Source organism: Microcaecilia unicolor, chromosome 1 (genome assembly GCF_901765095.1).
Source record: "Microcaecilia unicolor chromosome 1, aMicUni1.1, whole genome shotgun sequence".
In the NCBI taxonomy this organism is placed as follows: domain Eukaryota; kingdom Metazoa; phylum Chordata; class Amphibia; order Gymnophiona; family Siphonopidae; genus Microcaecilia; species Microcaecilia unicolor.
Genome location: NC_044031.1, coordinates 30,231,875 through 30,354,172, shown reverse-complemented (window position 1 = coordinate 30,354,172; position 122,298 = coordinate 30,231,875). Strand labels below are relative to the sequence as shown.

Genomic DNA, 122,298 nt, shown 5'->3' with positions numbered 1-122,298 from the left:
TTGAATTTAAGAGGTAGAATTATGCACGAAGAAACAATCATTTCCTGAGGAAAACTTAGCACCTTTCCCCCAACTTTGCCATCTAAATCTTCATATGTGCCCAATTTGGATGTCTCTGAATTTATTAGAATCATCGGACTCTAAGACCACCACTGCAGCTAGTTGGCTACAGTGGCATTAATGCCAGATAAAGATTGATTGTTGAAACTCTTTTTTAAGAATAGGGAAAAACCTTTTTTTTTGGGGGGGGGGGGGGCTTTAAGATAGGACTGTTACCAGATGTCTCAAGGGAAACTCAACGTCGTCGCAAACCATAATGAAACCAGATGACCTTCAGATTGGGGCTGCTTTCTTTCTAAGATTTCCATGTAAATGTGTTATCAGATACCAATCAGTTAAATATGTTTTTTAATCCATTACATCTAACATTTTTGGCCACTAAACATATATCTGGGGAACAGATATAGGACTGGCTTATCCCATACATACTGTGGTGTATGTGAACTTTGCATCAAGTAGTAATCAAGAAACTCTTCTTGCAGCTGAACTGAGAGACTGAACATATCCTGATATTGGGTTAGAAATTGCTCAACCTGACCAAAAGTGAAATAGACCCTACTGATAAAATTGAAGGTAGCTTCTCACAAGCACACTTGGCTACACTAGTCTAAAATGCACTGACTGCACCAAAATACTTCTGTTTATTATGAGGGCCGATATGCACTTTCTCTTCTGCACAAGCATTTTGTGAACACCTCACAAAGAGGGATGTGTCTGGAAACCGATTCTCTAGATTATCAAAGTCTGCACTGTTAAGTGAGCTAACTTCTAATCACTTGCAGTCAAAAAACCTTTCCAACAGTTTCTCATTACACTAAAAATCATAAGTTCTAACATGGATCTTCTTTCTGTAGGAACTTGTTAGCGGTGCTAATTCTGGGAGGCCAGCCTGGTGGAACAGTAGGTTTACCTCTCTCACAGAACCCTGCAAACAGGACGGAATGTTTTGAACCTTGCTCAGCTTTCATCAATAGACAGAAATAGCTTCTCAGACATGCAAAATGCAGCAATAATCTGCAAGTTTTTGAACCTGTCTCTTAACTACATTGTCTACAGAAAACCCAGCTCAGTTTACCCTTAGTATCTCATTCTCATCAATTCTGGAAAATATTTCCTTTTCAGTGCCCACATGAATGCCTGTAGTAACACATATTTCAGCTACCCAGGTGGTTTTTTTTAACTAATGTGCATTAATTAGTTAGTGAGAATCAGGGCAAGTTAATCACTACTGCAGGACCTACCACAGTGGCATAACAGATTAGGTGGGCTAATTTGCTTATTAACTGAGTGAGACAGAGAGATACATTGTTGTACATAGTGGAACCCTACAGGGACATTGTAGAGAAGTCCTACTTCTAGTCTAGATGTTCCTGTGCTGCCTTGGATGGAGGTCTCCTAAAAGAAGAGCCAATAGTGTGCCAAGGGTTGGATGTTGGGGTGGTCCGCCCCAGATGCAGGCAGCAAGGAGGTGCACGAAGCAGTCACGCAGCAATCAGCTCTGCCGGTTCCCTGCCCTCTCTAATGATACTTCCAGATCTGGGACAGGGGACCGAAGGAGCCAACAGCAGAGCGTACTGCTCCGTGCACCCCCAGTTGGTGAGAATGATGTGCTTCGGGAAGCAGTGTGGTGATGTGCAGTTGGGACGAGGAGGGGTGATGCGTTGGGAGGGGGTGTAGCTGTGATCCACCCTGGGTGGCAGCCAACCTAGGTATGCTATTGAAGGAGAGCATCATCCTTGTGAAGTAGGAAGGATCCTGTAGTCAGGACCTGCCCACCAGGGGATGCAATATCCTCTTGCACTGAGGATGTATCTTCAAGAGCTTTGTCCAGGAGGGGAAGGGGGTTAGGACAGCTGTTGTAGCTGGTGATTCGATCATAGCATGAAGTATAACGGAAGTGGCTGGTGGACATGAGGATCGCATGGTCACTTGCCGGCTTGGTGCGAACTTGGCGTATCTCATGCTCACCTAGATAGGATTTTAGATATGTGCTGGGGAGGAGCCGCTGTCTTGGTACATATGGGTACCAATGGACATACGAAAAGTGTGGGAGAGAGGTCCTGGAAGACAAATTTAGGTTCTTAGGCAGAAAGCTGAAATCCAGATCCTCTGAAACGCTCCCCGTTCCATGCGCAGAATCCAAGAGACAGGCAAAGCTTGAGGGATTTGGATTGTCAGGCAATGGGCAGTGGAGCCTGATCTGAAAGGATGGACTCCAGGCTGCTGATGCTAACAACTGAAAAGAAGATAGAGCACTTTATACAAACGACTAGTAAAAAAGGCCCGTGTCTGATACAAATGAACGGTTCTAGCAAGGTTTTCCTCGGAATGTGTATGTTGAGAGAGTGTGTGTGAGAGTGACTGTGTGAAGAGAGAGGGGTGAATGTGCGAGTGTGTGTGTGTGATAGAGAGAGAGTGAGACTGGGTGCGAGTGTGTCTCTGAGAGAGACAGTGTGTGTGTGAGAATGAGAGTGTGTGCCATGGGCCCCCCTCCCTCCCTCCCTTCCTCCCAGTTCCAGGGTCGTCCCCCCCCGCCCTCTGTCCCTCCATCCGAATTCCAGGGTTGTTCCCTCCCTCTGAGTTCCAGGGTCGTCTGTCCCCTCCCTCCCTCCGAGTTCCAGGGTCGTCCCCTACATCCCTCCCTCCATCCCTCCGAGTTCCAGGGTTGCGCCCCTTCGTCCCTCCGAGTTCCAGGGTCTTCCCCCTCCCTCCGAGTTCCAGGGTTGTCCCCTTCCTCTCTTCCTCCGAGTTCCAGGGTCATTCCCTCCCTCCGAGTTTCAGGTTCCCCCCTCCCTCCCTCCCTCCCTCCAAGTTTCAGGGTTCCCTCCCTTCGAGTTTCAGGGTTCCCCCTCCCTCCCTCTGTCCAAGTTTCAGGGTCCCCCTCCCTCTGTCCGAGTTTGAGGATCCCCCCTTGGAACGTGACGTTGCACGTATGAGGGTGTCGTCATCCCTCCCTTCCTCCCTCCCTCCCTTCCAGTTCCAGGCCCCCTACCTCCAAATTTTAAAAGTCATCTTCACTTAACGAAGTCAGGTGTATGGCGGCCGGCAGCAGCGGTAACAGGCGTGCAGGCTCGGCCCTTCTCTCTCTCTCAGCTCTGATCACGCCCTCAAGGGCGGGACCAGAGCTGAGAGAGAGAGAGAAGGGTGGAGCCTGCATGCCTGTTACCGCTGCTGCTGTCGGCCACCGTAAACCCGACTTCGTAAGTGAAGTTGACTTTTCAAATTTGGAGGTTGGGGCCTTGAACTGGAAGGGAGGGAGGGAGGAAAGGAGGGACTATGGCACCCTCATGTGTGTGACGTCGCGTTCCGTTGTGTGGCAACTGTGCAGCGTTCCCTTCCAGTGACTGGTGTGTACGAACACGGAAGTGCGTGACGTCATTTCAGGAGATGGATACAGCTGGACACGAATGCTTCAAGGCTTCACTTTCTCGAAGTCAGCTTCAGAACGTTGGAGGTGCTTTTTATTATATAGGATGGGGGGGGGGGGGCAGAGATGACAGTTACCCAGGAGCTCATGGTTCGGTGTAGAGTATCCTTGAAGGAAATTAATGAAACAGGATCTTTAGGGAATCCCAATAGAGAGGTTTCAATAATAGTGAAAGAAAGCCAGGAGTGTTTAATAGGAGTACAGAGTACAAGATGCAAATTATCCCCTTCAGCTTCTAAGCAGCTTGTAGATGCAAGGAAAAAAAACACAGTTTGAAGTGTCTATATAATGCTAGAACCCTAAAAAATAAGATGGGACAGTTGGAGTATAGCACTAACATCACAGAGACCTGGTGCAAGGAGGAAAGTCAATGGGACTCTGTTATGAGGGTGTAAATTATTTTACAATGATAGAGTAGATCAAATTGGCACTACACATTAAAGAGGGAACTGAGTCAAACAAAATAAAACATTCTACGTGGAATTGATAGCAGTAGGAAATCCTTCTGGATAGAAATTCCATGTGGGAAGGGAAGGAGTATACTGTTAGAGCTTTAGTACTGTCCACCAAGACAGAACAGACAGATGAAGAAATGTTTACAGAAATTAGGAAAGGTGGCAAATTGGGCAACCATATAATAATGGGTGATTTCAATGTTCCATCAGGGAGTGATAGGGAGATAACATTTTTAGATGTAACAAATGACTGTTTCTTGGGGGGGGGGGAGTTATTTTAGATCTAGTCCTTAGTGGATTGCAGGGGATGGTACGAGAGGTAAGGGTGTTGGATCCGCTGGGAAACAGCGATCATAACTATGACATAATGAGGAAAATGGTTAAAAAGAAGCAAAAAGTATCATCTGCATAGTTTAGGACTTTAAATTAGGCATGCAGGTTGTTTAAAAATACCATCGTGGACGCCTGGACCAGATGCATTCCATGTATTAACAAAGGTGGAAAGAAGAGCAAACGACAGGCAGCAAGTAAAGGAGGCTATTAGAGCCAAAAGAACATCCTTCAAAGAGTGAAAAAAGGATCCGAATGAAGAAAATAAGAAGCAACATAAGCACTGTCAAGCTAGATCCAAAGCATTGATAAAGAAGGCTAAAAGAGAATATGACACAGAGACAAAAACTAATAGTAACATCCTTTCCAGGTATATCAGAAGCAGAAAGCCTGCAAGGGAATCTGTGGGACCATTAGATCATAAAAAAGCAAAAGGGGTGCTCAGGGAGGACAAGGCCAGAATTGAATGAATTCTTTGCTTCGGTCTTTATGGAAGAAGAGCTAAGAGATCTACCACCGGGGTGGAGGAACACAGATGACCCCATGCAATGCAAAAAAGACCAAGACAAGTGCACTTATATAGTTGATGTTTCGCTGAGTAGATAAAATAATGAGAAGGTCTCTGAGATAGCTTCCCTGGAAAGCGCTAAAATCTACTAGCGAAACAGTTCCATACCCTTTACACTTCCGAAACAGACTCCTGAGGCAGGTTTTCCAGCCAAAACACGATGCCGTGTCTGGATTTAAAAAATGTTTGGACAAGTTTCTGGAGGAAAAGTCCATAGTCTGCTATTCAGATAGACATGGGGAAGTAACTGCTTGACCAGTAATTGGTAGCATGGAATGTTACCAAGATTTGGATTGCTGCCAGGTACTTGTGACCTGGCTTGGCCACTGTTGGAAACAGGATACTGGGCTAGATGGGGTATTGGTCTGACCCAGTGGTGCTAATCTTATGTTCTGTCCAGTGTGCGGCGGCAGTCAAAAAAGCAAACAGGGTGCTAGGAATTATTAGAGGAGTGTGGTAGCCGTGTTAGTCCACTCTTAAGGTTATCAATAGAAATCAAACAAAATAAAACATGGAAAAGAAAATAAGATGATACCTTTTTATTGGACATAACTTAATACATTTCTTGATTAGCTTTCGAAGGTTGCCCTTCTTCGTCAGATCGGAAATAAGCAAATGTGCTAGCTGACAGTGTATATAAGTGAAAACATTCAAGCATTGTTATGACAGTCTGACAGGGTGGGAGGATGGGGGTGGGTAGGAAGTATGCATGGGGACATCAAAGCATATCATTGGTATTCTAACAGGGTGGGTGTGGATAGGTGAGGGGAGGGTGATCAACAGAGACATACAGCTTTATGGTTTATAATGGGCTAGGAACCCCAGATCCTTGTTAAGTCCTTTCTGTTGGGTGTTAAAATATTCAATCATTCTGACTTCAAAGGTCTTACGTTCTTGTATGGTTTTAAAGTTACCTTTGAGGATTCTCACTGTGAAGTCACTGGTGCAGTGTCCTGGTCCTGTAAAATGTTGCCCAACAGGCGTGGGAACCCTACTGGCACCAGTATTGTTCATGTGATGTCTATGTAAATTGAATCTTGTCTTTTTTTTATTTTATTTTTTTTTTATTTTTTTTTTATTTATTGGTATAAATCATTATTTCACAACAAAATCATGAATATGCAATAGGCATTTAACAACAAAGAAAAATAAAACAAGAAATTACATTTAAAGCCTTTCGTCCACAAATAAAGAAACATTTGGTTCCAAGAATCAAGAAATATAAAAGAAATAAGTAAAGAAAATCCCTACCAGTTGCTACCCCGGGACTACTGATCCCAGCCTGCATTTTATGGAGGGCACACCACATTTATATCTACTCTAGCATCTAGAAATTCTTTTAACTGTTTAGGATCAGCAAATTGAAACTGTTTACCCTCAAGCATAAAGTTACATATACAAGGAAATCGTAATACAAAGTTTATTCCCAAGGCCAACGCTCTAGGACGCTGTTCCAAAAAGGCCTTGCGCCTAGCTTGAGTGGGCCTTGAGAGGTCAGGAAAAACACGAACCTTTGAACCCATAAACAAGTTATCTAAGTGTCTTAGGGAAAGTCTTAATATTGCATTGCGATCAGGTTCCAAGACAAAAGTAACAAGCATAGTAGTCCTCTGAGTAATAATCTCTAGTGAACTCTCGAGGAATGAAGTTAAATTCATTCCATCCCCCACCATTGGGAGATTTCCATCTCCCCCCTGTGGGTTCCAGATGTAATAGGCCCGTGTTATGGGAGGCAATGAATCTTTATCCATTCCAAGTATGTCCACCATATATTTCTTAATCATTTCAACAGGTGAAATCAGAGGAGACCTAGGAAAATTTAGAAACCTAAGATTAAGTCTCCGAATCTGATTCTCCAAGTATTCTGTTCGTTTATGAAGAAAAACATTGTCCTTAACCAAAGCAGTCTCTAAAGTTTCCATTTCTTGTAATTTAATATTCAAATTTTCCACTTTCAGGGCCTGCTGCGCTGATACCTGTGCTTGGAGTAACGCAGCTTCAGAAATAATTTTTATATTGTCAGTATTTGCTTTCAATGTAGGTTGCATGGAGATTTGAATGTTATGTACCATATCCCATAGTGACTCTAATGTCACAATTGCTGGTCTAGTCACGCCAGAAATTCCAGGAGGGGATTGAATTTGAGCACCAACTTCAGATAATTGAATCTTGTCTTAAGCATCTGGCCTGTTTCTCCAATATAGCATCCTTCATTACATTTTTTACACTGAATGATATATACCACATTGGAAGATGAGCAAGTGAAAGATCCCTTTATGTTGAATATCTTTCCTTTGTGGATGACTTTGGGGTCCTGTGAAATATTTTGGCATAGTTTGCAACTGGATAAATTACAGGGAAGTGTGCCCTTCTGTTCCTTTTCAGTCTGTGAAGGAAGTTTACTTCTGATTAGCTTGTGTTTTAAATTGGGTGGCTGTCGGAAGGCCAGTACTGGTGGGGATGGGAATATCTCTTTCAGTAATTCATCCTCCTGGAGTATAGGCTGTAGATCTCTTATGATTTTCCTCAGTTTTTCCAGCTCTGGATTGTATGTCACTACAAGCGGGATTCTGTCTGTGGATTTTTTCTTTTTGTACTGTAGCAGATTCTCCCTGGGTGTTTTGAGGGAGGAGGCAATATTCTTGGAGATTATTTTGGGGTTGTAGCCCTTCTGTTTGAAGGATTCAGTCAGGGTTTTAAGGTGTCTGTCTCTGTCCCCTGGGTCAGAGCAGATACGGTGGTATCTTGTGGCTTGGCTGTAAATGATGGATCTTTTTGTATGTGAAGGATGGAAGCTGGAGTTGTGGAGATAGCTACATCTGTCTGTGGGTTTCTTGTATACAGATGTTTGTATACAGCCATCACTGATTGAGACCGTGGTGTCCAAAAATTGATACACTTATATACACTGTCAGCTAGCACATTTGCTTATTTCCAATCTGACGAAGAAGGGCAACCTTCGAAAGCTAATCAAGAAATGTATTAAGTTATGTCCAATAAAAAAGGTATCATCTTATTTTCTTTTCCAGGAATTATTAGGAAAGTGATGGTGAATAAGACCAAGAATACCATAATGCCTCTGTATCACTCCATGGTGCGATGTCACCTTAAGTATTGTATTCAGTTCTGGTCACCGTATCTCAGAAATGATGTAGCAGAATTAGCAAAGGTTCAAAGAAGAGCGACTAAAATGATAAAGGGGATGGAACTCCTCCCATTTGAGCAAAGGCTAAAGAAGTAGGGCTCTTCAGCTTAGAAAAGAGATGGCAGCAAGGGGACATTATTGAGGTCTACAAAATCCTGAGTGGTATAGAATGGGTAAAAGTAAATCAATTTTCACTCTTTCAAAAAGTTCAAAAACTAGAGGGCACTCAATGAAATTATATGGAAATACTTTTATAACAAATAGGAGGAAATATTTTTTCACTCAAAGAATTGTTAAGCTCTGGAACTCGCTTCTGGAGGATGTGGTAACAGCAGTTAACGTATCTGGGTTTAAAAAGCGTCTGCACAAGTTCCTGGAGGAAAATTCCATAGTCTGTTATTGAGATGAACATGGGGGAAACCACTGCTTGCCCCAGGATTGGTAGCGTGCAATGGTTCTACTATTTGGGTTTCCTCTAGGTACTAGTGACCTGGATTGGCCACTGTTGGAAGCAGGATAAGATGGACCATTGGTCTGATCCAGTATGACTATTCTTATGTTCTCCATGTTGTGCTGGGGTGGGGGTCTGGAACTAGGCGGGCATGGGTGGAGAATGGGTTCTAATTCCCTAATGCTGGGCCTCCCCCAACAACTGGCATGCAACCTTTACACTAAAGATGTGCTGATTCCCCGAGGACAAGCAGGCTTCTATCTATTCACAAGTGGGTGACGCCGATCCGCATCGCCTGGGCCGGCATTTTCTCAAAACTAAAAACAGAGCTTTGTCGCATGCACAAGTGCGGTCTCCTCATTTCTCTTTTTACAGTGTGAGAAGAAGCTGCTGTTTGTTGCCCTCTCCTCACTCGTTCGTTTTTATTTTTTAGAGCTATTTTGTGCCTTCCAGCTGTTCTTCTATGTCTTCTTTTTGGCTCCTTGGATTGGAACCCCATTTTACCCATCCTTCAATTTCTTTTATAATTGTTTTGCCCGTTTTTAAGTTTTATTATTTTTTTCTGTCGTCATTGGGCCGATTTTAGGCCCAGACCGGTTGGGTCTCTCCCTTTGCTTTTCTCCGTGCCTTGCCCCTTTTTCAGGCACCATCCAGTCGTTTAATTTAGCGGACTAAGTTTTTCTGTCCATGTTTATGAAGATTCCCAGTGGCTTCAAGCGCTGTACCTGGTGCAATCGAACTGTCTCAAGAAAAGACACCCATTCTTGTGTCTGCAGTGTCTTGGGCCCGACCATAGCTCTACTAACTGTGTTCTCTGTCTTCACATGAAAAAGAAGACCCAGGTTTTCCGGGAGGCTCAATGACAGAGGATGTTTAGAGCCAAGTCCGGTTCCTCGACGTCTGCATCGGCATCAAGGTCAGAGACGCCTTTCATTTCTATCTTTTGTAAAGGAAATGGCTGATGCCATTCTGTTTCCTTTAGAAGTGGAGGATGAGCCTAGGGCCAAGATGCTTGAGGTCCTGGACTACACATCTCCTAAGGAGGCTGTGATTGCACCTCTCCAAGACGTACTCAAGGAAGTCCTCATCAGGAACTGGGAGTCCTCTCTGTCGGTCCCTGTCATGCCCAAGAACATTGACACCCTGTATCTAATCCACAGTGTGCCTGGTTTTGATATGCCTCAGTTGCCTCACAGTTCCTCTATGGTGGTGGAGTCTGCTCTCAAAAGAGCCAGGAGTACTAGGGACTACGCTTCAGCACCCCCAGGCAGAGAAGCTAGAACCCTGGATCCTTTTGGGAGGATGATGTACCAGGCTTCATTGCTCATCTCCCATATACAATCCTACAAGCTCCTCATGAGCGTCTACTTGCGAAACTCTGTGCGACAGCTGTCAGACTTGGTGGACACGCTTCATCCGGAGCATGCCGAGGCTTTCTACCAGTTGGTCAAGCAGCAGAAGGCATGTCGAAAGTTCTTGACAGGGCACTTATGACACTTTTGATGTGGCATCTGGGATCTCTGCTCAAAGTAAAGCAATGGGTAGAATCTCATGGCTGCATGTTTTTGACTTGGAACACTCTGTTCTGCAGTGGTTGGCGGATGCACCCTTGCCAGGGGGATAACCTTTTTAGAAAGAAGGTTGAGGAGGTCACTGACCTAATCAACATACTGATACAATCTCTTCTCTCTCCCACCGGGCGCCTTCTACATCCACTTCCTCAGCTAGGAGTATTTTTGGCAAGCCCAGAAGTGGTTCCTACTACTATCCTTTTGCTTACCTAAGGCCCCTGCTGCTCCCCATGCAAAGCAAGGGATGAGCTTTTGACTGGCTCCAGCAGAGCATAGCCACAGAAAGACGACATGCCAGTCGGAGGAGACATTTTTTCACCAAAGGTGGCCTCTTATAACCTCCAACCGGTGGATTCTTCAAATAGTCCATTTAGGTTATACTAGTATTATGCACTACAGGGGCGTAACCAGCAGCTCATTTTGCGGAGGTCCAGGGGTGGACTGAGGGACCATGAATGTTCTCTCCAATCTTCCCCACCCCCCACCCCATTAAAAATCTTGCCTCAAGGAGTCACGTGACGCGATGCACGAGAGCGGACGCTAAACACTTCGCTCCATGCCTACTCCCGCATTCATCCGGGCTAAAACCCTTAAAAACAAGAAAAAACCATTCCATTTTTATACACAACGCCTTATCGCACTGCTGGGAAAAGGCGATTGACGGTTAGAGTTGACAATGGTGGCGAAAACTTTGAGAAAAGACAGAGGCAGAATCGGGGAAGACAAAATGGCGGCCCCCGCGAGTCCCCCGGGTTCGTCAGTTAGCTCCGCATGGACAGCTGAAATAGTCGGAGAGGTAACAGCAGCTCTGGAAGGAATATTGGACAGGAAACTATAGGGGCTGGAACACAAACTGGAGGGGATAAAAGACAACATGTCCCAACTCACCCAAGACATGGCAGGATTCCAACAGAGAACAGGAGCATTGGAAGACCAGGTATCAGCTATTGAACAAAATTATGCCAAGCTATTAAAGCTGGTCGAGACACAGGCCGAAAAACTGGAAGACTTAGAGAACCGGTCACGTCACAATAACTTGCGTTTTGTGGGGATATCAGAAGAATTGAGTGACAGAGATCTACGTTCCTTTTTGGAGGACTGGCTTGTGAAAGAACTGAAATTGCCCGCCGCCATGGGGCCACTGACAATAGAGTGAGCGCACCGGGTGGGGCCCAAGCGCCAGAACGAAAGCAGACCCCGAGTTGTAATATGCCGTGTGCTCAATTTTGGCCAGAAAGCGGCAGTTCGGAGTGGAGATGGACTGCACTATAAAAATCAAAAGATCCTTTGCTTCCAACATTACTCGGTTGCGGTGGCGGCGCAATGAAAAGCCTTCTCGCCGATATGTTCAACACTGGTAAATCACAAAGTTAAATTTGCGCTGATGTATCCAGCCAAATTGAAAATATTTCACCAGACAGGCACAAAGATTTATGAAACGATACCAGAGGCTCAGCAGTATGTTCGCCAAATATTAAATACAGGTGATGAATGACTCCAGTAAGAGAGCGGACCGGAATGGTTATGTTCTGCAAATAAGGAAACGGATTTTACTATAAACTCTAAGGTCAAATGAGCTGGTCTAGTGGGGGAAGGCTGTGGAACACGGCTAAGGACTATATATAACTATCACTAATACACAAGCTGAACTGCTGATTTACCCCCCTAAAAAGTTTAAATGAGCCATGATCAGCCGTGGAATTTGCCAGCATAGATCGCTGCTGAGAAAGGCAGGACGGGACGAAAGGAGCAGGCCAAGACACATCCTTCACTGACGTGACTGACCGCAGTGGTTGAACTTGAGCAAAAAATGTAAGTTGGTGTTATGTGCCATAGCTACATGATGGTGAGAGAAGGACTTGGCCAACTACAGATTTAGGATGCTGATATGCGACTGAGCTTCGCTAAGTTGGAAAGGTTTATAATTCTTTCAGTATGACTCTAAAATAAGGAAAATGCAGGCATAAAATGTGAAGAGTAGACTGTTAAATACTGTATGTTAAAGTTAAAGTACGTTAAATAGTATACAGTTATGTTGATGGTTTAATGTAAGGAACAACGTAAGTAATATAAAGGGTTAATGTCAGGGGTGGGGAGGGCATATTTGATATAGGAACCTGGAGGAGGGAGGAACACAGTTTGAATTGGAATCTTCGAGGGGGGGAAAAAAATCCCTTGTCACCCACGCTTATAGCGGAATGCTGGGAGGGGCGTAGATGTGGCTAGTTCCCTAAGAATAGGGACGAAGAGAAAGGGGGAGGGCAGGGGTTTTGGGGGGAGGGCTGAGGGAATGGGGAAGGGAAGACTATATGGGCATCTTAGGAGATTTTTGGGAGGGGAGGGTTTCACTCAGGCCGTAACCAAGGTCATTGCTCAGCACCACAAAGTGGTGAGCTGGGGTGGCCCCCCCATGGAGATAAAGAACTACAACAGTGTAATAAGGACCACAGACGCACAGGTGATGACTGAAATTATAACATGGAATGTGGGTGGAATAGGTTCACCAGTGAACAGATCCAAGATACTGCGTTATTTACAGAGGATAGGCGCGGATGTAGCTCTCCTACAGGAGACACATTTGTCGGACATCGAACACATGAAATTGCAGAAATGGTGGGTGGGGGATTGCATTAGTTCGCCAGCAAAAGGGAGGAAAGGGGGAGTAGCCATATTGATTAGGAAAGGAGTAGCCGGACAAATAAGTAACATTACCAAAGACCCTGAGGGCAGACACATCTTCTGTAAAGTATCCTTGGGTAGGAGACAAATTTTAATGGGCAGCATTTATGCGCCTAATCAACTAGACAATAGATTTTACAAGAACATTATTGATCTGTTGTCAAAAGAAGATGATATCCCAATGATCCTGGGAGGTGATTTTAATATGGTGTGGGACCCGCAAATGGATAAATCACTTGCTACCCCCACGCCTCCTTGGTGGAAGTCGAGGGGACTCCCGAACTTAGGTTCGTTGCTAGATCTTTTGGACATATGGAGGGTTTTTCACCCACAAGAGAGGGACTATACACATTTGTCTAGGGCCCACAACACGCAATCACGGATTGACTATCTCTTGGTGTCTTGATCCCTGATAACAGATATACAAGACACACAGATTGGCCCATATGCGATATCAGACCATGCAGAGGTATGGGTAACTCTGAACTTTGGGGGACATGGTACGAAAAATAGACAATGGGTATTTCCTAGCTACTTAGCTCAGAACGCACAGTTTTGTGAGCATTTACTGAAGACTTGGAGAGACTATAAAAGCCATAATGAACATTCTGTATCAGACATAGGGACGTACTGGGAGGCGGCGAAGGCCGTGATAAGGGGAGAGATTATCAGTTTTGTAAGCCAGTTTAAAAAGACGAGGGACAGAGAAATATTGAGTTTAGAAAAACAAATTCTGACATTGAGGAAGAAACTTGGGGAATTGCCCTCCCCACAATTGAAAACGGACCTCATAGCGGCCCAGGTGAGTTTGAACTCCCTTATACACGAGAGGGAGAAGAAGTCACAGGACTACTATCGGTTTCAATTATACAAATATGGCAGCAAGGGAGGGCGAATGTTAGCTAGATTGATAGCCCGGAAACAAGCCTCAAGAACAGTTACAGCGCTAAAAGATAAGGCTGGAAAGCTGTGTCACACAGATAAGGAGATTAGAGAGATTTTCCATGAATTCTATCAGAAGTTATATAAGGCAGAAGAAGACTCGGGCCTTGCAACCAAGGCCTACCTAGAAGGAGTGGATCACCCAGTACTTAGAGACAAAGATCAGAAAGATTTGAACGCCCCCATTACAGTAGATGAAGTACATTGGGCAATTATCAGCAGTCAAATGGGGAAAGCTCCGGGACCAGATGGTATGAGAGCGGAATGTTATAAACTGCTGGGTGAAGAGATAGAACCAACAATAGCGGAAGTTTTTAACAGCTGGGTCGACAAAAGCTCGCTACCTAAGCAGCTAAATATAGCTCAAATTATTTTAATACCAAAGCCTAAAAGGGATGTGGTTTTGGCAGAATCTTATCGACCAATCTCCCTGTTGAATTGTGAATTGAAATTGTTTGCAAAAATTCTGGCCAACCGCCTGGGTAGAGTGCTACCAAAGATTTCCATGAGGGACAGGTGGGATTTGTAAAGGGGCGATCAATCTCCAAGAACTTAAGGAAGATACTAGCAGCATTGGAATTTACGGGCACGAGAGCAGAACCCACATTAATGATAAGTTTTGACGCAGAGAAAGCTTTTGATCGCGTAAAATGGGAATATTTGTTTGAAACCATTAGAGCATATGGGATCACAGGGTGGTTTGAAAGAGCGATCAAAACATTATACCTAGACCCCACGGCACGAATTATGGTAAATGAGGGTATTTCTGCAGAGTTTGCGATAGGGAGAGGCACCCGGCAGGGGTGTCCACTATCGCCACTATTGTTTGCTATATACTTGGACCCTCTGATCAGAGACATATACTCCATGCCGACAGTGAGAGGAGTAAAGATCAATAAACAGGAGTTTAAATTGGGCGCGTTTGCAGATGACCTGCTGGTAATACTTACAAGCCCAGCGGAGTCACTGAATGCACTATTGGAAATATTTCAGGAGTTTGGTGATTACGCTGGGTTCAAGTTAAATCTAGAGAAATCAGAGGCACTGGGCAGGAACATCAACAAAAATGAGCTAGGGCAGGGACACTTTCCCCTCAGGTGGGCGGAGGGTAAATTCAGATATCTAGGAATTATGTTGACACCCAAAACTGAGGACCTTTATGGAACTAATGTTCAAATCTTACTGAACACAACTAAACAACAGTTAGAGAGTTGGAAATTATTACAACTGCCTTTAATAGGGAGAATATGCTTAATTTGAATGATTATTCTCCCCAGGTGGCTTTATGTCTTGCAAACAATTCCCATTTGCTTATTACGTAAAGACCTTCGTGTGTTTAATAGAATGGTAGTGAAATTTTGTTGGGCAAACAAGAAAGCAAAGATGAAGTCCCAATGGATGGTGGGGGGTTGGCAACAAGGGGGGCTGGGACTGCCAGATCTAGAGCAATACAATATGGCGTGCCTGTTAAGATATGTCAAAGACTGGATTTTTGATACCACCTATTATACACCTCTCGAATTGGAAGAAGCCCTGTTCGCCCCAATGCGTCCACAAGCTTTGGTACAAATAGAGAGAATGCAAGTACCCATAGGATACCGACACAGCCTGCTGCTGGGTCCTCTGAGGAAAGCATGGAAATTTATGGGTAAAAGATTAGGTATAGGGGATGGAGGAACAGAATTACTACCGATAAGGGGGAATCCACTATTTGAGGCAGGCAGGGATAATGCAGTTTTTCTCCGCTGGGAAGAGAGGGGACTGATAACTTTAGAGGACATTATTGGGGAAACAGGGGGGATTCGGACGTTAGAACAGCTGGTGAGGGCAGACGAACTGCAATGGGGAGACACATACGCCTATTGTCAATTAAAACAGTTTGTTAAATCTATGAACAAAGAAAGACTTTCACAGAAATTAGGAGCTAAGATCAAACAGTTTTTTGAAAAAATCTCAGAAACAAATCCCTCCATTTCAGGAATTTATAGGGCCCTGTGGGAAGGAAGGCCACCAAAAGATCTGACCCATCTAAAAGAACGCTGGGAAAAGGATCTTGGAGTCAACCTAGTAACATGGGACATTACTAAGGAAGTGCAGAGGATTCCCAGATTGTTAAATGGAGCACAATATAGGGAATGCACATTCCGATTCATTCATAGAGCTTACATGACTCAAGCACAGCTGGCGAGGCTCGGGGGGACCCAATCGGCGCTTTGTAGGAGGTGTGGGGGAGCAGAAAATACCTTTTATCATGGATTTTGGAGTTGTAGGAAACTTAAAGCATTCTGGGGGAAAATTGCCCAGTATTTGACTACAATTATGGGACAACGGGTAGCATGCACACCAGAGCAGTTGCTGTTGAACCTCCCAGGATCAGGTAGAGGAATGATATCAAGGGGCAATATACTATTTGGTAAACTGACACTGCTGGCGAAGAAATGCATTCTGCTATACTGGACTACAGAAACAGGACCTGAATTTTGGCACTGGCGGAATCTGATCCACCAACTGGTGATGTGGGAGGCAAAAGAAGCCAGAAGTGGCCCCAAAAAACGTATTAAATTTCTGAAGATCTGTGGCGGATACTTGGATTCTTTGACACCTAGGAGTAGGAACTTAATACTTAAGGTGCTGTAGCTAAGGTAAAGGTCTGGAGGGTACTGGCAAGAGTGAGACTGGGGGAGGGAGGAGGGGAGGCGGGGGGGGGGGGGGGGGGAAAGATGATTCACTGAAGAAATGTAAATTCTTTGTTGATAAGAGGTAGCCACACGGTAAAACATAGTATGTTATAAATCATAAACTCAATCTACTTAATGCTAAGGGAGAATGATAGGGACGGTTGGGGGAAAGTATACAACCAGGAATCCCTCATTAAGGTACTCAATATCTGGACCTGAAGTGAAAATTGTCAAGGCATGTTTTTGGCTATGTAGATTGGATACTGATTTTGTAAAAGAGGGCTGGGGGGGGGGGTGGGTACTAGGGGAGGGGGGAATAAAAGAAAACGTACAAAAGCTATAAAATCTGTTTGTAATATTTTATTATTGTTCAATAAAAATGTTTAAAACTAAAAATCTTGCCTCTGCTAGCAGGGATACCCCAGCCCTTCACATTTGATACCTGAACCTTCTCTCTCTTTGGTGAAGTTGCCTCCAGTTCTGGAGGGGGACTGAGCCCAAAGTGGGGACCAAGGCTCCCCATAGCCACGCCATACCTATTGACCTGGTGGGTTATTGCAGCATCAGTGAGAGACCGCCGAGATGGAGGAACACTGAGATCCCATGAGGAAACAGTAGCAAAAACAAAGGAGTGGGAAATAGACCAAGCTAATCAGAGACAAATCAGCAGATTTCAGTCAACTGTAGACAATTTATTGCAGCACACATTGCATGTAACTGGCACCTTGCCCGTGTCTATCTTTTTATTTCAACAAGCATTTTATGGGTTTTTAATTTAATCTTTGCACTTCTACACGACCTTATAGAATCGCAATAACAAGTCTTATGCACGGAAGTTGCAGTTTTTCCAGCAATTACACACATAGGGCATTTGTGACCGTTGAGGCCTAATTACAGTATTATTCTGTGCTAGTAAATCTCACTGTTTGGGATGGGCCACTCTTGGCATCTCTGCTGCTAATCTTGGATCAACCATGGAGAATTTCTAGTTCTGCTCATCTATCTCATGTATACCTCAGGGCAAATGGACGATGTGACTTACATACATATCCTTCCTTCACTTAATCGCAAACAAGCATCACTGTGTCCTTTTCTCAAAGAAAGGCATAATCAGGGGCAGGATACCGGAATCTGCACAAGGTTTGTTACCTGGACAGTTCCCAAGATCTCATAGATGAGAGTACAAGGTGAGCTGTCAGCTGAAATCCTGGCCAGAGAGGGAGGGATACTCACACTATGTATGTGACTGTAAGAGTCTGTACTCTGTACTCAGAGTTCTCTACCTATACTCCTTTGCGCATTGTAGCCATGAAGGTCGCAGTTGCCTTCCTGGTGGTGGCTCTGAGCTGCTGCTATCATGGTAAGTAACCTTTAAATGATTACAGAAAGCTCCATATTTACTAAACTCTGAAGATTCACAGCTCCTTCACTCCTCTGAAGATCAAGTCTGAACCTTCTCAGCTTCACATTTTATTCCGTGTATTAAAGTCAGCACAGAGATAGATAACCTTTCCAAATCTAAATTACATCCGCAATTTACCACAACACGTGTAAAAGTGTGTTACACATTATCAAAGCTGATTCTGGAAGCCTATTATATAAATGGAGGTCTCTATCCAGCTTATTTTCGAAAGTGATCGCCGGCCATCTTCCGAAACAAATCGGGAGATGGCCGGCGATCTCCTGAACCCGGCCAAATCGATATAATCGAAAGCCGATTTTGGCCAGCACCAAATGCTTTCCGTCACGGAGCCTGCGAAACATCAAGGGCACGTGTCGGTAGGGTAGTGAAGGCAGGAAGGGGGCGGGACGGGGGCCTGCTCACGAGATGGCTGGCTTCGCCCGATAATGAAAAAAAAAAGCCAGGCTTGACGAGCATTTCATAGGCTTTACTTGGTCCCTTTTTTTCACAACCAAGCATCAAAAAGGAGCCCCAACTGACCAGATGACCACCGGAAGGAATCGGGGACCACCTCCCCTTACTCCCCCAGTGGTCACCAACCCCCTCCCACCCAAAACAAAAATTAAAACACATTTTTTTCTGGCCTCTATACCAGCCTCAAATGTCATACCCAGCTCCCTGATAGCAGTATGCAAGTCCCTGGAGCAGTTTTTAGTGGGTGCAGTGCACTTCAGACAGGTGGACCCAGGTCCATCCCCCCCTACCTGTTAGACTTGTGGTGATAAATGGGAGCCCTCCAAAACCCACTGTACCCACATGTAAGTGCCCCCCTTCACCCCTAGGGCTATGGTAATGGTGTATAGTTGTGGGGAGTGGGTTTTGGGGGGGGGGGATTTGAGGGGCTAAACAATGAAGGGAAGGGACCTATGCACCTGGGAGCTATTTTTATTTTTAAATTTTTAGAAGTGCCCTCCAGGGTGCCCGGTTGGTGTCCTGGCATGTGAGGAGCGCCAGTGCACTACAAATGCTGGCTCCTCCCACGACCAAATGCCTTGGATTTGGCTGGGTTGAGATCGCCGGCATTATTTTCCATTATGGCCGAAAACTGATGCCGGCCATCTCAAACCCGGCGATCTCTGACATTTGGTCGGTCCCAACCGTATTAGTGAAAAAAAAGATGGCCGGCCATCTTTTTCGAAAATATGGTTGGCTCCGCACACTTACAGTGGGGGAAATAAGTATTTGATCCCTTGCTGATTTTGTAAGTTTGCCCACTGACAAAGACATGAGCAGCCCATAATTGAAGGGTAGGTTATTGGTAACAGTGAGAGATAGCACATCACAAATTAAATCCGGAAAATCACATTGTGGAAAGTATATGAATTTATTTGCATTCTGCAGAGGGAAATAAGTATTTGATCCCCCACCAACCAGTAAGAGATCTGGCCCCTACAGACCAGGTAGATGCTCCAAATCAACTCGTTACCTGCATGACAGACAGCTGTCGGCAATGGTCACCTGTATGAAAGACACCTGTCCACAGACTCAGTGAATCAGTCAGACTCTAACCTCTACAAAATGGCCAAGAGCAAGGAGCTGTCTAAGGATGTCAGGGACAAGATCATACACCTGCACAAGGCTGGAATGGGCTACAAAACCATCAGTAAGACGCTGGGCGAGAAGGAGACAACTGTTGGTGCCATAGTAAGAAAATGGAAGAAGTACAAAATGACTGTCAATCGACAAAGATCTGGGGCTCCACGCAAAATCTCACCTCGTGGGGTATCCTTGATCATGAGGAAGGTTAGAAATCAGCCTACAACTACAAGGGGGGAACTTGTCAATGATCTCAAGGCAGCTGGGACCACTGTCACCACGAAAACCATTGGTAACACATTACGACATAACGGATTGCAATCCTGCAGTGCCCGCAAGGTCCCCCTGCTCCGGAAGGCACATGTGACGGCCCGTCTTAAGTTTGCCAGTGAACACCTGGATGATGCCGAGAGTGATTGGGAGAAGGTGCTGTGGTCAGATGAGACAAAAATTGAGCTCTTTGGCATGAACTCAACTCGCCGTGTTTGGAGGAAGAGAAATGCTGCCTATGACCCAAAGAACACCGTCCCCACTGTCAAGCATGGAGGTGGAAATGTTATGTTTTGGGGGTGTTTCTCTGTTAAGGGCACAGGACTACTTCACCGCATCAATGGGAGAATGGAGGGGGCCATGTACCGTACAATTCTGAGTGACAACCTCCTTCCCTCCGCCAGGGCCTTAAAAATGGGTCGTGGCTGGGTCTTCCAGCACGACAATGACCCAAAACATACAGCCAAGGCAACAAAGGAGTGGCTCAGGAAGAAGCACATTAGGGTCATGGAGTGGCCTAGCCAGTCACCAGACCTTAATCCCATTGAAAACTTATGGAGGGAGCTGAAGCTGCGAGTTGCCAAGCGACAGCCCAGAACTCTTAATGATTTAGAGATGATCTGCAAAGAGGAGTGGACCAAAATTCCTCCTGACATGTGTGCAAACCTCATCATCAACTACAGAAGACGTCTGACCGCTGTGCTTGCCAACAAGGGTTTTGCCACCAAGTATTAGGTCTTGTTTGCCAGAGGGATTAAATACTTATTTCCCTCTGCAGAATGCAAATAAATTCATATACTTTCCACAATGTGATTTTCCGGATTTAATTTGTGATGTGCTATCTCTCACTGTTACCAATAACCTACCCTTCAATTATGGGCTGCTCATGTCTTTGTCAGTGGGCAAACTTACAAAATCAGCAAGGGATCAAATACTTATTTCCCCCACTGTACGGCGCCGGCCCCGGAGATGGCCAGCGCTGTTCGCTTATGCCCCTCCACGTTACCTTTACAAAATAGGCTTAAAATATGCACCTTTTGGGCTTTTTCCATAGATCCCTGTTACAAGATCAGACCCCAAGAGGGTAACAGTATAACAGGGCACTGGGTGCATCTTTTATATCTGTCTTATAAAGATAACATATATAGCTACATGCATACAAAAAATTACCCTAAAAGAAAGGAGAGACACATTTATACCTGCTCCAAAGGACATGCAACTGGGTGCAGGTATTTGCAAGTTAGAAAATGTACATTTTATCAAACGTAGTGTAAAAAACAACTAGTGACCATCTAAACACAGAGGTGATCCAAAAACCACTTAAACCCCTTATAATTAAACACAATATCAACTTTCATCTGCAAACAAAAAATGTTATCATAAACTTTAAAGCAAATACACAGAATTTTAAAGGGGTCTTATTTCAGAACTAGAGGCCAAATGAAACCTGAATTCTCATTTTTGACCAAATCCAAACCAGCAGCCAAATTTTCCTGATTGGTTTCGGCCGAAAATGAAAACGGCACCTCCACCGCCTGCAGAGACTTGTCCGAACAGGCCAGGCCGGCCACCCGCCCCTCTTAGCCCTCCCCTGCTGGAAGAAAGCGAGTGCTGCTGAGCCACACCCTCCCCCACCACTTGAAGGCCCTGCCCTGATGGTCTAGTGGTCTCTTTGGGGCAAGAACTATAACAGTCACTGCTGCCCATGCTGGTTCCTCCATAAAAATGGCTGCCCAGAGTTCCTGCCTGAGACTGTCACCAGGACAGTTAAAGGTAGGCCTGCGGTGGGCCTTTCAGTAGTTGTGGTGGGGTGGGGCTGGATCAATGGGTCCCGCTCGTCTGTGGGAGGACAGGGTGTTGGGACCTGGTCTCTGCAGGGTGGAGTAGGTAGTGGCGGAGGCAACCCACTTGCATTTTCGACCTAAACTCCAGCTTGGATTTCAGGCCGGTTTCGGTGCCAAAAGCAAAACTGAAATTCAGTCAACCTCTATTCAAGACGCTTTTGATAACAAAAGTGTCAAAAGCGTTGTTTCATATTTTACCCCCTTAAATCAGTTATTCTTGAAAAAAAAATCAACAAAAAGAAAATATAATACAAATAAAGTCTTTCCAATGTAAATCGTGCACTTATCTGAGCTCAGTCAGCTGATCCCGATTCTAGCATTTCAGTATAAAAATGCTTTTGTCAAGGGACAAGCCCAGCTTCCTGCAGAATTATTCATTCAACAGCACTGAATATCAGCGCTCCTCAAATAACTCCCGGCTCCGTCTCTAACCAGACAGTGCCACGTAGTCTCTGGTGATATTCCAGCAACACTCTCCAGTTCAGTGCCTCCGAATATCAGCGCTGGACCCAGTCTGTGTGATTTTACAGGGTCGGAGCCCTCCTCATGCTGAATATCGACCCCTATGTCTTTTGAACTGGCTTTCAGTATATGTTCTGAATATGTTTGGTTTGTGTGTCTAAATCATTTATTTCTTTTCTGTAAGCCACTTGGAAGGTAGACAGGCGGCATATAAATGTTTTTTTTAAGTATTTAAATATTAATCCATTAATTGACGGTTTATTTTACCTCTTTATCATCTAGTTACCAATGCACAACCTGTCCGTGGAGAGGATAGAGCTGGAGCTACTCAAGATTCTCCTTCATTGGTTGTAGATGTAAGTGAATAGGGGAGCAGAGGAGGAGTTTAATGGTTGGAGCAGTGGTCTGGGAACCAGAAAGTCCAGGTTCAAATCCCATGGCAGCTCCTAATCCAGACACCTGGGATGTACCCAAGTGGTTTGTAAAAAAAATGTTTTGCTAACATAGGGTTAATCATTCTTACTATTTCTAAATTAAATGTAGATTCTTAGGCCTCTCTGAACTGTAGATTCTGTGACCTTGTGTACATGAGTTATAGAATGGGATGTGCCTAGATAACTTGTTTTAGAACCAGACAAGCTGACTCCCAGTAGTCTGGAAATGTAAACATGTTAGAAAATATGAAAGTGTTGATAGACACACAGGCAACAAGCTTTCATTGTATTCCTGCACATAGAAAATGTATAAGAGACACAGGGAGGGTTTTTAGAGTCAGACAATCTTTGAACTATGGTTGGATATTGTCTCTTGCTTGCTTGCAAGCAATCAATAAACCTGTTTGTGATTATACCTGCTTGATCCTTTGGGTATTCGTGAATATAATTGGTTAAATTCTTTTAACAGTTTGGGGGCTCTGGCCGGGAACCAATATCTCTTTCCTTGTGTCAGGTTCGGAGCTGTGTGCACTTGGATTTTGAATAAATCCTTTTAAATCAAAGTCCCCCGGGCTAAAGATTGCCTGTCAATAGGGGCTAGATCTTCTGACACTTCGAAGAGTGATGGTTTTTTGTGCTTATCACGAATCTCATGGGACCAACTTAGGTACTGTGATGTCTTGTTTGTCTTTTGAATTAGTGTGTCTTTTAAATTGGTAACTGAAATTTGGAGCGAGGACTCCTGTCCTATAGTTTAAGGGAAGTCCACGGTCTGGGACCCGCTCGCTGAGGAGCGCGGACTCCCTTTGTCTGAGACTGCTAGAGAAGTCCACGGTCTGGGACCCACTCGATGAGGAGTGCGGGCTCTTGTTATTGCTATCTCAGACTGCTATAGAGTGAAAAAGAAGTCCGTGGTCTGGGACCCGCTCAAAGGCCTTAGTGTGCACAATAAAAGAGTGACATAACCATGGGAAATTTGTGTTGTAAGATAGGGTGTTGTTCGTGTCTTTGTTGTTGTTTTACAAGACCCTCGAGGCAAGGGATTCTCTGTGGAGATCCTAAGTTTATGCATAAACGTAATCCAGATACTGTGTGTATTTAAAGAAATGGAAAAAGAAGTTTGGATTTGATGGGAAATTAACTGTTGCATCATGTTACTACTACTACTACTTGACATGTCTAAAGTGCTACTAGGGTTACGCAGCGCTGTACAATTTAACATAGAAGGACAGTCCCTGCTCCAGTGGCGTAGCCAGACTGCCAATTTTGGATGGGCCTGAACCCAAAGTGGGTGGGCACAAAATTTTCTCTCTACCCCCCTCCCCCAACAAAATTTAGTCACGCTAATCAGATGCATTTGTCACACAGGGTAAAGTGCTGCTTTTCAGTGCATCAGATTTCAGAAAATTTATTTAATAGCCTAACACCCTTTTCAATGAGCTTTCAGAGGCCAAAACCTCCTGCCTCAGGTCAGTATAATGCTGTTACGGTATCCTCGCCTGACCTAAGGAAGGAAGTATTGGTCTCTGAAACTTCATTAACACAGGTACCATATTACTTTATCCTAAATTAAAAATAAAATTATTTTCTTTACCTTTCTTGTATGGCCATTTACTTTTTCTCATTGTGTCGCTCCCAGTCTCTAGATTCTGCTTTCCTTCGTTTTCGCTTAACTCTTCTGCCACGGTTTCCTGGCCATTTCTCATTTTTCTCTCCTTTTTCTTTGCGTTCTTCAATATTTTTCTGCCTCTCTCTCTCTCTGTCCTGATTTAATTCATTCTTACTATCCATTCTTTAATTTCCTTCATCTACTTATGGCTTTTCATCTTTTTCTCACCCTTGTTCTCCCCATGCCCCTTCCTCTTATTCTCCAGTCTTTCACTACTCTCCTTTTCCATCCAGCAGCTCTCTTCTTTCTCTCCCCATCCTTCCAGTCTCCCCTCTCTCTCCCCATCCTTCCAGTAGTCTCCCCTCTTTCTTTCTGCAGCCTTCCGTCCAGTGTCACCTCTTTCTCCCTACCCTTCCATCCAGCGTCTTCCCTCTTTCTCTCCACATCCTTCCATCCATCTATCCTCTCTCCTGATCCTTCCATCTAATGTCTCTCTCCCTCTTTCTAACCAGTGTCTCTGTATCACTCTACCCTTTTCTGTTCAGTGTCCCTTCTCTCTCCACATCCTTCCAGTCTCTCCCCTTTCTCTCCCCATCCTTCCATCCAGAGTCTCTCTCCCCATCCATCCGTTTTCCCTCTTTCTCTCCCCATCCTTCCATCTGTTTTCTATCTTTTCTCCCCATCCTTCCATGTTTTCCCTCTTTCTCCCCATCCTTCCATGTTTTCCCTCATTCTCAGCCATCCTTCCATCTGTTTTCCCTCTTTTCTCCCCATCCTTCCAAGTTTTCCCTCTTTCTCCCCATCCTTCCATGTTTCCCTCTTTCTCCCCATCCTTCCATGTTTTCCCTCATTCTCTGCCATCCTTCCATCTGTTTTCCCTCTTTTCTCCCCATCCTTCCATGTTTTCCCTCTTTTCTCCCCATCCTTCCATGTTTTCCCTCTTTTCTCCCCATCCTTCCATGTTTTCCCTCTTTCTCCCCATCCTTCCATGTTTTCCCTCATTCTCTGCCATCCTTCCATCTGTTTTCCCTCTTTTCTCCCCATCCTTCCATGTTTTCCCTCTTTCTCCCCATCCTTCCATGTTTTCCCTCATTCTCTGCCATCCTTCCATCTGTTTTCCCTCTTTTCTCCCCATCCTTCCATGTTTTCCCTCTTTCTCCCCATCCTTCCATGTTTTCCCTCATTCTCTGCCATCCTTCCATCTGTTTTCCCTCTTTCTCCCCATCCTTCCATGTTTTCCCTCATTCTCTGCCATCCTTCCATCTGTTTTCCCTCTTTTCTCCCCATCCTTCCATGTTTTCCCTCTTTCTCCCCATCCTTCCATGTTTTCCCTCATTCTCTGCCATCCTTCCATCTGTTTTCCCTCTTTTCTCCCCATCCTTCCATGTTTTCCCTCTTTCTCCCCATCCTTCCATGTTTTCCCTCATTCTCTGCCATCCTTCCATCTGTTTTCCCTCTTTTTCTCCCCATCCTTCCATGTTTTCCCTCTTTCTCCCATCCTTCCATGTTTTCCCTCATTCTCTGCCATCCTTCCATCTGTTTTCCCTCTTTTCTCCCCATCCTTCCAAGTTTTCCCTCTTTCTCCCCATCCTTCCATGTTTTCCCTCATTCTCCCCATCCTTCCATGTTTCCCTCTTTCTCCCCATCCTTCCATGTTTTCCCTCATTCTCTGCCATCCTTCCATCTGTTTTCCCTCTTTTCTCCCCATCCTTCCATGTTTTCCCTCTTTTCTCCCCATCCTTCCATGTTTCCCCTCTTTCTCCCCATCCTTCCATGTTTTCCCTCATTCTCTGCCATCCTTCCATCTGTTTTCCCTCAGACGTCAGACGCCGAACTGGATTCAACAAACCAGCACTGCAGCGTTACTTCCTTGAAGCACATGGCCACGGAGGAAGACGAAATATGGAGATTGCGGGTCGGACCTCGGCTGGCGGGGGTTGGGGCCCCCCCGCCAGCAAAAGTAAGCAGCGGGGGAGGGTTGACGGTGGGGAGGGGGGCCAGGGCGAAATCTGCGGGGGCCCAGGCCCCTGTGGCCCCACGCAGATACGCCCCTGATTTACAGTAATAATTAACTGTGTTTAACCATGTCTTGACTCCAGTATTCTACAGATAATGTTATTATTCCTTCTATTATATAATTTTCAGAATTTAATTTGAGTTTCTACTTCTTTAGAACTCAATATCAACCCTCCATTGGCCCAGGTACAAAAACAGAGAAAGTACCTTCATATAATGTGTAAAGCTCTGTGTATGTCTACTAGTGCTATAGAAATGAGTAGTAATACTGCACAGTTTATACATGAGTGGAGTGGAATGGGTAGACATGAAGTGTCTTTTACGCTTTCCAAAAATACTAGGACTAGAGGGTACGCGATGAAACTACAAAGTAGTACATTTAAAACGAATTGGAGAGTGGTTTTCTCAGTGCAATTTTTCTAGCAAAATAGGTGTCGGTACTCAAATGCCAGGCCATCCTTCAGGGGTGCGGTGATCACTGAGGGACTCACCCCACAATAGCCAGGACCCCTGCAACCAGTCACAGAATCTATGACAAGGCAGAATTGGTGTGTTGAGCCTGAGCTCTTTCATTAAAACTTGAGGTCCATGGGTCAATTTTAGCAGACACCGGAAAAGGTGCCGGTACTCAGTACCCCCGAGTACCCCCTCAAAAAAAGCCCTGTTTTTTTCTTCACTCAACGTGTGGTACAGCTTTGGAGTTCGTTGCCAGAGAGTGTGGTGGAGGCGGTTGGCTTAGCGGAGTTTTAAAGGGGTTTGGATGGCTTCCTAAAAGAGAAGTCAATAGACCATTATTAAATTGGACTTGAGTAAAATCCACTATTTCTGGGATAAGCAGTATAAAATGTTTTGTACTTTTTTGGGATCTTTCCAGGTATTCGTGACTTGGATTGGCCACTGTTGGAAACAGGATGCTGGGCTTGATGGGCCTTTGGTCTGTTCCAGTATGGCAATACTTATGTACTTATATACTTATGACTTCTGCACCACAATTTGACTGTATAATGAATGTTCATTGTTGATAATTTGTGTAAAATTTCAATTTGAATCTTTACATGTAAGCCACATTGAACATGAGCTTGCTCCTTTCTAAGTAACATTTTTACATGTTTCACACACAGCAAATCATTCTCCTCCCACCCTCCACCCATTCCCACTGTTCATTATGTGATCCCATCCTACTCTATATAAATATCACAATATAAACCTCCCAGAACCTCTCACTGGGATGAGAGCGGTATATAAACGCACAGATTAGATTAGATAGTAAATGATGGCAGATAATGACCTAAACAGTCCATCCAGTCTGCCCAACAGTCACACTCATTATCAATTCATGTTTAAATCAGCAATAAATGTGGTACAAAATACTTGATCATTGTCTGTCCCAGAAATGACAAACAGAGACAATGAACAAGGGGTCCTTTTACTAAGGTGCGCTGAAAAATGGCTTGTGGTAGTGTAGGCGCAGGCTTTGGGCACGTGCCGATCCATTTTTCAACGTGCCTGTAAAAAAGGCCTTTTTTAAATTTTTGCCGAAAATGGACGTGCAGCAAAATCAAAATTGCCGCGCGTCCATTTTGGGTCTGCGACTTTACCGCCAGCCATTGACCTAGTGGTAAAGTCTCACGCGGTAATTACCTACGCACGTCCAATGCCACTTGGCACACATCCAATATGCATGTCCAAAAATAAAAATTATTTTTCAGCTGCGCGTATCGGACATGCACCAAAAATGAAATTACCGCAAGAGCCATGCGGTAACCGGGCCGTAACTCCATTTTGGCACACGTTGGGCGCACATAGATGCTTAAGAGGCTTAATAAAAGGGCCCCCAAGTATTTTATATCACATTCATTGTTGGTTTAATCATGACTCAGCCTTCTACTTTTTGGCACCAGATCTCTGGAACTCTCTTCCACAATCAATTCATCTGGAGAAATCTTATACTTTGTTTTGTTCTGTACTAAAAACACATGTTTTCCAGTTTTCATTTAGTTTACCTTGAACTTTCATTATTGAACTCTGCTGCTGGGTCTCTGTGGCGAAGGAACTGCAGAGATAATTAGATTGTAAGCTCTGTCGGGCAGGGACTGTCTCTTCATGTCCAAGTGTACAGCCCTGTGTACGTCTAGTAGCACTATAGAAATGATAAGTAGTAGTAGTAGATTGTATCTCTGGCTGAGTTTATGTTTTAGCTCTGGATTTGTTTGTCTGCCTTTATTCTATTTGAGGTGATTGGTTTTATTCTTGTATGTATTGTTATAGATGGAATCTGTCCTATCATTTTATGGAGTTCCTTTCTCTTATTTTATCTTGGTTTTATTATATTGTAAACCGTTCTGATTTACACTGCAACAAGACACAGCATAGTAAAAGCCAATAAGCGATAAACGATAATGAGCGTGACTGTTAGACTGGATGGACCGTTTATCCATATTGTGAGCACTCTGGAGGGTTGGTGCGAGGGAAAGGGGACAGTGGGTCTTTCAGCCGGCATCATCCCCGTTCATTCAGCCCAGCTAGGAGAACAGGGCGCCCTCTAGGGATCAAACTGCCAGGGAAAGCTGTAATGCAGGAGAAAAACTACACTTCCCAGAAGCCAGTGCAGGGTCAGCTGAACTCCCAGGAGGGGGAGGGTGGAGTGACTGATTGGGAGATGAGGTCTGATCCTGGAGATGGGGAACAGCTGGTGGAGCTTGGGGAGGAGGAGATGGAGTGGAATAAAGAGGAGGTAGAAGGAGAAGGTAAGGAGGAGTGCATGGAGGTGGGAGGGTTTGCTCAAACTTCCTCAGGAAAAGTAAAGGCTTTGGTGGCGGGAGTGTGGCCCAAGCTGTGCATACTTGGAGAGGATAAAATAATCCAGTGGGGAAGCCACTGGTGGAAGAAGCTAACCCATAAACTATCTAAGAGTAGAAGATAGTGCTGATGAGGGGAGGCTACAATTGGGAGCAAGACAAAGGTTTGCTGGGTGTGATATTCTGAGTTAAGATTGGACTGTGTTAATAAGCTGAATGTGGAAAAACTGAACTGACTCTTGCATTTTGATGAAGAAACTGCTTGAAGATTAAAGCTGTATTAAAAGATGCTGAGAGAATAAAGACCTGTGGTTTTCAAGAACTATAAGACTGCTGGAGTTTTGTGTGTCCCAGTCGTGAGCTGATCCTGGGCGCAGGTCAGCTGGGCAGCAGTTAAACTAGGCCAAGCAGTGCAGCAAGGCGGTGGTTGCAGCTCGTACCGGGGAAAAGCTAGCCAAGCTAAGCAGGGTTGACCCCGGCTCTCACCTGGAAGGGTGACCTGGTTACAGAATGGTGGCAGTGGTGGGATTGTCTGAACAACCCGCCGGCGAAAGAAGCGTGCATTGCTCCGAGTTCCGGTAAGCATATACGGGACTCGGGTAACCAGGAGGAGGGGGATATAGAGGGCCGGAGCTGTGTAATACCGCACTTGGAGAGTGTTCTTTGTTGTTCCCTTTCTCTCAGGTACCGGTGGCTAAGGCGACATGGAGTCGAAGGAGCTGCTGTCTTTTATGGCCCACCAGTTCCAAAAGCAGCAGGAAATGGCTCAGAGACTTCTAGAGGATTCCTTGGCTGCTTCTCGAGCACAGATACAACCGGTGCTGGAGGTGGTGCAGGAATTGTTAAGGGCAGTACCCCTACCGAGGAAAGAGAGCACCTCATTGGAGGCTACAGCCACTGGAGCTGTGCCTGGAAGCCTGGAGCCTGGACGGGTTAATTGGCTGCCTTGGGGCAAATTAACAGAGCAGGACGACATTGAGGATTATCTGGGGACTTTTGAGCGGGTAGCATTAGCGGCTGCCTGGCCTCAAGATCAATGGACCATCAGGCTGGCTCCCGCCCTGTCCGGGGAAGCCCTGGCAGCTTTTCGGAGCCTGTTGCCAGGGGACGTGGTGGATTATCAAAAGCTGAAAACGGCTATTTTGGACCGGTATGGGGTAAGCAGACAAACTTATCGCAGGCGCTTCCGGAGTTGGAGGTGGAGGGAGGGGGAGACTCCGAAGGCCTTGGCCCAGAAGCTGATGAACTTGGCTAACAAATGGTTAGAGCCTGATAAGAGGGCAGTGACTCAGTTAATGCAGGATCTGGTGCTGGAGCAGTTTTTAGAGGCTCTACCGGAGAGTATCAGGGTTAATTTGATCAGGAAGGGATGTGAGACTCTGGAAGAAGCTATCAAAGGCTTTGAATACTTTCTGGAGTCACAATACTCCGAGGGGGGGAGAGGGTGTCTGGCGGGGTGGTCGGGGTAAAATGTTCAAAGGATCTGGGTGGAGGGAGGAAGGTCCTAAGGAGGATGATAGAGTGTGCTACCGATGTGGGAAGTCGGGACATCTGAGGAGGGACTGTAGGGCCAAGTTGGGGCTCATATCTCAGGTAACCCCCTCTAAGGAACCCCAGTTTACGCATTGGGTTAAGATAGGAGGGGGTCCCGGTGGAAGGACTTTTGGACTCAGGAGCGGACCAGACAATGTGCTCCCAGAAGTTGTGGGGGCAGATTGCCCGGAAAGGGGGTCAGCAGGGTAGGAAGAGAGACCGGTCCGTGGCTATTCAGTGCATACATGGGGCCTCCTCAAGGTATCCGGTCCGGCTAGTGGACATACAGGACCAGGAGGGCCTTCAGTGGGTGTGGGTGGCTGTACTTCCTAGGCTTCCTCAGGATCTCATTTTAGGACGAGATTGGGCTCCATTCACATACTGCCTTGGGGGTAAGCAAGCCTTGGTATCTACCCGGGCCCAGGAGAGGCAGGGGAAGGAGCAGGAACTGTCCCTGGCACAAGTATTTCCATTCCAGGGAGAGGTTATGGGGCGGCCGGGGAAGACAAGGAAAGGCTCTCAGCAAAAGAAACGAGGTCAGGAGCAAAGGCGGCAGCATTGTCAAGAGCTCCTTCATCAGGGGAGGTTCCCAGGGGATACGGAACAGGCGTTAGAGAGATTCCCTGATTTTTCCAAAGAGCAAAAAGATGACCAGACATTGCAATATGCGTGGGAGCGGGTAGATCAAGAGGGAGAAACCAGCTTCCCTCGGTTTGTTAATGACAAGGGGTTGCTATATCGGCTGTCCTGTTTAGCAGGGGGGAAGGAACCTCAGAAACAGTTAGTAGTACCGAGGGGGTTTAGGGACCTGGTGTTACGGGTATCTCATGATCATATCTTAGGGGGTCACAAGGGAGCTCAGAATACTCTCCGGCAGGTATTAAACAGATTTTACTGGCCCGGGGTGTATAAAGAGGTGGAACAATTTTGCAGCTCCTGTAGTCAGTGTCAGAGGGTATCAGAGCAAATACCGAACAGAGTGCCCCTACGACCCCTTCCCCGTATAGGGACTCCTATTACCCGTATGGCAATGGATATGATCGGGCCCATTGATAAGTCCCGGAGGGGGTATTCCTATATTCTAGTGATCATGGATATGGCCACAAGGTATCCCTGGGCCGTGCCGCTTCGTACCACCTCAGCGAAAGTTATTGCGGCCCAGCTAATTCGGATCTTTTGTGAGGGGGGTTTCCTAGGGAAATGATTACCGACCGGGGGACCAATTTCATGTCACGAACCCTGGCCCAGGTGTGGGAGGCTTTCGGGATACAGCATATCCGGACCGCAGCTTACCATCCTCAGACTAATGGCCTGGTGGAGAGATTCAATAAAACCTTGAAAATGTTGTTGAGGAAAGGGTTAGGTTCCTCCCAGCTCATCCCCACACAAGTGGGGGAGGGGAATCCGTCCAGCTCATCCCCGCGGAGCGGGGGAGGGACACCACACCCGCCGATGCGGGGGGATCTGGCTTATCCTGCAACCGCAACCGCGGGAGGAGCTGACTGACCCTAACACCGCCGAAGCGGGAGGGGTACAAAGCTGCCCTACAGCCGCACGAAGCGGGAGGGAGTGCCGGCAGAATTTTAAGTCTCAATCCAGCCCCGTAAAACGGAGGGGAGAGGAATGCAGCAGCTCACTGTAACACAAACTCGTCTTAACTCTTGAAGAATCCAAGTGAAAAAACTTGAACACGAAGTCTTTCTGAAGTAACTGAAGACTAAACTTGAACCTGAAATGCAACCAGAATAAAAACAGTACAGATATCTGGGAGGGGCTATGGATTGATCAGCTATGATTAATGGAAAGAAAATTATCAGGTATGATTATACATAATTTTACCTTCCATATCATCAAGCTGATCAATCCATAGACTGGTGGGATGTACCGAAGCAGTACTCACCCAGGGCGGGACATTGAAATCCCTGACCTCAACACTGAAGCTCCAAACCGGGCCTCCGCCCGTGCAGCCACAGTCAAACGGTAATGCTTGGAGAATGTATGAGCCGAAGCCCAAGTTGCCGCCTTGCATATCTCTTCCAAGGAGACGGATCCGGCCTCTGCCATCGAGGCCGCCTGAGCTCTCGTGGAGTGAGCCTTCAGCTGGATAGGCGGCACCTTCCCCGCGGCCACATAAGCCGCTGCAATGGCTTCCTTGACCCATCTTGCCACTGTAGGCTTAGCAGCCTGCAGACCCTTACGAGGACCTGCAAACAGGACAAACAGATGATCCGATTTCCGGAAATCATTGGTCACTTCCAAGTATCTGATGATGACTCGTCTCACATCCAGATATTTAAGAGCAGAGTACTCCTCTGGGTAGTCCTCCCTACGAAAGGAAGGGAGACAGAGCTGCTGATTCACATGGAAGCGAGAAACAATCTTGGGCAGGAAGGAAGGCACTGTGCGAATAGTCACTCCTGCCTCAGTGAACTGCAGAAAAGGCTCTCGACATGAGAGCGCCTGGAGCTCGGAAACTCTTCTGGCTGAAGTGATAGCCACCAAAAAGACTGCGTTCAACGTCAGGTCTTTCAGAGATGCCCTCGACAAGGGTTCAAAAGGCGGCTTCTGCAATGCTCTTAGTACCAGGTTGAGATTCCACGCAGGCACCACTGAGTGCAGAGGAGGGCGCAGGTGATTAACTCCCTTGAGAAAGCGCACCACATCTGGCTGCGAAGCCAGGGAAGCACCCTTCAGGCGGCCCCTGAAGCAAGCCAGAGCCGCTACCTGGACTTTAAGGGAACTGAGCGACAGGCCTTTCTCCAGACCTTCTTGCAGGAACGCCAACACTGAAGAAATTGGAGCAGTGAAGGGAGAAAGTGAGCCTGCTTCACACCACGCTGCAAAGATACGCCAAACCCTGGCGTAAGCAGTAGAAGTAGAGCGCTTCCTCGCTCTCAGCATAGTGGCGATGACCTTGTCTGAGAAGCCCTTCTTCCTCAGACGCTGCCGCTCAATAGCCAGGCCATAAGACCAAAGGGGGAGGGATCCTCCATCACCACGGGACCCTGATGTAACAGGCCCTGCTCCACTGGCAGCCGCAGAGGATCGTCGACTGAGAGCCTGATCAAGTCCGCATACCAGGGACGCCTGGGCCAATCCGGACCCACCAGGATTACCCTGCCGGGATGCTTTGCCACCCGGTCTAGCACCCTGCCCAACATGGGCTAGGGCGGGAACACATAGAGAAGCTCTTGTGTCGGCCACTGTTGGAGAAGAGCATCTACTCCCAGGGATCGAGGGTCCCGTCCTCTGCTGAAAAAGCGCGGCACTTGGCAATTGGCCGATGACGCCATCAGATCTAGGCTCGGCTGGCCCCAGCGCTTCGTGATGTCCAAGAACGCCTGAGCAGATAGCTGCCACTCTCCGGGCTCCAAGGTATGGCGACTGAGAAAGTCCGCCTTGACATTCATGCCTCCTGCAATGTGGGCCGCTGACAGCTGTTCCAGGTTCGCTTCCGCCCACTGGCATAGACTCATAGCCTCCTTGGCTAGAGGGGCGCTCTTGGTACCTCCCTGGCGGTTGACATAGGCCACAGCCGTGGCATTGTCCGACAGGACCCGTACAGGCTTCAACACCAGTACCGGGATGAACTCCAAAAGCGCCAACCGAATGGCTCTGAGTTCCAGGAGGTTGATAGACCACTTTGCCTCTGAAGGAGACCAGAGCCCCTGCGCTGTCCTTCCCAAGCAGTGGGCTCCCCAGCCCGACAACGAGGCGTCCGTCGTGACGACAATCCACTCTGGGGTCACCAGAGGCATTCCCGCAGACAACTTGTCTGTCTGCATCCACCAGCTCAGCGCCTTGCGCACTGCTGGGTCCAAGGGAAGGCGCACAGCATAATCCTCCGACATCGGAGTCCAGCGCTGCAGCAAAGAGTGTTGAAGTGGTCTCATATGAGCCCTGGCCCAGGGCACAACTTCCATCGTGGCCGTCATAGAGCCCAACAGCTGCACATAGTCCCAAGCCCGAAGGGGAGAGGCTACTAGGAACTGGTCCACCTGAGCCTGAAGTTTGACAATCCGATTGTCTGGCAGGAACACTCTGCCCACTTGAGTGTCGAATCGAACCCCCAGGTACTCCAGGGACTGAGTCGGGTGCAGCTGGCTCTTCTCCCAGTTGATGATCCATCCCAGGGAGCTCAAAAGAGCAACTACCCGGTCCACAGCTTTGCCGCACTCTGCATAAGAGGGGGCTCGGATCAACCAGTCGTCCAGATAAGGATGGACTTGTACCCCTTCCTTTCGTAGGAAGGCCGCGATGACCACCATTACTTTGGAAAAGGTCCGCGGAGCAGTAGCCAACCCGAAAGGGAGGGCTCTGAACTGGAAGTGTCGTCCCAGGACTGCAAAACGCAGAAAGCGTTGATGAGGAGGCCAGATGGGAATATGCAGGTACGCTTCCTTGATGTCCAAGGATGCCAGGAACTCTCCTGCCTTCACTGCCGCTATAACAGAGCGGAGAGTCTCCATGCGAAAGTGCCGCACTTTCAAGGCCCGATTGACCCCTTTGAGGTCGAGGATAGGCCGGACAGAACCTCCTTTCTTTGGTACCACAAAGTAAATGGAGTAACGTCCCGTGCCAAGCTGACTTTCTGGCACCGGAACAACCGCGCCCAGGCGGATCAGATTGTCCAAGGTCTGCTGCACTGCCACAGCTTTGACCGGAGACTTGCAGGGAGAGAGTACAAACCCGTCTTTTAAGGGTCGGCAGAACTCTAGTTTGTAGCCGCCTCTGATGACTTCCAGCACCCACGCGTCTGAAGTTATTGTGGTCCACTCGCCCAGAAACGAGGACAGCCGTCCTCCAATCTGCACTGGGGCGTGGACCAAGACCCCGTCATTGGGTACGAGACCCTGGGGGAGGACCGGAGGGAGCACCTCCGGGACGGCGGTCTCTGCGAAAGGAATGCTGCTTGGGGGAGAAATTCCTCTTGAAGGAAGAGGGGGCAGAGGAACCCGACTTGCCCGGGCGGTACCGACGGGCTTCCTGCAACCGTCCTCTGGAGGTACCGGGACGAGTACTAGCCCGAGCCCTGACCTCTGGTAATTTCTTGCCCTTAGACGTGCCGAGATCAGTCACGATTTTGTCCAGCTCGACCCCAAAGAGCAGCTTGCCTTTAAAAGGCAACCTAGCCAGGCGGGATTTAGAGGCGTGGTCAGCAGACCAATGTTTCAGCCAAAGCCACCGCCGCGCAGAGATTGTCTGAGCCATGCCTTTCGCTGAGGCCCTCAAGACATCATACAGCAAGTCTGCCAAATAGGCTAAGCCCGATTCCAGGGCCGGCCAATCAGCCCTCAAGGAATGATCCGAGGGGGAAGCCCGCTGCACCATAGTCAGGCACGCCCTGGCCACATAGGAGCCGCAAACTGAGGCCTGCAAACTTAAAGCAGCCGCCTCAAAGGACGACCTTAAGGCCGCCTCCAATCTTCTGTCTTGGACGTCCTTTAGGGCCGTGCCACCTTCCACCGGCAACGCCGTTTTCTTAGTCACCGCAGTGATTAAAGAATCCACGGTAGGCCACAGATAGGCCTCACGTTCACTCACAGCCAAAGGATAGAGGCGGGACATAGCCCTAGCCACTTTAAGGCTCGCTTCTGGGACATCCCATTGAGCCGAAATTAAGGTGTGCATGGCATCATGCACGTGGAAGGTTCTAGGCGGGCGCTTCGTCCCCAGCATAATGGCAGAGCCAACAGGGGCTGAGGGAGAGACGTCCTCCGGAGAGGAAATCTTCAAAGTGTCCATGGCCTGTAACAACAGGTTGGGCAAATCCTCTGGGCTAAAAAGACGCGCTGCAGAGGGGTCATCCGCTCCATCCGAGCGGGGATCCGTCTCCTCCAAGGAATCCGCAAAGGACCGTTGGGAGACCTCAGACACGCTGCCCTCATCTACATCGGAGGAGACAAATTCCTCCACGGCCTGGGAATCAACCCGAGGGCGTTTACCTCTGGGAACCTCAACCTCTTTACCAGACGAGGGAGCAGGGGCAGCGTTGTGCATGAGGAAGGCCTGATGCAGCAGCAAAACAAACTCGGGGGAGAAACCCCCCAGACTGTGCACTTCCGCAGCCTGGGCAACAGCCCTAGACGCACTCTCAACCGGCGCTCGCAATAGCGGGGGAGAGACATGCTGCGCATCCAAAATGGCGTCCGGCGCGAAACTCCGCGAAGGAGCCGCGCGGGAAGAACGGCTCTTAACTTTAGCCGCTTCTGTGCCGTCGCCCAAATTAAGGGCGTTCATGGCATTAATGTCTCCAACCTCAAGGACGGCCCAAGAAGAAGCCGTCCGAGCCGCGTGGCCGGCCAAGATGGCGGAGGCGAGGAGCGGGGGATGGGCGTTTATGGCGGGAAAAACCGCCACGCCGGAGGAAGGACCGGGACATTCATCGGTCACGAAACTGTCACCCAACAAGGGCGAATCAGGCTTTAAGACCCCCGCATCCCCTCTAGAAGCGCTCAAGCGACCCGGGGAGCGACCCTTTGCGCCCTCGCCCTCCGACGCCATATGCCACGAGGAGAAGAATCGGGGAACCCCCTGCCCGCTATAAAAAGGTAAAAATTACCTGCTGTCCGCTCCGAGTTGTAACGACCTGGTGTCCCAGTGAGTAGCTGCAATAGACGCTTAAATAAACGTCGAAATAAACGCCCTTAAGGACGTTCAAAATTTTTTTTTTTTTTTTTAACGGAGCCAGCGGGAGGGGGGAGAAAAGGAGGGACCTGGCACCACCAGGTTTGCACTTGCTCAAAAGAGCCCTCAACCCCAGGCACTCAACAAAACCTAAAAATTAGGCTTGGAGGCCTAGCCAGAGCTGCTGCTGTGTGTGACCACCACCTGCTGAGATAGAGAACATACTGAGGAGTTTCCGGCAGCACATGACCACATATAGGGAGGCAAAAGTTTGCTCTCTATCTCCACCTGCTGGTAGATGGACACAACCCACCAGTCTATGGATTGATCAGCTTGATGATATGGAAATGTTTGATATTAGGAGAATAAAGTCAGCAGAACTCTAATGCATTCTGAGCTCCTCCACATGTCACCGAGTTTGCTTCTGGTTTGTGTTTCAGGAGCCAGTGTCATTTGAGGATATCACTGTCTATTTCTCCCAGGAGCAGTGGGAGTATTTGGATGAAGGCCAGAAGGAGCTTTACAGGGAGGTGATGAAGGAGAATTTTGAGACCCTGATCTCACTAGGTAAGGATTGTGTTATCTGCATTTTTTAGCAGACACAGGGGCTAATAAGTACTCTGAGACATTTTCCTGTACCTCTTCTAGTCTAGACTATGAACCCAGCCTGTCTCAGCCCTGCTATCTGAGGATGGCAGTGTTATACCCAGGATTAAGGAACCTTTAGACCGTCCTGTGTGTCTTACTAGTTTTCTTCCCTTTACATGAAACAAATCCACTCCCAGTTCTTGGAGCACGGCTGAAAACCAGAGAGAGGTGTCATGTCCCCTACCTCAATGCAAGCGGCGTGCTCGGGCTGTGCGGGGTCCCGTCGACACGCACACTTGACTGGCACTGCCTGAGCCATGTGTGTGTAGTCCTCTCTGGGTTTGTTCAGAGAGCGGTGGTTGCAGGCTCCTTAATTGCTTTGCTTCCACCCACCTGGGTCTGCTCTTCCTCTGCCTAGCTTCCCTTGCTTCTCTCCTATTGGTCTTCCGGTTCCTCCTTCCCCTGCTCTTGTCCTATGGCTGTGCCCCTTCTCCATGCTGATGTCAGACGCCAGCACTTTATCAGCTGAGCTCTCCCTGGACTCCATGATTCGGCTTCTACTTTGGTAGGTGTTTCTAACTCTGTAGTCTGCTTCTTATCTACTGGTCCCTTGTTGCTGACTTTGCCTGTACCTGGTTTACCCTTCTGCCTGCTGCCTGCCTACTGACTTTCGCCTGTACCTGGATTACTCTCTTGCCTGCTGCTTGCCTACTGACTTTCGCCTGTACCTGGATTACTCTCTTGCCTGCCACCTGCCTACTGACTTGCCTGTACCTGGATTACTCTCTTGCCTGCTGCCTGCCTACTGATTGCTGCTTGTACCTGGATTACTCTCTTGACCTGCTGCCTGCCTGGCTGATACATTCATCACTCCACTTCCAGCTCCGTCCCATAAGTCCTGCAGGCCGCCCGCACTTAGGGGCTCAACCTCTGGGGAACAGCAGTCAGCGCAGGTGAAACCCGGGGTTGTCCAGCTATCAAGCAGAACCTGGTCCGAGTAGCGAGCTCAGCAGCGCTCTACTTGGTACAAGAACTCATAAGTCTGACAAGAGGATACCACAAATAATCATATTGAAACAGCCTTTAAATCTAATCAGAAGTATGACACTTCTCATTGGCTTATACCACTGGCACTAGGGATGTGCATTTGATTTAAAACTATGGCAGATGTGATAGCGTGTGGGACTTCTTTATCATCCCACAGTTCAGTCCAGAACTGATGTGTTATGCCCATCTAATAGCATATAAACAAGGCGTAGTGCCCCTCGGGTGCATGGAGCCACCACTAACATAGCGCCATGCCTCGACAAGCATGCGCCAGGTAAGCAGCGGGGTAGAAAAATTTTCCTGCCATACACCTGCTCCCCCCTGAGGAGGAGGAGTATCGGCGGAGGGGGGAGGGTTATAACCCAATGGATCCGTTCAGGAGAGAAAGGCTGCATCCCTCCCTCCCTAATTGTCAGGATAATCATTCAGATATAATGTTGCAGTGTGGCGGGGGGTACCCAAGCCTGATGTGAAATAAGCAGGGCAGCCGTGACAGCTGTGTTTAAGGTTGAACCCCCTTGCTGTGCGGTGGGGAGCTTTGGTTTGCTGCTTGGTGGATTATCAGTCTTGCTAATGGCGATGGACTGGGATTGGCATGTTAAAAGCTTGAAAGCTTACGGTTGGCTTTGGTATACCCAGTTTCAGTTGTTTTAGGTTTTATGTTTCAACAATTTTTTATTGATGAGGTCACATGGTATACAATTCCATCTCAGTCAATATAAATCGTATAACAGCGAAGTCTAGTACATATTACTAAACTTGAAATGTCCATCATCAATGTTTTCCAAACTTTTCTCCCCTATCCCTTCCTTCTTGTCTTCTCCTATATCTATAATGTGTACATAATGTGTATAATTACTGTGCAGTTGCATAACTATTAACAATAAACTTTTATATGAAACTCCAATATTTATAACTCGTGTTTTACTCAGTGTATTATCCCAACAGTATTTACTGGTGGGTCCTCTTAATGTGCTCCTTCAAAGGATTGTTCTCCTATCTAATAATACACATGTCCCTCTATTGTTTTAGGTTTTAATAAAGCTGCGGCCAATTTATCACCAATTTTTGTGACTACACGAGTTCTGTTTCTATTTATGTTATCAATGAAGTTTTTTAGGCAGGCACGAGGAGTTTTGGATGCCTATGTTATGAGACAGAGAAAGAAAATAGTTCTTTGTGATTCACCCCTTAAGGGTATCATGCACTGGACTTCCAGTATTTCTCTGTCTCCAGTGGAGAGTGATGGTGCTTCGTGCAGTTTCTTGGCATCTAAGCCCAGCTAGTATTTTTTTTTTTGCCTCCTGAAACAAAATTTCTACTACTTAACATTTCTAAAGCGCTACTAGGGTTACGCAGCGCTGTACAATTTAACATAAAAGGACAGGCCCTGCTCAAAGAGCTTACAATCTAAAGGACAAGTGAGTAGATGATACGATGGGGGCAGTCAATTTGGGGCAGTCCGGATATCCTTAGTTCTCCTCCTACCCCGGGAGGGGTGTGGGGTTGAGCTCCCTCCAGACCATTTATCTGAATCTGACTCCTGGTCTGATGAGAGACCTTCATAGGGTGCATACATTTTTTTTTTCATTAGATCAGTTCAGGTTACCAACTCAAACTTTATTTTTATCGCAGTTGGATTATTGCAGTTTTGTATATCTTGCCTCTTCCAAGCAATTGCTGAAGAGACTGCAAACAATTTCAAAACATGGCAATCCAATTGCTTCCTGCCCACCCTGAGTGAAGTGCAAGCTCATGCTCCCGTGAAGGAGCACAGCCAGCATACGACAGTTTGCAACAAGGAGGTGTCTACCCCAGCCAAACCTTCAGTCCAAGACAACCTTTCTGAGGAAGGAAGGGAGCTGCTGGAATAGTATTGCTCTTGGCCTCTGACCAGAACTGACCAGTATTGGGAGGAGGGGCATGAGGTGAGGAAGGGCCTCCCATAAGTACTTCCAGCCAACCTCTGAATTTGGTCCCTAAAATTCCAGGACTTCTTCAAAAGATAGATAACTCTTAAGTACATAAGTATTGCCACACTGGGACAGACCAAAGGTCAATCAAACCCAGCATCCTGTTTCCAACAGTGGCCAATCCAGGTCACAAATACCTGGCAAGATCCCAAAAAAGTTCAATACATTTTATGCTGCTTATCCCAGAAATAAGCAGTGGATTTTCCCCAAGTCCCGTAATAAAGAAAATGTTCTATTCAATGTGGAAACTTAAACGATTAAAACCTTTCTTCCTGAGAGAAATTTTTTGAAACCTAGTATAATCAATGGTCCTAAGCCATGCAGATTACTGCAATGGAATCTATGCGGGATGCAAAGAAAAACTCACAAAAAAACCTCCAGACCGCCCAAAACACAGCAGCCAGTCTGATATTTGGTAAAACACGATTCAAAAGTGCTAAACCCCTCTGAGAAAAGCTGCAGTGGCTCCCAATCAAAGAAAGGGTCAGCTTCAAAATCTGCACTTTGGTCCACAAAATTATCTACGGTGTAGTCCCAGGATACATGACAGACCTAATAGATCTACCAATCAGAAACAGAATCCGATCATCACGATCATACCTACACTACCCTACAAACCTACACTACCCAAATTGTAAAGGACTTAAATACAAAACAACGTACGCATCCTGCTTCTCCTACATAAGCGCATAACTATGGAATGGTCTCCCAAAAGTTGTGAAAACAATCCATGACCATCTAAACTTCAGGCAATCACTAAAAACCAACCTCTTCAAAAAGGCTTACCCTCTCAATACAACGTAAATCCCCACACCCAGCAACACAGCATAACCAATGATCATACTGGACAATATACAATCCTCATTCCCTTCGACTTTCAAGGTGTCTGATACACACCTACCTCATTAGACCACAATATAATCTTGTATTTGTTATCAACTGACTTGGCGAACGCCATTACGGTACCATGTAAGCCACATTGAGCCTGCAAATAGGTGGGAAAATGTAACAAATAAATAAAATAAATGATGGTCTAGGGACTTTTCCTTTAGGAAGCCGTCCAGACCCGTTTTAAACCCCGCTAAGCTAACCGCCTTTACCACAGTCTCTGGCAACGAATTCCAGAGTTTAATTACACGTTGAGTGAAGAAAAATTTATCCAATTCGTATTAAATTTACTAATTTGTAGCTTCATCGCATGCCCCCTAGTCCTAGTATTTTTGAAAAGAGTAAACAAACGATTCACGTCTACCCATTCCATTCCACTCATTATTTTATAGACCTCTATCTCCCCTCAGCTGCCTTTTCTCCAAGTTGAAGAGCCCTATGTGCTTCAGCCTTTCCTCATAGGGAAGTCATCGCATCCCCTTTATCATTTTTATCGCCCACACAACCTGTTTGGGATTGCTGTATCTGCCACTGTGCATGGGAGCTCCTGAGAAACATGGCCAAAACAGGTCAGGCTCTCAGGGATTTTGTGCAAACAATGAATATAGAGCTAGCTAATGATGGGGTCCGGGTCCAATCTGATGATAGGAATGTGTCTTACCAGCTTCCTTCAGGAGTGGACCTCGATAGCATCAGACCAGTGGGTACTGGTAATAATCCGAGAAGGTTACAAACTCGAATCTGGTCTCTCTCGGGGGCAATTTCGCCAAGTGGGTTAGTTTTGCGCATACCATGACAGGAATGAACCTCACTCCTAATCCTAATTTAACAAAAAGAGCAGTCCCTGCTCAAAGGAGCTTACAATCTAAAGGACGAAATGTCAAGTTGGGGCAGTCTAGATTTCCTGAATAGAAGTATGGTGGTTAGGTGCCGAAGGCGACATTGAAGAGGTGGGCTTTGAGCAAGGATTTGAAGATGGGCAGGGAGGGGGCCTGGCGTATGGGCTCAGGGAGTTTATTCCAAGCATGGGGTGAGGTGAGGCAGAAAGGGTGGAGCCTGGAGTTGGCGGTGGTGGAGAAGGGTACTGAAAGGAGGGATTTGTCTTGAGAGCGGAGGTTACGGCTAGGAACGTAGGGGGAGATGAGGGTAGAGAGGTAGGGAGGGGCTGCAGATCGAGTGCATTTGTAGGTTAGTAGGAGAAGCTTGAACTGTATGCGGTACCTAATCGGAAGCCAGTGAAGTGACTTGAGGAGAGGGGGTGATATGAGTATATCGGTCCAGGCGGAAGATAAGACGTGCAGCAGAGTTCTGAATGGACTGAAAGGGGGATAGATGGCTAAGTGGGAGGCCAGTGAGGAGTAGGTTGCAGTAGTCAAGGCGAGAGGTAATGAGAGAGTGGATGAGAGTTTGGGTGGTGTGCTCAGAGAGGAAAGGGCGAATTTTGCTAATGTTATAGAGGAAGAAGCGACATGTCTTGGCTATCTGCTGGATATGCGCAGAGAAGGAGAGGGAGGAGTCGAAGATGACTCCAAAGGTTGCGGGTGGATGAGACGGGGAGGATGAGAGTGTTATCAACTGAGATAGAGAGTTGAGGGAGAAGACAATAAGCTCGGTCTTGGCCATGTTCAGTTTCAGGTGGTGGTTGGACATCCAGGCAGCAATGTCAGATAAGCAGGCCGATACTTTGGCCTGGGTTTCCGCAGTGATTTCTGGTGTGGAGAGATAAAGCTGGGTGTTGTCGGCATAAAGATGATATTGGAAACCGTGAGATGAGATCAGGGAGCCCAGGGAAGAGGTGTAGATTGAAAAAAGAAGGGGACCAAGGCCAAATCCCTGAGGAACTCCAACAGAGAGCGGGATGGGGATGGAGGAAGAACCATGAGAATGTACTCTGAAGGTACGGTGGGAGGGAGCTCTTTTATCAGTTGAAGGCTCACAGTTGTATCTGTAACATTGGAGGATTATGTGATTTGCCCAACATCAGAAAGAGCTACAGTAGGATTTGAACTAGGTTTTTCTGCTTCTCAATCCGCTGTTCTAACCATTAAGCTCCTTAGTTCTGTGTAATTCTCCAAGATTTTCATTTTGGACTCAGCCTTCTTGCCTCTTTCCTAGTATATCTCTACTTTCTTTTTCCATTTCTTCCATCTGTGAGGAAGGTCTCATATATCAAAGGAATTGATTTATGGCACTCACCAGAATCTGGAAGCCCCTTGTGCTTTTGTAAAAAAAGCACCATGCAGGCCACTGTAGAGCAACAAGGAAGTAAAAGTACTTCCTGAACTCCTTCCACTGCATTAACACAGCTGCTGCTATTGGCTACTTTGAAAGACTCTGAGAGCTCAGTCTAGAGCAACAGCCAGAAGGGAAAAAAAGAGGGTTTGGAGACTTGCATGGGTGCAAGCTAGAGAATGACACGGGGACAAAGTTTGTCTCCGGCCCCACCCCATCCCCGCAGGCCCTGAATCTGTCCCCACCCTGTCCCTGCAGGTTCTGTCCCCATCCATTCCCCATGGGCTCTGTCCTCATCTGCAGAAGCCCCAAACAATTATGATTTTTATATTTAAATCTTTTTATTAAAGTATAAAAAGGAACAATATACTGTGCAACTATTGTGTATAAATTACAATTAGAAAACAATAATAACAGCAAGCAGCTATAATAACCCTCCTCACCGCCACCCTCTACCCTTCCAACCCCAACAATAGCTGATTTCTACTACCCCAAGGAATCCTAATCCACCCTGTTAAAATGTCCAGGGGTACAAAATACAACCCATTCTGTATCCCCTAGAGGGGAGAAAGTTGTCCTATGAAGCACTGTTATGATTTTTTAACCTATGGATGAATAAGACGTCATCTACAATTTCAGGATTCAGTCTAGCTCTCCTATCTTCCACAGTCCTTCCTGCAATAGAAGATGTCTTCTTAGAAGATGTGCTGGTAGCAGGATGTACAGGATTCCCTATGCAAATTTTACTAGTTGTGGCCAGCAAGTTTGCTTGTTTTTTTCCCAAAAAAATTAAAATATTGTTGGCTGCATCACTCAAACATAAATAACAGTCCAGTTCATTAACAGGCTTCAAGGTAGAAAATGACATGGGGACAAAGTTTGACCCTGTCCACGTGAGCTCTGTCCCCATCCCCACCCTATCCCTGTGGGATCTGTCCCCGTCCCCGTGTCATTCTCTAGTGCAATCTGGATAGAAGAAAGTCAGCTTCAGGAGTTTTCACAGGTCCTGAAAAATCACAATATCTTCCTTAAAGGAACAGAGCACCTCTGAAGCTCACACAATAAAACGGGTCCCAGTTTAGGTGGTTAGCTTTCTCTCCTTTTGAATTTTAATGTTAGGCAGTAGGTACAACACAGCTCCAGTGGGTCAGTGTCCCAGAACTCGGTTTTTCCAGGTAAGGGAGAAAGTGTTTTTGCTTATTCACACTCCTTCTATATCTGAATGTGTTGTGGAGGAGTAGCCTAGTGGTTAGTGCAGTGGAATTTGATTCTGGGGAACTGAGTTTGATTCCCACTGCAGTTCCTTGTGACTCTGGGCAAGTCACTTAACCCTCTGTTGCCCCTGGTACAAAATAAGTACCTGAATATATGTAAACCGCTTTGAATGTAGTTGCAAACACCTCAGAAAGGTGGTATATCAAGTCCCATTTCCCTTTCCCTTTCCAGCCTTCCTCCTGCACACATAAGTTGGCACAGGTTATTGTAGGAGGCTGCAGGTTACATATTGTATATTCCTTCTTATATTAGGCCTGTAATATGGCCCTGCTAGCCCTCAGTTTTCCTTGCTTTGTTGTCGTCAGTATATTTTTAGTTTCTTCCTGCAGCTGCATGTAAGCTACAGTGCTTTCTCAATAAATGGAAAGTACATGTTACATGTTAAGGTGACAGGAGAAGCTGAGGTTATGCGGCCCATATATGGCAGAAACAAATGGATATAACCTTGGTGGTGATGATAGACTGAGGACCCAGCTGACCCCAAGATGTTCCAACGGAAATATGTGTTCAGAGAAGAAGGACACCAGGTGTTTCATACTACTTACTTGTTTGCTACATGGTTTTGTACGCTGGGAGCACGCGTAACTGATAAGGCATTAGCCAATGGCCACAAAGTGTGCATGTGAACACAAGTAGGAGAGGATGATACAATGGAGGAAATTGCCATTTTTGTATATTACTATATTGTGTAATGGAAGGAAACAGGAAGATCCATATATGATCACAAGTTAGTTTAGGAGAAATCACTTGATTCAGGAGAAACGAAACTTACAATAGTATATATGTGATAGTTAGGAAGGTTTTGCAGAGCAGTTTTGTTATTCAGTCTTTGCGCCTGGCTTTTCTCTGTGACAACGTGCTCCAGATAGAACAATTATTTTGTATTGGCTTAGTGAGATACCAATAAAGAGTTTTACTGGTTGCGCCTATACCTAAATCTGATTGTCTCTCTTATTCCTGCCCCTAGGTCTGAAGTGTCCTCTCCTCCTAGGGGGCAAGGGACTGAGGAGGACTTTACGATATCATACTCACTGTTTCTGTTGCTGTCCCTTTGATTTCCATCAAAATTGTTGCAAAGTCTGGGTCTGGTGTTGTGGTGTACTTTGGTGTCCCTGTTTCTCTTTTTCCCCCTATCCAGATGTACTGATGATGTCTGGAGGAGAAGGGAAGTCAGTGTCTTAGAGACAAGAGAGCTAGTTTTTTGCTTATCTTTTACAGAAGTCCATGATTATTTTAGTTGGATTGGGCTTTGTTGTCCTTCTAGGGACAAAGTACGTAGCACTACAATGAAGCACTGTTCTACATTATGAACCTGACTTTTCACAGACTTAGGCTGTGTCAGTTTCCATGCAGAGGCTTGTTCCTGTAATAGGCCTCAAGCACATTGCTGACACACCAAGGCTAACAAAGGCACAACAATTTTTGTTTACTGTGCTGGGGACCTTTGTGGACAAGAAGAAAACATGGTGTCAAGAACCACGTCCTTAGGCCCCCAGAGACACAACATTGGCAAACCCCAGACGTAGTCTTTGGTCAGCATGACTCTTCCATTTCTGAGGAAAAGGTATAAAAATACTACAAAGTAAACAATAGGAAGTAATCTGGCTGTTATCTGATGCAACTCGAGATAGCTGCTCCAGCCAGCTGAGCTGGCTGTGCCCCCACCTGCATGCTCACCTACCATCTGCTGACCAGTCTGAGTACTCTGCTGCTGTCTTGCCTAGGGTTACCATATGTCTGGTTTTACCCGGACATGTCCTCTTTTTGAGGAGATGGCTGGGCAACCGGGCGGGTTTTGCCAGCCTGCCCATTTGTCCAGATTTGCGGACAAACGGGCGGGTGGGCCTAGTGGTGTCCTATCCTTCCCTCCCCTTACTGTACTGCCCTGGTGGTCTAGTGACCTCTTTGAGGCAGGAAAGAGCCCCCTCTTTCCTGTCCGGAGCGCCTGCAGACTGTTGTTTGCTGACTCTGGTCCCGGTGCCAATTCAAAATGGCCGCTGAGATTTGAAGCGGCCTTGGGAGACTTCTGCAGAAGTCTTGCAAGGTCACTCTCGGCGGCCATTTTGAACTGGCGCCGATACGGGAGGGAGCAAGATAGTCTCTGCAGCAATTCCGGGCAGGAAAGAGGGGGCTCTTTCCTGCCCTGAAGAGGTCACTAGACCACCAGGGCAGTACAGTAAGATAAGGGGAGGGAAGGATAGGACACCCTTGGGGGGGGTGTGATGGGAGCGGGGTGTGTGTGTGAAAGAGGTGGGGCGGTGTGGTAGGGGGTGGGGCTGAGGGCAGGGTGGGGCATGTGTCCTCTTTTTGGGGGGAGCAAATATGGTAATCTTAGTCTTGCCTGATCGTGAGGTGAAACCCAGAAGCGGAGCCAGCTTGAAGGTGCGGGGAGCGTGACAGTGGATTTCCGCCGGTGCGCGTTTTGAATTCAACACGTTGAGTAAAAAATAGGCGCCGGCGGAAGTCCGTTTGGGGGAGCGGCCGCTCATCTGGCGCCCCCTCCCCCTAGCTACGCAACTGGTGAAACCCACTTGCCAGCCTCTGTCTATAGTCCCTGACTTCTTATGGATCCAGTGATCGTAAGTGTTATCATCTGTCAGGTTGAACTGCTTTCTCCTTAGTTTTTGGGGTGTCAGGTGTCCTATAAACTTCAGGACTAGGGCTAGTGTGCGTTTGTCTTTGCCTTGACAGGTACATGAAATCATTTGTTCTACCATCAATGTGGGTAATTCTTCATAAGTCTCTCTATGTTGGATGCTCAGCGCTGTGTGCGTCTGGTAGCGCTATACAAATAATAATAAGTATTGTCTGTAGTTACATTTTCTATTTTTCCTGCCATTCTCTAATAAAACAGCTTTTCTATTTTTTCTAATACCTAAGCTTTGTGTCCTTTCCTCTCAATGTTTATCATTTGGACTGTTCTGAATTTGGATTGCATGAGTGGGAAGTTTGTGATCTCATCCCAGAATGCTAAAATTACTGTTACTTGTCATATTTGTACTTCCCTGTCTTTGCTGGCCCTCTAACGAGACAAGGTTGTTGTTATGTATTTTTTAATTGGCTTTTGATTTTATGCTGTTGATGATGCCATTGAATTCTGTGGTTCTGGTAGGATTGGGAGAGGTGTACTGCTGAGGTGCTTTTTACCCTCTCGTGGTCATGACAGAAAGTCTAGGAAATTGCATAGTTGATTTACATTTTTGACTGGTATTAATCAGAAGGATGGATTTATGCACATTTCTATCACCAAGTCTAATGTAAACAAGTCATATGGTCTGTGCCCTGAGAAAGGCAAGGACAAATCAAACTCGAGTTTATCTTGTTAGGCAGACTGGATGAACCGTACAGGTCTTTATCTGCCGTCATCTACTATGTTACTTAACACCACCTATTGAGTGGAGTTAAGTGATCTGTGATACATGGGATTCACTGAGTTATTAAATTTCCACACACATTTCAAGTGTTTGCTCTGTGAATGCCGTTTGTCTTTCTCTCTCTGGAGATTTCTTTCTCGAGAGGGGGGGGGGGGCGGGAGGGCAAAATTCCCCATGCTTGGGCCTCCGGGGGGGGCCTGGCGCTGGTGTCTGTCTCTCTCTCTCTCTCGTGCTCCTGACGGGACCCGAGTGATTGTGTCCCAACAGGAGCAGGAGAGAGAAAACTCCGGCGCCAGACCCCCCCCTTGGAGAACCTGGAGAAGAAGACACAGCAGGACCTCTGGTTTGGCTGGCGGGGGTCCCCCCCCAGGCCCCACCAGCAGAAGAGATCTTCCTCCAGCGCTGCTCTTCACTTTGCCGCATTGCCTGCTAAGCGGCTGCTTCCCCCTCTCAGGCTGTGCATGCTTGGTTTTGAAACCGAGCTCGCGCAATGTGAGAGAAAAAGCAGCCGCAGGGGCAGGCAGTGCGGCAGAGGAAAGAGCACTGCTGGAGGAAGACCTCTTCTGCTGGCGGGGCCTCGGGATCCCTGCCAGCCAAGGTATTTGCAGTTCTGGCAGGCAGGCGGGCAGGGGGGTGCAGTGGCGGTGAGGGAGGGCGGCAGCAGTGGCAATCCCGTGGGGGGTGGCAGCCCTTGCCCTGGGTCCAGCGGTGGCCTTGCCCCAGGCCCAGCTCAGTGTCTTGGCGGCCCTGAAGGAAAGGACCAGATCTCACCAGTGATTTGTAGAGAGATACTATCATCACCTTTTTGCATCTCTTTCTCACGTCTGCCCTCCCTTCTTAATAATGTTTGATCACTTCAAGGCTATGTGATACAAGGACCCCAGATCCCTCTGCTTTATGGTGGATGATATTAGTAGAACCTCCCCCTCCCCCACCATGTGCTGCTGTGTATTTTTCTGTGAATGTACAAGAAATAAACCTCAATTTTCTTTGTAATTCCTAGGCACAAACCATGAAAGCATCAATTCTGAAGTATTATTAAGGATAAACCAAGAGGAAGAGCCGCGTGTCTGGGACCCAAAGGAGTCAGGACAGAGAGAAGTTACTCACTCATACACAGGTGAGTAATAACAGCAAGTACTGTGCAGAGTAATAGGAGATATTACACAGAGGAGGTGAGTAATAATCAGCTCTCTACAGAGGGGGAAGGATTGCAACATACAAGTGCCGTGGAGGACTATAGGAGATTTTACATGTCATGGAATGATTCCAGGAGACACTTCTACTGGGTTACAGCTATTTACTGAGGAACAGGGCAAATTGTATAATGGACAAGCAGCCCAACCTGACCACATTTAACACCAGTGAGTCCCCTTCCACCCTCTCTTTTACACTGTCCAAGCTCCAGTCACACTCCACCTCTATGATATTCCCAGTACTTCCAAGTAACCTGAATTAACCACTATTTCGTTTCATTTTTCATGTATTTGTTTTTTGTATCCCGCATTTTCCAAAACATGTTTGGTTCAATGCGACTTACATCATCATAACAATAACAGTAGAGACTCAACAATGGATAAGAAACTGGTTGACCGATAGGTGGCAGAGGGTGGTGGTAAATGGAATCAGCTCGGAGGAAAGGATGGTGAGCAGTGGGGTTCCTCAGGGGTCGGTGCTGGGGCCCATTTTGTTTAATATATTTGTGAGAGATATTGCTGATGGGTTGGAAGGAAAGGTTTGCCTTTTTGCGGATGACACGAAGATAGCCAATAGAGTGGATACCCTGGAGTGAGTAGAAACGATAAGAAGGGATCTCCGAATGTTAGAAGAATGGTCGAGGGTCTGGAAGCCCGAAGATGTGGTCATCTTTCTGCACTTTTAGATGTGTATGTATAAGGAGGGAGGTAGGGCTGTAGTGGTACAATGTTGAGTATCGCATATTGCTAACAAGTAGACTAGCCAGAGCAATATGAGTTTTACTGAGCACTAAACATTAGACTTATATTGTCTCACATTCACTAGTTTAACAGCATATATAAAAAAAACAGAGGTAATTGAAAAAAACGGTTTCTATAAGAAGCATAAGTTAAAATTTAATGCCAAGAAGTGTAAAGTGATGCACTTGGGGTGCGGACCCCCAAAAGAGAGATACCGGATAGGAGAGGAGAGATTAGTAAGCTCGACTCAGGAGAGAGACCTTGGGGTGTTGGTGTCAGAGGATCAGAAGGTGAAGAAAATGTGTCAAAGCGATGGCCGTGGCCAGAAGGATGCTAGGCTGCATAGATAGGGGTATAACCAGCAGAAGAAAGGAGGTGTTGATGCCCCTCTACAAGTCGTTGGTGATGCCCCACTTGGAGTATTGTGTTCAGTTTTGGAGGCCGTATCTTGCTAAAGATGTAAAAAGACTGGAAGCGGTGCAAAGAAAAGCTACGAAAATGGTATGGGATTTGCGTTGCAAACCGTACGAGGAGAGATTTGCTGACCTGAACGTGTATACCTTGGAGGAAAGGAGAAACAGAGGTGATATGATACAGACGTTCAAATAATCCGCAAATGAACCTTTTCTGGAGACGGGAAGGTGGTAGAACTAGAGGACATGAATTGAGGTTGAAGGGGGGCAGACTCAGGACTAATGTCAGGAAGTATTTTTTCACGGAGAGGGTGGTGGATATGTGGAATGCCCTCCCGTGGGAGGTGGTGGATATGAAAGCGATAGTGGAATTCAAACATGCGTGGGATAAACACAAAGGAATCCTGTTTAGAAGGAATGGTTCCATGGAATCTTAGCGGAGATTGGGTGGCGACGCCGGTAATTGGAAACAAAATGGGAGCTGAGCAGACTTCTACGGTCTACGCCCTGATCGTGACTGAATAGATAGGGATGGGCTGGAGTGTAAATTTTAAGGGGCTCGACGTTAGCTCCAGAACTTAGTACAAGAGCAGTACTGGGCAGACTTCTACGGTCTGTGCCCTGAGAAAGGCAAGGTCAAATTAAACTCAGGTATACATATAAAGCATCACATACTATGTAAAATGAGTTTATCTTGTTGGGCAGACTGGATGGACCGTACAGGTCTTTATCTGCCGTCATTTACTATGTTACTATGTTTAAACCGGAAAAAGAACAATCCTCACCTGAACGAGCTAGCCATAAAATCTGAGTGTTTGCTGCATTCAAGACATTATTATTATTATTATCATTTGTATAGCGCTACCAAACGCACACAGCGCTGAACACCTGATACAAAGAGACAGTCCCTGCTCAAAAGAGCTTACAATCTAAGTAATACAGACAAACAAGACAGTTACGGGTGAGGGAAGTAATGAGTGAGAAGGGAGGAAGGGACAAGGGGAGGGCAATTGTGGCTAGGAGCTAAAAGCAGCAATGAAAAGGTGGGTTTTCAGCATAGATTTGAAAACAGGTAGATATGGAGCTAGACGTATAGGTCCAGGAAGTCTATTCCAGGCATAAGGTGCCGCGAGAGAAAAGGAGCGAAGCCTGGAGTTAGCAGTGGAGGAGAAGGAGGACGACAAGAGAGATTTGTCAAGTGAGCGGAGTTCACGGGGAGGAATGTAGGGAGAGATGAGAGCCGACAGGTAATGGGGGGCTGCAGAGTGGATGCATTTAAAGGTCAGTGCGAGAGTTTAAACTGAATGCAGAAGCGGACAGGGAGCCAGTGAAGTGACTTGAGGAGCGGGCTAGTATGGGTATAACGATTCTGGTGGAAAACAAGTCGTGCCGCAGAATTTTGGACAGATTGGAGAGGAGAGAGATGGCTGAGTGGAAGACCAGTAAGAAGTAAATTGCAATAGTCCAAGCGAGAGGCGACAAGGGTGTGGATAAGGGTTCTGGCAGTGTATTCAGAAAGGAAGGGGCGAATTTTGCTAATGTTGTAGATAAAGAAGCGACAGGTTTTGGCGATCTGTTGAATATGGGCAGAGAAGGAGAGAAAGGAATCAAAGATGACTCCAAGATTACGAGCCGAGGAGACAGGGAGGATGTGAGTGCCATTAACAGAGATAGAGAAAGGGGGAAAAATGAGAAGTTCAGTTTTGATCATGTTGAGCTTTAGATGGTGTTGAGACATCCAAGCAGCAATGTCAGACAAGCAGGCTGAGATTTTGTCCTGGATCGAGGTTGAGATTTCAGGGGTGGAGATGTAGATCTGAGAGTCATCTGCGTAAAGATGGTACTGGAAGCCATGGGATGAAATCAGGGTACCAAGGGAAGAGGTATAGATGGAGAAGAGGAGGGGTCCAAGGACAGAACCCTGAGGCACACCAACAGAAAGCGGGATGGAAGTTGAAGAGTATCCACCAGAGTGAACACTGAAAGAACGAAGCGAGAGGTAAGAGGAGAACCAGGAAAGAACAGGGCCCTGGAATCCATAAATATAAATATAAACTTTTCTACAGAATATCAGAATCAGCAGCAATTATGTTCTGAGGAAGAAGACAAAGCGCTTCCATTTTCTCCCTTGAAAAAGCTGGAGGGGGAAACGGGTCCCTGTCGGGAGTTTTGAAGATGGATTAAATGAATATAACCTACAAGTTCTGGACTGATCTATTTGACAGTAAGAAAAAACGAATTTTTAAAGTGATGGTATTTAACACTGGTAAGGTTAAAAATGACATACCGAAAGACTTCATATAGATGTTGGAGAGATAGTCAGGGGGAAGCAACTCTTCTGCACAGTTGGTAGTTTTTTTTTTTTTTTTTGGGGGGGGGGGGGAGATAAGATTGTTAATTGTAGAGGCAGTGGGGATTGAGCCAAAAATTGACCTATTAAGGGTTGGTACCAAGAAGATTCAGCAAGGAGAAAAGATGCTTGGTTAAGATGGGTATTACAGTGACTCAATGTACAATAGCAGGTCATAGGAAACAAAGAGAAGCATCCACTACAGAATATTAGCAGTATAGACTGAGATTGATTGCTAGAATGGAAATAAAAAGAAACAAGGAGATACATGTAATAATATGTACTATGTTGAAGACACTACAAATATGAGAAGCTAACTCTCTCTATATATATATTTTGTTTTTTTCTTGTAAGTCTGCAACATTTTATTGTTCGCCTGGGTCTTTTGAGGTCTTTTCTTCCTTTTTGTTTTTAGACAAAAAGTTGTTGAGTATAAAGTGTCTATGAGCACCTTATATTGTATTGTACAGGTTTTTTTTGTAGTGATTTTGCTACATTCAAGGCCAACCCATTAGCCCCCATCCTCGCCTGCAGTGTTCGAAAATTGGACTCAACCAATTTGACTCCGTCTACCACAGCAGGCACAGCAAAGTGAGGGCCCCTTTTACTAAGCCGTGTAGGTGCCTACGCATGCTCAATGAGTGCCAAATTGGAGTTACTTCCCGGTTACCGCGTAGCCCTTGCGGTAATTTCAATTTTTGCGTGCATCTGAAAAATATATTTTTTTCTGGTGCATGTAGTGAAGTGCGCCAAGTGGCATCTGACATGCGTAGGTCATTACTGCCCAAATTCTTTAACGCTAGGTCTATGGCTGGCGGTAAGGTCTCAGACCCAAAATGGATGCGCGGCAATTTTGATTTTGCCACACATCCATTTTTGAGGGGGAGGGAAGAGGCCTTTTTTACAGGCGTGCTGAAAAATGGCTTGCACGCGCCCAAAATACGCGCCTACACTACTGCAAGCCATTTTTCAGCACACCTTTGTAAAAGGACCCCTGAAACTGCAAAGCATCAGCATAAAGACGATATCCGACCCCAGGGCAGCCAGCACCTTACACAGCAGAAGCATGAACAAATTTAAACAGCAACGAAGACAAACAGGAGCCCTGCGGAACCCCAGCAGCCACTGCCATCCAACGAGATTTAGAAGAACACTAAACTACCTGAAAGGTACTTTCCGCCAAGAAAGATCAAAAACAGTCAAGAACTTTGCCAGCAATCCCAAACAATTGGAGCTGCTTCAATAGCAGCCCATGGTTGACAGTATTAAAGGCTGCTGCCACATCCAGCCAAATCGGCAAATGCTAATTACCCTGGGCAAAACCGGAGCGAATATAATCCAATATTGTAAGCAACAATGTCTCCATATCATGCCACATACGAAAACCAAACTGGAAAGGATCTAATAAAGAATGCTGCCCCACAGTCGGTCAACTGGCACAACACCAACTTTTCTAACACTTTAGCAAAATGAAATCAGGCGCAAATGTTCAACTCAGTCTGTATTCAATGAAGGTTTCTTCAACAGAGGGCGAACAGCTGTCTTTTTCAAAATTGAAGGCACCATGGCTTCATCAAACATTCTATTAACAAGAGAAGCCATGGAATCAGAAATTTCAGACTTTAGAGTCTTCAACATCGCTGTAGTACTCAGATTTCAAGGGACTATTTAGAGTTTCTCAATGACTGAACCACACGCTCTCTCTGCTTGGAATCAACTAGACTAAAATCTGACCATATCTCTTCTCTACTCACATCACTATCACCAACAAGCAAGCATGAATCCACAACCCTACATACTTTAGCCTAAATATGATTTGCCATCTTCTGACTAGATGCCAAAGAACCCTCATTAACAAGACTCCACCACATCAACCAACTTCCTGGATTGAGAGGGAGCCTTGGAAATTCTATCATCAAATAAAACACGTTTTAACAGTCACCACAGATGTCTTTATACAATTCAAGAGCTACATAAAATGAGTCTTATGTTTAAACTCACACAGCTGGACCGGAGTCAGTTTATCCAAGGACATATCAAGCTTGGAGAAAAGACAGCTGAGGGGAGATATGATAGAGGTCTATAAAATAATGAGCGGAGTGGAACGGGTAGATATGAATTGTTTGTTTACTCTTTCCAAAAATACTAGGACTAGGGGGCATGTGATGAAGCTATAAAGTAGTAAATTTAATACGAATCAAGAGAAAATTTTCTTCATTCAACGTGTAATTAAACTCTGGAATTTGTTACCAGAGAATGTGCTATATGCGGTTAGCTTAGTGGGGTTTTAAAAAGGTCTGGACGGCTTCCTAAAGGAAAAGTCCATAGACCATTATTAAATTGACTTGGGGGAAAATGCACTACTTATTTCTGGGATAAGCAGCATAAAACATATTGAACTTTTTTGGGGTCTTGCTGGGTATTTGTGACCTGGATTGGCCACTGTTGGAAACAGGATGCTGGGCTTGATGGACCTTTGGTCTGTCCCAGTGTGGCAATACTTATGTACTTATGGAAAATGACTTTTCAAGGGGGCGGAAAAAAGATCTCATACAACTGTGACAATTAATTAAAAATTCTTCTGCACACAGTGCAAAAAGTAATTATAAATCAAAAACTCCCCAAAAATATTTGTTGTTGTTTTTTTTTTTTATCTTGCATTATAAAATCTTTTCATCTCATATAATATTAAGGCACATCATACACACTGCCCCACAATTGTTTACATACAGTGCTGTTCAAAAACGCACTTGATTTAGAAAGATAAATTTTTTACTTTCTAAGTCAAGTGCGTTTTTGAACAGCACTGTAAGTAAACGATTGTGGGACAGTGCGCATGATGAAAAGATTTTATAACGCAAGATAAAAAACAACAAAAAACATTTTTTTTTGGGGGGGGGGGGTTGATCTATGATTACTTTTTGCACTGTGTGCAGAAGAATCTTTAATTAATTGCCACAGTTGTATGAGATCTTTTTTCCTCCTTGAAAAGTCATTCTTCACTGTTTGGGTTTTGATGAGTATCTGCAATTGATTTCAGTGAAATTGATCTGTGATACTTATGTACTTATGACCTGTGCCACCAATCCACAGCTTCGCCTAAAGACATACCCTCCAACTTACCCAATTCAGTGCTCCACACTTGGTGCAACTCCTGCAAACTAAACTCCAAATGCCTCCCCACCTGTACTACAGAAGAACCAGCCACATCCAAATCCTGCACCACTAACCTACAAGAAATCAACTTATGATCCAACCAAGGCATGGCAGAAACCACTAAATCCGAAGCCAATTTAAACTAACTCTCCTCATGCTAAAACACCAAATCTAAAATATACCATCCCGAATGCTTGGCGACAGAAACCAACTAACACCAACCCAAACGAGACATTAAAAAAGTAAAATCCTGAACTACCAAAACAGACGCTATCATATCTACATGCAAATTAAAATTCCCTAAAATCAAGGTATCTTTAAACGACAAACCAGAGATACTAACAGCTTCATTCAAATAAGAGAAATCATGATACAAAAAACCAGGAGGACTATAAATCAAAAATACATTCATAACAACTGAACCCCAAAACAGGAATTCAATACAGAAACCTACCGCAAAATTATTAAGCACTTGCAATTTCAAAAACTCCTTTAAAAAAAACTACCAAAACCCTTCCCCCACTACTCTCCTAAGGACAAGAAAAAACAGCATAAGCAGGAGTCAACTGAGTGATGATTGCCAGATCAAAGTCCAGCAACCAACTCTCTGTAATACACAAAACATCAATGGAAGAATCAACCATTAAATCACATTTGATTTGAACCTTATTTCGGACAGATCATGCATTAATGAAAACTACATGCAAATTATGGCCAGGCCCACACCCAACTCCCTTCTTAACCACCCCCACAAACGGTGCTGATACCAATACCCTATCCCTCCACACCCTCCCCCTCCCTATGCCCAACTCCCCATAACAGCCACGCCCATGAATAACAGGAATAGAAGCAAAACACATTTTCACATTAAAACTTAACAAACCCTTCAATAAATGATCTACTGCCCGCACTTCCAGGGGCTCTCCAAGGGGCTTCCTAAGGGGCCCTCGGCTTCTGCTCACACCTTACGCAAGCCACCGACGGGCTGCTTCTGGGATTTAGTGCCTCAGTTGACAGCATCACAGGGCAGAGTTAGAACACCCCCAGTGGACTTGCAAGGAAAACATCAAAAGGTGGGCGGATCTTCGGGACAGAGCAAAATAGTCCTCTCCAGCCACACTCAGAACAAGCAGGGGGACTCCAAATCAGCTCAGCCGCTGTCGGGCCGCTTCCAGGATTTAATGCCTCGTTTGATGACATCATAGGGCAGCATCAGAGCACCCCAGCGGGCTTGCAAGGAAAACAACAAAAGGTGGGCAGTTGATTCTGATCTATGCTATGCTGGTTTTTGAGAGGCATAGAGCGGGTTGGAATGACACCAGACGTTGGATTAAGTTTCGAAAAATATGGGAGCCAGTTTGGAGAGGGATTCTTAATTACTAACTCAGAAGGTCTCTTACATTTGTTTAGTAGTTGGGTCTAATTCCAGCGTAAGGAACACAGCAGGATTTTGACACCCTCCCCCTCTTTTTTTCTTTAGGTTGTTATTGATTGGGAGGGAGAGGGTGGAGTGGTTTGGGGGGGGGGGGGTATGGGTTAGATTTAAACAAATGAAAATTAAACCAATTTAGGTTATTTATCTTTGTTAGAACAAGGCCTGATAGTATGTCGTCATTATTTTTAGGCTGTGTTATTGTATTTTGGCTTTTACTGTCTTGTAATTCTTAATAAAAATTAATTTAAAAAATATCAGAATGTATGATCACATCAGGTTTATTTAGAAGAATGTAGATCATCCATTTTCTACATCAAAGGTCCGAAATTATGGAATGCTTTACCCATTGAACTGCGTTCAATACAAAATATGGACCAGTTTAAAAAAGCATTGAAAACTCATTTATTTCTTCAGGATTTTGGCTCCTCTGATGTATAAATTATGTTAATACTATGTAAATTTTAGTCTGCTGTATGTTTGAATTGTACAGTTTTTTGTATGGTCTGTTGTGTAAAGAAATAACTTTTATTGCTTTTTTTATATTTGGTATGTGATTTGTTCCTCGCTTAGACTTTAAAAAATATAGCGGATTATAAATAAAGTTTTATTATTATCTACATCTCTTGCAATGATTAGCTTGGAAAGAAATATATATTCAGCAGTGAGGGGGTGGCAAATTTACAAAGGGGTAATATACTGATCTGGTTAAACTCTTCTCCTACAACAATGCCCAATGTTCACTTTTTCTTTATTTTTTAATCTAGAAAAAGATCATTCCAGAAACAGTAATGCAGGAATACATCACTGGAACCTCAGTGAGAAGCCTGAAGGGGAAGAGATGTTATCAGAAAGTGGCAAAGAAGAAATGTCTTTATGTTCTGACAAGGGAGAAAAAAGAAAATATCAAAATAAGGGAAAAAAATCAGCAAGAGGCTCAGTTCCACCTGAGCAAAGTGCCGGCAATATCACACATACAAGGGAGGAACAGAAAAACCGAACGAAAGATCAAAGATGTTTATGTGATATTTGTGACATATTCCTCAGTCATTGTGTAACTCTGAAATCATGGCAGGGATCTGACACAGAAGAAAGACCTTTTAAATATACAGACTGTGGAAAAAACTTCACTGAAAAAGAACAAGGACAACAGAAAGCATGCATGTATGAGAAAGATTTCACTAAAAAGAAAGAGCTAATGCAACACCAGAAAAATAATGAAGAAACTAGAATATGTACAAGTACAGAATATGTGAAACGCTGTATCAATAAAGTAAACGTTACAGAATACCAGAAAAACACTGATAAACAAATATTTTCATGTACTGGTTGTGACAATAGCTTTGAACAGGAAGAAAACACCACAAGAAATGGAAAATTCCACCCAGAAGAGAGACCAGTTTCAGATTCAGAATGTAAGAAAAAGTTCAGTCACAAGAAAGCATTCACAGAGAATAAAAAAACTGCTGCTGTGAAATCACTCTCTTCTAGTAAATCTGAAAAAATGTTTTGTAGGAAGGCAAACCTCGCAAAATACCAGAAACAGCTGAAAGAAGAAAGACAACATCCCTGTTCTGTCTTTGATAATGGCATCCGTCGGAAAGGAAAACTCACAGTGCACCGTAGAATCCTTTCTGGGGTGAAACTGTTTAAATGTGCTGAGTGTGGTAAATGTTTCAGTCAGGAGGAAGACCTCACAAAGCACCAGAGAATCCACACAGGTGTAAAAGCATTTACATGTACCGAGTGTGGTAAAAGCTTCAGTCAGAAACCATCTCTCTCAATGCACCAGCGAATACATACAGGAGTGAAGCCATTTTCGTGTACTGAGTGTGGTAAAAGCTTCAATTGGAAATCATACCTCAGAAAGCACCAGAGAATCCACACAGGTGTAAAACCATTTATATGTACTGAGTGTGGTAAGAGTTTCAGTCATAAAAATAACCTGAAAGCGCACCAGAGATTCCATTCTGGAGTGAAATCATTTCCATGTACTATATGTGGCAAAAGCTTTTTTCAGAAGGGAGACCTTAGCAATCACCAAAGAATCCACACTGGAGAGAAACCATTTCAGTGTTCTGAGTGTGGTAAATGCTTTGGCCAAAAGGCAACACTCACAGTGCACTGGAGAATCCACACAGGAGTAAAACCATTTACATGTACTGAGTGTGGTAAGAGCTTCTATGTGAACCAAGACCTCATGAAGCACCAGAGAGTCCATACAAAACCCTTTACGTGCACTGAATGTGGTAAAAGCTTTAGTCTGATAAAATCTCTCACAAAACACAAGAGCATTCACACAGGAGTGAATCTATCCTCGGGTACTGAGTGTGGTAAGAGTTCCAGTATGACGGCATCTCTCACAAAAAGTATTCATACAGGAATGAAACCATTTACTTGTACAGAATGTGGTAAAAGTTTCAGGCAGAAGGCATATCTTGCAGTGCACCAGAAAAGTCATTCGGGAGTGAAGTCATTTGCATGCAGTGAGTGTGGGAAAGGCTTTATTGACAAAACAAAACTCGCAAGGCACCAGAAAACCCATTTAGGAGTAAAACCATTTACTTGCACTGAATGTGGAAAAAGCTTTCTTCACAAGTCATATCTCACAACACATGGTAGAATCCACACTGGAGAGAAACCTTTTCAGTGTACTGAATGTGGTAAATGCTTTAGTCAGAAAGTAACACTCACTGTGCACTGGAGAATTCACACAGGAGTAAAACCATTTTCATGTACTGAGTGTGGCAAAAGCTTCAGGCAGAAGATGCAGCTCACCACCCACCAGAGAAGGCATACAGGATTAAAACCATAAACTTTGTACTAAGTGGTGTACTAGGTGTGGTAAAACCTTATGTAATTAGTTATCTCTTGCAGTGTACCAGAGAATTCATACAGGAGTAAAAGAACCATTTACATGTACTGAGTGTGGAAAAAGCTTTATTCACACATCATACCTCATCAAGCACCAGACAATCCACACAGAGGTGAAACCATGTATATGTTGTGAGTGCGGTAAAAGTTTCCATCAAAAGGCAGACCTCAAAGTGCACCAGAGAACTTCATGGGAGTGAAACCATTTACAGGCAATGAGTGTGACAAAACAAATCTCAGAAAGCACCAGAGAATACATTCAGGACTGAAAAAACATGCACTTAGTAAAGTTTTCAGTCATGAGAAAGTAACCTCAATTTGCTCTATAGAATTTATTCTACAGTGAAACAATGTATATGTATTTGTTTAGTAAAAGGTTTAATTGGTAGGCCAACTTCACCACACACTAGAAAATCCACACAGGAGTGAAACTATTTACATATTCTGAGTGTGGTGTAAGATTCAGTTGGAGAAGCCTCAACATCCACCATAGATTCCAGAGAAAAGTGATCCTTTTTCATTACTGAGTGTGGGAATGAATAGAGGAGACAGGGCTCTGCAATGCTTGAACCAGCAGAAATAACAGCAGATCATCAAATGAAGAATGAAGTAATAATTTGAAAAAGGCTTTTATTGGTCCAAAGGAGATACTATGCTCAGTGTGACCACATTTTGCCCTACAGGAGACTGTGTCAGGTGCAACAACTGTCAAACCAGACATGGTAATTTATATTAAAACCTTAAACAATAAACCATAAACTTGAAGTCATAAATATCTATAATAAGAAAACATTTAAAAACTCTAAAAGCATGATTTTAACATTAGCATGACTACAGTGTTGAGGACAAACGTTAAAATGAACAAACATGCAGAGTCAAACTGAAGATAGTGCTGCACTGTGGACACAGGAGGGCAGGAGTTTGAGGAGCAAACAGTGTCACCACAAACCAATTAGATCAATCCATGTGCTGGGTGTGGTAGAATCTTTGGCGCAAAGGAAAAACCATGGGCAGAAGATTCCACTAGGAAGATCTTACGTGCAATATACTCCAATAATAAATTGAAAACACCAGTTGAAGCACAAAAATTGCAGAGATATGAAGAAACTAGAAAAGAGAGATGACGAAACAAATTATTTAGAGAAAACTCCAAAATAGTTCTACAAGGAACTGGGAAAGAACATCAGTACAGTGAAATCACCAACTAAAGCTGAAACGGAAACGTTCTGGAGAAATGTAGATGGGGATCCTGTGTAGAGCATAACCAAAATGCAAATGCCTACTCTCCATACAGGAGAATTTGGAACGGGTAAACATTACAGCCAAAGAGTTGGAAACCAGGTTAAAAAGAGCCCCGAATTCAGGGCCGGTCAAACCCGGTAAACAGGGTAAGCACTGCAGGGGGGCGCCTGCCTTCAAGGGCGCTTTGCAAGCAAGCAAGCTCTGCTGAGGCTTTTGTTTTTCAGTATCTAATCTCTGCAGCTCATCTCAGTCTGGCTCCAAAGCGTTCCGTCCCCTCCCCCCTCCCAAGCAGAGAAATATCCTCCTTGTGTTTGTCAGAGGATGTCACTGCTCCAACTGAATCTGGCTCTGAAATAACTTGTGGGAGCTCAGCTAACCTCTGCCCCCTGCCCCCCCCCCCCCCCCCCCCCGGTGACTAGCGGCTTCAGGGCAAGAAGGAAAGTCTGAGGAGGCTCCAGCACAGGCACTCACTATGCCTGGCTGAGCTCAGGATCTAAGCAGCAGCATAGTATTCTCTGCAGCCACCCCTTCAACACATTGGGATTGAGAGTGAAACCAGGAGCTGGAATCCAGCCCAGAGAGGGCTCAGAGACAGCACAGTAGAGCCTGGACCCTTGTTTTGTCAGAGACTGCTGTTTAGTGCTGCACCTGACCCACCCTTTTCCACCCCCACCCCCAACACAGCAACTCACAGGACAGGAGGGCTAGATGCCTGCTGTCCATTCCTAACCATCACCTATCTCTCATTCCCACTTCAGTAACTCCTGTTAGTCTGTCCAACTCAGATTGTAGAATATGTTAGTTTATGCTGATTAAGTCTGTCCTAGCTAGATCCTAAGCTGTGCTCGGTGGGAAGGCTATTGTGCTGCATGCAGAGTCTAACTTCTTAGGATTTCAGGTTAAGTTTTGAAGAATTTGAAGAGGGGCTATCTCTGTTCTACATGTGTGACTGCAAGGCCAAGTGTCTGAATAGGGATCTGTTTGTTAGATTCTGAAATTTTGATAACACATTGTTTTTCAGAGTTGGCAAGACTGTCTGTTCTCCTAATTCCTGGTCTGTGTGCTAAGTTATTTTTCTTCTGTACTGGTGTACTATTTTCATTGATGCCATGGCTGGTAAAAGGGGTGTGTCTACTGTGGGGGCAGAGCCATAGTGATCCCACCCCTGGATGGGGCGGGGCGCCAACTAATAGACTGCAGGAGGGCGCTAGAAACCCTAGGGCCGGCCCTGCCCGAATTGGAGGAGCCTTGGCCCAGATAGAGTAACCAACGTTTGGCTGAAGCAGTTAAAATTCCTTCACCAAGCCATGGCAAACGGCAAAAATCAACTGATCAGGCAGCCAGATTTGACACTGCTTTGGCTAACAGGAAGAACGCTTGTATATGCTGTTCACTGCAATACATACAGACAGACAATATACGATCATATAGACTGTAATATCATGGTAACAACAGAAGGGCAATAAGAGAGGAGCATGGGAAACGAAAGACCGGCTGTTGCTAAATAAAGCTATCACAATTAGTGCTCAGAAAAGCAGAAAGCAACATGGATTGATGAAAAGAAAGCTTTTGACGGTGCCCCGCACTCCTGGATAATGAATTGCTTTAAAATGCACAAAATAATCTCTAAATTGATTGAGTACATTAACTTCACCATGAAACTGAGGCAAACCGCTCTCCATCTAGAGTATGAAGATGTGCAGTATGTCAGGATCCAAAGAGGAATATTTCACAGAGACTCCTTGTCACCATTCTTGTTTTACTGAGCATTTAACCCTTTGAATACACATATTAACTGTTTGGGTTATGGATTTACCTTTACCCTTATTCCCTTTATACCCTGTTCCTTCTATCCTCTCTGACTACCACAATTTATTGTATTTGTATAACTACTGGACTGGCGATAGCCATTTCGGTATATTGTAAGCCACATTGAGCCTGCAAACATGTGGGAAAATGCGGGGTATAAATGTGATAAATAAATAAATTTAGTCTTAACCCTAGAGCTGGCAAAGACCACTTGATGTTTATAGATGATTTGAATCTCTACAGTTTCAGCGATCAACCTATGGTGGAACAGCTCTGTTTTGTGAAAAGCTTTGTAGATGACATCAGGATGACTTTTGGCCTGGAATAAATGTGCTAAAGCAATATTCCTAGGAGGAAAATTGAGTAAAGGTGAAAACATCTCTCTGACTGATGACTGAGCCATCAAGGAACTTGAACAGGAAGGGGTATAAAAATATCTAGCAGCAGAGGAAGGAGCATCAGTCCAGCATAAGGTACTGAAAGAAAAGAAAAGAAAAAAAAGAAAAGGGAAAGACAGGAGATTAAAATTGATACTGAAAAGTCTTCTAACATTGAAGAATAAGGTACAGGCTATCAACCAGCTTACGATTCCTGTACTCTTGTGTAGCTTTGGAATTGTGGACTGGCCTCTTAAATATCTTGAAAAATTGGATGTACAAACAAGAATTTTCGGGTGTGGCTGCCCAGTTTAAGCTGCATCTCCGACCTCAATTGGAACGTGCCCCTTTTTGAGAATTCCAAGATCGAGGAGTTTACTTTGGCCGAGATTCTTTTTTTGATATCTAGGAAGACCTCCAGTGGCTTCGAGAGGTGTGCCAAATGCAGATGCATGATTTCTGCCATGGACCTGCACAATTGGTACATTGGGTGCCTTGGGACAAATCATGTCCCCTCTGATTGTGATCTCTGTTTAAAAATGCAGGTGAGAACTCAGCAAATGCGACTGGCTCAAACAGAGCAACTTTTTGGGTCCTAGAAAGCCGGACCATTGACTTTGGCACTGGCGGCATCTACCTCCATGGCTGCTCAGACTTTGGCATCCACTGGGAGTGCACCAGCATTGAGTGGGTCTTCATCCTTCTCAATGCTGAGTGTTGATTGGAGGCCCCGGGACCAGTAAGCATCGGACCCAACACCGAGGACATGCACGGGTTCGGTGGACCTCCTCATCGGCACCGAGGGATTGAGGCTCTATGCATCGGGGGAAACCCAAGAAGCATAAGCACCTATCTTCCTCAGAGCACATTTACCTATGCCCGAGAAGCACTGGCACTGGAAGGAGTGCTCTCCCTCCTTAGAAGAGGTGCCGGTGCACAAGTCATTGAGCAGCCTGGTCCTCGCCATCGGTTCAACACCGGCATTTTCTCAGACTGCCTCTTCCCCAGCTCCCATGCCTTTGCCGATGGCCAACTTTAATGAGTGGTTCTGGAGCATGTTCTGAGAAAAGCTGATGCAGTTACTGCAGGGGTCTCCCGCTCAGGTACTGAGGGCGCTTGCACCACCAGCAGAACACCTCCAGGCCCTCTCCAAGGCTCGATCAGTGCTGGTGCCCAGATCTTCGATGCCGGTGCCTTGCAGAGTGTCGACCTCGACATCTGGGCATGCAGTGCCGCTCTTGATATCGGGGGAGAAAACTTCCCTGGAGTCTAACAATAGGACTGTACCTCAGGGCTCTTCAGGGCGTGGACCTTGCTCCACCAGGCCAAGGTTGGTGCAAACTCATTCAGTTGCCTCTGAGTATGCAGAAGAGTCTAATTAGAACTGCTCATGGGAGTCAGATGAGGATCCACATTACTTTTCAGAGGAGGAGTCATACGGTCAGAGCCGGATTAAGGCACAGACCAAGGAGGTTAGATTGAGAACAGGAGGTGGTACATGGTTATCTAGCCCAATGGGTTGAAGCCAATAGTCAGAGACTGCCACCACAATAGTTCACTCAAAACAATTGAAAACAATAGTAAAAGATTATTAGAAATAACGGACTGCCTATGGTCCATCTGTAAAACATCTATTCCAGTTGGATAGGCAGTGCCTTAAAAGGTAGAGGACAAAATAATTCTTTTTTACTTATTTGACAGCTGTTTAATTTATTTCAAAGCTTCCCAAATGTAGATTTAAATATCATGAACTAAAAACTGAATATCACTAAAACGGCTTCAAAAATTATAGTAGCTGGTGAAAACAGCACTAATAAAGGCTGTATTTGTGCTCGTTTTTCTACACTGTTCTATGCAATACAGTAATACATGGTCAAATTTCAGTGTGGATAAGCTGTTTACTGATGGGTTCATCTTAACTGTTGTAATCTGCCTCGGGAAGCCTGGTGTTATAAAGATTAGAAGTAAAATTAAACTCTTCTTTCATTGGAGCACATGGAATCACATCTTCATCTCATCTCTTTTGTACAAATGGATTATTCTGTTTTGAGCATGTTTCAGAGACAAGTGGTTTTCATAAGTCAAAATAATAAAAATAAATATTTTCTCTCATGCAGATTTCTCATTTGTTTAAACATAACTAAATGGGCTATAAGCTCCTTATGCACTCCACTGGTTTTCTTATATTTTGTCCTTGTGATAACTTATACTGTGCCAAAACTGGAAATACAGTGAGACAGAATAATAGAATTCAGTAACTTCCAAAATGTATTAATTTTTTTTGTTACATTTGTACCCTGTGCTTTCCCACTTATGGCAGGCTCAATGTGGCTTACACATTATATACAGGTACTTATTTGTACCTGGGGCAATGGAGGGTTAAGTGACTTGCCCAGAGTCACAAGGAGCTACCTTTGCCTGAAGTGGGAATCAAACGCAGTTCCTCAGGACCAAAGTTGACCACCTTAACCACTAGGCCACTCCTCCACTTGCGTTTGGATAATAACTGAGAAAATGCTGTTATCAAATCATATTAGGAAGCTTGACGTTGACTCTGTTACCTCCATCTTACTATGTATTTCTCTTTTCCGGAATTGGTGATCACCATTACGGAACAATGTAAGCCACAAACAAATAAATATCAACCAGCTAATCGTTTTAAGGCTAGAATTTGTTTGCTGAACTCATGCTGACTCATTTCCCATTCACCAGATTTGTTCCTCTTTGGTTAATTTTCAACAAGAAGCTAAGAAATGATTTACTCTTGTCTTACAACAAGGACATCAAGCTATGCATCACCATTTGGAAAACATAAATGTCATTCAGCTCCATCTGTTCTACTGCGGCTTTCCTTAGCCGTCATTATTTCTGGGCCTCATCAATATACAAACACACAGCGGGAGACAAAGGTTAACCCCCCCCCCCACACACACAAATGCCTTTTATATATATGTGTGTGTGTGTGTGTATATATATATATATATATATATATATATATATATATCTCACAGAACTGGAAAATGCTGGCACATTTAGACTTCTGAAATCCAGTGAATTATATTTATACATAGGACTCCTCCTGATTATCTATACATTCCACAATTCGCCATTTAATATCATCCCATTTATGTTGTTTCTGTATCCAATGGTTTACAAGAGGGGCTTGGAGGTTTTGAGTTAAAATCCTAGATTTATGTTCATTCAATCTTGTTTTAATTGGATGAGAGCTCTTACCAATATATATTAAGCCACAAGGGCAGATAATTGCATATACAACATTCTTACTAGCACAAGTGGTTTCAGAGAGACTTCACAAGACTTTCCCTCTCTCTGGTACAATCCAAGTTTCTCCTATAATGGCAAGTGGACACCATTGACAGTGTCCACAAGACCTTTGACCAACCTTAGTCATATCATTATCCTTAAACTTTTTTTTACTCAAACGCTCTCCCAAACATTTACCCTTGGTAAATGATATAAGGGGTAAATCAATGAAACAAGGATATAATTGAAGAACATGCCAATGTGTCTTAAGGATCTGTACTATTTTCTGGCTCACATCTTGTGAATCATTGGATGCAGAAACAACATAAATGGGATGATATTAAATGGCGAATTGTGGAATGTATAGATAATTGGGAGGAGGGTGGGTCATTAAGGAGACTTTTGAATTTCAGAGAACAATATAATATTTTTTCCTTACAAACAGTAGTGCCTAAGGGCTTAAATATTGAGATCGAGTGGGCTACTTTAATTTAAGGTGTTCCTTCCTACCACCGGCAGCAATTTGGGAGATTCTTTGCTGTCGGTGGAACGCCCTGGGGGTGGGGTTTGATGAGTCATCAATCAGCTGATATTTAATGTGGTCGAAAAAACGCTAGCGCCATCTTGGCTATTAAGTTACTTTTGCTGAGCTGACACTAATGAAAAGACAGGGTGAGTTATAAGAATGTATTCTTTTTTTAAAACTACTTTTTCCTAGACGGAGGTTTAGAGCCAATGTGTGGGGAATTAATCTAACTGATGGGTCTATGTGTTCGCAGGGGAAGGTCCTTGAGACAGCCCAGGTTTGGGCGAAACGTGCATGTCGGACATCGTTCCCCCTGGGTCCGACAATAGAACAAGAAGCAATGAGATAAGTGAAAAAATTTTCATAAATATAAATATAAGAGGAGGTCAGGTGTGAAAGAACCAATGAAGATTTGGATGTTAATTATATCACTGCAGTTGAAGTTGTAGTGATTAACATCACTGAGGTTCTGGGGAAACTAGTGAGAGATGGTTTGAAGAAGACATAAGTTATAAAGACATATGACTCTGGAAGATTTGAATTAGTGTGATAAGAAGTCCTATGTATAAATATAATTCACTGGATTTCAGAAATTTATGATTTATGGTGATTGGAGATCCAGTTTTAGAAATACAAATTTGCCGTGTTATTTAGCTGGCACACTTAGACTGACACTGGACTTCTGCATGAAGGTAGCTCTGCCCTCGTTATTGAATATCTCTTTTAAATAATAGTAATAAACACTATTAAGTGCATGTTTTTGTGGAAACCCTTTTTATTAAATTCAACATAACACTAAGTCAACAGTACAAGTGATATCAATTCAACAATATAGTCTTGCAAAGGTATTCAATAAATCCCTTCCTCCACCCTATCCCCCTTCCCCCTTCTGTTTTATGTACCGCAGAAGGTTATTCAACCAAAGTCCATTTAGTTCAGAAGATGGCTACAGTTTGCAGGATGGAGCGTGGACCAAAGGACTCCTATCGACGTTGAAAACGTTTTCCTTTAGCAGAAGAAATGTCTTCAATATCACGCCTTTCCAGGGAGAGTAAAGTGATCATTTGAGATTGCTAAGCAGACAGGGTAGGTGTCCAAGAATCACGCCAATGCTATAAAATGACCTTTTTTTTGCCAAAAGTACTAGGCATCTAAGAAATCCCAACAATCCTGGTGAGATGGGAGAAGACAAACCATAGTCTTCAAATAAAATCTTAGGGTCCAATCTGACTGAAAAGGACCATTGCGATTGTATCGTCTGTTTTAATTGGCTCCAAAACTCCTGAATCTTCAGGCAGAACCAAAACATATGACCCAGGGTCACCAGACTTTGCTGGCATCTGGTTAAGCTTCCTGTAGTTGTAATTTTGCCTATGCTAGCACGATAAGGTGAAATAAATAAACATATAATTTTGTATTGTAACTCCCACAATAATGCATTAAGCATGTAGTTCCTTGTGGAATGGAGAGTGCGTTGAATCTGAGGTACGTTGAGAGGTGTTTGTAAGTCAGTTGTCCATTGGCATAATCCAGCTCCTCAAATGAGTATTGCAAATACTTATGGTGGTACACCAAAGGAATCATATTTTGTGAGCTCAGTGTGAGAGCTTCATTCAATGTTTCATACATGTCTTGGTGAACTACTTTCAGAGGATAACCTTTAGCCAGGGCTTTTTTTGAGGGGGTACTTGGGGGTACTGAGTACCGGCACCTTTTCCATTGTCTGCTAAAATTGACCTATGGTCCCCAAGTTTTAATGAAAGATCTCAGGCCCTACACACCAATTCTGCCTTGTCATAGATTCTGTGACTGGTTGCAGGGGGCCTGGCCATTGTGGGGTGGGTCCCTCAGTGATCACCTCACCCCTGAAGGGCGGCCTGGCATTTGAGTACTGGCACCTTTTTTGCTAGAAAAAAATGCACTGCCTTTAGCCAAAACTTGTTGGCTCAATAAACGGGTTTGCTGTTGAAATTCCTCCAACGTGCTACAAATTCTTCTAATACGGAGGAACTGACTTATAGGGACAGCCTTTTTTCATTGACGTGGATGGCAACTTGAGTATTGCAACAGGCTGTTCCTATTGGTGGGCTTCCAATAGATTGTGCTCTTTCAATACCATGGTATCCAAAAATGATGCCTCTTTGTCACTATATGAAATTGTAAACTTTAAGTGTTCATCTAAGGTATTAATCCATGTTGCAAAACCTTTTAACCACTGTTCTGATGAGGTCCATATTAAAAATATATCATCATCAATATCATTTTGTCTTTACTGAGTACATTTTCATATTTGAATCTCTGTATATTCATATTGTTGAATGTGTTTCTTTTGAATTGTCATCAATAAAAATGTTGAACCATAAAAAATATATATATCGTCAATAAACCTGACCCAATTTAGAATATTCGTTTTCCAAGTGGAGGGATGAATATAACATTGTCCAAATTCTGCTACAAATAAATTAGCAGTCCCGGGAGCAGCTGATGTGCCCATGGCAACCTCTTGGTTCCGTAAGTAAAAAGATATTATCAAAAGAAAAGTAATTCCGTGTAAGGATTAGAATTGTAAGTGTAGTCAAAAAATGATTAGTTACTCTATGTCCCACGTCTGCTTTTTAAACAACATTGTATTAAGTGAGTAGCAGAAGTCTGAGGAATGCTGGTGTATAAAGTTTTAGGGGCACTTTTACTAAGTTGTGTAGGCGCCTACACGCATCCACCGCGTGTCAATTTGGAACCCACTGCCCGGCTACCGCATGCCCCGGGCAGTAATTTCATTTTTTACACGCATCTGTTATGCGTGTCCAAAAATATTTGTTATTTTCTACCATGTGGCACTAATCGGGCGGTAATCAGCAGTGTTACCATGCAGATGATTACCGCCCAGTTAATGCGCGACACCTTACCGCTAAGTCAATGAGTGGCGGTAAGGTCTCAGGCCCAAAATGGACATGCACAGATTTTTATTTTGCCACACCTCCATTTTTGGCAAAAAAAGGCCTTTTTTGCAGGCGCACTGAAAAATGGACCTGTGCATGTCCAATACATGCGTCTACACCAGCGCAGGCCTTTTTTCTGCGCACCTTAGTAAAAGGATCCTTCAATATCAATAGTCTCTAGAAGAAATGAAGACGGAAGATCTTGCAAATTCTGTATTTTGACAAAAAAGTCAGTGGTGTCACGTATATAAGACTTGGGGCCAGATGCACTAAACTTAACGAGCCATTAACGAGCAAGTAGTAAACCCTGGCATGCACTAAAGGCTTCTCCGAGCCATTTTCCGATCACGGTAGCAGCTAACGAAAACGGAATGCAGATGATCCAAAGGCTATTCCAAGGCTATTATAATGAGATGCACTACGGGTTTCCAATCCCTTTACTGTGAAAAACCTAACGGGAGGTCTACACCTCTCGTTGGGGCAAATCGGAAGAAAAAATGTTGTCAGGGACATCCTTTTTGGACGTCCTTCACCTGAGAAAAAAAACTCCCTCTCCAAAGACGTTCTTTTTGGACGTCCTTCACTTAATAAAAACCTGTGCCGCCCGAAAAGAAGATGCCACGCTGCTCACCCCCTCCATGGCCTGCTGCAGGAAGGCTCCGATGCGGCTCGATCGTAGCAGGAGAGTGCAGTTGAGGACGTCCATCCAAAAAGACGTCCTCCCCCCCCCCAGCTGAGAGACCTGGAAGTATCTGAGCCAATCGCAGCGCGTTTAGCTCAGCTAAACGCATTGTGATTGGCTCAGAGACTTCCAGATCTCTCAGCTGAGTGAAGCACATCCAAAATGGACGTCTTTTTGGATGGACGTCCTCAACTGCACTCTCCTGCTACAATCGAGCCGCATCTAAGCCTTCCTGCAGCAGGCCGTGGAGGGGGTGAGTGGCGCAGCGTCTTCCTTTCGGGCGGCACAGAGGCGTATTTGGCATGCTCAGAGCAGCCAGCATAACGCTTGGCTGCTCTGCGCATGCTCGACCGGCCGACTGGCCAACTGTTTACCAATGGAATAGAGAATGCAAGTGAGCTACAACGAGCAGCTCATTTGCATTCCCTTTCCTTGATGCATGCCCGTTCCTTACCGATTCGCTAAGGGAATCGGTAAGGGAAGGGCTTTAACGATTTTTTAGTGCATCTTGGCCTTGGTCAGAATAACCAAAGGTTTCAAAAATAAAGTGGCACATCTCATCTGTTGGAAACTGTAAATATCACAACACTGCTGTCCTGGAAAAGCACTAGGGTTACAACCCAAAGAGAATGATGCAGATTTCACTGAGGGAAACACTCTGAAGATCTGTGATGAAAGGAGATGGAGGGTAAATGCTTTTCATAGCTTTTAAATTTTATATTTTTAACACAGTCCAACAAAATGAAAGAGGGGGTAATTTTTGATATAAAATCTAAATCCGCCCAGATCCATCTAAAAATCCAATAGCAAGCATGGCCATTTTCAAACCAGAAAAATGTCCAGTTTTTTTGTTTTACAAATGGCCATTTGCTAGATGTTTTTGTGCTCAGTGCATCTATCTTTTAGGACCATTTTCGACAAAAATCATCCAAGGGAAAAACACAAAATCAAGCCATTAGTATGTAAGGGGGGGGGGGGGGGACTGCATTCTTAGCAGACTAGCCACACAGATATCCCAGCAAGGTGGTGGGGCACCCTAGGGGACACTGCAGTAAATTCCACATAAAAGATCCCAGGTACACATCTCACCGCTACCCCCTTATATTGTAAGGTGAGCCCTCCGAAACCCAACTGTATCCACCTGTACACCACTACAGTAGCCCTTATGCCTGCAGGTGTCACCTATGTGTAGTTACAGTAGATAGTGTTTTTTGATGGGCTCACACAATCCACCATAAGTGGACCAGTTACAGTGGGATATGGGCCTGGGTCCGCTTCTCTACAGTCCACTGCACTGACCACTGGGCTGCTCCTGGGACCTGCTTGCTGCTCTGAACTTATCATAGAGCCTGGTATGTACTGTCACTGTCACACCTTAGGGGGTTGGGAAGAGGTCAGTGATTTCTGGAAGATTAAGGGGGGAGGGTTATGCTTTAATTCCTCCAGTGGTCATTTAGGGCACCTTTTGGTAACTTAGTTGTGATTGAAATAGGTCTAGCCAAAAATGTCTTCATTTTGACCCTAGACATTTTCATTTTGTCCCATTATTGCAGAAAAACGTCTTGTCTTTTGGTGCTGCCCATGTCCCACCCAAAACACGCCCCCTTGAAATTTGGACAAACAGTGGAGCAAGATGTCTACAATCGGGGTGCCGAAACTTGGACATTTTTGAGAGAAAAATGTCCTTCTGCCACCTCATGATGTTTTGTGGACTTTTTTTTGTTTTGTTTTGAAAATAAGCCCCAGAATTCCAATACATTGAAAAAAACTTCTTTACGTAACAATTGTGTTAAATCCTTGATACACACTTTTAAACAAAACTACTATTTCCTGCAAACAATTATTTTTTCAGTAGCTGGGAGGATGAGGTTTCTTACATCCCCCAGATCAGGGGCAGCCCAAGGCAAGATGCCACCTGAGGCAGGGCTGAGATGCACCCCCCCCCCCCTTCAGGCCAAATTCTGGTATCTCCCCCCTTCCTTCCTCTACCCTCCCCCAAGTTTGCCTTCTTTCTCCATGTCCCAAAAGCTGGCGGTGGCGGCAGCAACAATTCCCATACGCTGCCCTGCCGCTGGCACCGTTCTCTTCTCTACTGTGGCCGCCTCTGATGAAACAGGAAGTTACATCAGAGAAGTGGGCCATAGTAAAAAGAAGAGGCGGGTGCTGCTGGCAGGCAGCGTATAGGAATTGCTGCTGCCGCCGGCTTTTTGAACATGAAGAAAAATGGTAAACTTGGGGAATGGGGTGAAGGAAGGAAGGAAGGAAGGAAGGGGGAGATGCAGCTCCCCAAACAGTGCTGCCTGAGGGCACTGCCTCAGATGGCCTAAAGGTAGGGCTGTCCCAGATCGCCATATCAAAATCAGCGGCGCAGCCAGACTTCGGCGGGAGGGGGGGTCCAGAGCCCGAGGTGAGGGGGAACATTTTAGCCCCCCCCCGGCACCACCATCACCTTTGACCCCCACAGCACCAACCCTTTCGACCCCCCCTTCCCGCCGCCACCAACCCTCCACTGCCGCTGTCACCGTCGGGTACCTTTGCTGGTGGGGGGTCCTCAACCCCCACCAGCTGAAGTCCTCCGGCGTGGCCGCATTGCTGATCTGCAAGGCTTGTACGTGCAGGACGTCAGACTCACAGAAACAGAAGCCTTGCAGATCAGCAATGCGGCCGCGCCGGAGGATTTCAGCTGGCGGAAGTTGGGGACCCCCACCAGCAAAGGTGCCCGATGGCGACAGCGGGGGGGGGGGGCCAGGGCCAAATCTACAGGGGCCCATGCCCCCGTGGCCCCACGTAGCTACGCCCCTGATCAAAATCAATCAGTAGGAATGACGTGCATCTACTCTCTAGCCTTCCCTGCCCACCCAACTACTTTTCTCCGTGTTCCTCTATAGTAATAAACTAAGAGCTCAGGTTTCATCTAGGTAGCCCTTCCACTTTAGCCAGAGCATTCTTACCACTTTTTCGATACAAAGAGATTTATGGCACCCAGCCTCATCCCAATACCTTCTACACACAAAAAAACCCCTCTTTTGCCCCCAACTTAATCTTGGGTCTATCACTGTTTTTCTTACCCATCTTTATAACCAATATTTGCACCACCACCCCCTTCACACCCTGCTCACCAACTGAGGTGCCAATGACCAAAAGTAAAAGCGGGCACTAGAGGCCACTAGCGTTCGAATTTACCAGCGCAGAATGATCAGAGGGGTCTAGTGTAACAAACGAGCACACCAGAAAGCATGCAAATGTAGTCACGCTGATTTAAATGAGGTCATTTTATATTCCTTCTCAATGATCAGAAAAGAACACCTGAAACAAAGGCCTTACCGATGCAAAAAAATGCCTTCACAGCAGGCGTTAGGGTATTGGAAGAAAGGACTTCCCATGATTCTCCTGATTCTCTCATGATTCTTTCCGCGAAATCTACCGGTTTTGATTGCTTTTGGAAGCAGAAGGAAGCCCTTGAGCGCTGGTTGTGAGAAACAGCAGAACCAAATGTGAAGCACACACTGGCGTTCTTGTCCTGCGACTAAATTTAAAGCAGCCGTGCTGAAAAAAAAAATCCCAAAGCACATGTTGGTGTCTATTACTTGCATCTAAAGCTTTTTAGGCTGCAGAAAACAGAAAACGTGTGCTTCACGTGTAGTTTTTACTAGGCGTGTGCATACGGGAGCTGAGCTTACCGCCGAACTCTTCTGCGCATGCGCCAAGCACAGTCCTCCCGCCGAACTCCCTAATGCTCAAAGCTGTATTTGCATGTCATTAGCTTTGAGCATTACCTACCCTTACTCACACCTCTCCTACTCCCTTCACTCTTGCCCATCCCCTTCCGCCTCATCTACCCCTCCAATTGCTCACTTACCCTTGCTCACACTTCTCCTACTCCCTTCACTCTTGCCCATCCCCTTCCGCCTCATCTACCCCTCCAGTTGCTCACCTACCCTTACTCACACCTCTCCTACTCCCTTCACTCTTGCCCGTCCCCTTCCGCCTTATCTACCCCTCCAATTGCTCACCTACCCTTACTCACACCTCTCCTACTCCCTTCACTCTTGCCCATCCCCTTCCGCCTCATCTACCCCTCCAATTGCTCACCTACCCTTACTCACACCTCTCCTACTCCCTTCACTCTTGCCCATCCCCTTCCGCCTCATCTACCCCTCCAATTGCTCACCTACCTTACTCACACCTCTCCTACTCCCTTCACTCTTGCCCATCCCCTTCCGCCTCATCTACCCCTCCAATTGCTCACCTACCCTTACTCACACCTCTCCTACTCCCTTCACTCTTGCCCATCCCCTTCCGCCTCATCTACCCCTCCAATTGCTCACCTACCCTTACTCACACCTCTCCTACTCCCTTCACTCTTGCCCATCCCCTTCCGCCTCATCTACCCCTCCAATTGCTCACCTACCCTTACACCTCTCCTACTCCCTTCACTCTTGCCCATCCCCTTCCGCCTCATCTACCCCTCCAATTGCTCACCTACCCTTACTCACACCTCTCCTACTCCCTTCACTCTTGCCCATCCCCTTCCGCCTCATCTACCCCTCCAATTGCTCACCTACCCTTACTCACACCTCTCCTACTCCCTTCACTCTTGCCCATCCCCTTCCGCCTCATCTACCCCTCCAATTGCTCACCTATCCTTACTCACACCTCTCCTACTCCCTTCACTCTTGCCCATCCCCTTCCGCCTCATCTACCCCTCCAATTGCTCACTTACCCTTGCTCACACTTCTCCTACTCCCTTCACTCTTGCCCATCCCCTTCCGCCTCATCTACCCCTCCAATTGCTCACCTACCCTTACTCACACCTCTCCTACTCCCTTCACTCTTGCCCATCCCCTTCCGCCTCATCTACCCCTCCAATTGCTCACCTACCCTTACTCACACCTCTCCTACTCCCTTCACTCTTGCCCATCCCCTTCCGCCTCATCTACCCCTCCAATTGCTCACTTACCCTTGCTCACACTTCTCCTACTCCCTTCACTCTTGCCCATCCCCTTCTGCCTCATCTACCCCTCCAATTGCTCACTTACCGTTGCTCACACTTCTCCTACTCCCCTCATCCCTGCATTTCTACATTCCTATTTCTTTTATTACTCCGATAATACTCAACTTATTTCTCTCCACCAATACTTTGTAATCCCAATTATTATGTAAGCCGCATTGAACCTGCTTTGAGTGGGAAAGCGCGGGGTACAAATGTAATAATTAAATATAAGTGAAAGAAAGCTATAAGACCTCTTACAGTACTCAGCTATTTCAGGTCAAAACTTGTGTTGTAGCGTCAATCATCTGCCAAAGTGTCCCTCCAGTTCATTTTACTATATTTTATTCAATACAAATGTACAAAATAACAGTGTTGTCAAAAATATCAATAAAGAGACCAGGGTCCTAAGTCTGAAGAGAGAATGTTTTTCGCCAGTTGTCGCTCTTTAGTGACTTTAAATGGAACCATATTTATCTTGGTTTTGCTACATGTAATGAGTGGCAGAGTCATGTTGAATTTAAGGGGCCCTTTTACTAAGCTGCGTAAGCGTCTACGTGCGCCAAAATGGAATTACTGCAAGACTACCGCGTGGCTCTTGCGGTAATTTCATTTTTGGTGTGCGTCCGATACGTGCATCTGGACGTGCGCCAAGTGACATTTGATGCGCATAGGTCATTACCGCCCGGATTCTTTACCACTAGGTCAATGGCTGCCGGTAAGGTCTCAGACCCAAAATGGACGCGCGGTAATTTTGATTTTGCCACACGTCCGTTTTTGGCAAAAAAAAAAAAGAGCATTTTTTGTAAACAAGCATCTACACTACCGCAGGCCATTTTTCAGCGCAGCTTAGCAAAAGGAGCCCTAAGTTTTTTGATTATTTTCACTGATCTCATGTTTTTATTATAGATTGTGCAACTGCTTGTTGACAACCCCGGGCGCAGGTTTTTGACTGACCGAAACGCCATTATCTTTAGTCGGCGTCGGGTGATATATTTGCAGTTGCTTCATACAGTGCAGGTGGCACAACCAGGGCCAGCCCAAGGCAAGATGCCGCCTGAGGAGGAGCTTGCATGCCCCCCCCCCCCCCCCCGGCATTTTACCTGGTCACGGTGACTTTCCAAACCTGGCAGCGACAGCGATTCTCATACGCTGCCCTGCCGCTGCTGGCACTCATCTCTTCCCTTTACTGTGGCTGCCTGTGCAAAACAGGAAGTTACTTCAAGCGGCTGCAGTAAAGGGAAGAAGCGGGTGCCAGTGGCGGGAATTGCTGCCGGACTTGGAAAGTCACCATGACCAGCTAAAATGCCGTGAAACCGCCCCCCCCCCCCCAAGATGCCACTCCCTAAGAGTGGTGCCACCTGAGGCCCCCGCCTCAGGTGGCCTAATGGTCGAGCCACCCCTGGGCACAATTAAAGATAAGTGGTCACTTTATTGATATTTTGAAACCGATGATGTTTTTTTCAGCGCCATGCACGCTCATTTTATTGAAACTGAGCATGGTTGCACATGCTCAGTTTCATTAAAACAAGCATGCAGTGCACGGTGCTGAAAGCAGAACAGGGCGCCAGCAACGTAAGACCAGCACGGGACAAACAGTTTAGCTAGCGGGGGTTGGGGACCCCCGCCAGTCAAGGCATCTTCCGCCGGCGGCAGAAGCAACAAGGGGGGACATTAAATCTAAGCTGCCAAATTCCAGACCATTCCTCTAGCTTTACTAAGTCCTTCTTCATGTTATCCACACCATCAGAGGTGTCTTCCCTATTGCAGATTTTGGTATCATCCGCCAAGAGGAAAACCTTACCAGTCAGCGCTTCAGCAACATCGCTTACAAAAATGTTAAAAAGAACCAGCCCAAGAACTGAACCTTTGCGGCACACGGCTGGTAACATCCCTTACCTCAGAATGAGCTCCATTTACCACTACCCTCTATCATCTTTTACTTAACCAGTTCCTAACCCAGGGGTAGATGCACTAACAAAAGCATTAAAGCCTTTCCCTTACAGATTCCTTAGCGAATCGGTAAGAAACAGGCATGCATCAAGGAAATTGCATGCAAATGAGCTGCTTGCTGCTAGCTCATTTTCATGTGATTTCCTTCCAAGCCAGTCGGCCAGCTGAGCATGTGCAGAGCAGCCAAGTGTTATGCTGGCTGCTCTGCGCATACCAAGGATGTCGTTTATGGACGTCCTTCACTCGAAAAACAACAGGGGTGTTAGCAGCATGTCCGATCCCGCTGCACAAGGGCTTAGCTGCCTGCCAGCGCTGGGAGAGACAAGCGGATTTGTTTGGTGTAAGTCTTGCTGGGAGCTGGATCTGTGCCATCAATCTCTTTCAGAATCACAGAGCAGCAGCAAAGACGGGGGGGGGGGGGGGGGGGGGGGGGGGAAGCGAAGCATGATCACAAACTTGCTCATTTGCAAAGGCTCAAAGAGGAGAGACAGAGCCCGCAACAGACATCTTTGGAAAGGAAAGCACAGAAAACCAAGGGGTGGAACCGACACCAGCCTCCGGATTACAGAACAGACAACACCGCTGCACCATTCGGGACTGGCCATCTGCCCGTCACCTGCCCATCACCGTTGCCGGAACTGGGGGAACCATTTGGGGATATGTTTGGCTTTTCTGCACTTGGTTTGCCGTCCTCTCTGCACTTTAAGGGTTTTCAAATGTTGGCTTCAGATGAAAAATCAGCCCCGATGGGAAGACAGCTTCTTTTTTTAGAGGTAAGGAAATGCTGGTGGCCTCCCCCACCCCCGATTCGACAGAGCAAACACAGTATACTTTAACTCTCTATGCAAATTCAATGGCCATAACTCTTTAAAACACAGATCCGTCACAGCGTCCAGAAAAAAAAATCCCTAGCTCCTTTTAATTCCGATTCCCTCACAGCAGCCCCCACGAGAGGTGCAGACCTCCCGTTAGATTTTCCATGGTAAGGGGATCGGAAAATGGTAGTGCATCTCATTATAATACGAATTATACACATTATAATACTAATTTGCTCATCTGCATTCCGTTTTCGTTAGCTGCTACCGTGACAGGATAATGCCATTTTGTGCATGTCCTGGTTTACTACTTGCGCGTTAAACTGGCTAGAACCAGTTTAAAAACCACGTTGCTGGCTCGTTAACTTTAGTGCATCTAGCCCCCAGTCAGTCACTTTAGGGCCCATACTGAGAGATATTTGTCAACAATTCTTATTCTGTTTTACCAGAAGACTTGACATACTGAAGAAGCCCAGTAATGGCAAAATAGTGGCTGTTCTTGGTAAAGGTGATGTGGAACGGTGATCAATTGTGATAAAGTTATGATGATTATTTAATTTTCTTTAAAGTAAAAATTAAGGTAAGTCTTAGCTACTGGGATTCAACACAAAATAACATGAAAAACATATATATAAGATACATTAAGATTAAAAATTTACAAATTGAAATTAATGAAGAGATTTTTTTTTAAGATTACTGATTTACATAAAGTCATATTCAGAACAAGGTGTTCCTGGTAGTCCATTACTGAAGACTTTTTTTTTCCTTTTAATTTTCAATATACTGGAATCAACCTATTGTTTTGCAGCTAGACAAATGCATTTAATTGTAGTTAGTATCTGCGGTTGGTTTCAGTCTTTAAAGGTCAACCTTCTGACTGAAGATTTTTACCACACTCAGCACATCTAAATTACTTCATTGATGTGTGGTTTCTTCAGTTCATAGTGAGTTTTGACCTTCTCGTTGAAGCTATTACCATGCTAAGTACATACATATAAGTGATTTCACTCATGTGTGGATTCTCTGGTGCACTTTGAGCTGTATCTTTTGCCTGAAACTTTTACCACACTCAGTACATGTAAATGGTTTCACTCCAGTATGGATTCTCTCATGCCTTGTGAGTGTTGCCTTCTCGCCAAAGCTTTTACCACACTCAGTACATGTAAACAGCTTCATTCCAGTATGGATTCTCTTGTGCCTTGTGAGTGTTGCTTTCTCGCTGAAACTTTTGCCACACTCAGAACATGCAAATGGCTTTACTGTGTGGATTCTCCAATGTATCTCAAGATCTCCCTTCTCACTGAAGTTTCTACCACATTCAGTACATGTAAATGAATTCACTCTTGTGTGGATTTCCTGGTGCAGTCTGAGGCGAGATTTCAAACTAAAACTTTTACCACACTCAGAACACGTAAATGGTTTCAATCCTGTATGGATTCTCCCGTGCAGGGTGAGTCTTCTTTTCTCGCTAAATCTTTTACCACAATCAGTACATCTAAATGGTTTCACTCCTGTGTGGGTCCTCTGATGAATAGTAAGTTTCCCTTTATCACTAAAGCTTTTACCACATTCTGTACATATAAATGGTTTTATTCCTGTGTGTATTATTCTCTGGTGCCTTGTAAGAGTTCCCTTGTCACTGAACCTTTTATTACACTCAGAACATGTAAATAGTTTTAGTCCTGTGTGGGTTATCTGGTGCCTTGTAAAGTTTGACTTCTGGCTGAAACATTTATCACATTCAGTACATATAAATGGTTTCAGACCCAAATGGATTTTCTGGTGTCTTGTGAAGGTTGCCTTCTCACTGAAACTTTTACCACAATCAGCACATTTAAATGGTTTCACCCCTGTATGATTTCCAAGATGTATTGTGAGATGTCCCTTTTGAGAAAAACTTTTACCACACTCAGTGCATATAAATGGCTTCATTCCTGTATGAATTCTCCAATGAATGGTGAGTTTTCCTTTTTCACGGAAGCTTTTACCACACTCAGTACAGGTAAATGGTTTTACTCCCGTGTGTGTTCTCTGATGCATGGCAAGTTTTCGCTTTTCACCAAAGCTTTTACCACACTCTGTACACATAAACTGTTTCACTCCTGTATGTATTCTCTGATGCGCTTTAAGGTTTCCCTTTTGACTGCATCTTTTACCACACTCAGAGCATATAAATGGTTTCAAACCAGAATGGATTCTCTTATGTTTTGTAAGTGTTCCCTTTTCACCAAAGCTTTTACCACACTCCATACATGTAAATGGTTTCTCTCCTGTATGGATTCTCTGGTGTCGAGAGAGGTCTGACTTATGACAGAATTTTTTCCCACACTCAGTGCATATAAATGGTTTCACTCCTGAATGGATTTGCTGATGTTTCCTAAGTTTTTTCTTTTCACAAAAGCTTTTACCACACTCAGTACATGCAAATTGTTTCACACCAGAATGAATTCTTGGAAGTACTAGGAGGCTGTCCTTTTCAGTTAAGCTTTTACCACGCCGATTAGATAGTTTTACTCCTGAATGCATTCTCAGGTTTCCTTTCTGGCAGACACTTTTACCACAGTCAGAACTACTATACAGTCTCTTATCTTTCTGATATTTTATGAGGTTTGCCTTCCTATAAAAGATTTTGTCAGATCTAGAAGTGACTGATTCTACACCTGTTTGAGTTTTATGTTCTGTGACTGCTTTCCTGTGACTGAAGCTTTTCTTACTTTCTATATTTGAAACGGGTTTCTCTGCTGGGTGGAATTTTGCTTTTCTTGTGAAGTTTTCTTCCTGGTTGACACTTTGGCCATAACCAGGAAATGCAGATATTGTTTCATCAGTGCTGTTTTTCTGGCATTTTGTAATGTTTGCTTTATCGATTAAGCTCATCACATATTCTGTACCTTTACACATTCTAGTTTCTTTATTATTCTTCTGGTGATGCACTAGCTCTTTTTTTTTACTGAACTCTTTCCCACACTCAGAACATGTAAATTGTCTCTTTTTAATGCATGTTTTCTGTAGTCCTTCCTTTGGACTGAAGGTTTTCTCACAGTCTGTAATTGTAGGTGGTCTCTCAGTATCAGATCTCTGATGTGATTTCAGAGTTACACAATCATTGTAGAATATCTCACAAACATCACATAAACATTTTTGATCTCCCATCCGGTTTCTATGCTCTTCCAATTTATGTGTGATATTACTGGTACTGTCCTCGCACAGAGCTGAGCCTCCTGTTGAATTTTTTTGTTTATTTTCTGAGATCCATTGATTTTTTCCTCTTTTCCCCCAGTCAGAACAGGAAGAAGTTTCCTCTTGGTCTTTTCCTGATAACATCTTTTCCTTTTCAGGCTTCGCACAGAGCTCCCAGAGATATGTCTCTGTATCACTGTTTCTGGGATTGTCTTTTTCTAGATACAAGAAGTGAACATTGGGCATTATTGTAGCAGAACAGTTACAGTTCAGTAATACAATATCCCTTTGTAAATTTTACACCCCCCCCTACATTTCCAAGCTCATCACTGCAAGGGATGCAAACAGAATATATGATGATATTTAAGTCAATATTTAAAAACACCCTTTCGTATAAGAAAAGCCATGATGAGCTGGACAAAGCTCCATCGAGTCTAACATCCTATCTCCTACAGTGGCCAGTCCAGGTGCCCAGTAGATCCCCAAAATAGGTCTCTTTCTCATGGCACATTCCCAGTGATGAGTGATGGCTCTCCCAAGTCTACCTGACTAAAAATGAAGCGTTCCAGCTGCATTTATGCAACCTCAGTTATGCCAGGTTTGTGACTGATATAACTGTGCATGTGTGCGTAAATGTAAGACCCTCTGGATATCAGGTTATGCCCTGGTGGTGTTGTATAACACGTCCCTATTGCATCTTATCGGGGAGCCTAGCTGAAGATGTCCTGGTATGGAATTGCCTCAATATTTGTTATTATTATTCACCTGTGCATGAGTGAGGAACTCCTCTATCTTCTGACTCCTTTGGATCCCAGACATGTGGCTCTTTCTCTTGTTTAATCCTTGCTAATACTTCAGGATTGATGCTTTCATGGTCTGTGCCTAGGAATTACAAACAAAATTAAGGTTTATTTCTTGTATATTCACAGAAAAATACACAGCAGTAATTCATGAGGGGGAGGTTCTACTACTGTCATCCACCATAAAGCAGAGGGGTCTGGGGGGGGGTCACTGTATCAAATGATCTTGAAGAGATCTAACATTATTAAGAAGGGAGGGCAGAAGTGAGAAAGAGATATATAAAACCCAGCACAAAAGAGGAGATAGAGAAATTATGTCTTACCTGAAAATTTTCTTTCCTTTAACTGCAGCACATGAATCCAGAGACTTGTGGGTTGTGACCATCTACCAGCAGGTGGAGATAAAGAGCACTGAACGCTGTCTTATTAGACAGTATGCTCCATGGTTAGTCAGTATTTCTCATAACAAAGCAGAAGGAATACATTACCTACAGACCTGAAAACAATCGATGAAATAACTAACTTTCACAAATCTCTGAAGACATATTTCTTCAACAAAGCCTACAAAGAGAACCTATAGCCTCACTAATCCACTTTACCAACACACCCAGTCATGAAAGTCCACCTTCTATACTTATCCCCTAATCACTTCCTTCTTAGTTCCCTTACGTAATCTCTGCACCTTACCAATAACCATATCTGATAGCCTGAAATGACAAAGTAATAACAAAATTATGTAAGCCACATTGAGCCTGCAAATAGGTGGGAAAATGTGGGATACAAATGCAAAAAATAAAATAATAGATCCCCTTCCTTGTGGAGAAGCAGCATAAATAATAGAAAACAGCAAAAACTTTAAACACCAAAATAAGCCATTTCCCTAAACAGAGAAATGAACAAACCATGAAAACAAAGCACTGAAGAAGGGTTGGGTTCTGGATTCATCTGCTGCGGTTAAAGGAAAGAAAATTATCAGGTAAGACATAATTTCTCCTCCTTAGAACCTGCAGCAGATGAATCCAAAGACTTGTGGGACGTAGCGCAGCAGTCCTCATGTAGGGTGGGAATCCAAAACTCCTGCAGAGAGCACCAAATGGCTGAAAGAAGGGTATGCTCAAGCCACAACATCCAGATAATGGTCCTCAATGCATCTTTTTCCAAGCAAGTAGCTACTTTACATATGCCTTTGATGGAAAAAAACTTGTGATTCCACCCAAGAAGTCGCTAGGGCCCTAACAGAATGTGCTCAAAAAGAAGTCGGCAGCTGTTTGCCGGAAAAAAGGTACACAGAAGCAACAGCCTCTTTAATCCAGTGAGAAATAGTCACCTGATATGCTGCATGACCCCGGATTCAGGCCTGAAAAACTAACAAAAAGATGATCAGACCGCCTGAGAGCATCAGTAGCTTGCAAAAACTGGAGATGCACTCAACGAACATCAAGGCAACGGAGCAAGTGAAAATCTATATTGCAGTCCTCTTCCTTAAAAGAGGGCAGAAAGCAGTTTCGACGCTGAAAAAGCGTTTGACCGTGTTAACTGGTCCTTTATGTATGCGGCACTGGAGGCTTATGGGATAAATGGTTATTTTATTGAAGCCATTAAGGCTTTGTACCAGGAGCCAGTGGCAGAAGTATTGATCAATGGAATAGTTTCGGATGTCTTTCCGATAGAGAGGGGCACACGGCAGGGTTGCCCACTCTCACCTCTCTTGTTTGTATTGGTCATGGATTCACTGATTAGAGACATAGTGCACATGCCAGAGGTGAGGGGGGTACAGGTGGGTCAGGAACAATTTAAGTTGGCAGCTTTCGCGGATGACTTGTTGGTGATTTTGCAGGAACCTCGGACTTCCCTAGCAGCACTTTTGGAGATATTCGAAGAATTTGGAGATTACTCAGGTTTTCGTCTCAACCTAGATAAATCTGAAGCTCAGACTTTATATATGTCTGATACAGAGTGGTCTCAGCTCAATTGCCCTCTGAAACGAACGGAAGAAGTCTTTAAATATTTAGGTATTCAATTGCCGGGGGATCCGCGGAGGCTGTATAAATTGAATATTACCCAATTGTTCTCAGCTACCAGTATGCTTCTGGAGAGATGGAGAGAGCTGCCGGTGTCACTGCTAGGCCGAATTTCACTGTTCAATATGATCATCTTTCCCAAGTGGCTTTATTACTTTCAGACCTTACCACTATGCCTCACCAAAAGCGATTGGAATAAACTGCTTGGTATGCTTTCAAAATTTTTCTGGCATAGGAAAAGGCCACAGATTAGTATGGAAAATCTGATGGATGGATGGAATAGAGGGGGATTTGGCATATTGAACCTATGGTGGTATAATAGAGCCTGTATGATCCGACACCTGAGAGACTGGCTAAAGGGAGAATCACGTTGTACCCCATTGCAGATGGAAGCGGATTGGTTGCGACCTCTGCATTTTAATTATGTACTGCAGGCTGAGGCTTTAGATCTGCCTATTTATGTTCGTAGAAGTATGTTGGTGAAGCCATTGCGGACGATATGGGGGGAGATGGCAAGGCTCTGGTCCTTTGATGCACATATTAGTAGATTGCTACCCATTAGAGGTAACGGAAACTTTAAACCAGGGTTAGAGAATAAACGTATCCGGAGCTGGGGAGATAAAGGACTTCACATGGTGGAGGACTTTGTAGACAAGGATGGGCGCCTTAAATCCATGGACTCCTTGAATCTCAATTCTAACACATGGGCAGATACATACGCCTTTAAACAGGTTTCTCATTACATTCTCACGCTGCCTACACACTTTTTGGAAGTTGATGTGACCTCCAAATTTGACGAACTTTTTGATACGCCAACAACTGATCCAGCTTCTATCTCAATGTTGCACAAAAGGTTATTAATGAGTAGACCACCAAAGAATCTCGAAAAGTTGGCCAGGAAGTGGACGGCAGATATACAGAAACAGATTAGTATAGACGTATTAAGGAGCAGCTTGAGGCAGATCAGGGGACGGATTAGTAGCGCGGAATTGAGGGAATGCCAAGGAAGAAGTATTTACAGGGCATACACTTCATTGTCAAGATTATATCAAATGGGTAGGGCGGAATCATCAGCTTGTGGTAGGTGTGGAGATCCCAATCATAACTATTATCATGCTATGTGGGCTTGTGCAGCGATATCCGCTTACTGGGAACAAATAGCGAAGTTCTTAGGCGAAATCCTGGGGCGGAGGGTGACATTGACACCGGAAACGGCCCTTTTGGGGGTCGATTTACTGAAGGGGAAAGGTACCGTTAGTCATAACCTGCTAATCTTTAAAGCATGTCTCGTGGGAAAAAAATGCATTTTAGTTAACTGGATACATTTAGAGGCACCATCGTTTTGGCAATGGCGCAACAGGTGGCATGCGTTGCTACTAATGGAGCTGCGAGATTCATATTATAAACCCAAAACACAGCGTAAATTCTACTTAATATGGGAATCATATATCAATGCTTTAGCCCCTAGGGCCCGAAGTTCCATCCTTAATCGACTGAGCTTGGACCCAGCGAAATTAGCTACAGGTTTTAGATAGTGAATAGGTCAATTTCCCTGGGCGATTGGAGATATGTAGCTGCCTGGAAGGGGGGTGGACAAAGGGGGGAGGGAGGTTACAGGGGGGAGAAATATTAGAGGGGTAAGGAAGGGCAGAAGGGGGGTTGCGGGGAGGGATATAGAGGTATGGATAAAAGAGAAATAGCTGGGAGTAGAGAGGGAGGAAGCTAAAGAGAAAAGTGATGGCTACCTCTATGTTGTGATTACAAGTTGTTCATTTGTTTCCTGATGTATCTTGAACATAGCGTATAAATATTGTATTGTCTGTGATAGGTCATCAATAAAATTGTTTAAAACTAAAAAAAAAAAAAAAAAAGAGGGCAGAAAGCAAGGCTGGCTAATATGAAAAACTGAAACCACCCTGGGAAGACAAGAAGGAAAGGTATGAAGTCACTCCTGAATCCGAGAAAGGAAGGAACGGATCTCTGCCCGACCACGCCTGTAACTCAAACTCCACGAGGCAAGGCAACAGCTACTAGAAGGTGAGATTTGAGAGGAAGATCTTTCAAAGTAGCCACTTCAAAGGTTGATCCTAAAGATCAAAGGAAGAGATACACCATTAGCTAATCATGAATTTGTCATAGAAGCAAATTTATTGTACATACAGGAATAGACATCTAATTGCTGTTTTGCCAATTACAGTACATAAGTAGTACATGCAAAAAGAGTCTCTTTCTTCCTGTGAGAGGAACTAGACCAGTCCTGAAGCAAATCGCTTCTCAGTGCTAGCAAAGTTCCTGTTTCTGAAGTAACAAGGCATTCCTTTTATACTTGTATCTAATTGTGTGTACGTGACAGTTCTCACGTCTGCTGTTTATGCCGCTGCCTCCCTTATCTAAAAACAACATCTGGCTATACTTGTTCCTGCAAAACCAACTTCACCATCCCAACCACAAAGCTGCACATGATAGCTCTAGGGCATGTTTCACCTCCTTCGTCACCTCTCCCTTTTGCTGTGCTTCCAGTTGGAATGTTAGATAAGAACTTCTGCTAGAATTCTGCCTATGAACTCCTGATGACCTTACCCTGCTGTATTACAGAGCTGGCCAGACTCTGCTCTACAGAGAGAAGTGTAGGCATCTTAGGAGTTACACAGTAGTCCACCATCTTATGGATAACAGATTTATACAACGTTCAAAGGAAGCCTTTATTTCTTTTTAGAGCCTGCAGAACCACACTAAGTTTCCACTCGGGATGAGGACAATGAAGAGGAGGCCTAAGATAATAAGCTCCTTTCAAGAAAAGAACCACATCTGGATGAGAAGTGAATGAGGAATCCAGAATCTAAACCTGGTAACAGGAATGAGCCATCATCTAAACCTTAAAGAGTTGTTACCAAGACCATCCTGCAAGAAGGCTAATATGTGTGGCAAAGAGGCCCAAAATGGAGACCATGCCCATTCGGAGCACCATGCTTCAATACTTGCTAAACCCGAGCATACATGGCTAAAGTTTCTTGTCAGAAGTAAAATTACAATGATATCGCTAGCATATCCTTTCCTTCACCATTTCAGCCTCTCAAGAGCCAGGCCATAAGACCAAAGCGGGAGGGATCCTCCATCCAAATGGGATCCTGACAGAGGAGTCTGTGACTCAGAGGAAGGCAAACAGTTGCCTACCAGACAACGAATCAAGCCCTCCTGTGCCAATCTGGAGCAAACCAAATGACCAACCCTTTACGATAAAGGACTCTGTGAAGAATTCATCCTATATGAGGCCACAGCAGGAACACAAAGCACGGCCGACTCCGGCCAAGGCTCAAAAGAGCATCCATGCCTTCTGAACTGACCTCCCGTCTTCTGCCCAAGATGCAGTGGAATGTGTCGCCATGAGATCTATTAAGGGAGTGCCCCACCTCCAAGTTACCAACAGGAAGGTATCCAGCGCCAGCTCCTATTCCGTTGGGTCCAGGGATAGTCCTGCTGCAAAAGCCCGTTTGCCCATTGAGAGTTTCCACTAGGTGGACAGCTGAAAGCTGCTGCAAATGCCTTTCTACCCAGTGAAATAGAAGGCGTGAGAGGGTGGAGAAGGGAAAGAGTCTTGTGGAGGTGGCAGAGTAGCCTAGTGGTTAGTGCAGTGGACTTTGATCCTGGGGAACTGGGTTCGATTCCCACTGCAGCTCCTTGTGACTCTGGGCAAGTCACTTAACCCTCCATTGCCCCTGGTACAAAATAAGTACCTGAATATATGTAAACCACTTTGAATGTAGTTGCAAAAACCTCAGAAAGGCAGTATATCAAGTCCCATTTCCCTTTCCCTATTATTAGCAGATCAGTGATATCTCACTGAGAGTACAGAGCATTGCTACACAAGAATTACTTCTATATCTCAGACTCCAAAGAATATACAAGCAATCAAGTGCTTTTATTTATTCAAAACCACTTATGAGAAAGCAATAGGATTATTTGCCAATTCAAATACAATTGATTGGTTTCTCATGGGAGAGCAGCCCTGCTTGCACAAAGGTGCTGGCTGTGACTGTCTCACTCCAAAGAAATAGGAAGTACAATCACTTATATACGCTCATTAACATAACAGGTCATTCTGACAATAATCCCATTAATTGGATATATGCTAATGTAATGGTAAACACTGATTGGTTATGGTAGCCCATTGCTTAAAACCCGGCGCTATACGGAACAGTGCCATAAAAACACTTCCTAATGCTCAACGCTAATAGTATACAAACCATCTGTGTGCTGTTAGCATTAGGAAGTTAAAGGGGAGGATTGTGCCTGGCGCATGTGCACAAGAGTTGTGTGTTAAGTACACCTCTTGTGCGGAAGCCCAGTCAAATTGAGGAGCAGGAGCCTGCGCTGAGGAGTGGAGGCCGGCAGGGAGGAGAGCAAATAAATTGGGTGGCAGGATTCTTCAAAGTGTGCACTAGCACGGGAAATATTTTCCAGCTTCACCTTAATACATGCCGATTTCCTATGAGCGTTTGCCATGTACAGCACAAGCATTAAGCTCACCTTCCTGTCTCCTCTGTCATTATGGGTTGTGCTCTCAGGATCCTAAGCCCCCCACCCCCACTGAGAAATCTCTCTTCAACCCCCCCTAACGCCTACTTCGTGCTAGGTTTTTGGCGGTAAGGGCACCTTTATTCAGTGCGCTGTTCTCTGAGCATTGGAGGGAACAGGAAATGACTTTATTTACATCCTTTTGACTACATGCTACTTGCTCTGATCTTTGCCGAGTTCATTGTTTCCCGCGCTATGGGCCTCTGAGCATTGAGTACTGGTTAATGCAGGCGCTAGTTCAGCGCTAATGGCTTCTAGTGCCCGCGTTTGCTTCTCAGCACTGGGGCATCAGTTTCTTGCTGAGATGCTGTTGATACCATCAGCCATGGGATTTGGCATAAGAGAGGTAGGGATAGGCTTGTTTGGCTGTTTGTCAAAAGGTTTCAATATAATTGGGGAAGTGAATCATGCCTCTCACTTCTCCCCCTCCCAAAGTGGCTCCGACATATCTACTCCCATAGACGGTGCTCCTGTCCAAACCGAATGCCATCAATGACGATTCAGCTCATTCCAGCCCTGTAGTCATGCTGTTTAAAGGGAAAGAAATCAGAAATACCCTCATTTGTTACATTTTGCCATTATTAAATTGAATGCCAATGCCAGTGCCATGAGTTGATAAGAGGCTAATGAACCCAGACCACACTTTTGATTAGATTTAAAGGCTGTTTCACTGTGATCTGTTTGCTGCCAGATCCTAAATATTTATGCTCTTCTCCCCCCTGGCTTTCAGCTGGTAAGACACAAGATGGTCTAAAGGTTCCTCATTTTTGGCTCTAACACTGTCATCATCAGATAGAGACAGTCTGCGATTATACTTGGAAGTTTTTAATCTATAAAAGGTACAGAAAAATGTCTTGAATTACTTTTATTAAATCAGCCCGTGTCTGCTAAAAATGCAAATAACACAGGGGCAGATGCACTAAAATCATCGTTAAAGCCCTTCCCTTACCGATTCCTTAGCGAATCGGTAAGAAACAGGCATGCATCAAGGAAATCGCTTGCAAATGAGCTGGTCGCTGCTAGCTCATTTGCATGGGATTTCCTTCCAAGCCAGTCGGCCAGCTGAGCATGCGCAGAGCAGCCAAGCGTTATGCTGGCTGCTCTACGCATGCCAAAGACGTCCAGAAAGGATGTCCCTGACGAGCACTTGTCAGAGCCGCAGGCCGGAGCACAAGCTGCAGCCACCGGTACAGCTGGTGATCCCTGCCGCCCCACTCTCGGAAGGAGGGGGTGGATTGCGGCTGACCTTGCAGACCCTCCTCCCCGGGAACGCGCGGCTCTGGGGGCGGGAGAGGAAGGTGTCACAACAGTCCGGGCTTCTCTTCCCCGCCCTTTTTTCCCTGAAACAATAATAGTTGCCGCTGGAGGTGGAGATAAGCTGGCCCGGCACGCAGCAGCCAGAAAACAACTTCTGTCCTGAAAGACAAACGGGTTGTGAATGTTTGCACAATGGGGGGGTGAGAGTTGCCCCAAATGACCACCGCCGGCATCGGGATGTCCAAAAAAAACTATTTGGACATCCCTTTCGATTATGCCCCTCCTCCAGGTCTCTCTCAGCCAATCACAGCGTGTTTAGCCAACACCGGTGACAGCTAAACGCGCTGTGATTGGCTGAGAGAGACCTGGAGGAGGGGCATAATCGAAAGGGACGTCCAAATAGTTTTTTTGATTTGGACGTCCTCACACGTCCCGGTTCTCTCTGGCGGTCTTTGAGATTATTAAACTGATATTTTGCTGTTGCTGTTTGCTCGAAATGCTTCTGGGATATCTACTACTACTTATTACTTCTATAGCGCTACAAGTCTACCTGTGAGTTGTACTAGTTCATGTTAATGGATGTGTTTTGTACTATGCTATTGTATTGCTTCTCAAAACTAAAGAGTTCTACAACAAAAATCTGGGGGAGGGGGAACATCCAAGTGCTCGTCAGGGACGTCCTTTTTTGTTTTTTAAGTGAAGGACGTCCATGTTAGGCACTTTATAAGAACGTCCCTGACGAGCACTTTGGACGTTTTCCCCCCACCCTTCCGATTCCCTCACAGCAGCCCCAACGAGAGGTACAGACCTCCCGTTAGGTTTTCCACAGTGAGGGGATCGGAAAACGGTTGTGCATCTCATTATAATACGATTTGTACACATTATAATACTAATTTGCTCATCTGCATTCCGTTTTCATTAGTTGCTACCGTGATCGGAAAAAGGTTCGGAGAACCCTTTTGTGTATGGCAAGGTTTACTACTTGCTCGTTGAACTGGCTAGAACCAGTTTAAAACCCACGTTACTGGCTCGTTTATTTTAGTGCATCTTCCCCACAGTCCTTACCTAGTGTGATCAGGGTCTTATAATTCTCCTTCATCACCTCCCTGTAAAGCTCCTTCTGGCTTTCATCCAAATACTCCCACTGCTCCTGGGAGAAATAGACAGTGATATCCTCAAATGTCACTGGCACCTGAAAAACAAACCAGAAACAAACTTAGTGACATGTGGAAGAATTCAGAATGCTTTAGAGTTCAAATAACTTTATTGTCCTAACACTAGGACTCCAGGACCCCTGTTCCCCAGAAATTGACAGATTTGCTCCCCCATTTGTGGTCCTAAATTCACTTTTCTCTATGTACTCCAGGGTTTGCAAGCCTATGATCTTAGGTGGACACACTTTCACCAGCTAGTATTATATAAAGAAAAGTAAGCATATGATTCTTTGTAGAATGGGTTCCTACCAGGCAACATCTGGGCACCTATGTGTAGAGACTCTATGGTCCTGCTTATGAGTGCTCGCAGTGACACCTAGAGGCTCTTCCGGAATAATATTCTTTTACCCAACCATGACATGACTGGTTGCTAGAGAGGGGGTGTTTTACCAGTGACCAGTATGAAAATGAAGGGAGAAGATTTGTTTTGGAGGGAACTAGCTAAGGATATAAAACGCTGTGTACAGTTCAAATTTTTGTCTTTGGTTCCTTGCCTCCCCTGCTGAAACAAACCTAGGAGCACTCAGAGCAGGCTTGTCCAACCTTTTTCTGTCGGGGGCCACATTTTATATTTTGTAACATCCAGAGGGCCACAACATGCTCTGTCGTATTGTGCCGTATGTTTGTCAAATACTGGTAAAATATGATGATGCATTGTCCCCTCTTCAGCTTTCACCCAGTCTCACTTATGTAACCGCCCCCTCCCCCACCCTTCACCCAGTCTCTTTCGCTGATGTAACCCCTCCCCAGACTTCATCTATTTTCTTTTCCATCACCTGTCTTCAGCTGCAGAAGAAACAGCAGGATTCCTGCTTCCAGAAAACGAAGCCAGGAAAACTCCAATCCATAATTCTCCTTGTGAAAGGCAGGAAAAGCACTGCCTGATTAACGTGAAATGGAGAGACCACCTTAGGTAGAAAGGAAGGTATGGTACAAATGTAAACCCCTCCTTCCGTAAAAACCAAGAAAAAGGTCCTGACATGAGAGTGCCTGAAGCTCCGACACACACCTGGCTGATGCAACAGCCACCAAAAAGACGATCTTAAGCGTCACATCCTTCAGAGTAGCTCCTCAAAGCTGCCCAAAAAAAGCCACCCGAAGACCTTTCAGGACCAAATTAAGATCCCATTGATAACAAATGGGCTGGAGAGGCGGCTGCAAGTGATTAAAGCCCCTCAAGAATCTGACCACATCTGGATGAGCAGTCAACGAGGAATTGTTCACTTGCTCCCTGAAACAGGCCAAGGCCGTCACCTGGACCTTCAGCGAGTTCAAGGCCAGGCCTTTCTTGAAGCTATCCTGAAAAAAGGTCATAATCTGAGGGAGAGAAGCCCGGAGGGGAGATAGAGCTCACTCACCACACTTAGACTCAAAAAGTCTCCATATCCTGGCATAGGTCGCGGAAGTTGACCACTTTCTCGCCTGCAAAAGAATAGTGATGACTGTATCCAGATATCCTTTCCTCCTCAAGTGCAACCGCTCAATAGCCATGCTGTAAGACCAAAGTGAGGCGGGTCATCCATCAGAATGGGCCCCTGACGAGGAAGGCCCTTTGCCCCAGGGAGAGGAAGGGGATAGTCCACCAGGAAATGAATGAGATCCACATACCACGGCCGACTGAGCCAGTCTGGGGCCACTAGAATCACCTGGCCTGGATGGCAAGTCAGTTGTCTCAGCACCCTGCTCACCATAAGCCAGGGAGGAAACACATAGAGGAGAGAGTCGGATGGCCACTGTGGAAGCAGAGCGTCCACCCCCAGAGAGCCAGCTCCCTCCAGCGGCTGAAGATGCATGGGAGCTTGGCATTGTTCCCCTTCAACATGAAGTCCAAAGACTCCACATTGAGGTTGTGAGGGCAAAGGTGTGACTGGAAAGTTCCCATTCCGCTGGCTCCAACATATGCCGGCTGAAAAAATCCACCTGAGTGTGAGACACCCCACAATGTGCACTGTTGAGATCTCCAGAAGTTTCCTCTCTATACAGAAGAAGAGAAGATGAGTCTCCAAGGCCAGGGAGGCACTCCGAATGCTCCCTTGCATGTTGACATAAAACACCACTATCGCATTGTCTGAAAGTACACAAACAGGCTGATGATGAATCACAGAGGCAAACGCCTCCAGAGACCTATGAATTGCCTGGAGTTCCAGACGGTTGATAGGCCAAACCGCCTCCACCGCCAACAACTCACCCTGGGTCACAAGATGCAGACTATGAGCACCCCAGCCCAAAAGACTGGCATCCGTGGTGACCACCACCAATCTGGGGCTGCCAAGGACTTGTCCTGTGAGAGGTTGCCTTGAACCAACCACCATGACATGCTGTTCCTTGCCACACATATCCAAGGAACACGGACCAAAAGATCTTGATGGAGCAGAGACCATCAAAGGAGCAGGGAGGCCTAAAGTGGACTCATTTGTGCCCAAGCCCAGAGCACCATGTCCAGCATCACTGCCATGGAACCCAGCACCTGCATATAGTCCCACACATGGTAAGAAGGTAGGCTCAAAAGATGACGAACCTGGGACCGGAGCTTCTGAATCTTGAAGGAGGGTAGGAAAACCTTCCCTGCCCGTGTGTCAAAACGGGCTCCCAAGTAGTTGAGAGCCTGAGAGGGAACTAGCTGACTCTTGGAAAAGTTGATCACACAGGAATGAAGAAGCAACACCACCCTGGAGGCTGCCTCCAAGCTGTCTCGATACGAGGAAGCCCTTATCAGCCAGTCATCCAGGTAAGGATGCACTCTGATGCCCTGGCAGCGGAGGAAGGTCACCACCATCACCATGGAAAAGGTTCTGGGGGCTGTTGCAAGGCCAAAAGGCAGGACCTGAAACTGAAAATGCCTGCCCAAGACCATTGGTGAGGAGGCCAAATTAGGATGTGAAAATACGCCTCCTGAGATCCATGGAGGTAAGAAACTCATCTGGCTGGACAGATGCAATCATGGACTGAAGGGTCTTGAGCGTCCTGTTGACCTGTTTGATGTTGAGAATCAAATGAAAGGGTAATGTCCTTCTTTGGAACCACAAAATAGATGGAATACCTCCCCAGGCCTACCTCGTCCCTGGCATTGGAATCACGGCACCCGAATGAAGGACCCCTTCCTAAGTGTCCCTGATTGCGGCCCTCTTGGATGCAGCCCACAGGGAGATTCCAAGAAAAAATCTGCGAGAGGGTAAGCGAACTCCAGCTTGCATCCATCCCTTAAGATCTCCAGTATCCACTGGTCCCAAGTGACATGGGTCCACTCCTGGAGAAAGCCAAAAAACGGCCTCGCTGAGAACCGGGGAGGGACCCTGGACACCTTCATTGCAACAAACGAGGGGTAAAGGATGCCCTAGAGGGCTGGCCGCCTGCCCTCTTGTCCCCCCAAAAAGGAAGACTGCTTAGACTGATAATGACATCTGGAAAATCCAGACACAGCCCCGGTCTATAATGCCGAGAGTCCCGAAAAAGAAAGCGTGACTGAGAAGAATGAGCAGACGGCCTCAGCTTGTCCTCTGGCAGATGGTGAGACCTGGACTCCCCCAAGTCCTTGACCGGTTTCTCCAGATCCTCTCCAAACAGAACCTTTCCTCGAAAAGGGATCTTAGTGAGTGTGGACTTAGATGCCATATCCGCTGCCTGGTTCCGCAGCCACAAGGACCACCTAGCCGAGACCACCAGAGCCATCTGCTTAGTAGACACTTGAAAAATATCCTATAGACCATCAGCCGAAAAGCCCGAGCCTATTTCCAGGAACGGCAAATTCACAGATCCAGGATCCGTGCCCCCAGCGGAGTCCGCAGCTTGCTGGACCATTCTCAGACAGACTTGAGACACATAGGAACCGGCAACAGACACCTGCAGGGCAAGGGCCGACACCTCAAAGAAAGACTTCAAAGATGCCTCAATCTTAGGGTCCTGCATACCTAACTTTGGTCTTCTTAGTCACAGCAGTGACCAAAGAATCCACGGCCAGGAGCCTGCGGGACTCCACCACCTCAGACGTCACCGCGCAACCTTCAGACCAGTGTCAGGCTGCTCCCATGGGCGTCAATCAACTTGAGCATGGCCTCATGGATGTGAAAGGTCTTAGCAGGCCTTTTGGTGCCCGATATGATGGGATTAGAGGCAATGCATGATATGGAGAATATCCAAAGCCCTTGTGGAAAATATCCAGAGTCCTTCCTGTGGAACAACTGTGGAACATCCTCATCCTCAGTAGGGAGCTTCCCTTCCTCCAAGGGATCCCCATGAGCACAGAAATCAGAAATGAGAAGGAGCCAACGGATAGGCCCTCCGACCCCACAGACCCCTAGTCAGCCTGCACCTGCAAACGCACCCTTTTGGAGCTTTGAGAAACTGGAGGCTAAAGGGGATGGGAAGAAACCAAAAGAAGGTCCGGAAAAGGCAGTCCTCGCTTCAAAAGGAAAGCTTGATGCATAAGCAGCACAAATTCAGGTGAAAAGGAACTTCCCCTTGCTGCCATTCAATTGGAACAATCCCCCGCTCCGAGGGAGGACATGCGTCGGAAGCTGGCTGTGCACGCACAGGGCACACCGCAAGGGAGATCCTGAGGTCTGCACGTGGGGAACCAACATAGCTGTTTTTCCCACACTGGCTGCATCCAGAGTAAAAGCCGCACCATTGGCTGTTGGGGGCACCGCACCCGCCAAGCTCCCTCCACCGACTTCCGTGCCCTGCACTGGGGACAGCATTTAGCTGTCTCGGAGAGAGCTGCAATGAGGTACTCTCCGTCAAAGGCCAAAATTCTGCCAAGGAAGAACTCCCCTGTGCCGACCTGGAGGCTTCGCTGCTTAAATGCAGATCGGGAACTGAGCACTGCCTTGCTACTGAGCCACCTTTTTTTTTTCTGAGGAAGGAGACCCAAGGCAGGCAAACGACAACCACGGTGGGGGGGGGGACCTAGCACCACTAGGTGTTCCCAAGGTAGCCCAGACCAGCCACTAAACCCCCAGAGATTAGGAACAGGAGTCAAGGCCCAAAACCAGGAGAAGTCGTTAGACACATGCACCACCGGCTGGAGATGGGAGGCGACACTGAGCATCAGGACTTAAGGCACAATGCAACTTTATGTCCAACTGCAGATAGACGGGCATAACCCACTTGTCCTGAATTGATCTGTTGCCACACTAAGGAACGTCTATTTATTAGTTTCTCCGACCAATCAACACAGTCTAGCAACACCTCACTATTACAGTCTGTATTTTTATAAGAATGTAATATTGGGGGAAATTCAATAAATGGCGCTTAAAGCTAGTCACCGAGAAGATCTGCGCTAAGCCCTTCAAAGGGGCCCTCTACACGGAACATTTACAGAATACTAGCTTAGCATGCATCTTGCGCCTACCTTTGGGCGTGAGCACTTACGCCTGCCAAAAGCTGGTGTAAATGCTGGTGCCCAACTAATGACAGGTGTGAATCTGCAGATATTCTATACAGGGGCAGACTGACAGTGGCCTGGGCCCCCGAGCAAGGAGGGTCACTGCTGCCCACCGCCCCTTCTGCTGCCGTGTTGCCACCGCCACCACCTCCCTCCCACACACTACAGCCCCCCAAGCCTCAGTAGGCCCTTTCCAGTCCTACCTTGAAGGGCTCTGGTGGTCTAGTGGCCTCTAAGGGGGGGGAGGGGGGGCAGGAAAGAACCCCACTCTTTCTTGCCCACCATCGCAGCCGTGTTTTAAAAATTATTATTATTATTATTAGCATTTGTATAGAGCTACCAGACGCACGCAGCACTGAACACCTGATACAAAGAGACAGTCCCTGCTCAAAAGAGCTTACCATCTAAATAATACAGACAGACAAGACAGTTACGGGTGAGGGCAGTACTGGGTGAGAAGGAAGGAAGGGACAAGGGGAGGGCAACTGAGTAGTGGCTAGGAGCTAAAAGCAGCAGTGAAAAGGTGGGTGAAAATGTGGCAGCTGTAGTGTGAGACAAGTTGGAAAGTAGCATGGAGTGATCTTCCCAAGGCACAAACCTTTCACATCCAGAGCTGCCTAAATACCCAGTTCCCGGAGGGAGACTATAGACCAGTCCTGGATTTCTGACCAGCCCATCCAATGCATTATGGGACCTGCAGTGCTGATTTTTCAACAGGTAGGCTCAGAGACTACAGATCCCACACTGCTTTGGGATGTGAGTTTATAACCAGGACTGTCCTATTGGAACTGGATGTCTTGCAGCTGTTCTCATCCCAGAGTTTCCACCTGACCCCGAACAGATAATCCACTGCTGGTTTTACTCCTGTGCCTTTATGGGTGGATGTTTTGCTTTTCTTGGGAAATTTGATGGGACATTCAGAACGACACAGAGAGACAGTCCCTGCTCGATAGAGCTTACAATCTAAAAAAAAAAATGTGTGCCGAGCCTGCCGCAGGAAGTCTAGGTAGCCATTTTTAAAACGCGGTGGTGCCGGGCAGAATAGCAGCAGTGTTATTCTGTTCTGCCCCCGCAGAGGCAATGACCACCAGGGTCCTTCAAAGTGGGACTGGGAAGGGATCATTGAGGCTCGGAGGGCAGAGCCTCTGGGTCTTCGGGCACTGCCCGGTTGCCCAAACGGTCAGTCCGTCCCCAATTCTATAACACTATGCCTAAATTCCGGGAACGCCCCTGACCTGCCCACGTCCCTCCTTTGCCAATACTCCCTTTGGAGTTATGCACCATACAATTTAGGCTTGCATGTTATAGAACAGGATGCAGGGCAGATCCATATGTAGCTCCTAATGGCTGCCAATTAAGTACCTGATAATTCCAATTACTGACTGTTAGCATCAATTAAGCCAATCATTTTGGGCGTGGATCTTCGATCCGCACCCAAAATTGTCCACCCAACTTTGGGAAACCTATATACAATCGGGGGGGGGGGGGGGGGAGACTATGAGGCATATTTTCAAAGCACTTTGGGAGGCTAAGTTCCATAGGTTTCTATGGAACTTTGGGAGGCTAAGTGCTTTGAAAATGAGCCTCCAAGTTTAGCATCTATGATAATTTGTTAAAAACAAGAAAGTTTTTACAAGCTGATAACAGACTTGGGGCTCCTTTTACAAAGTGGCATTACCAATTAGTTGCGCCCTGAATGCAAAGAGGTCCACTCAATTCCCAAGGGCTTCTTCGCATTAAGCACGTGCTAATCAGTAATGGCACATTGTAAAAGGAGCCCTTGGCCTCTCTATTATATCCTTTCTTTTAGATATTGATTCATTTCATTCGTATACTGGTTTTTACCATACACACATTTTTATTTATATTTTCAGGCATTTTTAGTTCCTTTATTTTCCCAATTCTTACTGCTTATGTTGTTCCTAGATCTCTTTAAATTAAAATTGGCATTTTTCTTCTATTTTGAAGAAGTATTGCATTCAATTTATTTCTGAACCTTATTAGAACCCCAAAATTGCCAGTGGAATGAATAATCACATCCTCACCAATCTACTACATTTCTTTGAAGGGCTGAACAAACATGTGGATAAAGACGAGCCAGTCAATATTGTGTATCTGGATTTTCAAAAGGCGTTTGACAAATTACCTCATGAAAGACTCCAGAGGAAATTGGAGAGTCATGGGACAGGAGGTAGTGTCCTAATCTGGATTAAAAACTGGTTAAGAGATAGAAAACAGAGAGTAGGGTTAAATGGTCAGTATTCTCAATGGAGAAGGGTAGATAGTGGGGTTCCCCTGGGGTCTATGCTTCTAGGATGGGAGTAACTAGTAAGGTAATTAAATTTGCTGATGACACAAAGTTATTCAAAGTTGTCAAATCGCAAAAGGATTGTGAAAAATTACAAGAGGGCCTTACGAGACTGGGAGACTGGGCATCTAAATGGCAGATGATATTTAATGTGAGCAAGTGCAAAGTGATGCATGTGGGAAAGAGGAACCCGAACTATAGCTATGTAATGCAAGGTTCCACATTAGGAGTCACGGACCAGGAAAGGTGTTATTGTTAACGAAACGTTGAAACCTTCTACTCAGTGGCGGCGGCTAAGAAACCAAATAGAATGTTAGGTATTACTAGGAAAGGAATGGAAAACAAGAATGAGGACATTATAATGCCTTCTTATCACTCCATGGTGCGATCACACCTCGAATATTGTGTGGAATTCTGGTCGCTCCATCTCAAAAAAACATATAGTGGAATTAGAAAAAGTGCAGAGAAGGGTGAGGAAAATGATAAAGGGGATGGGGCGACTTCCCTATGAGGAAAGGCTAAAGCGGCAGGGTCTGCCCAGCACTGTTCCTGTACTAAAAGTTCTGAAGATTCTGGAATCCTAAAGAGTTACAAGATTCCGGATTCCCAATTAGTAGCAACATTCCAAGTAGAACCCCAAAGAGGAACATAGTAACTGACAGCAGATAAAGACCTGAACGGTCCATCCAATCTGCCCAACAAGATAAACTCATTTACATGGTATGTGTTACTTTATATGTATACCCGAGTTTGATTTGTCCTTGCCATTCTCAGGGCACAGACCATAGAAGTCTGCCCAGTACTGTTCTTGTACTAAGTTCTGAAGCTAACGTTGAAGCCTCTTAAAATTTACACTCCAGCCCATCCCTATCTATTTAGTCACAATCAGGGTGTAGACCGTAGAAGTCTGCCCAGCTCCCGTTTTGTTTCCCCAATTACCGGCGTCGCCACCCAATCTTCGCTAAGATTCCATGAAACCATTCCTTCTAAACCGGATTCCTTTGTGTTTATCCTTCGCGTGTTTGAATTCCATTACCGTTTTCATCTCCACCAGCTCTCCGTGAAAAAATACTTCCTGACATTAGTCCTGAGTCTGTTAAGCATTTAGGGCCAGATTTTATATAATGGCGCCAAAAAAAAATCAGTGCAGATGGAAAACGTGACTACGCATATTCTATAAACCACACCTAAAGTTAGGCGCGATTTACAAAATACATGTAGCGACGTCCACGCGACTAAAATTTTGGCGCAGTCATTTACACTAATAATAACCTGGTGTAAATACCCAGGCCTAACTTTAGGAGCGGAACGGGTTATTCTATACATTTTAGGAACTCCCACGACCCACCCACGACCCCTTTTGATATCCGCGTGGCAGAATTTACTTAGACTACTTTACAGAATACGCTTAGCGAGTAGTGTGCATAAATTCTAATTAGTGCCAATTAATACCAATAATTGCTTGTTAAACAAAGCAAAAATCCCTATTGTCACTGGTAAATTCTCAAACAGACCTCTAGAACCACGAAAATGGTACTACTACTATTAATAAATTATTCATATACTAGCCATTAAGCCCGTTAAAACAGGCGAGATTTCCAGCTACCCTCCTCGCCGCCGCTCCCTCCCCCCTCCGTGCTGGGCCCCCTGCACTGACCTGACAGCACCTCTCACCTCCGTGTGAAAGCGCTGCAGGCAGCAGATATGGAGGGGGCGGGAGCGGCGGCGGGGATGGGGGGGAGGGTGGAGGTTGGTGCACTGTTAGCGTGGGACCACTTGCCACTTCCTCAATAGGGGACAGTAAGTTGTCTCATCATGTTAACTTTCAGCAGGAATCACGTGCTCATGGGAACGTTAATGCACAACCTGCAACAGAAATAGTGGGAGCCCCCACCTCAAAAGGTGCCACATAAAATTTGCAGCTGCTGATGGTAAAATCCCACGTTGAGCCGAAGAAACTGCAAACGATAGCATTTTTATTAAAAGGGCTCCAGAAGGATTTAAACTTTATTTTCCTCTCAGACGTTTATGTTGCGATCTGAATCCAAATAGGAGGCTGAAAATAGAGCAAGGAAAGCGGGAAGCAGAAGAGAGGAAGGAGGAAGGAAGGTGAATCTAAAGAGATCATAGAAAGCAAAAATTGATTAAGTCATAAATCGAGCAGTGCCAGGCTCATTTCTTCTTCTGCTTGTGTATCAGAGGTTGCATGACATTGCCTGGCACTGCATCCCCTGCCAGTCTCCTACCTGCTGAGCACAAAGCCCTGCAGCCATTCTCCTGCCCTTCTCCACAGCACCATTTCCAGCCATGACTCCCTCACTCCTGTACGGCTGGGTCAGTGGAGGCTCAGCTTCTTTTCTAATGGCTTCAGAGTCAGACAGACATAAATCATGGAACTAAGGAGGGAGGGGGAAGTCTGAGAACAGATCAAGGAGGAGGCTGGATGATCAGAGGGAGGGAACAGCGCCTTCTGACTGCTGCCATCTACTGCACCCTCCTAGTACTGACACCAGAGGAGCTGAGCCTGTACACACTGGCCCAGACTGGAGAGCTGCACAGGAATGGGATTAGCTATGTGGGGATGGACACAGGTCCTGCGGGGTTCCCGTGGAAGTGTAGTGCCAGACCAGCCTACATAGCCTTTCCTTGTGCTTCTAAGCTAGCATAGTCTAGGTAACACATATCCAGCAATTAGCACAAGTAGATCTTTCTCATATTGTTCATTTCAATAGATGAGAAATGGCTGTCTCTAGTCGACGTGGCTGATAAACATTTCTGTTACAAGTTATTTAATGTTACTATGACATTAAATAACTTGTTTGTGAACTAGCCTCAGGGGTATCCCTCAGCCCCAATATCAGAGAGCTTCACTACGCTTTGAAGGTGTAAACAAACAGCAGTGAGCTGGCTGACGTGTTGCTTGTTACCCACTTAGGATGGTGCATAGGAGGATGTGGTCAAAGTGACCAGAAAAGGTTTGGATAAATTCCCTGAGGAAAAAAGTCCAGAGTCTGGGTTAGAAGCATGGCGAACTGAATATATGTGTTTGGCTGTAAGTTATTTTGGTTTAACTACTGCTAACCATCTGAATTAAAGATGTGCAAGGACTTGGATATTATCATGAATTTAAGGATTTGAAAGACACACTCTGCATGAAAGACGCTTTTTGCATAATGAAAGTGGATGACAAATCTGGATCACAAAGTACTTGTAAAGATTTAGATCACAGGAGGGAAGTGTCGTGACTCTTAAGGTGGTCACATATAACTAAAGAGTTCTGCTTTCCACAATATAGCTGAGGGTGGTAAGCTGCTCAGATGTGGCTTTTTTTTGCAGTTAGTTATTGATGTATTAGTGGGAATAGGTTTATGGAAGAGTGTTTGTGTGAATGCGGTTGAATGATCTGGGGTATTTAAATATTTGTTAAAACAGATTAAAATATTTGAAAATAAAGTAGAAGTTGTACTATAACTGTCTGGTCTGATATAGGTGTCTATTAAATTGCAGCTATTTTAGAGATTAAACCTAGGTGCATTTAGAGTTAGAGGTGGTGGAGACAGACTGTATCTGAACTCAAGAAAGATTGGGACAAGTACCTACGATCTCTAAGGGAAAGGAAGATGGTGTGTATGGGCAGACTGGCTAGGCCACATACTACCCGATATTTAGTGCTATTTAACTGGCCAGGAATGGCTCCTACTTTCTTACCCATCTATATGTTACAACTTTGCATTACCCTTCACTACCAATTATATTCTACTACATATTATGTTGACATTGTAATTAGTATATTGTTTTTGAATATTTTTACCGCTGTAATTGCCTATTGCTCGTGTTTGATCTATTCTTACTGTACACTGCCTTGAAACTCCTTCAAAAAGGCGGTAAATAAATCCTAATAAAAAAAAATAAAAATATCTGGTTACGCTCCCCGTGGTTCGTTGGGTATGGGCGGACAGAAGTGTGACGTCAATGGAAATATGTTTAATATGAGAATCTCTATATATAAAAGGCACCACCAACGTTCTAAATGAAGCCTCCAGCCGGAAGTGTGAAGGGGGAGAGATATCCGGTTTCCCCATGAGTGTCTGCCCCGCCCTCGCTCTCTCTGTAACACAAACAGTGAAGGAAAACACAGCAAAGCACGAAATCAAATCGCTCTCTCTGTAACAGTGAAGAACTCAGAGGGGAGAGAGGGCAGAAGCCCTCACTATCTCTGTAACACAAACACAGCAGGAAACTTAACACTGAAGGACTCGACTCCGAGGGGGGAGGGGACAGACAGCACAGGGGAAGGGAGAGAGGGCAGAGACACACACACTCCCACATGCACACAGAAGAAAACCTTGCTAGCCCCCGTTTCATTTGCATCAGAAACGGGGCTTTTTTACTAGTGTTAATATGTTTGCCCTCCCCTTATGAATAACTACTACCCCTGCCCTCAAGAAAAGCATTGTTTTGAAAATGTCAGACTAGGTGATGTTTATATGCCAAAAGTTTAATAAAGAGGTAATCTATATATACCCCACAGTTCACACTTTAATATTTTCTATCTAGTTGTAAAATAAACACAGATTTGTTGGGATGGCCAACACAGGTTTGTGCATGTTGATGTGGTTTGCAAGAAGTGCTCTTACTTCCACAGCCCACGCTGAGAGATGAGGAGGTGGTAGTGGAGGTGGTGGACCTCACAATTGAAGAGAAGCACCCAGCCCGTTGTCCATGCCACCTCCCCCCATACCTTTCCTCCCCTCCCCCAAGGTCCGTGCCACAGCAGGAGAACTCAGGTGGGTGACACAGCTATTATGCATGGGAAGCAACATGGTTGAGCATCTGTCGCAAGTACTGAAGCGTATCACCTTCCAAACCCTTCCCTCCCCCCCCCCCCCAATACTGTCTATATTGTAAATACTCCTCCCTTACCCAGCTGTGCATATAGTTAATATCCCCTCCCTCGTTCCCCTGTACCCTTTTAAAATACTTCCCTCCTCCCTCCCCTGCTGTATATATTGTACATACCCCCTCCCTCCCTCCATTGAACCCTCCTGGCTATTGCTTCTTTTTCTTTCATATGCCGAAAATGTAAAATGTCAACATATTAAAAAACTACTTTTTGAACAATATTTTTTGTCCCTGGGTACATTTTCTCCCGCTTCATTAAAGATATATCATAGCTAGAAAACATTTTGGGGTTCGGAAATCAATGGCATCTCGGGGGGGGGGGGGGGGGGGGGGGGGGGAGGGTACCTGGTCAAAGAGACAGATCCAGTCCTGGGTTTACTATTGCCCTGGATGGGAGTAAAGCTGACCTGGCTTTTGTCTGTCCCCCTCGACCAGGAGCCATCTTGTAACTCAGCCTTGGAGAGGGCCTTATCTATTTTTTTTTTTTTACTTCATAAAATAAATCACTTTTTTTGTTCTACAATACATCTTTTGGAAAAAATGGTAAACATTTTATTAAAACAGTGTAATATTGTAATTTTGCACTCAGAAGATAAACAACTAAACAAAGCACTTAAGCTCTCAAGTGAAGGACTGTTCTATCAGCTTCTGTCGCACTGCATTTCCCTCGGCGACGTCAGATTCGATGGGTGAAGGGTATTTGTCCAACTCGGGTGGCATACTGACATTAATCTCAAGTTGATGCTTCAGTGCTATGTTGTGGAGCATGCAGCACACCGTCACAATGTCCGCCACCTTGTGAGGGGCGTACTGCAAGGATCCTACAGTAAGATGCAAGCAGCGGAAACGGCTCTTCAGTACTCTGAAAGTACGCTCGATGGTACACCTGGTCAACATGTGGGACTCGTTGTAGCGCCTCTCCGGTTCTGTGCGGGGTGCTGCGAGCGGAGTCATCAACCACGGCTTGCATCCGTATCCAGCATCCCCTAGAAGAACACAGCTGTCCATTAGTGAGGTAAAACAAATCACTCCAACGTAACCCCAACCCACAAGACCAGCCCTCCACCAATTTCCCAGTGCCATTTTTAAATTGGGATGGCTGCACACTCCTTGTCCCCCCACCTACCAGCTGTGCATCCATGCTTCCCCCCCTCCCCAGTCCTCCAAACCCCTTCCCCCATGAAGTACTGCACAATAACACTCACCCAGTAGCCATCCATAACCAAATTTACCATCTGCAAATTTCTGACCAAGGGCAGAGTTGGCGAGGATATACGAATCAAGGCAGCTCCCGGGGAACTTAGATACGACATCCAGAATCCTCAGGTTGGCATCACAGACCGCCTGGATGTTCAAGGAGAATCCAAGCTTGCGGTTGCGGTACATCATTTCTTCGTCTGATGGGGGGGTGAATAGCACATCGGTGCAGTCAATGGCACCCAAGACATGAGGCATGCCAGCAATCTGGAAAAAGTCCTGTTTTATCCCCTGCTGTTCGCCTTCCTCCTCAGGGAACTTGATATACTGCCTGACACGCTTTTTCAGGGCTTGCAGTACTTGGGTCAAATGTCTTGAGACAGTAGACTGGTCCACACCGCTGTTACCCCCAATTACATGCTGGAAGGTTCCGGTGGCAAGGAACTGCAGGACAGTCAGCAGCTTCTCCAGCCCAGGTACTGCATGAGACCGAGCTGTTGGTGGGTCGATATCAGCTCTGATCTCCTCATAAAGCTCATAAATAGCCATTCTGTTTAAATGGTAATCAGTTATCACTTTATTGTCCGACATTTGTTCCAAGTCCACCCGAGTGCGATACACACGGGTACGGAGACGGGGACGGGCATCCAGAGGCCTAATCACTGGCTGCTGTACCTCTCTCCTTTCCACTTCCTCTTCCCTGGGCTCACCATCTTCGCAGTCCTGTAAAAACCACAGGAGGAAACCTCCATCCATGTCTCCTGTTGCAGCTGAATGGAACCGCAAAGTACACGTGGAAGACAAACACACTTGTAAAGAATGGGCTTCTATTGTAGCGCTTGTTATGGTGAGAAAACAATCCCATAAGCCTTTGTTGTACTCTGCCAACATAAAGCAAACAATAGACGGACGTCAACTTTACTGGAACGCTGCAACAGGCAAACAATCCAAACTTAATACTTTCTTGCAACAAGCAGTTCCCTTGATTAAAAACAGTTCAACTTGCTGAAAGAGGTTTTGTGCTAATCTAGGACTTTAAGTGTAAGTTAACAGTCGGTTATAAATCCTAGGGTATTTACATATTTACAGTATCCACCCATAGGAGACAACTTTAAAAACTGATTGGAGGCACTCAACTCAGCCCAACTTACAAAGGCCATTATCAAGGAAATTAAAGCACACTGGGCTACCAACACAACTGGTCATGTCAGGTTGTCTCTAAATGAAGAGCACAGCAGGTGGTGAAACACACACAGATGACTTGTGGGTAAAAGCAGGGCCGCCGAGAGGGGGGGACAGGGGGGGCAAAAGTCCTTGGGCCCGGGCCTCCAGGGGGGGGGGCCCGGCACAGCCGCTGCAGTGTGGCCCGCCCGCCTCGCTCCGGAACTAACCTTAAGCCTCCTTCTTTCACTTCCCGCAAATAGCAGCAGGGTAGGCCACTCCTTCCTTCCGTGTCCCGCCTTCGCCTGACGTAACGTCCGCGAGGGCGGGGCACGGAAGGAAGAAGGAGAGGTCTGCCCTGCTGCTGTTTGCGCAAAGTGAAAGAAGGAGGCTTAAGGTTAGTTCTGGGCCCGGTAGCGGGTGGAGGGGGGGCCCGGTGACTTCAGTTGGGCGGCGACCTCGGGTGGGGGGGGCCCAGGGGTGGCCTTGTCCCGGGCCTGGCCCCAGCTCTCGGCGGCCCTGGGTAAAAGAAATGCTAGAAGTAGCACTGCAAGTCCCACCAGGCTCTCTTCCTCCCCAACCCAACTCACCACCACCAGTTTACCATCCTCCTCCCAGCCCATCTATACCACGCTCATGCTATGCCTTTCAGTCCACCCTGGCCCATATTCAACCCCTCCCAGCCAGTCCTCAATAGTCCCTCTTCCCTACCTAACCTGTGCACACCATACACTTTCTTTTCTCTCACACCATCCCCACGTCTTTCTCAGTCCCTCCCCACCTTAATGTCTTCTTCCTCCTCTCACCTTCTTACTCCGTTTTTCCCTCACTTCTTTCTCCCAGTACAGTTTGACTTTCGTTTTGGGGTAGGATGCTTAATACCGCCACCCTCCCTACCTACTTCACTTCCCCATTCTCTGCTCTCTACTTCCTCCTTACCTGACCAGCTTTGCCCTCTACTAATTCCTCCCCCTATTAGGTTCCCTCTCACTCTACCTTGGTCAGTGCCCCTCCCCTGCAGCCTAGGCTCACCCATCCCTTACACCGTCTAAGAAGATTCATCACACATTTTGAAATTTTTTATCGCCAGCCTTGTTGGGTAGACTGGATGGACCGTGTAGGTCTTTTTCTGACGTCATCTACTATGTTACTATGTTCCTGACGAGGATCGTATTCCTATTCCCCTTTTCCAGAACCCCAGACATCACCCATATCTGGAATTCATTGACTGAAATACAATAGCAGTTCCACATCCAGAAAGGCCCTTTGAGCTTCTCCACCACCTGCATGCACAAACCTTGGAAGCTCAGGAATCAGTTACTCCATAGGCCCCAGGGTCACATTTGCATGGGGTGCTTCCTGCCCTCAGACTGAAAAATCCCAAAGATCACATAGTAACATAGTAGATGACGGCAGAAAAAGACCTGCACGGTCCATCCAGTCTGCCCAACAAGATAAAATCATATGTGCTACTTTTTGTGTATACCCAACCACCAGCCCCGGCACAGACCATATAAGTCTGCTCAGCACTATCCCCGCCTCCTAACCACCAGTCCCGCCTCCCACCACCAGCTCTGGCACAGACCGTATAAGTCTGCCCAGCACTATCCCCGCCTCCCAACCACCAGCCCCGCCTCCCACCACCGGCTCTGCCACCCAATCACATGCTGAGCAGGAAAGCAGTGAACCCAAAGGCATGCATTCATATCAACCCAGTGTGTGCCAGTTTAAAGCTCTAGCAGTCATGGAATAAGTGGTTGGCTTCGGGAGCTGAGTTATCACTGACTCTAGTGCCTTCTGCAAAAATGGAAATTGGCACCTCATTTGGTGGTAACACTTTGGCACAATACCCCTTCCCTTCCTGGGGAAGGGGGAGCCTATTCCGAAAGGATGGGCTCCATCTTAACCAGAGTGGGACCAGGCTGCTGGCATCGGCGTTTAAGAAGGAGATAGAGCAGCTTTTAAACTAGAAATGGGGGGAAGGCCGACAGTCGCTCAAAAGAGCATGGTTCGGGATAAGGTATCTTTCAAAGATATCACCATAACAGGGAAGATAGAGTATCCTGATAGTGAGGTTGCAAAAGAGATTGTAGTAGATCGGGTATCCTTAAATAACAATAAAAATCAGACAAAAGATTGCCAATTAATACTGTCAAGTACTAAGCATGATGTACTTAGGAACAACAAACATAGTTTGAAATGTCTATATGCGAATGCCAGGAGCCTAAGAAATAAGATGGGGGAGTTGGAATATATTGCACTAAATGAAAAATTAGATATAATAGGCATCTCTGAGACCTGGTGGAAGGAGGATAACCAGTGGGACACTGTCATACCGGGGTACAAATTATATCGTAGTGATAGGGTGAATCGGATTGGTGGAGGGGTAGCATTGTATATTAACGAGAGCCTTGAATCAAATAGATTGAAAATTCTGCAGGAAACAAAACACTCCTTGGAATCACTGTGGATTGAAATTCCATGTGCAAAGGGGAAAAGGATAGTGATAGGAGTGTACTACCGTCCGCCTGGCCAGGACGGACAGACGGATGCGGAAATGTTAAAGGAAATCAGGGACGCAAACAAACTGGGCAACACAATAATAATGGGGGATTTCAATTACCCGCATATAGACTGGGTTAATGTAACATCTGTACACGCAAGGGACATAGGATTTCTTGATGAAATCAAGGACAGCTTCATGGAACAGCTAGTTCAGGAGCCGACAAGAGAAGGAAAAATACTAGACTTAGTCCTTAGTGGTGCTCATGATCTAGTGCAGGGGGTAACGATACGAGGGCCGCTTGATAACAGTGATCATAATATGATCGGTTTTGATATTGGCATTGAAGGAAGTGAAACTAGGAAATCAAGTACGCTAGCGTTTAACTATAGAAAAGGTGATTACGACAAAATGAGAAAAATGGTGAAAAAAAGACTGAAAGGAGCAGCTCGCAGAGTAAAAAACTTGCATCAGGCGTGGATGCTGTTTAAAAACACCATCCTGGAGGTTCAGGACAAATATATTCCACGTATTAGAAAAAAGGGAAAAAAGACTAAACGTCAGCCGGCGTGGCTAAACAGTAAGATAAAGGAAATCATTAGAGCCAAAAACAATCCTTCAGAAAGTGGAGAAGAGAACCAACTGAAAGTAACAGGATAGATCATAAGGAATGCCAAGCCAAATGCAAAGCGGAGATAAGGAGGGCAAAAAAGGACTTTGAGAAGAAATTAGCGTTGGAAGCAAAATACATAGTAAAAATTTTTTTAGATACATTAAAAGCAGGAAACCGGCCAAAGAGTCGGTTGGGCCGCTGGACGAAAATGGTGTTAAAGGGGCGATCAAGGAGGACAAAGCCGTAGCGGAGAAATTAAATGAATTCTTTGCTTCAGTCTTCACCAAGGAGGATTTGGGGGGGACACCGGTGCCGGAAAGAATATTTGAAGCGGGGGAGTCGGAGAAACTAAACAAATTCTCTGTAACCTTGGAGGATGTAATGGGTCAGTTCAGCAAGCTGAAGAGTAGTAAATCACCGGGACCTGATGGTATTCATCCCAGAGTATTAATAGAACTAAAAAATGAACTTGCGGAGCTACTGTTAGAAATATGCAATCTGTCCCTAAAATCGAGTGTAGTACTGGAAGACTGGAGGGTAGCCAATGTTACTCCGATTTTTAAGAAGGGTTCCAGAGGAGATCCGGGAAATTATAGACCGGTGAGTCTGACGTCGGTGCCGGGCAAGATGGTGGAGGCTATTATTAAGAATAAAATTGCAGAGCATATACAAAAACATGGACTGATGAGACAAAGTCAGCACGGATTTAGTGAAGGGAAGTCTTGCCTCACCAATCTAATGCATTTTTTTGAGGGGGTAAGCAAACATGTGGACAATGGGGAGCCGGTTGATATTGTATATCTGGATTTTCAGAAGGCGTTTGACAAAGTGCCGCACGAAAGACTCCTGAAGAAATTGCAGAGTCATGGAATCGGAGGTAGGGTATTATTATGGATTAAGAACTGGTTGAAAGATAGGAAGCAGAGAGTAGGATTGCGTGGCCAGTATTCTCAGTGGAGGAGGGTAGTTAGTGGGGTCCCGCAGGGGTCTGTGCTGGGTCCGTTGCTTTTTAATGTATTTATAAATGACCTAGAGATGGGAATAACTAGTGAGGTAATTAAATTCGCCGATGACACAAAATTATTCAGGGTCGTCAAGTCGCAGGAGGAATGTGAACGATTACAGGAGGACCTTGCGAGACTGGGAGAATGGGCGTGCAAGTGGCAGATGAAGTTCAATGTTGACAAGTGCAAAGTGATGCATGTGGGTAAGAGGAACCCGAATTATAGCTACGTCTTGCAAGGTTCCGCGTTAGGAGTTACGGATCAAGAAAGGGATCTGGGTGTCGTCGTCGATGATACGCTGAAACCTTCTGCTCAGTGTGCTGCTGCGGCTAGGAAAGCGAATAGAATGTTGGGTGTTATTAGGAAGGGTATGGAGTCCAGGTGTGCGGATGTTATAATGCCGTTGTATCGCTCCATGGTGCGACCGCACCTGGAGTATTGTGTTCAGTACTGGTCTCCGTATCTCAAAAAAGATATAGTAGAATTGGAAAAGGTACAGCGAAGGGCGACGAAAATGATAGTGGGGATGGGACGACTTTCCTATGAAGAGAGGCTGAGAAGGCTAGGGCTTTTCAGCTTGGAGAAGAGACGGCTGAGGGGAGATATGATAGAAGTGTATAAAATAATGAGTGGAATGGATCGGGTGGATGTGAAGCGACTGTTCACGCTATCCAAAAATACTAGGACTAGAGGGCATGAGTTGAAGCTACAGTGTGGTAAATTTAAAACGAATTGGAGAAAATTTTTCTTCACCCAACGTGTAATTAGACTCTGGAATTCGTTGCCGGAGAACGTGGTACGGGCGGTTAGCTTGACGGAGTTTAAAAAGGGGTTAGATAGATTCCTAAAGGACAAGTCCATAGACCGCTATTAAATGGACTTGGAAAAATTCCGCATTTTTAGGTATAACTTGTCTGGAATGTTTTTACGTTTGGGGAGCGTGCCAGGTGCCCTTGACCTGGATTGGCCACTGTCGGTGACAGGATGCTGGGCTAGATGGACCTTTGGTCTTTCCCAGTATGGCACTACTTATGTACTTATGTACTTTATTAGTGATGACTCCAGCATAACACTATATTAGGCCCTAGGCAAACATATATTTGTGAGCCTAACCCCCCCCCCCCATCATTTCATCTTTCCAAAAGTAGCAAGGGAAAGTACACAGCCAAGCTGTGGGTATCATCAAGGTTGCCAGGTGGGCGGTTTTACCGCCCAATTGGGCGGTTTTCCACGACCCGCCGCAGGAAATTTTTGCCCGCGGCGGGTTGCGGTTTTTTGGGCTGCTTTTTGGGCTTCAGGGCGGTTTTTTGGGCGGCTTTTTCGGCCGCGGTGGGCGGGGTTAGTGACGTTCTTGGGCGGGGTTAGTGACATTTTGGGCGGGGCCGATGATGTGGGAGGCGGGGCCGGTGACGGGGGAGGCGGGGCCGGTGACGGGGGAGGCGGGGTTGATGACGGCGGGGGTGATGACGTGGGGGCAGGGGTGTCAGGGGCGGGGTTTGAGTTTGGGCGGGTTTTGGGCTGGATTTTGGGCTCCTTTGGGTGGGAAAAAAATTTTCCACCTGGCAACACTGGGTATCATAGCATAATAGTTTGTGAGTGAGCACAGGGACTAAACAAGCCCATGCTTTGAATGGAGAGGCTTCATGGTTAGAGCTGGAGAGCTGCTAAGTTACCCAGTTCCAGATGGGAAATTCTGAGCCAGTCCTGGATTTCTGCAACTCTATCCTGGTACATTATAAAACCTGAAGTCCTGATTTCAATTGGTGGCATCAGGAACTACAACTAGAATACTGAATTGGGATATAACAGGTCTGGGCACGCTGTCAACTCTGCAGCAATGGGCTGAGAACAGGGATGCTGGACAAGTCATTTTCACTCTCCATTGACACCCAACAGACTGTACTTAACAAGGATCTGGGTTTTCTAGCCCATTATTTTATTTTATTTTTGTTACATTTGTACCCTGCGCTTTCCCACTCATGGCAGGCTCAATGCAGCTTACATGGGGCAATGGAGGGTTAAGTGACTTGCCCAGAGTCACAAGGAGCTGCCTGTGCCTGAAGTGGGAATCAAACTCAGTTCCTCAGGACCAAAGTCCACCACCCTAACCACTAGGCCACTCCTCCACTGTTGCTACTATTTGAGATTCTACATGGAATGTTGCTATTCCACTACCAACATTCCATGTAGAATCTCCAATAGTAGCAACATTCCATGTAGACGTCGGCCCTTGCAGATCACCAATGTGGCCGCGCAGGCTTCTGTTTCTGTGAGTCTGACGTCCTGCACATACGTGCAGGACGTCAGACTCACAGAAGCAGAAGCCTGCGCAGCCTTCTACATGGAATGTTGCTAGTGGAATAGCAACATTCCATGTAGAATCTCCAATAGTAGCAACATTCCATGTAGAATCTCCAATAGTATCTATTTTATTTTTGTTACATTTGTACCCCGCGCTTTCCCACTCATGGCAGGCTCAATGAGGCTTACATGGGGCACTGGAGGGTTAAGTGACTTGCCCAGAGTCACAAGGAGCTGCCGGTGCCTGAAGTGGGAATGGAACTCAGTTCCCCAGGACCAAAGTCCACCACCCTAACCACTAGGCCACTCCTCCATAAAGTTGTATTCCTCTGTTTATCACTCTCCTCTCAACTACCCACACCCATCCTGTTAGACTATCAATGAAATGAAATGCTTTGATGTACCCATGCATACCTCCTACCCACCCCCACCTTGCTAGACTATCATTGAAATGCTTTGAAGCTTCACTTATCTATACTATCAACTAACACATTTGCTTATTTCCAGTCTGACTAAGAAGGGCAACCTTCGAAAGCTAATCAAGAAATGTATTAAGTTATGTCCAATAAAAAAGGTATCATCTTATTTTCTTTTCTATGTTTTATTTTGTTTGATTTCTATTGATTGCCTCAGGTACAATTCAGATATTTCAAAAGCAAACTGCCTGAAAGAGTGATGTGTAAGGACCATGTGTCCAAGATATAAATATACAAAGTTTTACATGTGAAAAAAGGTTTAGAAATGGAAAAGGCAAAATAAAATGATTAGCATTTTTTGATGCTTCTGAAATGACATAGGCAGAATGGAGACAGTGCTCACAGGCATTCTGCCCAAGTAAATTCCCTGGCCTGAAAACTTCCCTTCACTTAATATATTCAACAGAGACAATGAAACATACACAAATGCATGCATGCATTCTTCAGCTAGATTTTTCTTTTTCTAGTACTGTCCTGCTGCTCATGTGCTCATCCAGGCACTGCCCCCTGCCCCCACCATCATGTACAATTCTTCCATTTGCTGACAGTTCTTTTCCACAGCTGATAGCAGACCCTTTACACTTTTCCCATTCTTCAGTCCTACTCCTATTCAACAATATTCCCCCCAAACCCCAGAACACTCACTGGTTCTGCAAACACCATCCCTCCACACAGACAGAGTCCTTGCTATTCAGCCCCGCCTTCCTCTGACTAGAAGCCTTCTCATTGGCTGGATCCTACCACAGCCTGTGCCCTGGAAGGGGGGAGAATAGAGAACTGTAGTGGGATAAACTCTGAAAAATATCCACACACTTAGCCATCCTTCTGGCTTTGAGACAGGTAATTTACAAATTTTTAGAATCCTGAAAAAAAATCTAGGTCCTTGGCAATCCTAGACTCCTGAATCCTAAGCACATCTGACTTGCCTCCCCCTAAACGTTTGGGCCTGAATCCTGCTCCGGATCACAGCTAGCACGTCACACATCATCGCTTTGATTGAGAACAGGAAATGGTGTGACCTAAAAAAATTGAAGCCAGTCACTTAGGTTAATTTATGTTTCCCTTTCCCTGTGCAGCTGCTGTTCTGTGTACACTCAAAACAAACCTATGAGCTGCTGCATCCACTTTGTCATTCTTTATCTGTTTATTTTTATTTAATCTCACTTATATTTTCAAACATGCCAGCTTGTGTAGCATACGGATATACACAGAGGAAGTATAATAACGGAATAATTTTTCATAGGTAGAGTAGTAATTTCTTATAAATTGTAATCAGTGTGTCATTTGGAGGGGCTAGGGGGACACCCTAGCATGTATTATATTTGTGCATAGAATTTTTTTTTCTCCTGGTAAAGGTCCTCTAAAACAGACATCATGTTATGAGAATCAGGTGCTCAACATCCAGAGTTTCTATCTATTTATTTACGTATTTATGACATTTATATCCCACGTCAAACATGAGTTATGTTGAAACCTGGGAGCATTTAAAATGTTTGTTTGTTTTTTCCTGTGCCTAGATCATAATAGAATGATGGTTTGTGGGAACCTGCTCCTTTTGTTTTGTGGAATGCAGTGGTATATTATAAAAATGCACTTAATGTTGTTTATTACTACTATTTAAATGAGAGATATTCATTAAATAGGGCAAAGCTACCTTCATGAAGAAGTCCAGAGTCAGTCTAAATGTGCCAGCATTTTCCAGTTCTGTGATATATATTTATTTCTTCCCTGACACTGTACAAAGCTCAGTTTCCCTCATAGCCCTTGCTGCTCAGACCCTCCTTCCTGTGACTAGAAGCTTTCTCATTGGCTGGATCCTACCTGGTGGGGGCAGGGATTCAAGAATTCACCTACCCTCTTCGGTGACCAACTTGCCCAAGACTTGAAGATCTACCAGGACGAGTATGGGCCGGTCGTCCAGTCTGTAAGTCTTCCCACGTGAAGGCAAACAACTGCTGGCTATCGGCAGCAAGAGGGATGGAGAAGAAAGCATCCTTCAGATCTATGACACTATACCACTTGGTTTGGGCTGGCACTTGGGCTAGAATGGAATATGGGTTAGGTACGAGGGCAACTATGTCAGCCACCTGGTTGTTAACCTTCCTCAGGTCTTGGACGGGTCTGTACTCTGATGTTCCTGGCTTCTTAACGGGCAGCAGTGGGGTGTTCCAAGCAGATCTGACTGGTTTAAGGACCCCTTGTTGAAGGAGTTTCTGTAGATGCGTTTGCATACTGTGTCGGGCTGCATAGGGGATGTGGTACTGTCCTTGGTTGACAATCTGGGCATTTGGTTTGAGTTCGACCCAGATGGGGATGGCGTTGATAGCAAGTCCGCCGGGGTTCACTTCTGCCCACACGCCGGGCACCCCAGCCATGAGGGTTCTTCTCTGCCGTGCGAAAGGGGTATCCTGGCAATAGCGGCAATCGTCAGGGCCTGCGAATAAGGGGGCGTGCAGTCTCCATTCTTCTTGTACAGGACAGATAAGTGTTACTGGCCGGTTTTCAAACTGGGCTTCTACTTCTCCCGTAGCCTTGAATCTTAAGGTGGCTTGGAGCTTGCACAGTAGGTCCCGGCCAATCAGGGGGACTGGACATTCGGGGATATGTATGAACTGATGAGACACCATCGTCCCTCCGATTTGGACATGGCGTTCCTTTAGGAGCGGGGCAGTGAGGGATTTTCCAGAGGCTCCCACAATCGGTATGGTTTCTTTCGTGGGAGGGGCTATGGCAGTGGTGATGACAGATCGTTGGGCACCAGTGTCTAATAGGGCCTTCATTAGTTGTGTCCCCACTCAGATTTCCACCAGAGGGTCAGTGGGACTCTGCTCTCCCAGTCACTTCATGCGGGATAGCCCCGGGCCGCGTCAAGGGCCATCTGCCATTCCTGTTGTTCAATGTGTCCCCGGCCACGGCCTCGGCCTCGCTGTCCTTGCCTGGGGCCTCGTGGGCGGTCGTCGTCCGCCCCTCTCGATTCTGGTCTCGTGGCTTCTCCGGGCAGTCCGCCCACCAGTGCCCTTCTTGTCGACAGTTGGCACACTGGTTCCGTCCTATGGGGGACCGCGTTCCTCTACCCCTTCGGCCCCTTCCTCTGCCGCGCGGTCTTGATCCCAGGCGCTCTTCCAACACCGCGGCCAGTACATCCGCATTCTCACGCATCCGTCTGCTTGCCTCTTTTCGAGCCTCGGATTTCTCTTCCTGATCGCGGTATCTGAACACGCGATCGGCTATGGCCTTCAGTTGGCTTATACTCATCCCTTCAAATCCTTCAGTCTTCTGGAGTTTCTTTCTTATGTCCGGTGCTGACTGACTGACAAAGCTCATGACCACTGTGGGGACATTTTTTGGATCCTCGAGATTTATTGGGCTGTGTCTCCTAAACGCTTCCATCAGGCGTTCTAGGAAATCCCCTGGGCTCTCATGCTTTTGTTGAACAACATTGTGAATTTTTCCCATATTAGTAATCTTCTGTTTGCCTTTTTTCAGGGCCGCCAGATAGGCCTGCTGGTATTGACGGGTGCGGGTTTGACCATCCTCCGTCCGATAGTCCCAATCAGGACGTGCGGTGGGCACCTCCCTTCTTAAGCAGTCCTCTATCTGCGCTTCATCCGGGTGGGCCCTCCGGACCGCTTCCTCCATATTCTGTTGTAGCAGGCGGCGTTCCTCAGTAGTCAAGATGTGGGCACTCAACTGCCTGAGATCACCCCAGGTTGGGTTGTAGCTGTATATTATGCCCTCTACCAGTTCTACAAGTTGTTCGGGTTTTTGGTCGTAGGAAGGCCCATGCATCTTCCAGTTATACAAGTCGGCACTAGAGAATGGGACGTGACTGTAGACTGTTGACTCGATGGGCTGGCCTCCCGGGGTCGGAGTGTATGTTGTTGATTGTCGGATTGGAAACAGGTCGGTGACATCCGCCCTCTTGCTTGGAGGGAGGGTACTTATCGGGCTCGACTGGGGAAATCGGGTTATCGTTTTTAATAACCCTCTGGCTCTTCCTGGAGGTTCCGGGGCCCGTTGATTCGGGAGTACTTGCTCGGGAAGTTTCTTCCGTGTCCGACTCTGGGCCGGAGGCCTCGGCGTTATTCTGGCCCTCTGTCAAGTTTGCGAGGTTGGGATATATGGGGCTGTAAGGGGGGGCGCTGCCTCCTCCTCGTAGGCCTCTACCGTACTGAGTATAGGGGCAGTCGGAGGAACCTTTTCGGGATTCTGGGGGCCCTGAACTTTCCCTCGGATTTCTTTCGGAGGTCTTGGTCTTGGGAGGGTACTGGAAGTACTGGTAGTACGGGGCGTGGCCTCCATGTTGGTAGTACAGGGCGTGGCTTCAGTGATAGGGGTGTTCCCTACGGCCTTCGCGACGGCAACGGTTGCCAGGTAGTTGAGAATATTGGGCGTGGTATGGGCTTTCAACTTGGTCTTGCGACCCTTCCTTTGGCTTATCACCATAAGGGTGGCCTTTTCCACCTTGTGCTGGGCCCAGACCGGCGGGTTCCGGACTACATCAAGCCACCCCTCCACATATGGGATATCCTCGGGACAGCCTGGATTTCCCTCAACTATAACCACATTCATGACTGCCGCCACTTTTTCATATTCGAATGACCCTTCTGGTGGCCAATCGACAAATCTCCCTAACCCGGGCCACATAAACTGACATCGCTGTATCATCCCAGCTTTACTGCATTGTTCCTGGTCGAACACTTCGCTAAAGTGTTCCGTCATTAAGTCTAATGGAGTAGACCCACCCCCGTCCATCCTAACCTGAGTGCGAAAGGATAGGAGACAGACAAAGGGGGAAAGGGATGGTGGAGGAGTAAGGGGTCTCGTTCCACTGGACACAAAAGGGTCAACAGCCGGCCTGACCGGAATGCGGTCACCCGATCCGAAACTGCAGGCCCACTCACTCAACTTTCATACGCCACAAGAAACCCTCCCGTTTGGTTCCTTCGCAGAGCCTAGTGGGTTTCGGGACCTAGTCCGTATTAGCCACTGGCCAAGAGGGTGATCAAGCCTCTTCTTCGACCCTTTACCGGGCCGGTCACTACCCAGAGTATACTCGCCTGTCCGCCTTCTTCGGACGTGGCCTGTTGGCGCGCTTCCCTCCGGAGTTCAAGGGAAAAAAAAGAAAAGGTGCCTTGCCGGAACCACAATGCCCCACCACCAGTCAGCCGGCGTCTATCAGCCCTCCTTCGGGAGATGGACGCTGAAATCAGCGGTGGCCACTTACCACCGTCTCGGAGGGGGGCAGATTACCTGACCCGACCGCGGCGGGGGAGGGGAAAGAATATAATCCGTTTCCCTCTATGTGCTCCTGGCTGGCTCGCCAGAAAATGTAACAGAATCTTCGGCTAAGTAAATCAGGAGACAAGAGGCAAATGGTTCCGAAAACGAGGCAGCTTTATTGCTAGCAATGAACAGTACTGAGTTCAGTCTCAGGATACTGCGTCACGAGCGTCACCTGACACTCGTTCTTATACAGATTACTGGTCATGCGCATAAAACGCATCATACATCACACATACACATGCGCAGTACAGGCACATGCGCAATACATTAGTAGTTCTGTAGTTCTCACAGAGAAAAGATACGTCAGTTTCATAGCTTTCATAGAAATTGTTACTTTGCAAGAAATGTAACTTATTGCAGTGTTCCAGCACATTTACACAATACAGCCTCTATGCCTGGATCACGAGACTGCGCTGGCAGAGCCAGCTGCCTTCCCTACAATCCTAAATTGCTGACTACTACAACTTGTTATCTAGCTGCTGGTTAACAAATACATACTACTAGTAAAAGTCCAAACTGCACAGGTTTAGGTCTTAGAGGCAGATGCAGCAACCAAACGTAAAAAAATCTAAATCGTTAAAGTCCCTAACGATTTTAAAATAACGAAAAATGCACCAAAAAAAAAAGTCACACATGCTGAGATCGGTATTGAAACGTACAATGTATCAAAGAATCACAATACACATCGTTAATCGGCCCCCAAATCATGCGCAGAGCAGCCAAGCGTTATGTTAGCAGCTCTGCGCATGCCACAAACAGTCAAAACACAGTCAAATCACAAGCATATGGCTCCCAAATCAAAACAAAAATAAAAAAAAAGGGTCGGGAGGGGGCAAGGGCGCTCATCAGGAGCGTCCTGTACGGACGGCCTTGCCCCCCCCCCGCTGCTCCCCACTTTCCGCCGCTCCCCCCACCCCGAAAAAAGCAAAATTCAAGCAGCCCCTGCCCCCCTCCCTTCCTCACTACTCTCTCACCTCAGCTCCGCCTCCCGACATCCTCCGTCCTGTGCCCCGCCCCCTTTTGGGGTCGTCGCCGCCATTCCCCTCCTCCATCGGGCCCCCCTCCCTCTTACCGGGCCCGTGCAGCGCCTCTCTCCTCTGTCCGAAGGCGCTGCACGGGCAAGAAGAAAGCTGATGCCTGCCTTCGCCCAGCTTCGATGGCGCGTCTTTCTCCTGCTGGGCCCGCCCCTGTCTGACGTCAGTAACCTGGCTACGGAGCCTAGCTCAGCAACTCCAGGAGCCACGGACACAGGCAGCTACTTTAGAACGTTGGTGGTGAGAATTATTATATAGGATCTCTCTGACCTCATGTGCAACTTTCTTTAAAGTAGTCACCTTACTTTCTAACTCTTCTTACTCTCTTACTTATCTATATATTCCATCTTTCCTTTACCCTAGCGCTATAGAAATGCTGGGTGACAGGAGAATTAAATCAAGGACGTGCTATGGACGTCATCTACTTAGATTTCAGCAAGGCTTTTGACACAGTTCCCCACAGGAGGCTCTTGAATAAACTAGAAGGGCTGAAGATAGGACCCGAAGTGGTGAACTGCATTAGGAACTGGTTGACGGGCAGACGCCAGAGGGTGGTGGTAAATGGAGTTCGCTCGGAGGAGGGAAAGGTGAGTAGTGGAGTGCCTCAGGGATCGGTGCTGGGGCCCATTCTGTTCAATATATTTGTGAGTGACATTGCCGAAGGGTTAGAAGGTAAAGTTTGCCTTTTTGCGGATGACACCAAGATTTGCAACAGAGTGGACACCCCGGAGGGAGTGGAAAACATGAAAAAAGATCTGAAGAAGCTGGAAGAATGGTCTAACGTTTGGCAATTAAAATTCAATGCGAAGAAATGCAAAGTGATGCACTTAGGGAGTAGAAATCCAAGGGAGGCCTATGTGTTAGGTGGGGAGACCCTGATAGACACGGACGGGGAGAGGGATCTTGGGGTGATAGTATCTGAGGACCTGAAGGCGATGAAACAGTGCGACAAGGTGGTGGCCGTAGCGAGAAGGTTGCTAGGCTGTATAGAGAGAGGTGTGACCAGCAGAAGAAAGGAGGTTTTAATGCCCCTGTATAAGACTTTGGTGAGGCCCCACCTGGAGTATTGTGTTCAGTTTTGGAGGCCGTACCTTGCAAAGGATGTTAAAAAAATGGAAGCGGTGCAAAGAAAAGCTACGAGGATGGTATGGGAGTTGCGTTCCAAGACGTATGAAGAGAGACTTGCTGACCTGAACATGTATACTCTGGAGGAAAGGAGGAACAGGGGTGATATGATACAGACGTTCAAATATTTGAAAGGTATTAATCCGCAAACAAATCTTTTCCGGAGATGGGAAGGCGGTAGAACGAGAGGACATGAAATGAGATTGAAGGGGGGCAGACTCAGAAAAGATGTCAGGAAGTATTTCTTCACGGAGAGGGTGGTGAACGCTTGGAATGCCCTCCCGCGGGAGGTGGTGGAGATTAAAACGGTAACGGAATTCAAACATGCGTGGGATAGGCATAAAGGAATCCTGTGCAGAAGGAATGGATCCACAGAAGCTTAGCTGAAATTGGGTGGCGGGGTGAAGAGGGGTTGGTGGTTGAGAGGCTAGGATAGGGGAGGGCAGACTTATACGGGGTCTGTGCCGGAGCTGGTGATGGGAGCCGGGACTGGTGGTTGGGAGGTGGGAAATACTGCTGGACAGACTTATACGGTCTGTGCCCTGAAAAAGACAGGTACAAATCAAGGTAAGGTATACACATATGAGTTTATCGTGGGCAGACTAGATGGACCGTGCTGGTCTTTTTCTGCCGTCATCTACTATGTTACTATGTTTAGTAGTACTATCAATTAAAATGTTCTATTATTTGTGTTGACATTGTAAGTAGTATACTATGCCATACTTTGTATTGTTATTTGAATATTTTCACAGCTGTAATTGCCTATTGCTCATGTTTGTTCTTTTCTTACTGTACACTATCTTGAGTGAATTCCTTCAAAAAGGCTGTAAATAAATCCTAAGAAATAAATTAATTAATTTGTAGTCCATGATTCTATCCATTGAAATCATTGCTGCCTGTCCCATAATGCACCTGGGTGAGGTTA

The 122,298-nt window shown here is 45.8% G+C and overlaps 4 protein-coding genes and 1 long non-coding RNA gene across 5 annotated transcripts; 2 read left to right on the top strand and 3 right to left on the bottom strand.

Moving 5' to 3' along the window:
* The first annotated feature begins 17,607 nt into the window (after positions 1-17,607).
* Positions 17,608-22,236, top strand: LOC115464497. The gene is made up of 2 exons (XR_003941260.1): positions 17,608-17,666; positions 22,163-22,236. It is a non-coding gene; the product is annotated as an uncharacterized LOC115464497 (long non-coding RNA).
* A 7,537-nt stretch (positions 22,237-29,773) lies between these two features.
* Positions 29,774-60,500, top strand: LOC115463220 (oocyte zinc finger protein XlCOF6-like). Its single transcript, XM_030193576.1, has 4 exons — positions 29,774-29,887; positions 37,338-37,464; positions 49,278-49,394; positions 58,330-60,500. Exons 1-4 carry the CDS (start codon positions 29,774-29,776, stop codon positions 60,375-60,377), a joined length of 2,406 nt encoding a protein of 801 aa, XP_030049436.1. The 3' UTR covers positions 60,378-60,500.
* Positions 60,501-79,640: 19,140 nt separating this feature from the next.
* Positions 79,641-82,190, bottom strand: LOC115464240 (gastrula zinc finger protein XlCGF58.1-like). Its single transcript, XM_030194642.1, has one exon. The coding sequence runs from the start codon at positions 82,184-82,186 to the stop codon at positions 80,042-80,044; it is 2,145 nt and encodes a 714-aa protein (XP_030050502.1). The 5' UTR covers positions 82,187-82,190; the 3' UTR covers positions 79,641-80,041.
* A 3-nt stretch (positions 82,191-82,193) lies between these two features.
* On the bottom strand, positions 82,194-102,048 carry LOC115463156 (zinc finger protein 282-like). Its single transcript, XM_030193445.1, has 5 exons — positions 102,018-102,048; positions 91,932-92,058; positions 82,979-83,095; positions 82,242-82,431; positions 82,194-82,200 (listed from the first exon to the last, which is right to left on the bottom strand). The coding sequence occupies exons 1-5, from the start codon at positions 102,042-102,044 to the stop codon at positions 82,194-82,196; spliced, it is 468 nt and encodes a 155-aa protein (XP_030049305.1). The 5' UTR covers positions 102,045-102,048.
* A 3,192-nt stretch (positions 102,049-105,240) lies between these two features.
* LOC115464382 (putative nuclease HARBI1) lies at positions 105,241-114,610 on the bottom strand. Its single transcript, XM_030194770.1, has 3 exons — positions 114,574-114,610; positions 105,879-106,751; positions 105,241-105,659 (listed from the first exon to the last, which is right to left on the bottom strand). The coding sequence occupies exons 2-3, from the start codon at positions 106,624-106,626 to the stop codon at positions 105,295-105,297; spliced, it is 1,113 nt and encodes a 370-aa protein (XP_030050630.1). The 5' UTR covers positions 106,627-106,751; positions 114,574-114,610; the 3' UTR covers positions 105,241-105,294.
* Positions 114,611-122,298: the final 7,688 nt, after the last annotated feature.

Coding starts and splice junctions, on each gene's coding strand:
- LOC115463220 (XM_030193576.1), top strand. CDS start 29,774: ATGGACCATCAGGCTGGCTCCCGCCCTGTCCGGGGAAGCCCTGGCAGC. Junction 29,888..37,337: donor AAAACGGCTATTTTGGACCG/GTATGGGGTAAG, acceptor TTTGTGTTTCAG/GAGCCAGTGTCATTTGAGGA. Junction 49,395..58,329: donor AGTTACTCACTCATACACAG/GTGAGTAATAAC, acceptor TTTTTAATCTAG/AAAAAGATCATTCCAGAAAC.
- LOC115464240 (XM_030194642.1), bottom strand. CDS start 82,186: ATGGGAGATCAAAAATGTTTATGTGATGTTTGTGAGATATTCTACAAT.
- LOC115463156 (XM_030193445.1), bottom strand. CDS start 102,044: ATGGCTGCAGGGCTTTGTGCTCAGCAG. Junction 92,059..102,017: donor CAGGGCTTTGTGCTCAGCAG/GTAGGAGACTGG, acceptor TTTGTTTTTCAG/GTGCCAGTGACATTTGAGGA. Junction 82,432..82,978: donor AGTTCCTCACTCATGCACAG/GTGAATAATAAT, acceptor TCTTGTATCTAG/AAAAAGACAATCCCAGAAAC.
- LOC115464382 (XM_030194770.1), bottom strand. CDS start 106,626: ATGGATGGAGGTTTCCTCCTGTGGTTTTTACAGGACTGCGAAGATGGT. Junction 105,660..105,878: donor TGGTTATGGATGGCTACTGG/GTGAGTGTTATT, acceptor GTGTTCTTCTAG/GGGATGCTGGATACGGATGC.